Source organism: Astatotilapia calliptera, chromosome 7, assembly GCF_900246225.1.
Source record: "Astatotilapia calliptera chromosome 7, fAstCal1.2, whole genome shotgun sequence".
In the NCBI taxonomy this organism is placed as follows: Eukaryota; Metazoa; Chordata; class Actinopteri; order Cichliformes; family Cichlidae; genus Astatotilapia; species Astatotilapia calliptera.
The window spans coordinates 21,577,985-21,722,163 of record NC_039308.1 but is presented as its reverse complement, the minus strand read 5'-3'; the positions used below and the strand labels follow the sequence as shown (position 1 = coordinate 21,722,163).

Below are 144,179 nucleotides of genomic sequence, written 5' to 3'. Positions count from 1 at the left end.
TGTGTGTGTGTGTTGGGGTGGGGGGCATGTAGACTGAATTAGCTTGCGGCAGAGTGCCTCATGCAGTAACAGACAGGAGATCAATATTTACAGACACTCCCCATCTTTAGACAGCATTCATGTTAGAACGAACAAACAATCCTTACTGCAAAGGTAATGCCCAGCCCACACATTATACTACATGTTCGCACAGACAAAAGTACACTCTCTTTCTGTCCTCCCTTTCCAACCATACAGAGACACTATGCCCTGAGACAAAAGCACAGGTAAAGGTTGACAAAGGGTGTCTATGGGTTCTTTGGAGTCACACACCCACTAGCCGTTGTCTACATTCACCCTGCAATTATCCCCTCACAGACCTAATTCTGGCAGTTAAGTGGCTGGCTAAAAGCATGTGTACACAAACAGGGCCAGAGAGCAAGGCTGTGAAGGGGCTTTATCTGTCAGCTCCATCACACACCTGATAGATGGCCATCGCCATGCCTGACAGGAAGCTATTCAATCTGACCTCACAGGTGACTTGAACTACAAGCGTAATGCATGCTTGCATACGCACACAGTCACACAGATACACACGCAAAACAAACAAGTGAAATACAGGTTAAGATAACCTGCCAGATCATAACAAATGGCCAAAGGCAATTTTTGCACATTACAATTTGTCAGTCAGTAGCAGCAGACAGATTTGTGAGTGTCAGCAGTTAATACAAATGCGAGTGTTTGTTTCTGTACTCACTTTAGCCAACTTCATTAAAATCCAAATTAATTTAGTCACTGTCTGTAGTGGAAAGGCATACTTGGATAAAGCACACACAGGATGGAAAGAAGGGACTGGACCACACTGCTGAAATCACAGCCTTTAAGTGTGCAAACAGTCTAACTAATGTTGAAATGTTCGTCTGTTTGCACAGTTAAAGGCTGTGAATTAATCAATTGAGTCTCGGTCCATTCTGTACTTTCTAAAAGTGCTGCCCTTCAGCTGAGAAGCACCTGATGCAGCCACATGTAGCTGGAAGATGGAAAAGCCTAATATTATTAGAAAATGAACACAGATCATAAAAAACAGCATATCTACAAAAAAACTGAGAAGCATACACAAGCTGGCAGAATGGCTCCACCACGTCCAGCCTCAAATTTGTCATGTTACCCTGGCTAAAGTGAGCAAAACTAGCTCTAATGGGATGGATGAGGGATGTAACTTAAGCCAGTGTGAATGGACTCATTGTTGCTTTGGCTTAATTAGGCGTGACAACCGAGGCGTGAACAGATTCCCATCATTAGGCCCCCTAAAAAGCCCATTAGAATCAATGGTCCACGCTTCGGTCAGACTTTCTGTCTACCAGCCAGCCAGCCTCCTGCCCCTTTTGCAGAACACTGGATAAAGTTACAGCCACCCAGCCACGGCTAACTCAAACAAGGCAACTCTATAGCTGCGGCCCTAACACCCCAGATAATGCAATTGACGCCATGTTCAAGGGAAAAGGGGAGGATGATGAGAGAGGTGGAGACATGTGGTTATGGCTAAAGTGTGCAAGAAAATGTGTGTACAGGAAAGTGCACGATTAAGAGAGTGAGTGTCCAAAAAATAAGGCAGTCTGCACGACACAGAACTGTACCAGACAACTGGCAGCCAGTGTGGCTGATAAACTGCAGGGATTAGCAGGCACTTCTGGAGCCCAAGTGGCCCTATCAATACAGGACCAGGGCCATTGATCTGTTGTCTGGCCGGGTGCTGGGGCTAATTCCTGGACCTTGGCTATGAGTGCTCCTCACTAGGGAAGTGGGAGGAGGGCGGAGGTGGGAGAAAGTCTGGCTTTCTACTAGTGGCGCCATCCACAGACCCGACTGGATTTGAAGGCTCAGTGCTTACTATGTACCAACTCAATAGCCCCATTGCCACAGTGTGACTGATGTAGGCTCATTATTCTCAGTCTATGATATTAATTGTAACATTCATATTGTAAAAATAAGTTAATTTTCATTTCAGATATATTTTATGTAGACAAACTAACCCTGGTGTGCAACAAAACCACAGAAAAACTGAAACTCAAATGAAATTTAATTGGCAAGTTTTAGAATGTCAATAAAGTATGAGTACTATTTGTCATGTGATGGTGATACTCTGTGATGTGCAATTCATTCAAAGAAGTTATGTCAAATTAGAATATCAGAAAATCACGCTCAGAATAAATCATTGATTTATTAACATACTCAGAAAAAAAAGATGAATTATTTGGTAAAAGTTACATTTCCTTCAGTTTCCCGAGTGTTGTGTAGAAAGAGAATTATGCTCAAATAAACTTAAATGACCATATTACATCAGCCATAATATCACTTAAATGCACAAAAGTACTATTATCGCGATATTAGAGGTATCTGTAAGTAAATGACTCTTCCCACCTTTTCTTGAGCAGCTGGCGGAGCAGCCTTTACCTACACCTTTAAGTAGATCCTGTCCTTCAAAGGTATGGTGTAAGTGAGAAGCATGGGGTGTTTTTCGAGGTGCGACTGAAGAAAGGAAGAAAAAGAAAGAGTGGAAATGGAAGTTAAGGATGGACAAAAAATAAGCAGCTGTTTCTTTCCTCATCATGTGTGGCATACACGTTACTTTCTCTTTACTGCATACTATTGTTTTCACCACTAAAAGCACACAGACAAATCTGACCAACCATGACTTGCAGCAATAAAATGTGGTAAAGCCAATTAGTGCAACATAGATGTAGACAACATAGAAAAATATTAACAGTAAAACAAACAGAGTTGAGTGAAGCATGACTTTATTACTGTGGAAAAAGAAAAAGGGGGAAGAATGAATAATAGACTGAGTTTAATCCTGCTACCTCATTTGGTACTGCTGAAGCCAGAAGATAAGCACCCACTGCTTAATATTTAATGGCTGAAACTAAGTGACTACCTGCCTGTCTGTTTGACTGACAATTTTATTCTGCTGCTGACGTTGATGGCATAATTGTACAGCTACCTGAGATAGTGAAGCACACACGTGGCACATCATATATTCATATACGGCGCATATGCACGCACAAAAGTTATTTCATCATTTATTATACATGTATTATTATTTTATTAAGTTATTGTATTAAATTTACGTTGTGTTCGCCATTCAGAATCTAACAATTACTCTTCTAGAGCCAGCTGACTAGTGGACAGTGCTATCTAAGCTGTTTCCATCTACCCACAGTTTCTACTTATATGCAAGCTGCTTTGCAACCCCCTCATTCCCGACTGCTCCTTTTCTTTTTTTTCTGGCTCATTCACTGTCATTACTTTTGCCATTGGTGCCTCCTCTGCAAAGGAAAATATTACTAAAATATTTACAAATTAGCTCTGTGAATTTATAAGACGAAAGCTGAATGTATAATTGCCAAGGTTTAGCCCAAACGTGGCACGGGCCCCGATGCCAACAGACTTAATAAACTGATCCGTAAGGCCAGCAATGTTGTGGGGATGGAGCTGGACTCCCTCAAGGTGGTGTCGGAGAGGCGGATGCTGTCCAAGATAAAGACAATATTGGATAACACCTCCCACCCACTCCATGACATGTTGGTCAGTCACAGGAGCACGTTCAGTGAGAGACTGAGATTACCGAAAAGCACCACTGAACGACACAGGAAATCATTCCTGCCTGTGGCCATCTCCCTGTACAACGCATCCACTTAACACACTGTTTGCTGCTACAACTACACATGTTTCTTTTTCAACTATTTATTTATGAGTGACTTATGTATGTATGTATGTATATATATGTATATATTGTACTATTCTTAGTTAGTGTATTGTCTGTCTTGTCTTAATGTTGGTTTAAAATGGAGCACTGTAACAAAAAATAATTTCCCCCAGGGATCAATAAAGTATTCTGATTCTGATTCTGATTCTGAAAATTAAAGTACACAATTAGGTCCATAATTTGTTGGACAAAGACAGTTTTTGTAGTTCTGCTTCTGTACACTAGAACAGTTAATATGTTATTAATGTGCAGACTTTAAGGTTACATTCAAGAGGTTTTACAAAATGTTGCATTAACTGTTTAGGAATTTCACTTCCCATTATCATTCTTGTACAAGTTCATTTGGATTTCATCTGTCTATTTATTTTTATTTTTCATTTTTTCAGAACTCTTTCAATTGTTTTCTGGCAAAGTCTAATCTAGCCTTCCTGTTTTTGAGTATAACCAGTGGTTTGTACCTTGCAGAAAATCCTTTGCATTTACATTCATGGAAGCTTTTTTTGGATTGTAGACCCTGACAATTATACCTATATCTATTCAAGATTGCTCTTTATTTAATTAGATGTTGTGATGTTGTGTTTCTAAATGTTGGAAATAATTCTGTTGTTGTGCGTTGTAGCTGTGTTTTGTGGTCTTTCAGACCTATTTGGTGTTGCTGAGCTGGTAGGTGGATTCCTTATTTTTAATTTATTTTATTTTAATAGATTGTTGATTTGGCATACATCTGAAATTCAGATACCGCATGACATGAAATAAGAAGGGAACACACCACACCCGATTATGAAACTGCTGGTTAGTCAATATTGAACCTCTGAAAATAAAGGTCTTTGTTTTAAAATGGCTGTCATTCCTGAACAGCTGATGCAGTACGTTTTTAAAACCCCTTTAACTGAAGTCGGAACTTCAATCACATCTTTTTGGCCTAAAGTCCACTGTGATGGTGTACAGAAGCAAAACTACAAAAACTGCGTATTTGCCGAGTTATGGACGTAACAGCAAGAATGTTCTGCACAGCATACAACAAGTAAACTGCTTTATGTGGGGCGTCATGTATTTATGGATGTCACTCTTGATATTAACATGTGCTAACTGATATTTGAGGTAAACAACCACAAATCTCTCTATTGCAGACTAAATTGGTTGGATATGAAAACAGGTGGGGCTTTTAACACCTAAACTTTACAGCTGAATGCCGTTATATGGATAGTATATGGTAAGAAGAAAAGTATGTGTTCTCCTCTTATTTCAACCCCCATTCCACCTTGTCACCACTTTCCCTCTTTCCCCCCCTCACTGCCCTTACTGGGTCATCTCCATCTCTCCATCGAGTCTCATCTTTCAGTAGAACCATCTCCCTAAAATCAACTCAAAATAACTTTTCACCTCCAAATTCTTTCCAGAGACATCCGCTACCTCTCGGCGCCCTTTTGAGAGAAACCCCATTCATATTTGATTCACGTCTGAGCAGAAATGGCAGTAATGTCTCCTGTAATCGTGACGAGTGTAATCAGGCGGGCTTTTGATGGGCTAATGCTTGGACTCGCATACCACTAGTGTGTCAAGAGTGATATTTTATTTGGCAGTTGTGTCACATTTTTTCTAAAAAGCTTTTCTTTGATTTCCAGACAAAAAGCTCATAAGGTTCACTTGACATTTAGATCCATTTTTCCTTTGTTTTGGCCTTTTTTCTGTCATAGCAGGGGGAAAGAGTTGGTCTCTGAAAACAGATTTCTTTATTCCCGCAATGTATTGCTTTTTATTTTTTATCTTGGGTTGAGAATTTATTGCAATTGTTGTGTTATATTTAATGTGACTGAAGGAATATGAAGGTATTACAGAATCCTTGTTGGGGCTATATTTAATTTTGAGGTTTTTATATCAATTTGTTCTTTAAGGTACTTGTTTCCTCTGCCAGTCTGTATCACAATTAAAAATAATGGGAAAACGCTTTAACCCACCCATATACAGCCTTAGATGCTCATGAGTGCAGTAGAGAATTGCAGTGATGGAGAAAATATCTCTGATGGATGGGGTTGTAACAATGCAACACACAAAAAGAGTAACCATTTCAGCCCACTTACACAGACTGCTTTATTTACTCTTTTTCTGTTATTCCTTGTAACAGTATAAGAAGGTCTAAACCATTTTCTTTTCTTTTTTTTAGATCATTTAAAGTGGTTAACCTATCCTCCAGTGGCCTTGCTGTACTGCATGCAGGAGCCCTACATGTATTGGTATTGGTATTACCAAAACCCAACAGCACATTATTAAAAAAGGAGATCTTCTTACAGGTGAAAAACGTCTGTGAAGACTGCGAGAGAAAGTGTGGGAAAAAATGTCAGCGCTGAAATGGCTTTAATGTGTCGTATAATCGCAACAAGTGTGAAATCAAGCGGGTTTTGATGGGCTAACTGTTAAAGTGCTCCCCACTCACATGTCAGGAGGGATATTACATTTGGCAGCCTTGTCACGTTTTTCGTAAAAAGCTTTTTTCTGGTTTGCTGACAAAAAGGCGCTCTTGAGATCCTGACGACATTCACATCCATTTCCTTTTCACTTGAGTATTAGGGAGGCGGCTGCAGCCAAGCAGATGTTTAAGACCCAACCTGCATTGATCTGGGGAGGGGATCTGTTCTAAATCAATGGGAATGTCTTGACTGACTTTCCTTCTTCCTGCACGGGAAGAAGAATCATTTCATTGAAAAGAATCATTTCAAAAAGGCCAACAGACAGTTCTGAGATGAATTTATTCCCCACAGATTGTTTCTGCCTCCGGCCACAGGCACCGTGTCATGTGCACGTACCTGTATGCACATGACTTTGTACATGCAACCATTTAAGTTCTTGTCTCCGTGCTGTTTGCTGTGTGTTATGAGGCCTGGAATCTTTCTAATCAAACCTGACACCAGACCAGAGGCCCCTTATGTCCCTCACTAATTTCACCAGCAAATGCACACCAGCATCCCTCCACCAGGCTGACAAGGGCCAGACTGGGGGCTCCAATCAATAGGCTCTGATGATAAATAGCTTCCAGAGCTGTGCCAAAATGATTACTTCTCAGCCATAACCTGTGCAGAGTCAGCCAACCTGGCCAAGCTGAAAAAACTGGATGGCGGTTCACCCTGAGACTAAAACAATTTCATACTTACACATTTAGAGACACACATGCTGAAGAGCCATAAACAGAAGTGCCATCATAACCATGAATGTAATGCTTTGATGTGCTCACTCATTACCTAACATTTCTGTAAAAATAACCAGTTTCTATGGCGAAAATTCGAAAACTTGCTGTAAATAAAAGCAGTGGCAAGTTTTATATTTCATGAGGATTTTTTCATTTAGAGATAAACCAGGGGGACATGAATGTTCCAGCCTAAACAAACTCAGGATGCCAGAGAGTGTGGGTCTTAAAACACATTTCCACCAGAGATCAAGTGACTTCTGATTAGTGCTAGCTGAAGTCCTGGATATCCTCCTCCTCAAGTTCATCCACATTGATTAGACAATTATGCAGGGAAGTCAACCCAGACTCTGAAAGAGATATATTACATCCGCTTTCCACGAACAAAAAATGTGCTGCTTTTTTATCCATCAACAATAAATTCAGTATTGCTAACATTACAGGGCATCATTATTCAAGACCAGCTCTCCTTTGAAATCTTATCTACTGAATTTTCTGTGATTTTGAAAGATGCAATCCACTGCATTCGCCATATGTATTCCTGCAACACCCAAATGGACCCAGGCGTGTCTCTTCTATCCTAAATCATCAGCTTCATTGATATAAAAGAAAGATGTGTTTACAGAAAAAGGGAATGAACTCCATCTCGTAAGGCCATAAATTATTTTTAGCGCTGACACATAGCTAACACCTGCAATGATTTCCCAAATGGGCCTTTGATTGCAAACTGGGGTTGCTCACCTTTTGCGGGACGTTTTTTCTCCTTTCATTTCCCCCTGCTTTTCGCCGCCTTGTTCGCCTTGTTGGGGAAGATGTTGATGAAGAATTATGTGGTGTTTGTTTTAGTTGGGAGCTAGAACATATTTCATGGTGTTAAGGTCATGAGGCAAGTCAAATTCTATGTGGTGAGGAGAGGAAATATGAGCCTTTAAAGCTCTTTAAGTGATTCCCTCACTGTCTTGGCCTTGGGGCTAGACTGAACTTGTTTCAACACACCCAAACTGAAAAAGACCCAGAGTTATACATCGACGGGGAAGTGATTTGTAGGTGGTTGTTTGGGGGGGAAATGGTGGCAAACTTGAAGCACAGCATAAAATTATTTTGGGGCACATCAGTGATTAACACTCCAGCAGTTACCTGCTGTAGCGTGATCTTATTGGTTGGGTATGAACAGAACAACCCAGTACAGTCTAGATGTCTGTAAGTACAGGATGTTTTTTACATGTTAAAATCTGCTTCTCAATAGCCCTCTTTCTCCCCCCCCCCCCCCAATTAGAGTTCATTTTAGGGACATGACCTTCAGAGTGATAAACACCCACTGATCCTAAGAAAAAAAGAAGCATATCTGGGAAATCAAGGTTGGGATTTTCCTGCTGCAGGCAGTCAGGATATCAAAGAAATTGGACAGGCTAGTTTAAAGTAAACCAATCCAGGGACATGATAAAGAGGGAATGCCTAACAGTAGTGTAGTGACTGGTTTCTGTGTCCGTGCAGAATCCCTTGTGCCCGTTTTGGACCTCCTCCAGATCAACTCAGATGAGTTCTCAGGGAATAAAAAGGAACATCGCCCCAGTGATCACTGCATAAGGGAGATTCAGTGTTACGAAGAGAAAGAAAATTACAAAACAGCCCCGATCCTTACAGCCCATCAGTTGTTCCTCTTGTGCCCCGGAGTGAGAGCCTTGTGGTCAGCTCATTAAGGGATTTCACACATGTGATCATATTGTACATGTATGAGTGGTTGGAGGCCATGCATGGGAGTCTTTTTCTGTTGCTCCCCCTTCCCCTCTGGTCTGCTCCCTGTCTCCTTCACCTCATCACCTCTCAGTGTCTTTGCCACAGACAGGAAAGAAAGCCACGAAGACCATTGCAGCCTGATTTGTTTAAGAGCCTGAGTTTTCCCGTGAGGTGTCTCCTTGTGTGTGTGTGTGTGTGTGTGTGTGTGTGTGTGTGTGTGTGTGTGTGTGTACGTGCACCTGTGGGGGACGATGAGTCAGTCAACAAGGAAAAGAGACCAAAGATAATACTAGATATATTTAATTGCATGGCATGTTTGGCATAAGTCCTCGGTGAAGTGGCAGCCCGGATGAGACCCACGGCAGACATAGTGCACGCATACACAAACAAAATCACGTATGCACGCATTTATCCCTGGAGTGGGTCCCTCCTTGTCAGGCAAGTGGTGCTACGCTTTGATCTTGACACTGTGGGTCAATCCAAGCCCGCCTCTCTCTCTCTCATCTCTTTTTTTTCTCGCTGTCTCTCTTACACTTTCTCCCTCTCTAGCTGGCTCTGTCTCCCTCCCTCTAGCCGTCTGGATGGCTGGCCCGACGGCCTTGGGGTGTTTAGGTTCTGGAGGTATCCCAATTTCCTCTTCTAATCATGACATCATCTTGCCTAAATAGGTTAAAGATGTGGCCAGGATATTCCCCACTTCCTCTTTCTGGCTTTGCCAGCCACACCAATAGACACTATTAATTTTTTGAAAAACAACAGCTGCTGGAACAAATGGAGGAATAATGCATGTAAGTGCTGTTCTGTTGAATGGTTAAAATCATGCACAACTGTACTCAATATGTTAACATTTTCAGACTGGGCTGTTTTTGCATTCTGTTAGTGTTGCGGGGTAAATTGGTTTTAGTGCGGTCCATATTCAGATCATGAGGTAATCCAATAGTCCATCCGTTCATCAGCAGTTTGAAGATTGTGTCCCAGCCTCAGACTTGATTAAAGGCTAAGGCTGATTAGAGGTGAAGAGTAGCCGAGGCCTGCCTGGCCTGTCAATAGCTGTTAACTTCACCTCCACCAGCTCAAGTAATCACACCAAGAGTGGCTCATCTGGCTTACTGAACATCTTCTCTTCTCTTCAATTCTCTTCTCTTCTCTTCACAATTTTTCACCTCTTTGCTACAACACTTTACTACATTAAGTGAGTAATGAGAGAAGCCCAGATTACAATCAAACTCTTCATTCTCTGCCAGGCAAACATCTGTGCTCCTCCATCAAGCCCATTATGAAACAATGTTAGTGGAATGGTTAGATCCAAAAATTCCAGCTGAGCAAAAAAAAACTTTAACTTTACAGGATAAGCTCGTTCATATTTTGTGTTTGTGCTTTAGCTGAATGCTTTATTCGAATATCCACATGTTCTTTAATGTATTTAATTAAAACAAAGCAGTGGTGTGAATTGTGTAATTAAAAAACAGGGAAAGATGTGGAAAGTGAACTACTCTTTTTAGGCTCTGAATTCTAAGCCAAGTGAAGAGAAATTGTAAATTTTTCCATGCTGCACTCTGATACCTTTGTTGTACTTGCACTGTGTAAACAGAAACCTGGATGCGTCCACAGGTGTGAGATGACTGAATGCTCAAACTTGTCACAGTGTTTATTGTGATTTATTGTGGCTTCTTCTTTTGTGAATACATGCAACTGAATATGTGCAACTGGTACTGCTGGAAGTGACATGCATACTTATTGTGCTCAGGGGGAAACAAGATACAGTACCTGCCAAAACTGTGGAGTGCTATGACACAGGCTTTTATCGCAGTCTTATAGTCTTCACTCTTCTGAATAGGGGTTAAAATAGTTGGGGTATTCCCATAAATATTAATTCTACTCTAAAACATGGAATGTATTGTCTGATATTTTCCGATAATATTTTTTCTCTAGTGGCAGCTTACTGCTTTCAGCCAAGTTTATACTAACTGTATTGCTCTAAAGTCATGCAACATAATTATAAGGAAACTCCTCCCAGATCAAAGAGGAAAAGAAAAGCACAAAGCAAAAGCACATCAGTTAATTCCATTTCTAGATCTCTACCGGGTTATCTTTGCTGTTTAAGTACTTAGGAAAAGATTATTGGGTTTCAGGGTCATATTTTGGTTCTTTATCAAATTAAACAGAATCAACTTTGCTTGTATCCGAACATCCGGGCTTCATGAAAGTAAGGTCACCTGCATCCTTGAATCCACTGAAAGGTTTCCATCACTGTGAGCTCTTAACATTCCTATCCACCTGTTTCTGCTAATTAAAGAGGGTCTCATGGGCTCAAAGTTGGGAAAGGTTCATATCACATCCTACCCTTGGAAACCTGAGCCCCGAATTTGAAGTCCACAGAGGGCAGCTTTCAACCCAAAGTAGGTCTAAAAGGATGTACAGCTCTTAAAGCGATTTCAGTCTTCAACACTTCTCTCCTGAATCCAGTGTCCTAGACTGTTCATTACCTCCCCGAAGACTTTAAATAAACTCTAGAAAGCGCAACACACACCAGGAAGCGTAAATAACCATAGAACTCCGTGTTGCATTTCTTTTATATGACAATATCAAGTATCTTTTTTTTTATCTCTGAATTTCATTAGACACACGCCTAATGATTCAGGTTAGACTTTTATCTTATGCACATGATTTTATCCACCTTAATGTTGTTTCCATTCATCTCTATACTGTATGTGAATGTGAAGATTTTGACACCAAATCCTGGAGCTGAGTCTCTGTAGAGCTGTGACAGTGTGACACGTTGCGCTGTGCTAATAAATTCTTTACAGCTCTTAACTGCAGGCAATGTGCAAACCATCTTGGAATTATTTTCAGACCATTATCTATAATTTAAACCTAATTAGTTTAGCTTCACTGGTGACTACCTTGAAAGCGTTAGACTATCTGTGATTTCATTATTTACCCTTTTTGTTGTCAATGTTGTTTAAATTAACACCTCTTTAGCATACAAGAGGCAGTAATTAGTCAACCACAAGACTAGTACAAAGGAAACTTTTGAAGATTACGTGAAAGTAGGCTAGCGCTGCACTATTTCGTAGACTGGCGAGGAATATGGCACAGTGTGTTTCGCATTAGGGAATAAGAGAGTGACACTGTGCTTGAACCTGGCATGTAGTAACATTTATGGTGGTATGAGAGGTGGTTAAAGTCAAACTCACACAGCCGTTTTTCATTCTTTTAACTTTTTCATCTTTCAGCAAAGCGTGCTCTGTGGAGATTGTACCTTTGTGTGTGTGTGTGTGTGTGTGTGATTACAATGAGGAAAATTGTTGGTGCCTCAGCAACACCTCTAGGATTTACTAGAACAACACAAACACTTATCCACCAAAATAAGCTCACCTGACATTTGCAAAAGACAGTTTTCTGAAGGCATTTCATTAGAACTATAAACGTACCGTAGGTTTGATGACCAGTTAGCATGTGTATTTGTGCACTTACGAGCATATCTCTGCTTTTATTTGCAAAATGAGAAAGGTGGGAGACGTGGGGAATTGGATTCCTTCAAGCCTGCTGTTCCTAGTCAGTGCGGCTGCAGACAGCTGGGCGCCCACTACAGTTAAGATCAGAGGCCTTGATAACCTGGGCCCTGATTTATGGAGAGCAAGCGGCCTCTGCAATCACCTAATGAGGTAGAGAACGCAGAGTGTTTACATGTTTATTAGACAGCCAAAACCAGCTGGGGACACTATTTTCCACCTTCTCTGTTCTTCTCCTTCTCTCTGTGTCTTAACAGTTCATTAACAAACTGTTGTTGGAGAGCAAGTGATAGTTGAACCAAACAATAAGTAAGGCTAGCTGATGAAAAGAATGATGGGGGGAAAAAACACTTCTTTTTTTATTGCTGCCAGTGAATAGTCGCCTGTGAAGAGACACTTTCTTTCTTCCAAGTTAGTGTGCCTATTTTGTTTCCACAGCAAAACTGTGCAGCACATATTTTGTTGGTAATTCAGTTTTTCTATATATATAAATTTCACCATTGCTCAGTGGAAATGAGATCTTACGATCCCTGCTGCTGGCGAGTCTGTTAAAACAAAAAGGAGGAACAAGCGTGTTAAACTAAGGCAAGATATGCATGTGAATTATATGTGTTTCCACACGCACATCCTCTAAATGTTATGGTAATAAATGATAAAATAACACACCGAGATAAACAGCAGGGCAAACAAAGACACTTTCCCATCAGCGCCTCCGTAATCCCTCAGCACCTGGGAAAAACTCATTGCTGTCCAACAACATTAACTCACAACAGATCTCCTTCTTTCTCCTTCACTCAATTTTTTTCCCCCCCCCCATTTGGCCTTGTAAAACACTCACAAATCAAGTTCGCTTTACATCACAGTTCTGTAATTGTTGTTTTTGTTAGTGGGAAATGGTTATGAGGGATTCCATTGCTCGTCTTTTACCGAGACATAATCCTCGCTGCTGCTTGATTATTATTGTTCTGGGCTGAGCACAAATGGTGAACACAAGCCAGGTACGGTGTCAGAACCTAACCCGAATATAAAGGAGATCCACAGGGGCCTGGGCTGTTCTAGAAAGGACCTGCAAGACCTGCAAGATGAAGAGGTCAGTATAATCAGACACACAGCAGCTTATGATTTAAATTTACTTAACAATACTTTTTTTTCTATAGCCTCCTGACCCAGGATTATATTACTCCTCATATCTAAGTCTCACAACATTGCGGGAGAAGCGCTACAGAAATTCATCACTGCGTGTTTGCTGTTGGGCCAGTTTCTGTCACTTACAAGTTTTGACAAATCCATGCAGTGAAAGTTTTTTTTTTCATTTCTACAGTGAATGCTGAATGCATTGAAAATGTTAAACATTAAGCAGGAATTATGTATTAAACAAAGCATGTGTATACTTTATATAAACATAATGTCCACTTTAGACCAGCTCAAATATTCGATATCACAATAAGCTAATCACATGGCAGCGATTTAGTGCATTAGCCACGTAGACATGGTCAAGATGACCTGCTGAAATCTGAAACATCAGAATGGGGAAGAACGCTGACTGAAAGTGGCATGGTTGGTGGTGCCAAATGCGCTAGCCTGAGAGTTTCAGTAACTGCTGATCTACTGATCTTCCACCAAAACCATCAATAGTTTTTCTTTAAATTTATTTATTTTTATGTTGGGGTTAATTTGTTGTCACATCCAACAACAAAGTACCGAGAAGCAACAGCTGATCAGCCAGTTTGGGAAATGTCAATAACTCTTTAAGTTTACTCATATGAACTCACAAAAAATGAACACTGAGTCTTGCGCAAAGGTAGCAAGAGTACAGAAAGGTACAGCACTGAAGAAACTTTATTATGCAAGCAAAAGGGAAAAAGTGCATAATTAAAAAGTAGCTCCTTAAAGGAAAATTCTACCTACCATTTTTGTAGAAAGTTACCCTTTTGCTATATTAATATAATAATAAAATAATATTAGTACATGAGAATGCCAATATCACTCAAATTTAAACTCTATGAAGGACACATGCAGTGAAGGGAACTTTAAAAAATAAACTATTTTCTGTTGCCTACATTGTAGAGAGTGACTTTGCCTCCTCACCTAAGCAAAAAACTGAGAACAGTCAAGGGTTAAAGTGGGATTCAGCATGTGGGGGAACCCTAAGGTCTGTGTGGTGGCTCAGCACGGGGAGAAGAATCACAGCTCCCAATAATTTCTAATGTGAGCTTCAAAGTACAGGCTGTGATCAGCTGACCTGCTGCTTATTGTGGATTTACACAACTGAACAAGATATACACAATTTCACAAGCTATTATGGTGTCCGACCCCTACAAGACAAGTTAGAATTCAGTGAATTAATCTAACCATCATCATCTTAAGTGCAAACTCATCTCTGCTACACTAACCTGACACTGACCATGAGCATCACAGTCACTGTGCAACAGTCCAACACGGTGCTTTACTGTGAACTGAAATTACCTGCCACTTTTTAAAAAAGCCACTCCCTTCATGTGTCCTCCTATCCGATACCACTAGCTATTCTGAAGTAACGCAAACCCAACATACGGACCCTGCAGTCCTTCCAGCCCACTTCAAATCCCAAGTATAAACGCTATAGATGATACCATTTAACCAAAAGTAACAAGTCTGCTTTTAAAATGTGATAAGTAGAAAGTACAGATATTTGTTTTTAAATGTATGGAGTAAAAGGTTTTCAGGGAAATAAATACTGTAGTAAAATACTGATACCTGAAAAAGTGCAGTTAACTTCCAACCTCTGGCCTTATGTATACTCCCACCATGTACACAATCGGCTCTTCTGCAGAGAAAATGGTCCTTGGCCTCAGAAGTCAGCAGTTAACAGCCTCTGAGAAGCTCATTGCTTTCTATATTTGATGTAACAGACACACTCAGCTACAGTTTACAGGAAACCTGGTAAATGAAAGAAACCCTTTTTAAGTTGGGTGATAGTTGGAGTCCATACCATGTGCTGAAATGCCCTCAGCAGCGCAAGGTGAACAGATGTTACAAGTGTGTAATCAGATGATTGGGCTTTCACTAATTCATGGCAGAGACGGTTTAGGCTGAGCCAATGAAACAAACAAATGCTCGGCACATGTGAATATTCCTGCTGGAAATTGCTGGAGAAGTACTTAGCCTCTAATTAAAGAATGTCAAGGGTGTCCCAAACTGTTATCAAAGTAAAAAAAAAAAAAAAAAAAAAGATCAATTAGTTTTGCTCATCTCAGAAAATAGTAAAAGAATCCTCTGGATGAGTAAAAGAATGAGAAATATTATGGCAAAGATGCACAAGAATAAAACACATCTCTGAGTGATTTGAATGGTGAACCTTCACCTAAAAGAGAAACATGTAAGCAGAGCAGCTGAATGCTTTTAGGGACTCACAAAAACTAATAGCATAATAGATACCCTGCTAGTGGTAACTAAGCTCGATCATCAAAGTCTGTTATCTCGTTTTCTATCTTATCTCTCCTCCTTTGCCCTTAGCTGTCGACCGGCCGGCGCTCCATACAGCCCCAGTCCTAACAAATCACTCATTTTTTATACAATTACCTCCCGCTCCCTTCCTGCGCATGGCTGGGTGCAAGTGTCGCTCCGTCTGCCTGCCCATTGTGTGTTAATTTTAGGCCCATTATTTTCTGTAACAAATGTGCAATGGGCAGAGTCACTTTCACATTAATAGTTTGCACCCAGAGGGGAAGTCTTCCCCCTCATCATGGATCAAAGGTCTTCTCTATTGTATCTAACTTCCTGTTTCCCTTTTTAGCCAATGTATGTTGTTTTTTCTCACTCTCCCAAACTGGACCAAAAAGACTCGAGCAGTTTTGGACATTGCTGTGAGTGAAAAGCACGAGCAGATGCCCTTTAACCCTCTTGGTGATTGCAGGAGAGCTGTCAGGTGAACTGCAGAGCTAGGAGGAGATTAGAAGAGATCATAAAGTGAAAGTTCATGCTGATACCACAGATCCATGAATAGGAGGAAAGTTTGGATGCTATTGTTGTGCTGTCAGCAGAGGTGTCTGAATTTGACAGAATGCATTGTCACCTCTGTCTTAACCCCCACAGACTTGGAGTTAGCAGAGCTGAGGAGCAAAGATTACCCCGACCTTGGTTTTTACAAAGTACGCCTTTGCCAAGTAAAATGCAGGAAAATGCTTTATTTTCATAATCCTTTGTTGGCAGTACCCATTCACCCCGTGGGTGTGAAGTTGAAGCCAAGTGCACTTTTAGTTGAAAGAGATCAGCCTTACATATAACCTACAGTGAGACAGCACTTTCGATTGGTGATTTACTGTGTGTCGTGTCACAGGAAGCTGTACAGTGTAGCAGAATGGAAAGACCCTTATATCGCAAGGCTAAATAAATCTAATTTCATTGTGAACCAGTAACCCAGTAGTTGTTGCCTGTGATTCACAAAGACACATTGATGGGGAAAAACATTCAGTCATAAGTCATATTTATATGACTTTAATTTACATTGTTGGGAATAGTCGCAGGACATGCCATGACAGTCAATCAGATGATGGCACAATTTTTAACAAACCAAGGTTAATGAAGACATTTTGTTAACAAGTCATCGTGTGGGTGTTCCAGTTCCAGTTCAGATACTTTCATTAGCACACTGCTATGGAGTCTATCTATTATTATTACGTCTGTCACATTTCCCATTATAGCTGATTTAGGCTAATTTTTTTAAGGGTTATGACGTAACCTACATAAGTGGCCTACTTAACATTCATCTTTGTGCGCGGTGTTAATTACCTTGAAATCCTGGCCTCGTGTTTTATGTAGTTCCAGGCACAACAGGAACTAAATTCTGGGACTTTCTTCCCTCGTGGATCCCTGCTTTTATTTTTCACTTTTTTTACTTTTTCATTCCATTGCAATAATTTCAGCAATCTCCGTCCAGGAATTTGCTGACATACATGAGTCCTTATATTGATTATTATTCTGTCACTGATTCCTTCAAAAACTGCAATGACAAAGTAACCTCAGAGTAATGCATAGGAGGAATACAATCACAACCAACATGACATCTAGTTACACTTCCAAGGTTTCACAGGGGTCTGCAATTTCAGTGTACCTACCATGTGACCTGGACTTAATGCCCTATGTATAAATTCCCTATTATTCATACAACAAGTACATTTCAACTCCATAGTTTTGCCTCAAATAATTGAAAGTTTTGTACTAAATCACAATTGAAGCTTTTGACTAAAACTTTCACATTATAATTTGCAAATATTTAAAATGTCCAGGAATTTCCGTCTAATGAAAAAGTTGAGCTCTTTTAGCTCAGTGGGCAAGCAGGCAATGATATGCTACATGGCTGGAGTGCAGTGGCCTTTTTTTTGCATGTCTTCTCTCTATCTCTCCCTACTTTCCTGTCTATTTTCACTGCTCCACTAGACACAAAAATAAAAAAATGCCCCCCAAAAGAAAAACGTCTATTGTTAGCTAGCTAGCTAAACAGTACTGATTTTGCTAGGAATCCTCCTTATGCTGGCACAAAAAAATTGTTTTTTTTGCAAGGTACCGTCCCTACACACTGCTCCCCGGGCGCCCAGTGGCTGCCCACTGCTTCACTGAGTGAATGGGTTAAATGCAGGGAGGGATTTTCCCCACGGGGACCAATAAAGTACACTTTCTTCTTCTTCTTTCTTCTTTATGCAACCAAGGTTTTCCACACACAGCCGAGTATTATGTCAAAGATGAACCGTACACAAAACAGTCAGGCTATCTGTGTTTGTGCTAAACAAAAATGAATATAACAAGGAAGCAACAAGGAGACATTTCTCCAGACATCCTATGATAAAGGCCACACATGGGCAGTGTTGCCAACTCCACAGTAAGGAAAATCGCTATTGGCTGTCCTAACAGTCGCTAAATGACGTCATCGCCTAATTTGCATAATTGGTCATGCTAATGTAATTGCAACCTAGCTGTTAGAGAGAGAAATAACATCGTGAAAGAGAGATAAAGTCAGTAAAAACCGTCTTAAATCCATTTATAATTTATATCTTTTAGCAATTATTGTTTTTTTAATGTCACAATTCCAACCCTGCTCCTTTATCCGGGCTTGGTCCGGCAAAAGTGACCCGAAATAGGCCCTCTGGTGGAGTTACTTTGTGTGTGTGTGTGTGTGTGTGTGTGTGTGTGTGTGTGTGTGTGTGTGTGTGTGTGTGTGTGTGTGTTTAGAAGTATTTTAAAACCTTGTGGTCCACAAAACAACTCAACAGTAAAAGAACTGACTGCGTTACAGTCAGTTCTTTTACTGTTCGTTCATGCGCGATTCATTTGCAGTTTGGACGCATAGGTTTGAACGTCTCCTGCCCTGATAGCAGCTGGGGGAGGACTATCCTCCGCCTGTGAGCGCTTTGGCATGGGCAAGGTGCCCATGGCAGCACCCGCTGCTTATTGAGAGTAAGAGCGATACGCGTTTTCACGTCAAAAAGTCATAAATAAGGCTCCAATAACACCAGAAGAAGTCGCCAGATTTGTCGCTAGTCGCTTTTTAGGGAAAAAAAAGTCGCTAAGGGGGTCTGAAAACTCGCTAAATATAGCGACAAAGTCGCTAAGTTGGCAACACTGCACATGGGTAAAACTGATTGCTGATTGCTACAGGGATGACCTCCTGTGTTACTGGGGATGAAAGCTGTGCAAGCTGCAGGGAGTTTGTGATCTGTCGCCATGTGACGTGTCCATCTTAATGCAAAATGTCCCCAGAGGAACAAGAAAGGGACTGAGCCCTGCAGACTTACAGAATCAGCGGTTTGCTTGTGATACTTTATGTCAAATAGTCTTGTCTCTGCAGTCAAGGCTGATGATTTCACAGTATCTGTGTAGCGAGTCATAGCGAACTCTCGGCTAGTGGACATTTAAAGCAGTCTCCTCTATTCAGAAGCTGCTGAATACATATTTCTCTATGTAGGCTCTCCATCAAGGGCAGTGCCCATTGCTAGGCAGGTCTCTCTGTTACTAAGCAAGTCTGTCCGTTACAAACACAGGTGTGGCACTCCATTTGTTTGAGCTTGGCAAGGTTATTTGGTCTTTGATGTGGTCAGGTGAGACAGGTAAACCCTTACAATACATAAGTACAAAATGATTTAGAGCGAAGTGAAAAAATAAAGGTTTCCAGTTTTATCCTCAACAAATGGTATACATAATGGAGGTCTTAGAATATATTATAGCCCCTACTTTAATGTAGACAAACCACTCATCACCAGTGTTTAGGTGAACAATAACATATTTTTCATAGACATCTTCACCGCTACTGCAATCTGCGTTCACAGGTTCTGACTGCTTGTGACTGAGTTTTACTTACCTCAGAGAAAAGTGCTTTGCATGCAGCCATGTGAGGACTGATAGATGACCATTTCTAAGAAATGTCATGTGTTATACAGACATTTTCTTTCTACACCTTGACACCACCCACAAGGTAGACTTTGACAAATCAATTATGCACGCAAGGTGATTCAAAGACCATACATTTGTTTATTTAACTATAGGTAAATCCACCTGGATGGGAATTTCCTTGACAAATTCATGCAATAGAGCCGGACACTGCCTCCGTCTCAAGCCTAGGTGCACGTCTTTTTGTGTTACCCGTGAAATGATGGGTTGTTATAGCTCCGCTGGGCTCTGCCTGGAATGAGCAGACAAATTGACTTTATCCTTTTTGTAAAGTTCAGGGGTCTGACAAACAGACAGAAACACACAGATGGGGAAGAATATCTCTGAGCATCTGTATGTCATGGAGTTATGGGGCATGTTTAGAGATTATAGAGCAGGGTTGAGACACAGTGGGGGTTAGGGCTGTGTGGAACGAAGCAGACCGAGTAGGGGGGCAGGTCATTGTGCCTTCAGGCAGGTGGGGGGGTAGGCTCAGGAGTTAATTGGTAGTTTGGGGTTTGATGATGAATGGTGGTGACAAGTCTGCGTGGCCAGACTCAGTGAGCCCCTGCTGCATATTCACTGTGTCGCAGGGCATTGCAGCAACTGTCACAGCTCACCACGCCCGAGAGATAGAAGTAGCGAAAGGGGCAGGAAGGGAAACAAAGACAGAAATTGGTGGGAAGAAGAAGTAGTGCAGAATGACTGCATGCTCTTACCTTTTGGATCGAAGCCATGTGCTTCTACTTGAGGTTTTTTCCCAAGTCGGAGCCGTTAGAAGAGAGAGACGTGACAGTTTCAAGCTAGCTAATAAGTGTGGGTGAGTGGGTGTGAGCTTCCATAGAAGCATGACGCTTAAGTGACTCAGTGAAGCCCTGTTCCTAATTGTGGAAACTATTGTAGCTGGGGTGCAGGTCACCCCGAGCCCCAGGAAGGTTATACTGGCCCTCTTAAACCTGTTGTTGCCTAGCGCTCACATAAAAATTACACCTCGTAAATATGGACAGCTAGGGAGTGTGTGAAGCAGGACAGGGTCGATTACTTCTCTGAACCTTGCCCTTTGAACTTGCAGTCACCTTGGTCCTGCTGCCTGTTGGGCTGTGCACTCACAGCCTGCATGGCAGACTGGCAGACAAGCAGCAGCATTTTTATTGCTTAGGTAGTTGCTTTACCACTTGAAGTAATTCTCCAGCAGGCCAGCTCTGCATTATGTATCCCGTGTCCATATCTGCTTGTTCTGTGTGTCACACTTTGTGTTTCATTTACAACCAGGAAACACAAGAGCCAGACAAAATCCAACCAAAACTATGAACACAGTTGGTGATCTGATAGTTGTGACAAGAAAATCTACTGCATTGCTGCTGTTCAGTGCTTTCCAATTTTACTGTGTGTGTCCTTCACTCCTACGTGTCACTGCAGCCTGAGCATGCCAGATCTCGTCTGATCTTGGACGCTAAGCAGGCTTGGGTTTGGTTAGTACTGGGATGGGAGGCCACCTGGGAATACCAGCTGCTGTAATCTCAGGTAGCCTTGCTCAGGATGAAGAGTGGAACATCCTTAAATCAGAAAGTTAGTGGTTTGATCCCTGGGTACTCCAGTCTACATGTTAGAGTATTCTTGGGCAAGATACTAAACACCAAGCTGATCTGGATGCAGTCATGTGTGTGTGAATAAGGTGCTTAGGTGTCAAAAAAGCAGCTTTTATGAATGAAGCTTCAAGAACTCAGAGTAAAAAAACACTATATAAGTGACATTACATTTACAATGTAAAAGATGGATGAAGCTACCATGATGTTACTCATGTTCTGACATGATGAGGAATGGCACGTTTGTACTGTGAGGTCAAATGCACTGCATCTTAAGAAAACGCCACCAAAAAATAACACAATAAATCTCACAAAACACAACACAAGTGCTTTTGGTGAGACAATAACATGACAGAGCAGCTGCAGAAGGCATAAGTTAACAGTAAAATTTATAAAATGGAGTTATTTCTTATTCAATAAGACAAAATGAGTGACTGAGCCCATAAACTCATCACCAACGTTTTCACAGAGGTCTGGGGGCAGAGGGTTGTTTTCCCAGAGACTTCCATAGGAACACAAGTGGTCATAAGTATCGCCCCCTGGTGGCATTTAAAGAGAATGCAGAGCAATGGAGAAAGCTAGGGTAAATGCTAAAGGTTAGCTAAATGTTGTAGCAGTGAATGCTAGTGTTTGCTTCTTTGTTTCTTTAACTAAAACCACAATTGTTCACTAACCATTGCCTTAAGTTAACGAAATAGTCATTTTTGAATAAAAAATAATTAAGTTATGTCACAATACAAAATGTTACCACTTTAAAGGAACAGACAGCAGTAAATTGAAACAGCTAGATATCCTCTTCTCACACGTGGCAATCAATTGTATGAGCTGTATATGTGCAGAATACACCTGTTCTCATATAGCCTCCTTTTTGTCATTGCGGCTGGTGTTACCGAGGGGGTATAGTCCACAGTCTTTGTTAGTCTAATATTGTTTTAGGGCATATTCATTCAGTTTCAATCTTTCAGTTTCCATCTATCTCGCTCTTCCCATTTTCTCTTTCTTTGGTTTTCCAGGAATCTATGTGGGAACAATAGCTGTACAATTAACGTGAACCAGGCACAAGAGAGCCAGCGTTTGATGTTCCTGTCGAGTGGCCTCCTCGCTGAGGGTAGGAAAGCAATGTTTGTCTGTGCTTTTGCTTCACGGTGTTGTTTTCCTTCTTTCTGAAGTGTGTTAGCTCCCAGATTATTAAAATTCAGGCCATAAATAATAGCTGATTTCCCGCTGCAATATGCCAGAAATAATGTTTACAAAGCCAAGGCCCTCATTATCTCCCCAAGCCCCAAGTAGGAAGACAAGGAGTGGGAGGAAAAAAAAGAGAAACATGCTTTTAGCCTCCTGTATGCTCACTTTTACTCTGCTCTTCTTCACTCTCATGTCCTCATGTACCACTTTCCCTCTGACTTAGTGGGAGGAGAAAGACAAAGCAAGTTAGAATCATGCAGATATCTGACTAATGGTAGCAGCAGTAATGGAAATACTTTCCACTAGTTACCCTTTAAAAGCAAAAATGAATTTATACAGTACTTTAATCTTCAAAAAAGGTTGGGGTTTTTTTGGTTTGGGTTTTTTGTGAATATAGTGCATAATATGAAACAGTGCTCCCAGTACACAAATTATCATTTCTAACGGTTCCATTTGTGGTCACAGCAGCAGTCTTACTGTTTCACCCCTTTAAAAAAAAGTGAGGAAAAAATCAACCAAAAGAAAAAGCGCCTCTATTGTATGTTGTCTGTTAGCTTCAAACGCTGGACCAGTAGAGTATAGCTAAAGTAATACGCTATTCTTTCATCAGCTTTCCCCATTATTATTGCCCAAGGTCAACAGCTGGATGGAGGAAATTGTGCCAAAACACAGGGACAGGTTGTAATGAACTGGCCTGAATGTTCATTTTGGCCAATTTTCCACCTCCAAATTAACATACCAACCTGCAAACTCAGAGGTAAGATTTTAATCTCTTGTGTACTAATTTAGTGTGTGCTCATTTTCACCCAAATGTGCACTTTGCAGTGTCACAGCTGGCTTCAGGGAATTCAGTAATTAAGCAAAGGCAGGAATATACACGCGGCATAATATACAGTTATAACATATCTATCAGCAATTAGCACTGGAGGTCAGGTTGTCTACTGAGTACTAAAATGTAAAGGATCAAATTTAAGTCAAATCTATACACCACACCAAAATACAGTGCCTCTTTCTTCTGAATTTCATGTCTTCAGACCTGTTTTTTTGCTGGCTTCTAATGGTTGGACATTCTCCAGAGACATCATCGAAAAAGAGTAACACAGTAAAACGAGTGGTGGGGGGGCTCCATCCGCTGGAGTGGTTCAGCCAAATAAAACCCATGGACATGAGGAGCGCAGCCAATTTATCTTTAAATGTGGTCATGATGAGAAAGGACATTCAACTGAATGCATGCTTTGTAATTGCACAATGGCCATTCTGGGAGGAAAATATTGGTGAGCTTTTGGTTGCCTGCCCTGGCAACTCAAGAAATAAGCAGTAGCGTTTACATGGGCGTGGAGGCCAAGATCATAGAACCTTTACCCCTAGAAGTGTCACAGGTTGATGTAGCACATTTACACACACAGATAAAATATTTCAGAAATATGTAATGGGCAAAGTTTTGAACATTACTTTAATTTCATAGTAATTTACCAGGATTTCTCTGAGCTGTGGCTGCTACAACAAAGAGAAGATGCAATTTGGAGCCCAGAGAAAATACAAAGCTTTTGTGAATGTTGTGTACTGTGTGTGAGTAAGGGTAGGAATAAGCACGTACACTACGCACACATGCACTGATAAAATAAACCAGCATACACTTGCACATTCGCAAACATACAAACAGACTTAATGCATACACTTTCAGTGCAGCGGTTGCAGGTGCTTGTTCTAAATTTAGTTGTATTGTCAGCGTCTTTGATCAGTGGGGCTGCTGATGGAGGGCGGTGAGGGCCATGGTGTGTTTCCATAAGAGATGAGGGAAGTAGACAGAAAGCGTGTCACATGAAAGCTTGTTGCTTTGTTGGGAAAGCAAAGTGGAGGGAGTGTATATGGAAGTGTGAACTAATGGGCAGGATGTTGAACCCTCTCAGGCAAAACATAAACAAATGTTAATCCACACTGATACACGCAATGTCACGTGTCCTTCAAACACAATGGAACCAGTTAGGAGATCCACAGAATGGCAGACTTCATATACTATATATATATATATATAATATAAAATATTTATTCATTCCTCATTTTCCAAAAATATAATTTTTGCCTTTATTACATTCTCTTTTTTTTTTTCAATCCAAAGAGTATAAGATTTCCATACTACAGAAAAGCTGTTTAATTGGCACCGTTGGCTGAACACAGGAGGTTTCCCTTCCTCAGGATATCAGTCTTACTCAATGCCATCTAGAACAGATGTCACATAAACGTGTGGAAGATACTGTTTTGCTTGAGTACGGTATTTAAAAAAGGCATCTTTGCTTAAACTTTCCTTTTCAATAAGGCTACACTGTTGAAAATGTCACTTTACAGTTAAGTGTTTCACTTGTTATTTTACAGTCTGCTTACTGTAATCAATAACAATCAATGCTCAAAAAAAATTATGGTACTATACAGCATACATGATTTACAGTACTGTTATTTGTTTGATGTCTATTATATGTTCTTTCAGTGTTCCAACCATAATCTCCTAAATAGTTTATTACTCTAAATTCTAAAAGCATTTCCTCAGCCGTGCACGCCGACTTCAATTTCTTTTCTTTCCTAAACAAGATAAACACTTCCTCTGCTCGCTGGACTGCACGGTGCTGTCGTACTCCACATTTTATGAAGATGGCAAGAGGTGATTTAATGCCATGGGAGTCTTGGGCATGTCTGTCCATTGCAAGCTAAACTTAAATATAGCAATCTCAGCCATAAACACCGGAAAGCAAATTACGTATCCCACATCCACAACTATTAAAGTCAAACACAAATAACAATAACAATATTCTGAATATATGATTTCCATTTTAACATATAAAATCTCATTTTCCCAAATATTTTATTATACTGTGAAAAAGACATCCTGTCAATATTTATTTATTTTTCTTGAAGGACATCATCATTCACAGTGCTTCACAATTTCCCATTTCTATTCTTTTTTTTTTTTAGAGAGAGAAAAATAATTGTTTTTGTTAGGAATTCAGCAAATTTTGTCATCCGTTTCATCGTAATACTAAGCAGTAACAACAAACCACTTGTTGGCCCAGTTGTCAGGAAACAGGAAGAAAACTGAACTTTTCCATGGAAAATGTAACTTTTTACAATCACACGCTTTTCCTCCTTTAACCCCCAAATGAGACGAGCCACAGCAAATTTTAATGAGAAGCAATCCTGTCACTGTCCTCAGTTGTCCGCATGAAAAATGGACTTTACAATCAAATCAGTGCTGACAAAGAGGAGAGGGATAACTGATTAAGAAGAAAAATGCAAAGCCATAAGCACAGATCATGGGAGCTCATGAATAGCGGTAGAAGAAGTAACTTTCAACCTGAGTGTTTTTACTCCGTTTTCCGTCTCTTTAAGTGTGTCCAGGATTTTCCATTTGGCTGTCGCTTTAGATCTGCTTCTTACCTTCAGAAACTCCTCCACCCTTCGTGGCAGCTAATGGAAATGGTGTGGAGGTGTGTCACTCAGATGGGATAGGTAGGATGGTTATAGTGTCAGAGTGAATGAGATCCTTCAAATAATGGCTTTTAGCAACAGAAAAAAAATTATTTCTAGCTATCTAGGTCAAAGTATTGCAACATTATTGTGGCACTTTTTTTGTGTCTATAGCTACAAAGTTTATCTGTGAAAAGTGTTTTTGTGTTTCTGTCAGTGTCTTCCAGCAAGAAATTAGAAGTGAGGTTCTTTGCTTGTGTGAAATAAAGTCAGTAATAATAATAACGGATTGCATTTATATAGCGCTTTTCGGGGCCCTCAAAGCACTGTACAATTCCACTATTCATTCACACACACACGGGTGGAGGCAAGCTACAATTGTAGCCACAGCTGCCCTGGGGCAGACTGACAGAAGCGAGGCTGCCACATCACGCCAGTGGCCCCTTTGGCCATCATCAGTAGGCAGTAGGTGAAGTGTCTTGCCCAAGGACACAACGACCGAGACTGTCCGAGCCGGGGCTCAAACCGACAACCTTCCAGTTACAAGACTGCCAACTCTTTGAGCCACAATCGCCCCACAGGTTTTGGGGAAAAATAGCTGCCAGCTGGAGCGCTCTATTTGCAGGTGAGAGGGAGAGAGGATAAATCACAAGTCAAATGTCAATACGCCATCGGGCAAAATCTCTCAACCTGATGAAGCACATCAATAATCAGATTTGGAGACCCATTTTGGGAGCACGAGATCCGGGGAAAAGGGGTATCTTTGGGTGATGATATGAGCTGAACAGACGGAACAAGGAGCACTTTTTCCTGACTGACAGGCAGCTCCAAACAAGGCTGTTCTTTGAGGGGATAAGGGTGAGGGTGGGGGTGGTGCGTGGTCTCTTCCCCAGACGTGATCCCAGCAGCTTAGAAAAAACACAGAGGAGGAAAAATGAAGTTCTTTGTGGAAGACCGAGGATACACTGGTAGATTTGCGGGTCAGATAAGGGTAGAGAAACTGAGAGTTTGACAGCTGAATTAGTCTTGGCAATTTTTGCAGTATCATACATTCATGTGATTGTGTGTTTGTTGTAGATGCGGTCATCTGAATGTATGTTTGTCCATATTTATGTGCACATTTTGCTTTCGTCTTTGTACCTTCTTTTACATGCTCATTTGAAAGAATTCCTCTTCTTTTTTTTAAGCAAACACAGACTGTATGCACTGAGCTTTTTCTGTTTATGAATACCCAACCGGTGACAAATGTGTGTGTGTGTGTGTGTGTGTGTTAGCGCAAGTATTTGATCTCCTGGTTTTTCAGTCCATACAGACGCAGGCGTAGAAGCCAGTGTAAACAGTTGCTGCTCTGTCAAGTTGAACGTAGAGAACCTCAGGTGTCATTGCATTTGCGTCAAACTCGGCCCTTCTTATCACACATTCGTCATCGCTCGGTTTGCCGCTGACTGTTTTCATACATTATGTAGTGATGTGCATTTACCTGTAAAGACTCCATGAAACGTGAGAGTCCTCGTGAATGGGATTTGTAACAGTTTAACTCATGATCCATCCATCACAGGCAGAGTTTGTTTAGACATAAGAATCTTTCACACGAGTCATAATATTGTAGAAATTTGCTGTAGTCTGAGCTTCATGAGCGGCTGAATGTAAACCTGGAGAGCTATGCAAATCACCCTGCACTGTCTGCTCCTTCAAGCAAAACTCAGGTAAAACAGCAAGTTCATGCAAAATTGTTGAACGTCTGCCACGCTATGAGATTTCGCTGTGAGTGTGTATATGTTAAAATAGCCATAGTGTGCACAGGTAAGCACGTGTCATATGTTTTACATATATTAATGCTGTACCAGAAAAGAACATGCCACCTGAGCTATTAACATGATTAAAAGAATTTGTTTTTTATTGGGGGTTTTTGTTCTTGCTTTTTTTAATGCATGCAGGTCCATTAGCTGCACAGAATAGTTGTAATTAATTTCTAATCAAACTTTCAAAATATTTGCATTCTTTTTTTTCTTTTTCTTTTTTTTAACCAAAACAGGTTAGGACTATAGTCTAGCAGCTTTTTCTAGCTTGACTATTTAGGCTATTCTACTGACCATTGCATCTGGCGCTTCCTGGCTCCAAATTTGAACCATTATTCTTTGAATTTGAAGTCCAGATTGAACGCGTGCTGCTACATCTCGTTTAATCTGCTGATTGCTCGTCGCTCGTTGCAGTGCTGTTTAGTGACGGGCGCCGGGAAACTGGAGGCGAAGCCGCCGTCTGAAACTGTGGTAATGCAAAGTAACTGTCCCGCACAGTGACAATGTCAAACAGAGGAAAGGCTTTCATGATGATGTCAACGGGCCGGCTGTTTGTGCGACTCTTGCTGATCCATTCTATTGAGCTCTGTGAATGAGAGAGCAGAAAAGCAGGAGGAGGAGGGGGGCAGCAGCCTACTGTAATGTGGAAAACACCGGTGCATTTACAATGAGGGACGTCAATTTGCTGTGATGATTTTCCTGTCTTTCAGGCTCAAATCGCTGTAGCACTTTGATGTTATATATTTTGTTCAGGTGTTTGCAGCTGCAGCGCAGAGTGAGTGCCTTTGTGCCTGTGTGTGTTTGTGTGTGTGTGTGTGTGTGTGTGTGTGTGTGTGTGTGTGTGTGTGTGTGTGTGTGTGTGTGTGTGTGTGTGTGTCAGCCGACCACTGTACAGTCATGTATCCTGCCGCAGCGGCGCCAGGTAGGGAGCAAGTACACAGTCTGCACCGTGCGGGAGCAGAGAGACAGCAGGCCCGAGCGTAAGCTCACTTGAACTAAGCCTCAGCCATCTAAAATGTTATGAAGACGAGACATCAGGCATGTATTTTTTTTTTCATTAATTCAGTCATTCATCTTTATGCTTTACCAAAACTAACCGAGCAGCATAATATCCTAATATTTCTGAGTGATTTGTTTCTGTGCGCGTGCATTGTCATTTCCTGATACTGAGACCTAAAACTTTATTTAATTTCTATTTGAAAACGATCTGGAAGTGAAAAGGTGCCTTTTGCCGTTTCTCTCCCTCTCTCTTTTTTAAAATTTTTGACAATACAAATAAATTCGCAGATTTTTATTGACTTATTTTATTTCTTATTGTTATTTCAAAAAATTCTCAATTAAGTTAAATATTTGTATCGTTCTTGCATGTGTTCGTTTGCTTGTGATAAGTGTCCTATTTTCTAGTGGAATGTTCACATAATTTGACCTAATTTATTAAACAGACCATTTTGAAATTATCTGCGTTATTTGTTTATTTGTTTAAAGGAGTCTGCAATGAAAGCGCGCGTGCCCTCCTGTCTCGCAGTTCCCTAGCGCCATGCAGTGGCGGGGAAATATTTTCAATTGGAGTTAATTTAAGTCTAAAACTGTCCTGATGTGATTTATTGTGTCACCTTGTGAAATTCACTCCATCCTCGTTTCTCTCTCTCTCTCTCTTTCTCTCTGTCTATTAACCCACTGACAAGTCTAAAAATTCAATCATTTTAAATTCCCCCTTTTTTTTCTTAGTCGTATTGTTGGAAGATTATAAAACAACTCTTAAAATAAGCGATTGTTCCGCGACTTTAAACGTCCGACTCTATCAATTTGACCCAACTTTGATCAAAGATTCAAAAGCGTTTCCGCGCAAAATCCGTTTCAGGCGGAAGACTCTAACAGCTTAATTGGGACTATCAAGTAAAATTGATACATCCTCTCGCTCTGCTTAAGATACCTACAGAAAACTGTGACACGTTTTTCTTTCCTTTCTTTTTTTTTCTTTTGGTCTAATGACCCCTGCAATTTTCTTCCACCCAGACTCATTTGCCGGCAAGAGGAGGAAATATTGCATGGGACCATTTGAGGAGATGATTTTTCTTTGAAACCATTTCTCCAGGTCTCTCCAAAGGGGAGTTTGAAAACATGTCGACCCCAATTAGCGCTTCAGACTTCAGACTGCACACCAGAGTCAACGAGTTTTTGTTTTTTCAGCATCAACACAGACTTACAAAATTTTAAATTACATTTTCATTATCCGTATCGTGATTTTTTTTTCTACATGCTTTTTGGAGATATTGAATACGATATTATTTATTGCTATTTGTTGTGTCTGTATGTTTTTTTTTAAGTATTTGAATTAGAAAGCTAGTTTTTCTGAATTAATACTTATTTTAAAATTGTGCAACGATAATACCTTTGGGAGGTGTATTAGAATCTTAGAACCTGTGCGCTAAACTTCGCTCTTAAACGTGATTTAATTTTTTTAAACCCTCAAAGCCAAAACAAAATGTAGAATTAAAAGAATTAGACATGGTTTAACATCACAACGTCATGGAATAAAAATAAAAATAAAATAAAATCTCATAGTTTCCCGAACGAATTTTATTTACATATTTATTTATGAATTTATTTATTTATTAGGAGAGACGCACTATTAAAGTACCGTCACATTTGTTTTTTTCTTTCATTTTGCTTTCTTTCTTCCTTATAGGCCTTGCAAAATATTCCACAATAATGACACTAGATTTATTATTACAGGTGAGACATATATATATATATATATATATATATATATATATATATATATATATATATATATATATATATATAAATATATATATATAAATATATATATATACATATATGTGTGTGTGTGTGTGTGTGTGTGTGTGTGTGTGTATATGTATATATATATATATATATATATGTATATATATATACATATGTGTGTGTGTGTGTGTGTGTGTGTGTGTGTGTGTAAAATACTTTTTTCCCTGAAATTAAGATGGCATACTAGTTAATATAAAAACCCACAAAACACACTGCAATATTGCAGCACCATTTTTGTTTGAAACAAAAGGGTAATTCAAATCACCATTCCTGCACCCTGACTTCTCACCCTGGCTTGGAATTATGTAAGCAAAAGAAATGTGATTATCCATTATGTCAATTTCAATAACGTTTCATCAGTAATGATACCAGTATCATAGCAATCATTTGCCCCAGTTGACTATTAATCACCTTCCATTAGGGTCTCTTACCAGGCTTTCAGAGCGGTTCCAGGATCCCAGTCTATGTTTCAGGATAAATTAGTCATCAAGCCAACCACAAAAATACAACAAGTCACTGTCTTAGTGTTCCTGTGTGTCACTCCTGCATACTTCTGTGCAAACGCAGGCATTGATTAAAATATGCTTACCCACTATCAGGATAGGACATGGGACAGGATCCCATGGGATCACAAAGGTTCGTGTGGGCAGAGCGACAGAAAGGGGAGAAGGGGGGACTCATGTGCAACACTTTAAAAGAGGCGGGTTCTCCATCTTGCTTTGTCAGGAGGCCTGCTGACATGGGGAAACATCTGCTGCGTAGAAATAGAGACTCATGATTCAAATTATGTGCAGTCCGAGGGGCTGCCAGCTTCCAGAAGATGGGGAATGAAATGGCAGAGAATATGTAGACAGCAATCATTCAACTGAATGCCCCGAGATATGTTCCAACCCTACACAATTCAACTCTTCCTCATACGTGGACTGTAAAAACAAAACAAAAACAAAAAAAAAAATGAAGAAGAAGAAGAAAAAAATAAATGAAGAGACCCAACACAGCTAAATGTTTCTGTAAAGAGTGAAAAGTCAGAGGATAAGCATGTATGTGTTCACCTAAAGTTGGAACACAAAGAATGAGGCGCACCTCAGCTTGCGTGCTTACTGGGACGACCACAACAAAACCGGGATCTGCAGAGCTGTTTGCAGTCTGTCTCCAATAATGCTGCCATTTGATCTGGCAGCTGAGAAGTCTGCCTCTGTCTACTCCATGTTACTTGTTGTGTTGGTCCACTTGAGCGAAGATGGAATTTTTAGGGGCACGTTTCACCTCTTGGTTTAGTCTCCAGCAGCAGCGTGCTGATGTTTTCGTGATTAGGATGGCTAAATTAGAACCAGAAAAACCATAAACCAAGACAAAAAGCAAGAGAGAAACTATTAAGTGCCAGAGAGGGGATCAGCTCTTTCTGTTACTGACACCATGCCAATGAGCTTTTGTTTTGAAAGGATGAATATTGACATTGTTATTGTAATTATAATCACCACATACAGGGCTCATGGCACAGGGAAGGACTCTGCTCCTTGACAGCATGCCGTTGTTGTGATCATCAAGGCGACCAGGCACAATATTGGATCTAAGAGTGTTTCATGAAATTTCTCCACCATAATAGTGTTGATTTACATGCGACTGTGAATCCTCTACATGAATAACAAAAGGAAACTGAAAAGGAGGGAAGTGGGAATGCGTGCTTATAGACTCTGTTTCAGTCATGCTAGTAAGCTGATTTATCTTACCATAAGAGGCAGATCTTAAGAAAATGCAAAGAGAGAAAGCTAATGGATCATTATTATGTCTTCCTCACTCCCTATCTTTCAAATGACTGCAGGGCTTTGCAGTTCTGGCTTTGATTCGCAGCCCATTCTCCTATATGACTTGAGTGGACTAGCTGAGCTAAGACATGATTTCCAGAAGATTGCAGTGTAAGTGCCTCTGGCAAGACCTTTTTATTTATTTGGCACTTGATTTTATCCCACTCTCTTGCTTTTGGGAGACAGGGAGTAATGGAGAGAGAGAGGACGTTTCTTTTTACTTACATTGTTTTGGGTTTAAAGGATAAAAATCACCATGAGATAAACATCACAATAAATATTAATAGCCGATAGTTTTGTGTAACCATCATCCATGTGCCCGGATTATCAAGTTACAGACCCCTGGGTACAAATATCCGGTGGCCTCTAACCAGTTTGTGTAAGTTGGGCCCTTTCATTTCTTCAATAGTTAGACATATCATACAGAAACGTGGATACTGTACATGTACAGAGAAGAGTTTTCAATAGAGAGCGCTGTGGCTTACTGGAAAAAGAAAAGTAACTTTCAGAGTGAACTGTTTCACTAAAATCTTTCAAATGTGTCTGATATGAAATGGAAAGTTGAGCAAGCAGAGCTTTTTCACATTTTTAACAGGATAATACTGCATTTAATTTTATTGTCTTTACACACACACACCTGTTGTTGTCTCCTCCCTGCCTCTCTGTCTGGTTGTCACCCTGATGATCTCCACCTTTACTTCCGTTCGGCACCACTTGCCAGGAACACTTTGCTCTATCTGTTACACTTGTGCACAGTCCTGCTGCCAGATGAGTGCTAAAAACAATGATTAATGATAAAGTAAAGCTCAGAGCTTTTTTGGGGAAAAGCACACTTTTGGGATGTGACAAAAAGAATACAGGGGTTTTTTTTATGAAATATGAAAAATAAGATGTATTTCAGGAAATATTCCCTAGAAAATTCTCCTGGTTACCTCCCTTTTCAGTTGTGAGCTGCAGGAGTCCTTTAACTGCAGGGCAAAAATGGCCATTTTCATGAAAGTGGCACATCCATTTTTTGGTGGAAAAAGGACCACTGCATTCTGCCGATAGAAAAGATATACATACATACATAAGAGAATAAAATTTTAGTAAGTTTATTTATTTATTTATGGTTTTGATCTTGCCACAGTCTACAACTGTGGTGATCCCCTGGACACATACCCAGCATGCCCATCAGATAATCCAGCCCAGATCCTCTAAAAGAAGAATGTTTGCATTTAGTCTGATCTAAACCAAACTTGCAAATTGTGCTGTATTTATGTTTTCCTAGAAATATGGTTGCATACATAAAGACAAAAGGTCATAGGATGAAATCATTTCTACTAAGCATGGAATCTTCCATTTACACAGGGAGTGTTAGTGCACCTATAAATCAACAACGTTTGGATCTGAATAAAGGATTCAAAGGATTTTGTTTTGGCATGCGTGTGTACTCAGATCAGTGTGTAATGACACAGAACTGGTTCAGCGTCATTTGCTGTTTGCTTGCATGTGTTTGTCCTTAAATACATACTGTATCGTGATTTGTTCTTAACTCCAATAACTTTGTCTGTTCTTATGTGTTTTCTTGCACGCATAGTTATGTCTCTGCTTGTCATCTGCGTATCCTAAATGCTTCTTGATGACGGGAGGTGTCATAGAGGACATATTTTGTGCCACACAGGACATGTTTTGTGCAAATGCATGAGTTGTGATCTCTTGACTAACAACTCTCCCTTGTGGGCACAGAGGACATTGCATTAGCAATGAAAGAGGTTTGAACACCTTTACCTTTCATCACTGCTTCAAATCATGCTGGTTGGGCCTTCTAGACAAGTCCCATCACATCGTCCGACTGCTCCACATATTAAACACACACACAATTTCAAACGGATGTCTCGGTTGCAGATGTGGCATTTTGCGAGCACTCTAATCCACATGCTCTAACAAATACAGATAAAATAGCTCTGAATGTATTAAAACACAATAAAACATATTGCTCGTGTGTGCCACTTACAAATGCAAAAACTAATAATGCACGTCTTAGCTTTGGTTGAATAAAGAGCGGTTCCTTTACCATCCAATTAAAGGTTACATCATTGTACTGTATTTAACTAAATAATGATTAAAAAGCACGATACTCTACAACCAGCAGCAATGCAGGCTGTCGCTAAAGAAAACACTGCAGTTGCTAGGCAAAACAGGAGTGTATAATTACCAGCGTGAGTGGCAGTTTTCCATCAGCGTACCTAACATTGAAATTCACTGTGATTCAGTCCCAGGTGTGCCGTTGTTGCGTGTTTACAGCAGCTTCAAACATGTCTCAGCCAATAGCAGCTGCTGAGTGGAACCTCCTCTTAATAATTAGGTCAAATAATTAATGAAATAATGAAACAATGAGCCTGAGTTTTACATCTCAGAGGCGTTGATAGGGCCTCATCGCCATGCCAAGTGGAGGTTGAAGTGTCCGATGGCTTATTGGTTTTAGGAATCAGCCAGACGCACTGTGTCCTTTTGTGCAGAAAAAGATTTTGTAAAAGAAAAAAAATCATGAAAGCATTCGAGAAATGTTCTACTATCAGTCAGTAACTGAAAAAAAAATTAGTAACAGCAGTGCTTTCTGTGATGTGATGACTGATGACAAACATCTGTTACAAGATTACAGTTTATCATCAGTGACTGTCAGACTTGTGTGGAAAATGTGACAATGCCAAATGTTTCAGCCAAACACGCAAAAGTCGCACGCCCACGCAAACTCTCATAGCTGTCACTCTGACATCTGTCAGCCAACAGCTGCGTTAGTTTTGATATTGTAACCAATAAATAACCACCAAAAAAAGGGACGAAAAAGGCCGTGCACCCTTTCCTGCAATTACTGATTATAACCTGTGAATAACCAATGACTCCTCAGCTGCAGGTACATATAGGCAGTCTTTATCTTTTATATTGCATAATCTTGCTTAATGGCTGTTCTCATTTAATTATTGCAACATCGAGTGTCTTTAATTGATATTTTGTTTCCAAATATGCAGAATGTCAATTTCAATTTTTGTTTGACCTGTCAACATTGCTAATTATGAGTTATAATATATATATAATAATATTATAATAACAATGAGTTCATCTTTTCCTTACTGGCTATCTGTGGTTTCCTTAATCCCACTTGCCATTTTTCTGCACTCACAAATCTTTAGTGCACAGTCCTTATCCTCAGTTTTCTCCTAAGGCTACATGCCCCTCCCTCAGCTTTCTTGGATTGTTTGTGGCACGCAGTTGCAAGTGGATTAATGTCCTTCAAACTTTTATGCCTGACATAAATGACAGATTGTGTCCTCTCTAGTGTTTTGATGTGTGTAAGAGGGGGCGCACACATGGACTGCTTTGAAGTCCGCAGAGCTTTTATCTTCCTCTGTTTAGATTGGCTAAAGTGTTAAGTGGAGTTCTCCTTCGGCTTGAAGGATGTAATGTCCTGCAGTGAGAGATTTACAGAAAGGGAAATTGCAAACTCTGTGTGCTCGTTTTGTGGCCTCTTTTTAATAAAAACTATTTATGCAAATGGAAAGTCTGGAGATGGAAAGCAAATTCAGACAAAATCAGATGTTTCCAAAGAGGCTGCCGTACTGAGTTGGCAGATGTTCTGTCGCTTCAGCGGGGACCCCATAAACAAAAGCTGTTGATGGCTCTTCGATGAGTGTGAGCTGCGCCAAAAGCTGCATTTCCTTGGAGCCATCTGGAAAATGGCTGACAATATGCTTGGCTGGAGCTGGCCGAGCACGGGAGAAAGAAAAAGTGAGGGCACTAATTAAAATGAATGCTTATGATCTAGTAAAGAGCAACAGAGCTTTTCAAAAAAAAAGCCTTCCCCATTATAATGAACTATTGATAGACAGCAGAGGTGTCAGGTCAAAATAAAAAACATTTAAAAACCTGCTATGTGTTCTCACCTTCATTGCATTTTTTCTGATGTTAACAGTTTATGAAGCAACGTAACCTCAAAAACTAAAATAAAATTCATCAGCTGTATGTACTGTAAGTTGATGATGATCTATAGCTCGTGTAGGATCGATGTCAACAGAACAGTAAAGATTTGACTTTAATAAACCTATTCAGGAACTCCCAATAAGCCCATCCTCAGAGAGTGCTTTATGAGGTTGGTAGCTTTTGCACTTATCCATCAAAAAGCAGTATTTGAGAAAGTCTCACTTTTGATACATCAGCAGATTCAGTCGTTTAATCTCATCATCAATAACCGAGCAAACCTTCACACACGCCAGCAGGATAATGATGAATAGTTCTCGGAAAGTTAACATTCCTGGAACTTTTGGTGAAAAGCATCCATAGAGATCGTATCAGTGCTCATTATCCTCACGTTGGATGGTTGTGATCCTGACCTGTACCACCCACAAGCCGTGTAGTGCTCTGAACCCTCCATGACCTGGTGGGCATATTAAAAGCCAGGCGGACATAAGACCTACCACGTTGTCCAACCCCACAGGACTACCGCCATGACAGACACCAGACAGACCAATAAGGTATCCAAGGAGTGTGTGCGCATGTGCGTGCGTGTGTGTTTGCATTTCTTTCATCAACCATAGGAAGATCAGCAGTGTAAGTAGCAACTACAAAGCTGCGTGAAGATACAGCCGCCAGCTGCCTCCACTTTGAAAAGAGCGAGCGTGTCAAAACAGCACATGGCTGTGCCCTGCACTCTCACGGGTCATCTCCAGTGACAGGCTGGCTGTAGCACTGGCCCCTCTGTGCACCTCTGCACTTTTTGTGCTTTTTTTCTTAGCACTGGGAAACAGAATGGTCAATTTTTTGTTAAAACACACATTTGCAGGAACGTTTGAATTGCTCTAAGCGCAATAACAGTGCTCTGCAAAGTAGCTGCAGTAGACATAATGATCAGTCATTCTGGTGAACTTTAAATTGCACCCAATTTTTTGCTCATCACATGAACTACTCACATTAGTAGTATTTTCAGCTAGCACACTGTGAGTCAGCCAGCAGCTTTACCTTTGTGAACTCTTTTATTGAGCTTTCATATAATGGAACTGGTTGCAAGCACCTATCTGCTGCTATAACTTGCTGCAAATAAAGTCATGTATGTGTCGTTCTTAACACATAGCTTTATCTGTCGATTTGTGGAACTGCAGATTTTGTAATACCCCAAACATGTTTTAATGTCTGTTAGTATTCAGTAAAAAAGGGAATAAATACAAATTAAAAATGCTATTTCTGCATCCTGTTTCATGACGACAAGCCACAATAGATCTTTATTAAGCAACCTTGTGATGTCATGTGGTGCACTGTTGACATAAAATGTAATTGACTTCTAATTGTGTAGCACTAATGTTATGTCAAACCAGACCCTGGCCTCCTTTGTCCAGTGTGTAGGCCATTTGGCTGCAAAAAGGCACTTGGAAAGCCAGATAACAGGTGAATGGCCATGGCCTAATAGGCCATCTGTGGAAAACACATTGCAGTCAATTAAGAGTCCACTTCCTCCAGTTGTCATGGCCATTACACAGCCCCACCACGACAAGTGACTCTTCAGTGGCTTTTACTTTTCAACTACTCGCTCTTTTTCATTCACAATGTCCTCGAGCTGCCCAGTTCCTCAAAGAGAGACTTTTTTTTCTAGTTTTGTTGTCCACTATGCTTTTCTAGCTTCTTTTGAAATGCAATTTTTTTTTTACTTAGCAATATTATGTGACCCTGACAGTCAAATACAACCTCTTTCACAATCTCTTTTTCTCTCTTGCTGGCACATATTCTCTCTTCTAGATCATACATAAAAAGCAGAGCTCTTACCTCCCTTTGAGAGGACAGCCTTTAGAATCATTACATGTATCCAATGAGCTAATTTAAAAATCCTTGTCTGGAAATGTATTTACTGTTTTTCATACAGCCTTCCCAACACACACATACACACATGCACCTTTACAGGCAGCCAACTCTCCCACAATCCTGCATTTTTCACTATTTTCATAATGTAACTTTATAAAAGAAAGCATCAAACCTGCAGGTTTCAACAGCAGCTTTCAGCAGTTTACAGCCGCATTAGCAAGTCTAATATGACACACCTCGAGTCACGCTACAGTGACATTTCCTTCGTCAGTTCATTTTTGTTTTTGAGTAACACTGACGCATGACAGTTGACGTGCAGAAAAAGCACTTCTGTAATGTGACAAAATCATATTGACGTTAATTCCTTTTACAAAAGGAATTTAATCAGCAATTGTGTTTGCAGGTGTGAGCTGAATACACACTATAAAACTCGACCGTCTTGTTGAACAGGAAGGGCAGATCGTGCGTGATAGTCAGTCAGCACTGAACCGTGTGTTGTTGTCATTTGCTCTAATGAACCAGTCAGTAAACGTCGCTTTCTTCAAAGGTTACTTGTAATCTTATTTCCACGTTCAGTTTTATTTCCAAAGAGCCTGGAGAGCTTGTTGTCATTGCGCAGCCTTAGATAATCCTTGGGTGTTGTGAAAGACGGATGCTGAAAAACAATGATTCACACCTCTTGTCAGCAGCGCAATAAAAGGCTTATCGCCCTCGTCTCACAGCTTGTTATATGACGCTGTCAAATTATGATTGCTCTTACTGTGCACACACTGTTTACACCATTTCACGTTTGAGCTGTTGCACTTCACAGACCTACAGCCAGCATTTAGGATATACATTGATTCAAAAAAGGTTTTGAATCAATGTATATCCTAGTCAGAGTCACACTTCCTTTACCAATTAGTTACTGTAAATGGTGAATCCTGAATCCACTGCTTGCCTTTTTTTTCTTTTGATACATTCTGTGCACATGTGCATTTGAATTAAACTAAGCATGATTAAAGTACCCTGTCAAGTAAATGAAGCAGACATAGTCATCAGCCATTCACATTAAATAATTTAGAAGTATATTCAGCAAGTGCAACTGTGAGTCAGCCTGTAACATGACTTTTTGAAACTCTGCCATTGAATTTTGCATTATGAATTCAGGTTGTAGCCGCGCAACAGTTTGGCAACCTGTCCAGGGTGTATCCTGCCTCCCAGATAGGCTCCAGCCTCCCACAACCCCGAATTGGATGAGAAGAAGACGGATGCATGGACAAGGTTGTATATCATAGCAGATTTGGCTCTGCAATTATTGGCACATGTTGGGGCGCTTAATACATCCTTGTGTACCTGAGTACTGTTGCTGACCATGTCCATCCCTTACTGGTTTCTTTAACAGCTGTGTGATGCTATCATGTTAACATGGGCCAAAATCTCAGAAATATTTCCAGCACCTTGTTGAATCTAGTCCACAAAGAATGAAGGTAGTTCTGAAGAAAAAAGGGTGTGCCTAGTGAAAAGCCTCGCTAAATATCACCAGTAGAATAAAAAACAGTAGCATAACGTGAAACAACACAACTTTACTTAGATGCAGGACTTGTTTACATTTAACCATAAACTGGATAACCCAAGAATGTGTGAATAGTATGGAATAATGTTCAAAAACATGACAAAAAGTCAATAGTTTGCATTATTTGGTATTAAAGGACACTGAACACAACTTCATTTGCAAGAGTTTTAATAATTTACTAAAAAAAAGAGTGTAAAAGTAACAGATCTCTCCCACCAAAGTGGATCTGTTTGATATTCAAAGTGATGACAGATGTAACAAATTTCTGCAAACTTGCCTTTGTACATTTGTGTATACTTACTTGGCAATTTAACCTCTTGGCTGTAATTAAATGAGTTTTGCACTGTATACTGTATATCAAAAAAAAAAAAAAGCTCAAAGGGAAAAAAATACTTTGATATGAATTAAGTGAAAGTAAACCAACCAGCATTAAATGTACAACTTTAAGAAACTCCAAAAAACACATCTGAAAAGTGTATATACAAACATGCTAGGAATCTAACAAAGAGCAGACTGAGGGAAGCTGGAGAGAGACGGGCCTTTCTAATGGTTTTCTTGACATCATTTAGGAGAGCCAATAAAGTAAAGCATCATTCGGAAATGTTTCATAATCTCGCAATACCGTGGATTTTATTGCCTATTTCAAGTTTTTGTTAGGAGAATAGGAACACTTTATAAATATACAGTTCATAGCGTATCTCCTGCGTGAATTTAATTTAACTTAAATAAAAAGTTAAAATGTTCAGCATCTGTAGAAAACAAAAAGAAACTAAAATGCATCTTTAATAAATGCTCAGACTGTGCCCATCCCCAGTAACATTAAGTGCCTGCTTGAAAGAGGTAATATATATTTATGTATGTACACACATATATATAGATATATATATATATGTATATATATATGTATATCAAATTCTATGACATGATATAATTTGTATAAATATGGCGTCTTTACAACTGCATTAAAATGACAAATTTTTATTTCAGATCCCAAGACGATTAATGGTCGAATGGGAACAAAAAGGCCTTGTTTAAGTTTCTCATTTTCTCGTTTTAAATATTAAAAATAAGTCTCGATTCTTTGTAAATGTATGCCATACATTATAAACAACACATGTTACTCAACTGTACAAATATTTTCCATCGTGTTCATATCTACAACACTTTGGAAGGTACGAGGGGGAAAAAAGTGCCATTATCAAATAGTCCCCCCTTCTGGAGCGAGTGGGAGTTGCTCCTCTCAGAGTGAAGGTAAAAGTTTCTGTAACCAACCAGCAACCGAGAGACACAAGGAGCTCAGTTCTATACAAAAAATGTAAAAACACCTTTGATGTAACAAAGACACGCGCTTGTGATCTCACGTCACTCTGCTGGTTGTAAAACACGCCATGTGGAGTCATGTGACCCTGCACAGAAGTCCCTTTTGACAGTTGAGGGTGTTTAAAAAAGAACCGTACGGAGCTTCTCTGTAAATGTCGTCCACAGATGCTTCAAAACACACAAAGAGATGCTGCCCATGTGGGATATAATGGTTTGTTTTTAGTTTTTTTCTTGGATAGGCATAGTTGGGATGGATCTGTCCGTGTTCCCCGAAATGTTCACAGACCCATTTCTGAAGGTACACCCTGCACTGGCTTTCCACTGCGTCGCAGCTGAGTGACGTTGCTGTTGAAAACATTTCGCTCTTCTTTTATTCGTTACATTCCAGGAATGGGATTGTCTGGCTTGTCCTGTCCTTTATTTGCCATCAATCCATGTCTACCTAATAGAACAGAGGAGCTCTGGTGCCCTCTGGTGGTCGGAAAGAGGTGTAGGCACAGGAGAAATTAAGCTAACCCTCGGCCCTTGACTGCTGTCCTGGAAGTCTCACAAAAGCTAAAGCATGTTTAGGATGGCATTGTACATCTGGACTAGTATGGCCAGGTGGACGGGCAGGCAGGATTGGCGATCTTGAGTGGCAGGGGTACACGTCAGCCAAGAGAGGGCATTGTACTGCTCCAGCACAAACCTATGAGTGGAAAATATACACAGTTTTATCAAGGCGCTAGGTGAAAACTGTTGAAGAGGAAAAAATGTAACTGCTGCTTTTTCTATGAGATCACATCTAATTCTGAACTCATTCTTCACACTGACAAAAATATGCAAACATCTGCATAATTATCAAGCTGATAATTATGAACTTTTCAAGAACTATAAGAAGAAGGCTTCATATTTTCAGGCTTTATGCAGCTTCCTTCATCTGAATTGTTGGTGCTAATATGAAACATATACATTTAGCACGCTTGTCAATTTCATTAGCATTTAATGCACATAATGAAGTTACCTGAGCACGTCAGAAGTGGTCTTTGAATCCAAGGGGTGTGGGGCCCTCTTAGTCTTCTCTGACACGTTCTCATCTGACTGTGTTATGGAGATATGGTGGTGGAGAGAGGCCTGCGGGCAAGAAACACAAAGCAGTTTAAAGTACTGAAGCTTGACTGCTTTCGAAGTTTACCTGAAGATTTTATAAACAGATCTATAAACAAATCAATAAATTTGAGGTTTGTGTCTCTCTGAGTTTCTCCCTCTGTCTCCAATCCTGAAAGCTTTACATTCATTCTCAGCCACACTTGCATTGTTGTGGGTACCTTGAGGAAAAGCGGACACTGTTTCTCAGCCTGCGGGCAAGAGGCCCAGAACCAGTGAGGAAGTCCGTTCGCCTGTGCAGTGGAGACGTAGTAGCCCAGAGCCAGCGGCTGCTGCTTTAGCTCCTCCGGGGGATTGTCCCTTGACAGCAAGCGCTCTCCCTGGCTCTGCAGACAGAGAGAATGCCAGCAAATAAATATTACCTTCATTGCAATCTGGGGTCATGACCTGTACAATTTATTCATCTGTCAACAGGCTATATTTCTGAGCATGTGCACTGACAGCTGTGGGCTGTCTTCCTTAAACAGAAATGCGTACGTTAGCATTTTATGACAGGCAACTCTTCATTTTTCAACCGAAATAAAACGGTTATGTGTAAACATAGCTCATTTACATTTTAAAATATACGACAGTCGCTCTTTTTCTTTTGTTACAGGGTGCCACTTGTTTCAAGCCTGTGCACCCTCTTTCCACTGAACCCTGACTCACCCTGGTGTGCTGGAAATGGGATCCCATTCCCATCCCAGATGGAGACCCAGGCGAGGGCACGGGAGAGGTGTTGGGTGAAGAGTGGAGGTTCAGCATTATGCCAATGCCAATGTCATTCTCCAGTTCATCAGGAAAGGGAAGATCAAACATGTCATCTGAGGAGAAAAAGTAAAGTAAATGCATGCTTTACTCATCAACAACAGCAACTATCTGTGGTCATTAAAAGCCTACTCAAAGCACACAGCAGCACATATCTGAAAACTATTTTCAATGTGACTTTCAAAGCACAAGGACGCCACCTGTTGGTACAAAAAAGCACCATCGTATTTATCCAACTGTTCAAGGTCTACTACTAAATAATCTTATTACTTTAGCATAACTGCTATCCTGGGTGGCGTTACCATTATTGTCTTCTGTCTGGTAGGAGCTGGACGCCAGCTGGGTAGTTGAAGAAGTTGGAAAGACTAGAATGTGTGTACAGGAAGCATCCTGAGGTGTGTTTAGCTGCGAGGTCTGCAAGTTCAAAGCAGTGCTGCGGCCAAACACAGAGCCCATGGTAACCGCATCTGGATCCGCATAAACAGAAACACACAAAAGGTGAGGGGAAAACTGTATTTATTAGCTATTGAACTAAAGTGGTCAGCACATGTTTAATTATTTATTATAGCTGAATACAAACATTTGTTTATGTACACTTTTTCTTATTTGCACACTGGTGCAAAAAAATTTCTGTTATTAATCTGTTACTCTGACTGTTGTGACGTCTGAACGCTCAAGTATGCGCTATTATTAGTGCCACAGCCATAAACATGACAGCTAAACTCATAATTTATTATGCTAACTGCTAAAGTGGGTGAGCTACTTACCAGGCATGACCACGAAGGAGCCCTGTGGCTCCAAGGCGACCAGGCAGGCGCTGAGGATTGTTGGAGAGTCAGCAGCTGAGATCCCACACATGCGGCACGCCTCCCTTAGCTGGCGTCCTATTGAGTGGAGGGAGTGCTCCCCAAGGAGTGAACTCCAGTCTAGTAAGAGAGATAAAGTAGGGGATATAGAGATGTAGCAAGAAAAGCCAAGGTTTTAAGAGAGAGCAAGTTATGAAATGTCTTTCCATTATAAAACGTGTGTCTATGTGTGTGCGTGTGTTTGTGCACCAGTCTATGACTACATCTGTAATCAGTACAGGTGGGTAACACGAAACTCTCCATTCAAAAGGTCAGAAAATTAAATTACGATAAAAGAATAAAAGAAGAGTTCGTCAGAGAAGTCTGCTGACTGAATGGCCCAGTTGTCTTTGCTTAAAGCCAGAAACTGAGCAAGTCCAGTGAGTCCCAGTGTCCTTTCAGTGGATTATATGGAGCTCAAAAAATTAAACACTTTTCATTCAGAGTATAGCATCGCATTAGTTAAACTTCTGGGATACTTATGTGGTTAAGTAGCAGAGGGGGTTGTTGATCAGTTTCAGCTGATTTGCTGTTAATGAAGTTAAGAACAGGCGCACTAGAGGGGCAACAATGAGACAATCCCTAAAACAGGAATGGTTTTACAGGAGAAGGCCTTTTTGGAGCCTCATCTTTTCTTTTTTTTCACTATTTTAGCATTAGGGTAGGGTCAGTGTCACAACTGGTGGCATGAGGTGATACGTGGACCCTACAGACTTCGCATAGGTACGCTAACTTCTCCAGTTGTGTCTCCCAACATAGTCCCAGGAGCATGGAGGAGATTCCGGGAGAAAGGAAGTTACTCTAGAAGATTTGGACAGGGTCGTAGAAGGTCCTTTACCCATCAGCAGTACTGGTATCTACTAATTTGTGCAAGGAGGAACAGGATTAGCAGTGCCAGAGCCAGAGCCCTACAGAATGACCTCCAGCAGACCATTGATATGAACGCCTCTGATCAAACAATCAGAAACAGACTTCCTGAGGATGGCCTGAGGGCCTGACGTTCTCTAGTGGGCCCGTGCTCACTTCCCCGTGGGGCATGATTGGCATTTCCCATAGAGTACCAGAACTGGCAGGTACACCACTGGCACCCTGTGCTTTCCAGAGAGAGCAGGTTTACCCTGAGCACATGTGACAGATGTGAAACATTGGGCTGACTACAACATCATTCAGCATGACCAGAGCTCAGTGATGTCCTGGTCCAGGTCTGGATTGTGGAGGCCTTGAACATCTTTTCATTCCTAACACATTGCCCAGTCCGTATCATTATAGATATTACAAATAGATATTTTCTCTCATTGAGATCTGATGTGTTTTCTAATGATCAATTTCATTTTTTCAGCACTGTAATATTGATAGATGTGCAGTATGAAGAGTAAAGGTCAGTTATACCCTAAATTAACCCTCAAGACTTTTTACTGCTATTTTGCAAGAAAAAACTATTCTACTGCACACTTCCTCTGCTTAAAACCTATCAGAAAGAACTGAAAATGAGTTGTGTCACTCACCTTTAAGCTCCCCGTGGCCTAGTCGGCCTAATCGACCAATAACAATCCTCCATGGCAGCGATGTCATCTGAATGATGCCAATGCACCACTCCCACAGCTTCTGTAGTCCCATCTTCCTAGCTGACGCCTTAGGACGGCGGGCTCTGAAGTGAGAAGAAATCATGAAAAAAGCTAGAAACCGCCATGTCACACCAAACGCTTTGACAGGACAGGCCTTTCACTGAAACCGTTTCTCACCTGTTCGGCACATCAATGTTGATGATACAAGTCTCTAAGAGCTCTCCTTGCTGGTCAGTGCAGGAAACAAGCAGCCAACGCTGGTCATGTGACAGGCAGTATCCTACAAAGAGCACGTTGTATTTGGGAGGCAGCTCTGCCCATATTTCTCCTGGTTCTGGCTGCTTGGGACGGCTTGGACCGAGCACAAATGGTGGAGTGTACAGCTGCAGTGGGCTGGGGTGCTACATTAAACAATTAGGATTTTATTAAAAAGGGAAGTTATGATATATACTACAGTTACTGAAACCAAACATATCATTGAACTGTCATGCTTACCTCTGGACTCTTAAGTACCGAACTGACAGTGGAAACTGGGCCAAAACCAGTCAAGGACTTGATATGTGTTTGCTGGGGTAGTAGACGCCTGCACTGAGAGTAACAAGAGAAGGCCAGGGAGCGCAGGTGTTGCAGGTACAAATGGCTCTCTCCGCTAGCTGGCTGGAGGAGATACTGGCACGGCACCACCTAAAATATAAATGACGCAAAGAAATGTTGAGGATGGCGATCAAAAGTGAATTCTGCTTCCTGCCTCGCAATTATTTTCTTACCTGTAGCACCAGTGCGGGTCTTGTTGTTTCAGGCAGTGTCTGCAGCATCTCTGTGTAGCAGCGGAGAAGCCCTAGCAGCCAAATGCTACTTGACTCTACCTCGTCACCTTCTTCCTCCTCCCCTCCATCGTTTCTCGCTCCGCTTGAGCTCAGGAAAGCGTCCACTATGTAAATAACAATAGCTGGTGGGTTGGCATGGCTGTCCACTGAGTCAGCCACAGTGGGGATGCCTATTCTAGACTGCTCGGAAGAGCTGAAAAAAGAGCAGAGGAAACAAGCTTCAGTGTAAATAAGCTGGAAGAACAGCTGAGATGTTAAAATCATTCTTAATCTTACAGTTCAGGGTTTTCTGCTGGTGTGTTGGCTGGTGGGGTGGAACTAGGAGGTCCTTTGGAGTCACTGGCTCCTCCTTGGATCTCTTCTGTCTGGCCTGCGGTTGCTCCAGTTGGGGCTGAAGCATTTACTGAACTGGCACCACCTGTAGTTTGTTCTCCTTGAGTGGAAGAAGAAGGCTGAGCTGAGGATGTGTTGTTCACAGGCGGCTGGGCTTTGGGAGGTAACAGAAGACTGCTGTCCAATGGCAGGGCAGAGAGCTGGGGGCCTGAAAGCGATAAAAAGAACACATGCCCATCTTTATTCACCTAAGATAAAGAAATATACAGATTCAAAAACAGAGCTAATGCGATCCAGTTCGTTTACTCTGTTCAGTGATTCTCACCAAGCTGCTGCTTGCAAGCATAAGCATAAAGTTTGAGTTTGTTGAGGTTGTCAGTGTGCTGCTGTCCAACCCAGGGTCCAGTCAACCACTGATCCACATCCAGCTCCTCCAGCTTTTCTTTCTCCACATCTTCTCCCACGCGCACGATGCCATCTCTGGACACCTTGGCCAGCGGACGGTGCTTCCCAAGACGGCATGTCTGGAATAGGAGTTGGGAAAAGGACATGAAAGTCTCAAAGTATGTACAAATGAGTTGAAATCGGACCGTGGCTCTTACTTGGAGTTCAATCTCCTACCTCATAAACTGCACTAAGCTCCAGAAAGAAGGATCGGGCAGCAGACAAAAGCGAGGGGCTGTTGGGACAAACCACCATATAAGCAACATCTCGTTGCCCACCGTAAGGTTCCAGCAACAACTTCTCCCAGAAAGGCAACGCCAGCGGGGACAGTGCCAAGAAGTCCCGCTCCCGGTCATAACCCAGCAGCACTGTAGGAATGGGCAGGGGCTCCGGAGACTCCTCTGAACCTAAGAAAGGAAAACATTATGACATCTTTAAGATATATATTATGGCACAAAATATACAGGTGAAATTCAACACAAAGCGCTAGCTGTTCACGTAAACACAAAGAATGCACTGACTCACCATAAGAACCTCTCCCGGCCATCTTATGAAACTGCTGCCAGGTGAGCGGACCCTGAACATGCTGGATGTTTTCCCAGGTCCGTCCTGTTCTCTTTTTCTGGATGGCATCCTGCAGGAAAGGCTGCAAAGACAGCAGCATACGCACCATATCCTGTGACGACAACATGCTCATATCCACCACTTTCGAGACACACACACATACACACACAGAAAGTGTACAGATGCACAGGCGTTAACAAGATTCTGAACACCAAAGAAACAAAGAAATACATAAAGAAATACAAAATACATCATAGATTACATATAAAAGCAGCCCAGCATGCATAATAAATATCTTAATTTAAGGGATTTATCATAATTATTTATCATATGAGTCCACTCTTTAGAAGCCAGATTACAATTCTTACCATTAGTGTGAGGCCAGGAGTGGAGAGCGGTACTTCTGACAACGGATAGATCTACTTTCCCTCCTGTGGGGTTATCCACATACTGAAGTCCCTGCTCCAAAGCATTGTAGCAGGCCGTACAGGCATCACTCCCATCTGCCCACTGCTTTTCAGACATCCAGCTCTGGAGCAGTGCCCCTTTGCGGCCGTGGCAGGAGCAGCTCAGGGGGAAATGAAGTGAAGCCAGAGAAGAAATTGGGTGGGAGCACTGTTCCTGTAAAAGGACCATGACCGCAGGAGAGGCAGGCGCTGCATCCTGCGGCCGCTTGGCCTTGGAGTCTCCCATAGTCGGGTCCCGTCTGGAAAGTGCTAACCTCCTCTCAGCTGCTCGCCCTACTTCGGAGGTTCGACCAAAAATGTCGAGCTCGTCCTCCAGGAAGAGGCCTGTTCCGAGGGCCAGTCGCCTGTTCACGATGGCGCTGAAGCCACACATGCAGCGATACTGATCTTCACCAGTGGAATCTGGGATATAAACCCCCACATCTGCTCCTTTGACATTCTGGTTGCAGGCACAAATACAGCAGCTGTCAAAGTTGCGATCCTTGAAGACACTGAGGACAGAGTCTGAGAGGAGGAGGATTGTGTACAGGCTGTGGGCCTCAGGCAGAGACGGGCCCGGCCGAGCTAGGGGCTCTACAGAGCTGAGAGGCAGGCTTGTCGAAGGGGTGGAAACTGGTGAGCTAAGCTCAGTACCATCCTGCTTTACTGAACCCTGTCCAGAGCTTGCAGTGTTAATGCCCCGTGGTGTACGTGGAGTTCTTGGGGTGGGCACAGAGAAGCGTGGGGTGGCAGGAGATGGGAGGATGCCAGTAGTGGTACTGGTAGAGGCAGTAGCTCCACTCATCTGCACATAGTCCTGGTCAGCAAGGGGAACACTGGGAATATTTCTGGAAAAAGAATCGAAAAAACAAATAGTGAGACAAACAAGATTAGTGTTACTGTCTGGAAGCATCTCTTAAAGGTTGTGCAGTTTGTTCCAAACACAAAAGGAAATCCTCAAAACTAAGTGATATCGTGCTTAGAGCACTACAGTCTTTCCAGTGAGGCTAAAAAGTGCCCACAAGCCATCCTATCAGGAACTGCATGCTTAAAAAAACCTTTAAAATGAACTCATTAATTATCCTTGGTAGATTAAAATCCTTGCCGCCAGGGGGCAGCGTTTCACCAGTGTTGAGATGTTTTGGATGTGTGCTTTTCTTTAAACTACCCATTTTCCCCAGGCTCCCCCATCCCCACCCCCCGGCCATCATTGCAAATAAGAATGTGTTATTAATGACCAACCTGGGTAATTAAAGGTTACAGTGACAGGTACACGCTAAAACTACATGAAAGTAAAGCTGGGCCCTAATTCTCTCCAACACAGTAAACAGATGTTCTACACTTAAAGTCAAAACAGTTGTGTCTTTGCATTCTGTTGACAGCTTAATTTCAGAAGCTTTAAACTATTTTAAACAGTGATTTATAATTACAAGCAATGTCCAAACATAAAACTGTTCAAAAAGAGTTATAAAAATATGATCTTCTCGATCTATAAAGAAAAGGAAAATATTTAAATTAAGTGAATGTCTCTATTTAAAAACAAACAAACAAACAAAAAATTCATGATGTGATATTATAGTATATAGTATATCAGAAATCTGTTCACTATTTTTATCACAAATTATATCAGTAAGGAAGCTGACTAAATATTCACTGATAATTTATGGCAAAGGGGTGGGATTAAATAAGTGTATACTTCTTCCCACTCCCTTTCAACATGTAAATTAATCAGAATGGTTTTTTGTATGTAATTTGTATAGTATTTTTTTTCTCTCTTATTTCTTTTCTAAATGTACTTGTATATTGTTCACATGTTGAAATAAAATTACCAACCAACCAACCAAGAGAAGCACAAGATGAAAGTCGTTTTACTCTCTAATGTGATAACTGATTACTCACATGTATCCATCCTTGGTGAAAGCAGAATTCTGGGGATGCATGACCGTGGGGAAATGTTCCATCTTGGGCAACAAGGACCAGGAAGGACGGTAATAACACTGTTCAGGAATCTTGAGTGGTGGAAGATTCTGGCTGGGTAGGCAGGCTAGTGGAGCAAACATGGAGGAGCCTATCAGCGGCTGGACAAAGAGAGGAATAAATGTTTGTTATTTACAAGTATAAAGACATGTTTCAATACGCTGAATAAGTGGTTAAAGAGCAGAAGTTGAGGAAAAGCTTCTTTCTACTGTAGGCGCAATTAACCCTTGTGTGGTGTTCGTATTTTTGTTACTCAGCCAGTGTTCATGGGTCTGGTGGACCCGCTAGAGTTTTGGCTTTCCAAATTAACACTATCAAACAATTTTATGTTAAATTACTCAACAGATGTTTACTTCATCCCAATTACAAGACATATGAACAGCAAACATGGTTAATTTTTTCCCTTTACCTTTGTTAGATCACATTTATGAATTAATGTGCTTCTCGTTTTTCTTTTATATAAAATGTTATAAATAAATCAGTTATAATCAAGTGGAGTGAGTGGAAAGACACAACACATTTACACGTGTAAAAATAATTAATTGTTTAATTTTTCTTTTGAAAAAAACTGAACACGGGTCTCACAGACCCGAACACCATACAAGGGTTAAAAGGGCTATTTAGAAATCAGGCTTGCAAATAAATCAACTAAGACAGTATTTTTCCAGATTTTTGGAAAAAACAATTCAGTGGCCACATTATTGAATGTCTGTCCCCAGCATCATTAGCAGTCCCTGCCTTGAGTTTCAGAATTGTTGCTTATCTACTAATCACAGATTTTCAAATTATAAATACCTCCTGAAAATCACTGAAATTAATAAACCAGTGATTCCACAAAATTAATGCCTCCATCCAGTTCAGTTCTGCTTATCCAGTTCAGGGTCACAGGAGGCCAAAGTCTACAGTCATAAATCTATTTGCTAATTTTCTTGAAAAACATAAATAATTTCTTGAAAGAGCAGAGAACTGTGTTTTTTAGCAAACATCCCCTGTCTGTGGTACTCTGTTGACTATTTAAAGCAACAGGATGGCTTGGGGAAACTACCCATGTTCATATTAATATGTTTTTTAGAGCAAACAGAACAGTGACATTTTCTCAGCTTTAGCTGCGTAACTGATATGTTAGCAAGATACTCCTCAGTGATCTTCTGTTTGCATTAGGGACTGCATTAGGATTCTAAGAAACTGTTAAAAGCAGATGTTCTCCTTGAATTATTCACACGTTTAAACATTCAATAACATGTCATAAGAAGCAGGATTATGACAACCCTTATCTGCTTTAGATCACTATGTATGTCAACTCATCATGAAGTCATATTCACTCAAATCTAATATTTATGTATTTCAGTCTTCCTTCTCATATCGAAGCTGCTCTAACAATATGATTTGCTTGGAGTAACTTGCTTGTGTTGTTAAGAAGATGCACTCAGTACGGAGCAAATGCATTCATAACGCATATGATTAGCATTCCCTGCTCACCGAACCTGCAGTCAGTACAGCTCTCTAATATTAAAAGGTATTAGTGAAACACTTCCAGTGTGATATGAGCTAGCACCAAGTCAGCCAAGTCAGACATTTAAATAATAACAAGTAAAATGGACAATTTATCTTATTTCCATCCATCTGTGCACTTTTCTAAATTGATGCTTGCTGCAAAAAGCTAATGACATGTTTTCATACTAGGGATCAATTCAGAGTGTCAGATCTAACAATCTTAACTACCGCTTCTCCTCACCTTGATATCCTCCTGCCTGGGACTACCAATGTCATCCTCCACCTCCATCCTGTGTTCAGTCAGCTGGGTGGAGGCTGCTGCAGGAAGGTGGTCAGCTGGTCCAGTGGGCGCAGGGGGCTCTTGACTAGGGGTGTCCCGATAGGTCATGATGGGAGAGAAGGCTGGGTGCTGCTCTAGAGAAGGCGGGGTGGGAAACATCCGCTGGAGATCTGCTACTGCTGAAAAGAAAAAGAGATGGACAAGGAGACACAGAGAGAGCAGGGGGAGGTAAATAGATGGTGAGCGGAATAATAAACACCAAACTGAGGGAGCTTTTGAGATTTTAAAACTAGATACTCATCAGAGTGACTCACTTGATGGATAAGGTACTGCAACTCTTCCTTCTTTTCCAATAGGACGATCTTCTGTTGACACTGGTACCTTAGTTGAGTGCTGGTTTGGGTAAACAGTCTAAAAAGTATTACAGGGTAAGTTATGTGACTAAAAAATTTATTCTTTAAAATTCTTAAATCGTTAACTAAAATACTATTTATTTTCTAATATGATGTTTGGAGTTTTGTTTGTTGTTTGTTTGTTTGTTTCAATTTAAATCAAAATCGAAAATTACATAGTGTCTTACCACTGTTAACATTGTTACAAGAATATAGATAGAACATTATATTTTACCCCCGGGTCTTCATCATCTTCATCAAGTATGTTGTCTAGATCAGAGATGTTGACCACTAGATCTATTTCTCTGGTCAGAGAGGGATTGGTTTTAGCAGCTCCGTCGTCCTGGCCTGATTCGTCTAAAACAACACAAAACATCGTTAGACTGAACAAAACTACTCATGTGTGACATGAATTGCTGTTTTGTAGAACATGTAAATTATGTTTATGTCTGTGATTAGGACCCCCACCTGATTTTGGAGCAGAGTTAAAAATGGACATAGCATCTTTTCCATCAGTTAACGCTCCATTGCTGGTGATTTCTTCTCCCTAGTGGAGGGATTCAAATAAAATGAGAACATTCGCAGGTTATGTTCAGCACAGATTCAATAAAATATGTCGAGAGCCTCACTTCATTATTATAATGTACGCTTTGTGCTACAAAATGCCTCATCCTAATAAAATGCCGCATTCTGTAGCAAAGAACACAAAGTATTAGCATTTTTAGCATTTTCAGTATTAATTGGCAGTTTCTTCCTGTTAAAAGGGAGTTTATTCTTCCCACTGTCACCAAGTGCTTGTCATGTGATTGATGCGGTTTTCTCTGTATTATTGTAGAGTCTTTGTCTTATAATTTAAAGTACCTTGAGGCAACTGTTGCTGTGATTTGGTGCTATATGAATAAAACTTTATTGGATTGAATTAAATAGAACCTACTTTGGTATAGCTCAGACAAAATGATGGGTTAAAGTTTACTGTTCACTCTCCATTTAGCTTTTTTTGACTTGTCCACCCTACTAGTGGCTTATCCAAGTCTTTAGCTGCAAAATGCTCTGTTATGTTCACCCTCTGGCTCACGGTTGTTAAACTCATTTTACTACATGAGCTGCATATATTTAAATTTGAACTTAAGTAGAGTAGACTTCTAATAACGTATAAAGACTATAACCTATATACCTTTTTTTAGTGTTAGGAAGTGTTTCAGAAGTTCATTCTGGAAATGTTTGGATTTCATGAACTAGTTTTCTAAAACTGGTACACATTAGTGTTTCTAATTTGACCAGCCTTAATAAATTATACAGACATGTTATTGTAGCAGATCAGCAGGGTCAGAGAGTTACAGTTAAAGATATACATCTGTAAACTGAACTTACTTCATGTCTAGTCCTAATTTAAAAAATATTTAATTAAAAATTTTTCTTTCAATTCAAAGGAAATGCCCTTTTTTTCACTGTAGACCCATACTGAATAAAATAGCAAATTCTCTATTAATTCATTCTGTTGTTTTTTTTATGGTGGGTCTATTACTTATTTCGGTGTAGCATGGCAGGTCAGCAGTGAAGTCTATCGGTACGAAGGCTGTAAAAATGACGATGATTCAGATCTCTGGACCCTCAGTTTGGACTTTCATGATGTGATCAGTTTTTAAGCTTGAAAACCAGAGGAAAATCTACATTTATACTTTACGTCTTTGCAGTAGTCACATTTTGCAAAGTGGAATGGATGGCCTGATTTTGACCGCTGGGCTGTAACTTTGAAAGCCGTGACCTGGTTGATAACTATGTCTGCTGGTTGGGTGACTGGACAGATAAGATTGATAGCTTTATTTATTTTATGTTTTACTCTAAACAATTACCTGTTACAGCACGATTGATGGCAACTGTAAAACTAAATTAAACAACAAAGCTACTATGAGACCTCCTTGCATACAAGTGGTCATGCAATCCATAATTAATAGATAAATATTGATTTTAACCACGTTACATTTTCCCTGAATCCAGTTTTTTTGTTTGTATTTGTATTTTCAAACTGTGTGTTGTCCTACCTTGGCCTTCTTGCTGGGTTCTCGCCCTTGACCCTTTAATCTCTTGGAAGTGGAGAAAGTGTACTCAATGTCTCCTTCCTTAAAGTCATAGGGATCGTCCCCATTATCCCGAAGTGCCTCGACACCTGGCTGCTGGAACAGGCCCAAAGTTTGGATGTGTTGCCTCACTCTCTCCTCTGAGAGTTTAAATCTCTTGTGCGCCTGTGCGTATAGTCTAAAGGAGACAAAAAAACAAGGTTATTCTTCTGCGTTCTCATGTACAATACAAATGCACTAAATTCCCAGTATTTTCAGTATACTTCCAAATATTATTTCCCCAACACTGGTGCAACTCTCCTACCTTTTAAGCGAAGCTCCCTCGATGGTTGTGTCTGTTGTCACTTCCTCTAGTTTATCAATGGGGAGTTCAGAGGGTCTAAAGTCAGTCTTATCAGTCCTGGGAGTCCTGAAGCCTCTCCACCAGCCAGCACCACTCTCCCTCTGCCTCAGCAGAGCTGCATACACAGCTGTCTCGCTAGTAATCACCCCCAATCCTGAAGCGCCATCTTGACAGGCGGGCATATCCACAGGCCCATCCATAGCCTCTGGGTCTTGTACCCGGGGATGCGGGCTAAGAGTGGGTGGAAGTGGAGATACTGGTGAATGGAGAAGGGACTCGGGGGCTTTTCTGCCATTGGAGTGGGGCTTGGAATACTTGCAGGTTGGCAGAGTGGCCAGGGACTCTATGGGTGGATCCAGCGCCACGAGGCCACCGAGCTGGGGCCCTCCTGGAGAGTCCTGTTCCAGAGGACTCTCCTGTGTGACAGACAGACGATGGTGGAAAGGAATAACAGCTGGCCTCTTGGACTGTTTGTCACCCTTTTCTGTCTTGTCACTGGTCTTGTGTTTGGGCAGGGAGGGAGTGTATAATGATGGGCCAGAAGACTGAGTGGGGTTGGCACTAGTTTGGGAGTTGGCAGTGGACGCAGTGGTCAGATTCGACTTCTGCTGCTTTAACCTGAAACAAAAATAAATAGCAATCTACTTAAAATTCTATGAAAATACTTCCAACTAAATTATATACCTGAAAAGTTTGTTTTTAAACGCATCAGCATGAAAACAAGAACACCTGAATCTAACACATTTGGAACAGCTTGGGTGCAATTCTGGAGTACCTAGAGCAGCTGCAAGGTGCTCTCGCTCCCAGATCGTTGAAATCCCACGTGGTAACTCCATTTGGCACTTCCTTTCGAGGCGTTACTTCAGTTGACTGATTCGGTCTGCAGGGAACGAACAGATCCATGAGGGCGCCAGCTCAGCTGCATCACTGCACTTCAATTATAATCCGGCCAAAGTCAGGGAGTAAACTCCAGATTTACTTACACATGTTGAGGCTGGTTGAGATAGCACTCCCTCCAGGCCTGATGGACCACCTGACAAGTCAGCTTCTTCCCAGAATGCTTTGGGCTGATGCTGGTGATACTCATGCTGCTGTCTGGTGTGGGCACACTCGAGGCCGAGGTTACGAAGCCGCTGTCCGCTGAAAAAAAAAGAAAAAAACACTGTCAATGTAAAACTGTGTAGTTTTAACATTTCAGCATGTGTGTACAACGCTGCGCCATGTCTGTGTCCCTGTTACCGGAGCATGGCTGCTCTGGTGATGTTGGTGGCGTCAGTGGCACGCTGCAGTGGTTCAGCTCTTTGTTGAGGCCCTGAGCTGTGGGAACAGGTGGAGGCTGCTCCACTGGTAGGTCTCCTTGGGCAATTAGCACGAAAGCAGATGGGTAGGTCATTCTTACTCCACCTGAGAATACAAGAAAAGAGGATCTGCTGTTATAGGATACATTTAAACGCTGGCTTAATTTTTTAAATGGGCACCATTTCTAGATATTGCTAATAATTAACCTTACATAAATAAAGAGGCTGTATAATGTCTGGTGCTTTTCTGTTAATGTAATTACCCACTTTCGTACTCACCAGTCATGAAAACACAATCAAATCTAAAATCCGTTTGTACTCACTCCTTCAGTATTATTTCTGGCTTTCCTCTTTAGATGCAAAGCAGTTTTAATTGTAATCAGGTCAAACCAAAGCTGTGGAATCAGACTGATTAGAGTAACTGTTAGAGTAACTCCCCAGGGTTTTCTACCTCAACTTCACTTCACTATTCTTCCTTTCTGTCAGTCCTGCTCTCTCCTCCCCTGCCTTCCAGTCACTTCCTGACTTCTGCTCTTTGATAACTGACTGTAAGGATCATTGCAGTATAAGCACCTCATCCACTAATACCTCAGCTCAAACTGCCTGGGAGTCTACATGAGGACAGAGGGTAATTAACGTGATGCTGATCTCTTGGTGTTTGTTCTAGTTCCTTCTCATCTGAAAGAACTGCAGTCCTCTTTACTAAGTACTGCTTTTTGGTATTATTTTATGCAGGATATGAGTTTCATTGCAGACTGACTGCACAGCAAAAGTTTTTTTCCTTCTTTTTTTTTGCATTGATTAGGTGACCCTGAATCCTCCCTTAGTTATGCTACAATAGGCCCAGGGTGCTGGGGGTTCCCATAATGCACTCAGTGTTTCTTCTTCACTCACCTCTTTGACTCTCTATCTGTTTATACACCACTCTGCATTTAATCATTAGTTATTATTATTTTTTGGCTCTCTTCCACACCTTCAGCAGGCCTGTCTCCCTCACCTCACCCCCTAGACAGTCAGAGCAGATGGCTGCCCCTCCCTAAGCTTGGTTCTGCTGGAGGTTTCTTCCTGTTAAAAGGGAGTTTTTCCTTCCCACTGTTGCCAAGTGCTTGCTCACAGGGGGTCATCTAATTTGGGGGGTTTTCTCTATATTATTGTAGCATCTTAGCCTTACAATAAAAAAGCACCTTGAGGTTAGTGTTGTTGTGATTTGGTGTTATATGAATAAAACTGTACTGAACTGAATTGCATACCATTTTAAATCCAATGTCTTTTTCACCACCATTGCTTTTCCATACCTACAACGACCTCCACCGCCACGTGACTGTTGCGATCGTAGGCCTGGCTTGTTTCCTCCTTTTCCTTCTCTCCACCTAGCTCTTTCTGCTGAAGTACCATGGGGTAGAAGTAGCTCCACTCCTCCATCAGCTTCCGCACTGCTGGATCACTCATCTTATAGGCCTGACCTGTAAGAGTGCCGCTCAGACCGTACGGACTCAGGATCACTGCATAGATAAATTAATAATGTAGAGAAAGAAACAAAGTTCACACATCAGTAGCTCTGAACCATTTTATTATTTTTTTCTGCATTGATTTTTATTTTCTTTGCACAGCAAACCTTTAGTGATAACTGCAATGGTGAAATACTTACTCTTGGTTTGTGCTATTTAAACTTCTACCACTGGTAGAATTGGACTTTTTACACATATAACCCACAAGAAGAAGCACCTAAAATATAAGATATTACTTTTAACGAAGCAATCTGAAAGTACAGTATGTAAAATACTTTGTAACCAACGGGATCCTCACTAGGCTATTTAACCTCTCCCCGACTGGTGCCACTGTTCCCACCTGTCTGAAGGCCTCCACTATCATTCCTATCCCCAGAGAACTAGTATAGACAGCCTCAATGACTACAGACCTATAGCCTTCACGTCTGTAGTCATGAAGTGTTTAGAGCAGATAATGTCTCAGCACATCAGAGACTGTCTACCCCCTGTCCTCAACCCCCACCAGTTTGCTTACAGAGCAAATCGGTCCATGGAGGATGGCATCACCATCACCCTTCACAGAGCGCTGAGCCATCTGGAGAACAGGAAGAGCTACATGAGGATGCTCTTTGTGGACTACAGCATCCTAACCAGCCGGCCTCAATTAGTCCGAAGCTGAACGTCCTTAAAAACAAAGAACTTATAATTGACTTCAGGAGGCACAGACAGGTCCACTCCAATCTGATTATAAAGGGAGAACAGGAATCTGTCTCCACCTTCAGGTTTCTGGGCACCCACATCTCTGCTGACACCAACGACCTGCTGAAGAAGGCCCAGCAGTAGCTGCACTTCTTCGGTGTCCTGAGGAAGAATAAGCCTGACCAGAAGCTGCTGCTGGTCTTCTACCACTCCTCAGTGGAGAGTGTGCACTCCTGCTGCCTAGGTGTTTTGGTACACAGGGGCTACAACAATGAAGGGTGCTCATACAGTGATTAACACAGCCCAAAAAGATCACTGGCTGCCCTCTGTCACCCCTGGAGGCCCTCGCCAGATCCTCTTCCCTCAGGAAAACCAGGGCCATCACAGGTGACAGCATGAACCCCACTCACCACCTGTTTGACCTGCTGCCCTCAGGGCAATCAGGTCCCACACCTCCCTGACCCTAACCCTAACGCCCCAACCCTTCCACTGGGCCATTTGGACTGTTAACAAACACTGTTAACAAAGCCATGGTCTGAGTAGCCCCCATCACTCAGGCCACTCTATTCAGACCAATTCTTTCTTCTATTGTGTGCCTTTTATTGTTTTTGTATATAGGATATATATGTTTATATTTTATTCCAGCACAGTTGGACCACTGACAAGAAAGGGCTAATCTATTCTATTCTAATTACATAATGATTTGTACAATGCACAAAATAGTGTCACACTCACAAGACCAAAAATAACTATTATTTGTGCATCACAACAGATTTTGCTCATTCATCCAAGCAATAAGCAGTCATGTGTCTTTGTTATTACAACTGTGCGGTAATACTAAAAACACATGACTGAACCACACTGCTGGTCTGAGTGATGTTTCATTATTATAAACAGCATGGGCACAATTGTTTATTCAGAAATAACTCTATGGGCTACCAGCAGTGATCACTTTTATTTCACTTAACTGTGGTTTCTTGAAAGTGAAAGCAAAAGCGTTCAAGATTCAAATGCTTCCTCTCTACCTGTTGCTGACTTGACAGCCACTGTCATCTCATTTTCCATTAAGGAAATTAAGAGACTTCCATTTTTACATAATAATAATCACACCTCTGTTGGATATATATCGAACATGAGGATTGCTTTGTTTTACATGCATAAGCACTAGAAGAAGAAAAAAAAAACATCGGGTTTGTGGTGTTACCCTGTACTGGTGTGACGGAGGTCTGCGCGAGACGGATGTGGTGTTCTGTGATGTGGTACGCAGGCTGGTGCTGGGCAATCTCCACACTTGTGCACACGTTGCTCTCTCCGTGGAGGAAGAAGGAGAAGGAACACGACAGGTGTTCGCTGAGGAGAGACGACAGTGAAGATTCAGATGATGGAATCAGGGATGAGCGTAAACAGCGTAGAAATGTGGCGGCGCGCTCACTGAATGTGAGTACGTGTGTGTGAAGTGTGCTGACCACAGAGACATGGGAGCGAGTAAAGGTACACAGCCTGAACAAATAACAATGCAGTTCACGCTGTCCATTTTAATTCCATGTAAAATTTTCAGTGTAACACAATTCATTTTAAATCCAATTACATCATTACGTTACTTGAGACTGAATAAACCCAAAGATTGGATCTTGTAGAAAAAATGTTTAAAAAGTAAAACATGAAGTTGCCTTTTAGGCCACAGAATAACAAATGAGAGCATTTCTGCAAATAGCAATTTAGAGAGCAGCCTCAGAATGGATCTTGGTAAAAGCCTCGCTGAGCTCCACCTTCATTGATCATCTTCATCAGTTACCAGATATGCTCCTTATTGCAGGTATAAATCCTCATTTGCTTATGAGTGATTGTGGTGACTACATGTTTACATTATGCAGCGCTCTCTTTATTACACAGCCTGGGCATAGTTCATCATATTTTTCTTCTTTTTTTAATCACAGAGGATAATTGCTGGGGCCTTATTACAATCTATGTACCAGTGGGCGGGCTGGACATCATCACAAGTACCTCGACAGCTTCACTGATGTATATTTTTAATCTTTAAACTTCCTTGCTACCTTGGTTTATAGATATCAGACTGACAATAAAGTCAGCAGGTACTGTAATCTTCTTGCGATTACCCTGCTGCCTATGCAATATCCCTTCTGCCCCGAGGGAGCTTGACCTCCATTTGAGTCGTAATGGATCATCAAATTCAATAAAATGGCCAGCTCCACAGTCACTCATTTGGGCAGAGCTTAAAACGCAGTCTAGGGAGACGGCCTCCAGATGGCGCTGAATGCACCCTAAGACAGAGCAGGCCAATTTTTTTCCCGCTTCATAAACATTCCTGATGCTCCTGGAGAAAAAAACACGCATACCCTCCTAACAGCAGGTGGTTTGAACACAGGTCTGCACAATCACAGGAGAAGAGCAGAGCTGAAGCACATGCATATGCATGCACTGGGCTGCGACAAACGGGCGCACAGGCGCATGTCGCCTCCACACCTACAGGCGCTGCCCCACTGTCTCCCTCACGCACGCACAGACAGACAGACACACACAGTTCATCATCTCTGCAAGACATGACTCAAAATGATTTCAATGTCACTGTCCTCCAACCTTGGCCTCACTGCATCATCCCACCATATGAAGAGCTATATATAGCTGCATGGGGAAGTTCAGGCAAACAGCTGCAAGTCATGAATACCGCTCATGCACATACGCAAACAACTACAATTATCACTGAGGGATCTTTAGTGTCTCCACTCTTACATGCTTTGATTCTGAATGTGTTCACTCTTTCACATAGTTTCAGCACTTGGTTGGATTAGTAAGTTTTTATTTATTTAAATATTTTATGGTCCATCAACTGTCTGATTGGCTGATTGACTCTTGATTGGTTAACTGTACACAGTCCTGCACAAATAAAATATAGCTGTTGAAGGCTGTTTATTGCCCTCTTATGCTTGTAATTTATTTTATATCATTATTTATATATACACAAAAATATGACTCCCGTAAGGACTCTTATAGACAGCCGAGACCTAATAGCAGGGAATCACTGTAGAGAAATATCTCTCTTTAACTATCCGTCTGTAACTCAGACATTGATCCAGCATAATTAAGGGCTGGATCCTTCTGATATCTCAGCTCAATTTACTGTGCACTGATACCGTCTTGTTCACAATGGGGCAGCCGAGTAAGTGCACTCGAAAAAAGTGAAAACGATGCAGGGAGACGAGGAAATATTTGCTTGTGCAAAACATGCCGACCAATAAAGCAATCAATGAAGCCAATAACTAGTGCGCAACAATTGCAACAAAGGAACTCTCGCAACGGCAATAAATATGCGATCATATGCAAGTCAGGGAAAAGCAGAACTACAGAAAGAGCATCAAGCTGTAGGGCTGATGCAGCTGGGAGATTGATGCTCCCTGTCCTTTTACAAAGGGCATTTTCCTGCACAGTAAGCGACTGTGAGTGTGTGTGGACGCACTGGGCTCCTTGCATCCTCTGGGGCATTTGTGCAGTCGGCAGGCATGTGTGTGCAAGAGAATGGGAGACAGAGATGCGAGGCAGCTCTCTGTGCTGGGCTGTATGAGTACAGGTATTAATAAATGAAGAGGAGTGATGGTTGAGACTTGCCTAAGGGCTGACAGTACAGGAGGAGAGATAGAGAGAGGAGACAGAGAGAGTGAGAAAGGGAAGGCTGAGAGTGGGATGAGAAGAAAGAAGCGGGAGCGTGAGGGGGAAGAAAAGGGAAGACAGAAGGAGAAGAAGATGGAGAGAGCGAATTAAAGCCGTGCATGGGTAAAATTGAGACAAAAGGGGGGGTGGGGGACGGAAGGATGGAGAGGAAATTAGGAAGACAAGGAAAAGAAAGATGGAGTTAAAATGAGGAGTGAGAGCAAAACAAGTGTGTGAGAGAAAGAGGAAGAAGTGAATAATTCAGCGCCACACTCTGCAATTGCTGCACACATATCGATGAGATCAGAGTTTTAATGGGTGGCTACTGAGCATACTTTTATGGTGAAATCAATCAGGAAATGTAGAGTCAGACAACACAAAGAGACATACCGCACACTGTTTGTGCGGTTTCATGTGCATGTTATGTGCCCACAATAAGAGGTAACGGTATAAATGTAGTTGAAGCGAATGTATTATGTATGTGCAAACAAGCAAATGCCTTATGCATGCAGAAAGTGGCATTAAATGCAAGCACAGCTAATGCAACAACGACAACATACGGTCTAAATGCTGCACGCGTGTTTGAAGGGATTGTGTTTTGGCTCGTGTGACAACGTGTGTCTTTTTACCCGATCACAACAGTACCAGCCAGCCAGCCAGCAGGGAAGCTGGTTAATGTCTGACATGCATCATGGACTTGACACAGACACACACACACACACATCTGTGCATATAATCACATGCACACAAAATAATAATGTTTATCTCGGTTGTTGGGCTGCTCTCATGTCTAACCCAGGAGACACAAAGATAAAGCAAGATTAGATTAAAGGAGATACAAAGCATTAAGCATTACAATCACAATGCGCAAGGCACACAAGGCTCCTGTTTCCACTGTTAGATGCACTCCCAAAGCCCATGATGTGATATCTATGTTTTGATATAATCAACTGTAGTTACATGCACAAAACACACATATCAGTATTTTTCTTAAGATTCTCTGAAATCTAGAGGGATTAATCTGCTTAATCTGCACTCATACTGTTTTGTCTGTTACCAGCAAAACTGAGAGTTAAACTAACGGTTACCCTGTTCCTTCTCACAGTCTAACCTTTCCCACACAGTTGCACGAGTGTACACATTCCTCTGGTGCACACAGGCCACTGTGGAGGATGTTTGCACTCCTGTGAGCTCTTGTTAGGAGCGTGTACACACACGCTCCGAAAGTCCTCTCACTGCTGAATTGCTGAAATTACGGCAAACAAATCTAACCAAGCCACCTACCATGCATAACGCATAACAGACTCAGACGTATGCTGCTGCATGTACAACACCACTATTAAAAGTAACATAGGGGCACATGTGGTACGTTTGATGTATTATTCAACGGCCCCTGGTGAGTGGCCTTAGCTAGTGTTGCTATCACAATCTTTGTGTTCAAACAATCCTCAAATGAAAAGGTGTGATGTAGACAAAAAAAAGCACAAAGATTGATTGATTGTTTTGGGTGTTTTTTTTTTACAGAATCTCTGCAAACGCTCAATCCAATCATTACCAAGTGGCTAAAAAAACTTCAATGTGAGCCAATACAGGCTTTTACTTCATATCTATGATCTAATTAAAAACAGAAGGAAGAGGTCTGGTTTTAGGTTGTTGCTCTGATGTATCACCATCCTCTCTATTGATCTGTATGTTTTTTTTCTCTCCTCCTTCTTGAACTCTCTCGCATGCTCTCTGTGGTTTCTCACCTGGTAATATAAGAAATCTGGGTTATTGCGCATCGCATGTTCTCTGCATTTTGTCCATAGGGAGGCTGAACACGCACATGGAAAACGTTTCAAAAGGAGAAAATACAAACCTCTCAATAATCCAAATGATTAACAAGCCCTCTGATGACCACTGATGATCACTTAATTCTGGAAATGATACTATCAGTATCATTGTCTTGTGTTAAATTAATAATTTTATGGCTCACAGTGCATTTAGTCAACCAATGAGCCATTGAATAGACTTTTAGCTAGTTCATGAAAAGAAATAGAGACGGGAACATTAACATAAAGTAGTCAAAATTCATGACTGACTGCTGAAGTTTAAGCGATTAAGCTTTAATCGCTTTTGTTGTCAATTTTCACTACAAACAGTTGTTTCAGAGTCATTTGCAAGTCAGCCATTATTTTTCTCCAGTGCAATACTGTACCGTGTAGTAAAATATAATAATTTGGCTCTAAAATAAGTATGAAAATACAGCGGCTTAGAAACAGTTGCATGAACCTTTGAGTTTTTCCTGCATACAAAAAAATAAATAAATAAATAAACTCAAGCACTTTTCGTGTATTTTCCTGGTAAATAGACTCCAAAGCTACAGGAATACTGCTGTAATTATCATCTGAACAACAGCTCTGAACTTCCTGCTTCCACAGTCATGTGGTCTAGCTGCTAAATCTTCAACACTCATCTCGGTCAAAAACAAATACAATCAAAGCTTAGACTAAAATACGATTTGAAATTTTGCCGTTCATTCACTTTTTTGTGCTCGCCCGCGCAGAAATGAGAAAAATCGACAGCAAATTATTGGATGAAATAAGTATGAAGGGAAAAAGTACCGAAAACTCCCAGCAGCTAAACTTTAAATCAGAATCAGAATCAGAATCAGAATGGGTTTATTGCCAGATGTTGAGGTTTACAACATTAGGAAATTGCTGCGGTGCTTCAGTGCAGACAATAAGAATTAAAGTGCTATGTAGAAAGAAAGATATGTGCATGAGATATACATGAGATATATACATGAGAATAAGAATTAAGAGTGCTACGTAGAAAGATATATACATGAGTGCAGGTGGTGATCAGTGCCAAACATGAAATGATGCAGTGACACAGCGTAGGGTCATGTGTTAGTGGCGGGGACAGTCATGTGGTTATTGTTCATGTGTCCAACAGCAGAGGGGAAGAAACTGTTCTTGTGGCGAGAGGTTCTGGTGCGAATGGACCGGAGCCTCCTGCCTGAGGGGAGCAGGTCAAACAGACTGTGTCCAGGGTGAGAAGGGTCAGCTGAGATCCGGGCTGCACGCCGCAGTGTCCTGGAGGTGTACAGGCCCTGCAAAGATGGGAGTCTGCAGCCAATCACCTTCTCAGCAGAGCGCACAACACGCTGCAGTCTCTGTTTGTCCCTGATAGTGGCTCCAGCGTACCACACGGTGATGGAGGAGGTGAGGATGGACTCGATGATTGCAGTGTAGAACTGCATCATCGTCCGTGTTGGCAGGTTGAATTTCTTCAGCTGCCTCAGGAAGTACATCCTCTGCTGGGCTTTCTTGATGACGGAGGTGATGGTGGGCTCCCACTTCAGGTCCTGGGTGATGGTGGTACCCAGGAAGCGGAATGAGTCCACAGAGGTGATGGGGGTGTCAGTCAGGATGATGGGGGGGAGTGGGGCTGTGTGCTTCCTGAAGTCCACAATAATCTCCACTGTCTTCTGGGCATTCAGCACCAGGTTGTTGTGGCTGCACCAAGACACCAGACGTTCAACCTCCCTCCTGTAGGCAGACTCGTCCCCGTCCGAGATGAGTCCAATAACGGTGGTGTCATCTGCGAACTTGATTAGCTAAAGAGCCGATATAAACAAATTAAAATACAGTGATTTAATTTAAGCAGCTAATTCGCCTGAAATGATCCCACATCTGGGATGCAGACTTCCTCCCAGTTGCAGTTTTACATATATGATCAGTTTTTTTTAACCTTTTTTTTCTAATAGCTCAAAAAACAAAGAATATATATGTGCAAAAAATTCAAAGCTGATCCTTTCCCCTACTTTCACATTAGTATTACTCTCCACACAATAATGAGGATAAAGAATGTGTTACTGTGTCTGTTGCAGTGAGGGAGGGGGTGGTTGCATACTTACAATGAAAATAAATTAGGTCATCCGATTGTTTATATTTGTTTTTGGGGTTTTTTACTAACTTGTTTGTGTTGTTTGTGAATGAATGTGACTGAATTTATTTATTTTTAAGCTAGGCCTCCATAAAACCCAATTCCAGCCTCGCTCCTCTCCTGCTCATGCAGTTAACCGTGGCATCTGAACTGTATAAACATAAACAAAGACTGGTAAATTATTTCACAGGTTAAAACTGAGATGTAGCAAAGGTACATGGAGAATTTTCAGAATGTGAAGGATAAGAGATGACAGGGGGGGGGAAAGATCTTTTTTCTCTTTTCATTTCTTTATGTTATGTTTTTATTTCTGGAGATTCTGTGACCTTGTGGTGTGGCCTAACACCAGATGTCTGTTGCCTAGGAGATGGCTCATATCTCAATGTCACTTATCCCTGAGGAGAGGAGAGGAGAGGAGAGGAGAGGAGAGGAGAGGAGAGGAGAGGAGAGGAGAGGAGAGGAGAGGAGAGGAGAGGAGAGGAGAGGAGAGGAAGAGGGGAGGACCTGCAGTGTGTTTTAAAAAGCTTGTTCTGTCAGGTCAGGTAAGAATTTCTGAGATTTAAAAAAATATATATTTAGGTAGGTGATGCAGCTCGTGTCTGTTTTATAGCCATGCTACACTAAAATAACCACATTATTTATGCATGAGTATATAACCATTAGTGAAATTAAAGCACCAATATTAACAAGCATACTGTGGACTGCACTTGACATGCATAGAATTGACTGAACTAATGAGAGAGACAGACTCTAATACAACCATTCAGCCGTCTATAGTAATGATTAATTTATGACCCCCTACTTTCACTGAGCCCCACCACACACACTGAGCCTCCACCCCACTCTTCCTCCCTCTCACGCTTCTCCTCTCATGCTCTCCCCTGTAACTCTCTCCCCTCAGCGTCTGATGCAATGCGTTACCAACCCAGAGTGCTTTCCTCTCATTCAGACACAAAGAGAGCAGGAGTGTTGGGTTAAGAAAGGAGGGGTTGACGTTTGTGTTGTTGTTGGTGGTGGTGTTGGTGGGAGTGGGGGGTGGGTGGGAGGAGTGGGTTTGGGAATGTTCTCCTGGATGCGCCGATTCCCGCTGTGCCCCAGGGACACATACGAGATAAACACCAGATAAGCCTGACAAAGGCAGCAGCGCCAAGGCGCAGGAGTTGGCACGAAGAGGCAGCATGCCATTGATATTAGCACCAAAGCGCCCCCTGTTGGGGATAAAAAGGCACAGAGTGGAAGTGAAGAGGAGACAAAGGAGGTGGTAACACAGCTGAGGCGGGAGGTCACTGTACGCCTAACTGAGCAATGTCCCCCTCATGGCACGAAAACGCTGATGGCCAGAGATCTGCAGGGGTTTTTAGGACTCACACTGTCAAGTGTGGGGCAACAGTGCAATTGTGGGAACAAGGGATGGTTTCTGTGTGTGTGGAGAATGAGGGAGGGGGGAGGCTGTGTGCTGGAAGTGAGCTGTGGAGATATGTGGCAAGTGCAGGTACAAAATGTACAGACATCTATAAAACACTTGTATTTGTTTGTGTGAGCGTTCAAGTACATTTCTCTCCGTCTCCGTCTCTGTCGTCCCTCGCAGGACTTGTAATAATTCACAGAAAGAACAAGTCAGGATTGGCATAGCAGGGGGGCGTACCAGCTGACAACATATTCAAACAGAGCTGTCGAACTCAAGAGGAATTACATGATGTGCAAAAGTCACACACACGCAAACACAAAAAAAGCACGGCACATGTTCATACGCCGAATGTGTATGAATGTCCACTTACAGTAGGACACACGTAACAGCGTCTTCACACCGCCCTACTGCCCACATATAATTTAATTAATCTCCAATAACGAGATATGTGATCACTGCTAGCTCTACTTACTAAGATGTACTGTTTGCAGTGGGTTGTTGATTTGTTGTATACTTGTACGTCATTTGTATATTGTGCAGTTTTATGGTGCCATCATGGGGTCTACAGAGATAAATTTATAGTTTTGCTAAAATTGGGCATCTTACATTAATATGCAAAAGTCTTGCGCAAACCGTGATTTATTTATATTCTTGTAAAGTGCTCTCCATGCTTTCTTTGGACACTCATTTGACTCATTATCGCTTGAGTTCTTGTACACGGCCATTTCTAGAGGAATGTGTTTTGTTTGTGTTGTTTGCTCGTCAGTCTTTGACTCATGAATCATTTAAGCATAAAACAAACACCTAACGCAAGAACGGAGTCAGAATCAGAATTACGTTTTAACGCCAAGTTTGCCTGGTACAGAACACCGGTACAGAAATAGAATATAGTGTTGAAGAGTGTCTACACATAACCCATTTTGAATTGTATCTATTGTATTATTTGTATTTTAATAGTACATTTGTATTTTTCTATACAAATGAATAGAAAAATACAAATGGGATCCACTTTGTTAGAATACAAAGTGAATCCCAAAGAGCAACTCGCTGGAAACAGGAATAAAAATCCAGCAAAGACCTGACACGGTACTTGAGAAATGCACCTGACCCTTCAGTTGATCCATCTACTGTTCACTTAAGCCTCATCAGAGATGATCGCAATGAAAGGGTGTCTGTCAAGAAGCCACTCTTAAGGAAGGGAAACAGGAAGAAAAGGCTGGCGTTTACCAAATTACACGAGAAATGGATTAAAAATCAGCGGCAACAGGTCTTTTCACATTTTCCAAGATCAAAACTTTTGCACAGTAAATATGGTTTATACTGAAATCCACTCACATGAACTGTCCCTGAAAAATATTTTTTTTTAAATTTACCACATCATTACTTTGTAGTCGCTCTTTTACCAGAACAAATGCAAACGTATAGCATTTGTAAAAAACAGCTGTTACCAGATGTTTCAAATTATTACAAAGTCACACATCAAAGGCCCTGACTGGACTGGAGGATAATAGCATTTGTTGGGGGGTTTCTTGTTTACAGCAAGCCATAACACATCACCAGTATAACACATGACCTCAAAAAAAGAGGAAGAAGAAAATGTTAAGAATCTATTGCCGAAGCTGCATGCCGTTATAGCTGGACTCTTCTGCCCTGAATGCATTACCCCATTGGGGTTAAACAGGCCCTTGGAAAGCAAACATCCCCTCTGAAACAAACCTGTACTACTTCCAAACATTTGAACCAGGGGCAGCAAAAGGTTTGCTACACAGTATCAAAGTATCTGATAGTACGATGGAGCCAAGTTATATGATCGTGGAGCTCAAGCATGGCCATTCATACTTCATTAAAATGATGAACCAATAAAGAAACAATTGAAGGACGAAAATGTTGCTGTTTTTTTTTTCCTTTTTGGTTTTGTTTTTCCAGCTGAAAGTTCTGAAAACAGACATTTCTCTGTTAGTTAGCAAAATCTTTCTGTTTTATAATTACAAGACAGCCTGGCCAATCAGCTACCAGAACGTTTTCTGTAATTTTACACATTTATTTCTTACAATTTAAGCCCAAACAGACTTCTATTATTAATTACAGCAGAATTTATTTATCACATATAAAAATCGAGCAGCATTATTGAAATTGCACTTCTTTTCTTATATTAATGCATCTCAGGGATTAAATGTGTCAATAAACTTCTTTACACTGACAGAAATGGGGGATTTCAGCGCTCTGGCACATGTGAGATCAAAGAGAGCTTTATGTGCACATGATGTACAAAGAGCTTGGCATCCCTGACTTAATGTTTCTATTTCTATTTCATTTATAGTTTTTGTTTTCAATTCACTTTAGTTCATTGTCCCTCAGTTCCTATAAAAGTTACTGCTACTTTAGAGTCTTCCCCCTCCTCCATGCACCTCAGAAGCTGCGCCAGAAACTACTCCTGAGCCAACACAAGCCGCCAGAGCTTCAGTGCTCATTCTAATATGTTATTTATATGCATTTTTAAAAAATATTAGAGGGACGAGCTTGTTATAGAAGTTAAGAGGTTTTATCTTCATATGCACAGTGGAAATATACACAGCAACCTACACTGGGAAAATTGTATTTCGCCGATCTCTCCCTTCACAGAAAAAAATTCTAAAAATTCTAATGAAAATAAAAAATAAATAAACTTTGGAAAAGAAAGTGGAAGTCATACATGTGCAAACAACGAAAAGAGTTCAAAAGACCTGCGTTTGAAAAACTGAGCTGTACCTCAACTTTGTGCAAGTGTGCAAACACATCTGTATAAATCAGTGGAGCAGCAGATAGCAACAGTCACAGTAATACTCAGCAGTCTCATTCAGGAGTCTGATGGCAGTGTCACAAGCATTCACATTCTCTCCATCTTCATAAAATCAGTCAGCGAAAAAATCAAAACATCCACATTCTGAATTATATCTGATTCCTCCATTACTTTATCACCGATACATACAGTACGTTCTACCGGGAGTGCTTTTTGGTACAAAGATGTCACCGTCGCGTCAAGCTTTCTCGCAGTGTTTCACAGATATATGCAATACAAGTGACACACACTCCTCGAGATGTCACGCGGCATGCCTCGCTGAGAGGCTTCCACCTGCTCTAAACAGCTAAACCCAAGTTTGCCTCAGCACATCACAGCAGAGTGCACTCGTGTCAGCAACTTTCTACAGGAAGAGTTTCCTGTGCATTTGTTCCTTTGCGCTACGTTTGAATGACAATGCAATTTACAACTTAACAATGTCCAAATATATTATATAAACGCATGCATGATTTGTGCGTGTGTGTGCTCGTGTGTGTGTTTGCTGCAGCTACGCAATATAAAGCAGATTTCCAAAAGGAGCTGTTTGACAAAGCCACTTATTTATCCACTCAGCGTTTGAGCTCTGCTATGTTAGAAATGTAAAGAATGGTGCCTCCTCACCAGCAGGAAAAGCTGAAGTGGGCCGACCGAGCTGTGTGAGGGAAGTGTAATGGCTGCAGCAACAAGTTGAACTACTGCCATCACACCCACCCCTCTTTTTACTCTGTTTCAGTCTCAGTGACTGTCTCCCACACTGCCTACACAGCGTGATCCACAACCCTTCCCTCACCCTGGGAGCGAGAGAGAGGGGGAGCTGTGAGAACTCAGCTATGCTCTCACCTTCCAACACTGCTCTAGTTTTTAATAGTCTCCCACCATGGGCCAGCTGCTGAAACATCAAGGACAGACGACACTACAAAGTCTGACACAGCTATTCGCACAGCCAAGCTGTGTCACGCTTTGCAAACATGCATTTCTCAGAGTCAAACATACATGAAAGAGGAAAAAAGAAGAAGAAATCCTATTAAAAGTAACCAAATGAGACGTGTGCATGCACTTTTGTGCCAAGTGTTCGACTTACGTGTTGCCTAAAGACTTCTCCTCCAGCTCGTGCGGCTTGAAGAACCATTTTCCAATCCTCACGAACCCCTTATCCGTCAAACATCTGCAGCGATGAGCAAGAGAAGACAAGAGAGTAAGAGAGCCGTCAGTTTTCTCTCATCATCAGCAAGCAAGTGATTGATTAACTGCAACATCTGAATAGCATTGTGCGCTTCAATCAAAGCATCAAGTAACAAATAATATTGTTGTAAAGCTGAAAGAGTTTTTGAGTTTGTAAAAGTGATGTTCAGAATGAACTTTAAGGCAGCTGCATGATAGCGTGCAATTTCAATCATTTTCAGCCGAATAGTTTCACAGTTACAATTATTAAAAAAAAGTTATAATTAGCCAAAAAATGACCTTGCAAAATTTGTATTAGCGTTCTAATCTTCCTGTATTGAGCCATTTTACTTTGGCTCTTTGCTTCTCAGAACTATCTACTATTTTACTTATTACTAGTAATGCTGATATGTAGTTTGCAAGTGCACAGGGGAAGGAAGAGTAATTTTCTGCTAATCTGTTTCCCCAACGTGATTTGCACTTTTGCACATGGCTTGCCAAAACCACTTCTTTCATCTGAACAAAATATGATCACATCAAAGTTCAGTTCAGTCATCACGCTCCCTGTTTGGCTGTGCAACCAGCTCTTTTAGAAGTTTTTGACTCGTCTCTCTGTGCAGGTGCCAGTGAATCCCCCGCTGAAATCTCTGACCTGGGTTAAGGAATTACAGTGATTTCAAGTCCACCTCACTCACCCAGACTCAGCTATCCAAAACTTTCAGTCTCCAGCTGTACCATCTTTGGTGCATTCTGATTAATACATTTTCTCATCTGATCGTGCCTTTCCATTACATATAAGCTATTTCTGAGTTTTACAACAATATTCATAAGGAACAGATTACTATAATGACTGTAGGGTATGTATGTCTCTTTTCTCTTCCTAGATTTATTAATCAATCTGGATGAAACTTGCTACATAAACTGGCTGGGGTACCAGGACCATCAACATCTATACAGCTTTTGGGAATTATATTTATAACACTGACATCCTCACAAATTATGCATAATTTATGTAGTTACTGATCTCAAAATGAACTGTATCAACATTGCATCTGTGTGTATGTTGTTGTTTGTAAATGCATTTTGGCAAACTAATTCTTGACTGAATTGTGTTGTCACGTCACGTCATCGCCATCGCATACAACTGCATGCTAAAATGTAAAATGAGGCCTTGCCTTTTTTTCCTTTAAATGTGGGGAGTTGATATTTTTCTCTCATTTCCCTTAACTCTATCTTGACACCGCTGTGTTACCAGTATCTCAATTTACCTGCAACAGTGACTGCCAAAAGCTGTGCAGGAGAAAAACAGCAGGAAAAACCCCCAAACACACTTTTAGCTTTTTTTTAATCATCTGGCAAACAAATCACTTATGATTACGCTGTACAGAGTGTCGCTATTGCATTTTATTTATGATCATATTTTCTGATCCTGCCCACTGCGTTGTCTTTATTGGAGCCAACCAATACATTCATCTTCCAGTAGATCAAGGGTATGAGGATCATTTATGGTAATAAATAACAATAAAATAGCATCCATCCATTTGAGAGTCGGGATATAAATTTAAATCTATAAATCTGGTGGTTGATGTCACACTTTGATTCTTTATTCAGCAAAACGTCTTTACTGTGATTGGCCGGTTTCCTTGTGACACTCTGTCTCTCATCCCAACTTGACGAGCAGCACAACAGAGTTATTGTAGCATCTTAACTTTTTCATTAACTTTAGCAAAAGTTATATTTCTGTCTTTATGCTATTCAATCCTTTAAATTAAAAAAAAAACTGCTTGTAAAAGAAAAAAACTGAATAGTTTTTGATGACAATAATCATAATTAAAATCAGAGCTATAATATCGGCAGCCTGAGACAGAGGTCAGCTTGATCTGCAGAATATAAAAGAGAAAGTGGAACTGATACCTTTAGTGTTGAAACAGTGAGCTATTTAAGGAGTTAGCTTCAAGGTAATAGGAAGGTTAATTCAGCATGCCCCCTATGATGATCACTGATGCTTCACTTAATAGAGAGCAAATATGTGCTGCTTCATTTAACAGATGGCTCTGACTCAGAAAGGAGAGCTTTGGGTACTTGAGCAAGTGATTCAGCACTCAGTTTATAATTCCATTAAGGTGAAGCTCATGCAGGAAAACTAACACGCTCTGTCACTTTGACTTAAAGTTGTTGTTTTTTATTTGTTTGTTTGGTGACTTTCACAATTCAATTCCCAAAACAGGAAGAAATGCACCCCTATTTTGCATTTAGAAGTCACTGTGTAAATATTTAGGAAATGGGAATCTGAGGACATATTGCACTATTATTTTACCCCTATCGCTTTGTTGTTGCACCTTTGAGCTGGGTGCAAAGGTAATAAAAAAATCTAATCTACATGTGTGTAAAAGGCTGAGCTGGCATGAAGCGACGCTGCTGTGTCAGACGTGAAGCCCTTCTGTGTAAACTCTGGTGGCATTACACCAGCTCGCTGTGGTTCAGCGTAAACAAGCAAAGGCGCCATAAAGCGGGGTCTCCGTGGACACCAGCATGGTGAAATCTCTGTGTTAAACAGGACTGCTCATTATTTGCCTCAACAGGCTACACTTATGGGTGCCACAGTGGAGTTATCCAGCAGTACGCTTGTTGTTAGACACCATTTATTTACATTTGTTTACAGCTCTCGCGGTGGACTGGAGAAAGCGCTGATGGTTTTACCTTTCCAGCAGGTTGTGTATGGCCTTGAACAGAAGGGTTCTGCACTCGTAGGAAAGCCCACACTCCCACAGGCCCTCCTCACCAACTGAAAGAAAAGGAAACAAAGACATTTGTCAAGATTTTTTTTCTTTTTTTTTTTACTCTTTTGTTAATGAAAATTTGTAGTTGTATCAATCAACCAGCCATGGAGCGACATCCACCAATTTCCAGCATGCTTAGCCCTAACCAGTCACAGGCCTAGCTTGCAACTAGCACATCTTTTGCTCATTTGCCTCAGCTCTATCTTGGCACCGCTGTGTTACCCAAATCTCAACTCACCTACAATAGCAACTGCCAACAAGTGTGTAAAACTGCAGTAAACCACCCCCCCACCCCCAACGCACACTTTTAGCCTTCAAACTATTCACTCATGATTACCTTGTACATTATTATTTATTATTTATAGCCATTTTTTCGGATGCTTTGCTCTGCTGTGTCCTTATCAGAACCAGTCAATGCCCTAATCTTCAAATAGATCAACGATATAGAGGTAATATGTTCAATTACGAGCCACATGCTAACATGCTGTTAGTGGGGAAGCTGCTCGCTGTTGATAATAACAAACCCAATCAGACACTTAAAATCACCCTCATCTGACTGATCTGGACATTATAAAGAAGCTAATAAAGACAAAGTACAATAAAGCAAAGTGATTAAAGCTACCCAGAGCCTCAGTATGAGCATCAAAGCTGGTGAAGCTATAAACATAGTGAGAGATTATGTACACTTGACACTTGTTTTGTTATCTAAATCTGTTGCACCTCTATTTGCTCGATGTAAGGTAAAATCTCTCAAGCAAAGGCGCGTGAGCAGCAACCCATTTTCAGTTCATTTCTTTTTCCAGTAGCAGACTACTTAACTGTATATAAATGTATTCAGTTGTGTAAGTGAATAAGTTTTGCAGTTACAGGCGTATGCATGGAAAAAATCAGAATTTGGTTTGTATATGCTGTCAGTCATAGTCATTAGAAAGAAAAATCAGTATGAGGAGGTCACACAAAAGATCCGAAACTGGAATCAGCCAAGAAAATTGTGATGTGGCAGCCGTGAATCGGTGCATCTCTAATGAGAAAGTATTACATTACTGTTATCTCAGTAAGTAACGTCATTCACTGTGACAGTAGGACATCTGCACACGCCACCTTGACAATAATAAACAGCACATGGTCAACACGTTAATGAAATTTTGTTTATGGATAACTCTGTCAAAACATGCTGCATGTGCTGATGAGATAATTTACACATCATATTTAAAATCAAGATGATGCCCGTGTGTGTGTGTGTGTGTGTGTGTGTGTGTGTGTGTGTGTGTGTGTGTGTGTGTGTGTGTGTGTGTGAAGACAGAGAGTTTCCTCGGCTGTACAGCTGTCACATTGGCTGCAACGACGGCCCAGTCAAACCCCATGCAGTTGTCAGCCCCTGTTAGCCTGAGAGTGAGAGCATGCCTGTATCTATAAAGGCTGACACACAGGCTTCACCCTGCTCAGGTTTTTACATGAATAAAGAGTTTTAACTCAATTCACTTTTCCTTTAAAAACATGTCTGAAGACAAATTAAATCAAGTTTGTCTAAGCAGTTGGGTCTGCAGTATGCTGTGAACAATCCTTCTGCCTCCTGATTTCTTTACCCCCCACTCCGGCTCCCACCCAAAACCTACCCTGGCACCAACCCCCACTGCCTTCCTCCCAAAAAAAAAAAAAAAAAAAAAAAAAAAAAAAGGAGACACACTCTCACACACACACTGACAAATGCACACACAGCGGCCAGTTAACAGTGTTTCTCTTTGTTCTTTGCCATATACCTGCAGGGCTGCTGGAAGAACTGGAGGATTGTGGGTGGGTGTTGTGTTTGCTTATAGGGTGGTGGCAAACAAACCAAGCATCACAGAAATACACAAGGAAAAAAAAAAAAGGAATGAGAGACAGAAGCAGAGGCAGATCGCCGGGGGGATGGGTGGCACAAACCCCAGAAGAGGTTTCCTCTTTCTCTCCTCTGTCTCCTTTTTATCTCCTCCCTGATTTTCTCTTTCTTTCTTTTTTCGCCGTGTCTGTCTTTCTCCATTTCTGTTGCTTTGTTGATATTTCCCTCCTATTTTTTTCTTCTTCTTCTTCTCCATACCAGAGTGAATGAAATTTCCTTACTCGCCAGAATTACCCTGTAACCATGGAAACGCTGGCGGTGAGAGCATGGCGCCCTGGCATTCAATTTCAACACTGGTCCCTCCCACCCCTCACCCCTCCTCCTCCTCCTTCTCCTCCTTTTCTCTGTTCTATTGCTTCCAACACCCCTCCACCGTGCCCCCGCGTCCCCCCCACCCTTTCCGCCCTCCCACCCACCCACCCCTCATTTACTCCTGCTTCAGGGCTCAGACAGGAAGCTCGCTCATGCCAGCTCTTCTACAGAGGAGAGAGAGAGAGCGAACACCATGAGCAGAATGCCAAGTCTCCACAAAATCCAGCTCATTAGCTCTCACTGTCTCTATATCTCCCCTTCTCTCTCCCGCTATTAAAAATCCCACAATTTTTTTACCTTCCCAAACTCTGGCAGTCCTGTACAACCCATCTTCATTTACTCTCCTCATGACCAGCTCCATAACACGCTCCTGACCCCTATTACTCCAGAACTATGTCACAGACTCCTCAGCCTCACATTTTCCAGCACTTCCACCCAAAAGTCAACAAACTGAGCCACCATCTAAAAGGAAACATTGCCACATTCGCTCCCCTAATGCATGTAATTTTGTAGCTAATAAAAGAGAAGAACGTGTGTAGCAAATCCCAACGGTAGCACCAGAGTACGCTTTAGATGCCAGAAAACACGCGATTCACACTGGACGCTCACGTTTATAGTGTAGTTGTCAAAGAGCCAGCTCACTGCGCCATATCAACACGAGGTGTGACAAATCACTGTTGCAGGGAAACAAGGTCAGGCATCCACACAAGCACGTGCACGCGCTATTAGTGTAAATATAGAAAAAATGGAGTGTGAAATAAACTAGCAGTGATATCAAAAAGGGGATGAAGAAAATACCATGAAACTGTCATTTCACCAACAGTCGGCTGATGACCATCACTACCTTTCCACTTTTAACTGCCTGTTTTATTGGAGGAGCAACACGGAAGGCCTGATGAAGAAGCACACTGTCAACGCTAAATGCACAGCTAAGTGCAATACAGCTTTACAGCATCATGATCAATCATTCATACCATCCCGAGCTACAGGGAACTGCATCACGCCTGAAAGATTTTAAAGGAGCTGGGTGCAATCGACCTCGGTCTCCATTAGATTAAACTGACTCATCAGTTTTTGTTTTACTAGGTCTGACTAATTAGCACTCAGTTTTTAAAGAAGCAGATGCAATTAAAAGCTGTTTTCACATTGATTTACATCTTACACTCACTTCAAATTTATGTCGAAGTTGAAAGACAGTAAAGAAAAATGAGGGGAAACAACTGCAAAAAAAGAGTGTGTGTGCAATCTACCTAAGTAAACAGCAATAATTGAAATGATATGTTTAATGATATGATATATCATGCATGCTTCAGGATCTCTTCCTTTTTCATTACGATGCAACCTTACAATAATAGAGAGAAAACCCCAACAATCAGATGACCCTCTATGAGCAAGCACTTGGTGACAGTGGAAGGAAAAACTCATTTTAACAGGAAGAAACCTCAGGGAGGGGCAACCATCAGCCGAGGGGGAAAGGAGGGAGACGAGACTAAGGCTGTGTGAGAGGAACAACGAGAAAGTATTTTTGCCAGAATCAAGGCTGACTTTTTTAAACCCTTAAATTCCAATGATGACGAACTGTAAGCTCCAATATAACGACATTCCCTAAACACTTCACCCGCAGATATCATACAACGTGAACAGCATAGCCAAAGTACAAGAACTGCCCATTTAAAGAAATGTAAACTCAACGCCACTGTTCATTTGGTCCCTAGCAACAGACGTGCCAAGTGTGAAGTAGAAAAGTGAAGAGCACATAAACAAACAGCGATTCCTTCTTTTGTTAGTGCGATAAGAGATGAAAAATGGGAGTAAATTCTAACATCTGAGAAACTGGAGGAAAAAGTCAAAAATAAAAATCATGTGGAAAAATTACGCAATTAGCAAAGCAGCTGCTGTTAATCATGGCAATCAGTTGCTCAACTAATATCTTTATGAGCGCGTGCGTGGGTGCAAGTCTTTGTGTACATGCGTGTAACGTTAGGTAACATCCTCACAAATGCATGTTTATTTCACGCGGCCTTGCCACCCTCAATCCTCGTGCCACAATGCTCTTAACTGCTGCGCCACGTCAAACACAAACAAGCAGTGATGGAACTGGGTCGCCACTACCACTCTGAAAACTTCTCCCTCTCTTTTTCTCCATTCCACCCTCCGCATCTAACCCCAGCTTTCCACCTCCATCTGTCCATCAGTCCCTCTTTTTTTCGCTTTGTGTGCTCTCTCTCTCTCTCGCCTTCTCTTTCAGCTCCTCAGACTGTGTTGCCCTGGCACCACTAGAGGGACTGACCGCTCACTATAACTCTGAGCTAATAAACACAAAGACGGTATTGATCCGAAGTCTAGCAGTGACATCACGCTGCCTTTCATACGGTGACCTTTTTCCACGCTTGAAAAAGTAACACGTTACTGTAATCACATTACATTTTGTCTGCAATCTTTCAAATACTGTGGGTAAAGCACATTATGGTTAATACTGAGCTCTTTAATGATCCCTCATGCTTTGTGAAAAAACCATGTGAGCAACTCCGTGGCAAAGATGGGGCTAAAAATGGCAGAGCAATCTACAACTTTCTAAGGTTTGGAAATATGCTGTATAATTCAAATGTATTGTGCAAAGGGACCGAGAACGTGAAGGTTAAAGTGAAGAATGCTGGATACGCCCTTATTAGTATAGGGATTTGTGCTGATATGTAGACATAATTATTAGCACAAATGTCACTTGGCAATTATGTAACAATGCGTCTCGTGACGATGCAAAAGTAATGTAACGAGAAGTGTGGCAGATGACTTCCTCCAGCTGAATTACTTCATGAAAAGAAACAAAAGGTGAGGTCTAATACATGACTTTCTTAAGCATTGTTGTTTCTCCCCCTCCTGCTCTCTGTCTCGTTTTGGATCAATAGCACCAGCAGTTCTGCTGTCCACCGGTGTCTGTGCCGTGCGCACACTATGAGCTCTCACTGGGCAGCGCGTGTGTGTGTGTGTGTTTATGTGTGCAATTTCACACAAACCCCGCTGCCACTTTACTAATTAGCTGGCCCGCTGCATGTCTGAGCAGAGGTTGGTCTCTGTTTACTCTGTGTGTATGTGTGCAAGCATCTATGTGTGTGAGTCTGCAATGCTTGGGTATGCATGGCAACACAGTGTGTGTTTTCATTAATATGAAAGAAAAGAAACATTACAAGGCTGCACAGATGGGGAGAAAGTGAAACAGAAGAAGACGTGGCAAAGAGAGAAAAAGGGAGGAGGACGATAACGACACATCTCAGGAGAGGATAACAAATCTGCAAATGCGGGTTGGGGATGGAGGCAGTTTTCATAATTATCCCCCAAAAAATCTTTTATAACTGTTCCCATATTTACTGAGTTTTTTTTTAATCACAGAGTAAAAACTTATAACTGTTTTACTACTCTTTTTGTAACTATTTAAACATTTTTATTAAAAGAAATAATTTGAACTTTAACTGAACTTCACCCATTCAGTGGACACTTCATTAGGTACAACTTTATTAGGTTTAACTGCTTATTAAGGCAAATACTTAATCAGCCAGTTACACGGCAGCAACACGGCACTTTTAGGCATGTAGACACGATGTCCTAATGACCTGCTGAAGGTCAAGGTGAGCATCAGAATGGGGAAGAAAGATTATTCAAGTGACTTTTAATTAGGTAATATTTGTTGGAGCCTGTCAGGCTGGTGTGGATATTTCAGAACTGCTCATTTTCCCACACAACCATCTCTTGAGTTTACAGAGAATGGACCAAAGTAGAGGAAATATCCAGTGGGTGGCAGCTTTTGGACAAAAACGCCGCGTTGATGGCTTGATGCCAGAGGTCACAGGATAATGACCAGACTGCATCGAGCTGATAGGAAGGTAACAGTAACTCCAATAACCACTTGCTACAAGGGATGTAGAAAAGCATACAATGTGTTGAATGTCAAAGCAGATGTTAGGAAACTGAAGCTACAATTCACACAGGCTCTTCGAAATTAGACAATAGAAGATTGTAAAAATATTGCTGAATCTCACGAGCCTTGAGTTTTGCTGTGACATTCAGATAGCAGGGTCAGAGTTTGGTATAAACAACATGAAAGCATGGATCCTTTTACGACCACAGCGTACCCTTCCAGCAGGATAAGGTTACCAAAAGACTAAGAATACTCAGAGTTGCATATAGCTGTAATTGAACACAGACAACATCTACAGCGTGTATGTAAATGTGCTGATGTCATGAAATGCTCACAGTACAGTTTACGACAATGCCTGGCAGTCACACACAAGAATAAGCGCTAACGCTTGATGAGGTCTAAAGATGTCACCCAGGAAAATTAAAAGGCTGTGAAAGCGGCCCATTTCAACATGCCTGCAGTGATCTTTTAGATCAGCACAAACACAAAGTTCAATTCTTTTTTATTCATGTATTGATCGGCACATTTAGCCCATGACGCTATCCCACTTCAATTTATTTTTCTCCCCTCTCCACATAAAGGGGAATATTCCAGCTAATAATGTGTGAGTTTGTGATATGACGCAGCAAACTTCTATCTTTTATATTTCTTATTTAATACTCACACAGACATCATAACAATAAAAAACAACAGTGTGCAGGGAGAAGCCAGATGCCCACAGGGGATTACTAACAGCGCTTTCCAGTACAGTAACAGTAGTTTGCTGTCTGTTTGCTGGCTGGCGAAATGGCACTGCTGCAGCATGAGCCAGAGTTTATGCAGCTTATACCCTAAGTATAGTCATAAACAAAGAAAGAGAACTGTCCATCACTGTTCTCCTCTTTTGGTCCACACTGCCAGAACGTGTGTTTTTTCTTAAGCTGGAGATGAAAACACAGTTCTTAATTTGTCAGTTAGGAGGTCACATCTGAGGCATCCAAACCTGCTACAGCTCACAGGTGAGGCGAAGCGAGAACCTGTTGCAGTATTGGAAACTTCTCTTGTTTGACTTTAGACATACTGGAATTTTTCTTGGGAGCAATTAGCATTGCTAATTCTTGGATAATTAAAATATTAAAGGGCCTTTTTTTTCCTCCACAGCTTGTCTGTTTTACATGGTCATTTTTCCCCCCTGCATGAGTTTGACATGGTGTGGCTGTCTTATGTAACAGCAGCTAGTTCTCTTCTCCGGCCTACTCTTTCTGGTTGTAGGTGTGCAAATGTGTTAAAATTAGCTGTACAATTTAGGTAGAAAGGAATCCTGCGTGCATTGCCTGGATAACTGGCTGAAAAGCAGTGCTATTTTTTTCACTGTCTTCAGTGACTACATGATGTGAATGACACACGAGAATAAGATGAGAGGAAATCAGTTAAACAAGCAGCAGCTGACATTAGTGGCACAAAGGCTCGGCGTCGTACGGTGCTTTCTTTTTATCCTTGTAATACTCACATTGGTGCTTTACTGTGAGATTTACACATTTTAAAAGTTATTATGTAATATGCTTGTAGGATCACAAGCTTCAAATCCAGCAGAGGTTGTTTAGATGTGAGGTAACAAACACAACAAGGATTTCTGAAATTAAAAGAAACTTGGTTTCTGTGCTTGCTGCTTGTTTGCAGTTGGGGTGCTTTAGAGATCAACACCAGGTTTCTACATTCATTCATACAGCTCACTATGTAACATTAAATTTTGTATCAACACACGCACAAAAAAGGAACATATTTCCTTTTCACCTGATTTCAGCTTCATACTGTGCCCTCAATCCCTCACACACTCTCATGATCCAGTGACACCGTTCTCCTAAACCCGTTACCGACACCTGTCACTTCAACGCAACGGACCAGATCTCTAAAACACCCCGCTAACAATGCAGGATTCAGAAGGCGGTAAACAGGAAACACTGTGGGCTTTTGAATTTTACAGCTTGCAAATTGTTTACAACCTTTAAACTGCTGGCACAATGACTTCTGTTTCCCTTAATCCACCCTGGACAGTTTAGATTTACAACTTCTGGTTAAAGATTTAATTGTCAACTGTGCGCTTATCATCATATTTCACTGAATACTGATTGTTTCCCATGAACCTTCAGGTGAAAATAAATTTTAACATAGTATACGACCTGAGGAGAAACACCTTTAGGAAACAGACAAAAAGAAAAGGAATGTACACATGGAAGGCACTCAGACCCAGGAGGTTCAGAGAGAGAGCGAGGGGGCAGCAGTGACAGCTAGGAGGAGGAGGAGGCTCTGAGAGAGTGAGGGGATGAGGAGATGGGGGAGAGAGAGATCTGGAATCAATTAGGTGACTGAGCTGAAGTTGCTTGCATAGCTGTGGTGGGGAGTCAGGCGGAGGGGAAAGAGAAGGGACCAGGGTGTGAGTGTTGTGCCATGAGTGAATGTGTCTATATAAACACAAGCTCAGTGCAGTATGCGCCCGCTCGTTTTGATTGGACGGCATATCTAACTATGCGTGTGAGCCTTTTTACCTGCTAGCCCTGACATCATCTCTTTAACCAGTAAAGTCAAGCCGCAGTAAAGCCCCTCGTCCGCTGAGCGCTCCGGAGCTAAGGTCAGAGTGGGTCACAAGAACGGATGGCTGGCACAGACCCAGGCCATGTCAACACAGCAGCTCTCACTATTCCCTTATGCAACTTCCCCTCGTTACTTCTGCGTGCACCAGATTCACACAGTGTATTCCTGCGCTGGCTCTGACACTGGGGGAATTTGACTCGACAAAGGAGGGAAAAAAACAGCAACACTGTGAACTTTGTAGTCCGTGTTGTTAAAGAAAAAAAAAAGAAAAGCCACGGTTTGTGAATGGTTAAACATATGCAGAGGATAAAGTGAAGTCACAACCTCAAGTAACGCCAATTGAGGTTTATTCACATGATTTCAAAAGCATGTTGTGCAGCGTCACTGATGGCCGGATGTGAACCCTCTGAACGAGAAAAAAAAAGAAAATCTTTCTTAAGATTATTTTGCAAACCTTGGATCAAGGATAAAATGTCTTTTTTTATTTTTTAGGAATTTGGAGGAAAGGATTGCAAACTGTGACTCAGACATAATCACTTATATAATCATTACAAAATATGTATAAAAAAGTATGCCTTTTCTACTACACTAAACTAAAATAAAGCAAATCCTCACAATCACATATACTATAAACTTTTTCTGTCAATAAAAGCAAAATAAATTAAAAAAACACACTAGCGCTGTTTAAATTGGTCAAAAAGAGCCTAAGCTAGGTTGTTTGAACTTGGAGTATGATATGTATTACAGTATTAATATTTTCAAAATGTTACACAGCTACAGGTCAGCGTCTGGGGTGTTGGGATATGAAGTGCTTGTGTACATTAGGTCAGGAATAGATGGTGAAATGTTACAACTGCGGACTGAAGAGGGCTCGGAGAGCCTGGAGCACCTCCGCTGGCAAGCAAAAGGCATATTGATGAGAAGAAGAAAAGTTCAGAGAGCAGAAAGTAAGAAATGAAAGCACAAAATGTGAGGGTTACTGTGTGTGTGTTTGTTTGTTTGAAGGTTCAAAGTAGACAGTCAAGAAAGTCTGAGTGAAAATTCTCTGAGAAGTCAGCCTCAGTGTGAGCGGCACATTTTATATACTCAACAGGGGGCATGTCGGAAATGGGAAAGAAAAATAATATTAACAGAAACACAAAGAACATCTTTAAATTCACAAACTGCAACCGTACGCTAAAACTGAAAGACGCCAGCTGCTGCAGCTCAGATTTTCTCATCAGCTCAACAAAACAGACTCCAACACATCACTCATTCAAAGTTAACCGGCGATCGGTTTCTTATGCATGTTTCTACATTTGTCGGCTTCTTGACTTTTTTTTTTTTTCATTTATTTTTAATTCAGTAAACAAATGTGGCGCATACTGTAAGCTTCTTGATTTATTTATCATCTCACCAGTCAGCCTGGCGCTAATTTGAAGCGATGCTGTGCATGATTCTGCAGCTTTTAATCGGGAAGAGCTTGTCGACACCATAATTTATAATTTACGGGATATTTACCGTATTAATGTAGAGTCAATGGTGCAATCAGAGTGACTGAAGAGGACTAAGCCCAGGCTATTATGTCAACAAAAAGAACAATATAAGATTTATCACTTTATCTCTAATATAACCTGCTAGAAAAAAAATTGGGGTGTAGATGTGCGTTTATAGGTTTAGTGCGTTTGTTGGTATAGAGGACAGAATCAGGGGAAAAGACTGAAACACAGGCAGGAAATAGGAGATACGGAGCTGAAAAAAAAGCGCGGTATGTAAAATGCACTTGTGTTGGTGTGTGCATACACACGCTGGCCTCTTGCCAACCCTGACAATCAAAAAAAAGAAAAAAGAGCCAAGTCTGCAGAGAAAAGCCAACAGATTTATCCCACACCCTTATGTAATTTGACAGTCACTTAGTTCTCTCAAACCAGTACAACACACACACACAAATCAACGGTACACACTAATCTTTTGATGTCTAGGATGCAGACGATGGATGGATGGATGGATGCTAAGCACTAAGTGTCAAGTGTTGTCCCATAAGTCAGTGGGAAATATATAAATGAATGAACGGGATGTGGCGTCTCAACTATTTGTCACGCGCTGCAGTGAAAACACATTTTGTCTCTGTGGACACACATAATGACAATTAGCCTGTTAGGTTTTAGCACAGAATTAAAAGCAAAAAAATAATAATGGAATTGAAAATGAATCAAATCAGCGCGCGTCAGTGTCTCTGCTGAACCGCATTAAACGGCTATTAATCAAGACAGATAAACGCCTCAAACGTCTGGATTATTCCTGTATTGACTCACGGATCTTTCATCTGCATTTCTCTAAACCTGAATGTTTACCATCAAAACTGGCCTGTTTGAGTTAGCACTTTTACACGATGTCTCTTGCATTCCTTTAGATATCCTACTGCATAAAGAGCAACGCACGGTAACTCAAGAAACTGTGTATTCAAATGAGAGGTGTTTGTACACGTAGCTCACTGTGAAGTCTTTACTCAGGGATAATTATTAGCCAAGCATATTATTACACTAATGTGTATTCCCTTCACAATTTCAAGTTTATGGACTTCAGACTGCTGCATGAATAAACTGTCAATCATCTCATCCATGCTTGCCGTCTAATGCATCCTCTAAGAATTAATCCTATTTGGCTGAATACACAGGAAGCAATAGCAACTCTTTCTATCAGCAGGCAGAGCTGAATGCGGTGTTGATGCCTCATATTTACAGTTTGCTCTTCATATAAGCAGATGCTGATGAGCTATTGCACTGTTGGTCTGTGTGACTGTAGCGTTTACACCTAGATTTATGCCTGCTAGCATTAAATAAAAGCATATAAATGCATAAAAGATACACAGTTCCACAAAAAAAGATTAAATTAAATACCGACATGAGAAGTGGACAGGGCAGAGTGTTAAAGGGGCTGCTTATCATGTTCAGCCTTCAAAGAATTATGACCTTCCTTTGTGGTTGCTCTCAGCTTTACAAAGCTGAAGCTGCACAAAGCTGCAGAAGCTTTCTGTTCATTGCTTGGCGTGAAGTGGGCATGGATGTTGGACTGACAGGTCCTGAAGGTTACAAAGACAGTCGAATATATCCCCCTGCAACATCGTGTCAGAGAGCGAGTAGTATTCTGGCAGGTTCAGTGTCCAGAAAACCAATAAATAAATACCTAAAAAAACAACAAGTTAAAGGTTTGATAATAAATACATATTCAGCTCCTCAACAGAAAGCCTGCAGCAGTAATTGAAAAGCACACAACCAGATTACTAAAAAGCAGAGAGGCAAAAGTTTTGAAAGGCCTTTGAAAGTGGTTTCATTTTTTGCCTGTGCAAGACTCCACCCTCCACCACCCACCTCGCCCAGCTGCCACTGTTGTTGAGCTCCCATAATTTATTTATTTAGGTTATTAATTGTGGTGTCAATGGGAAAAGTTGTGGCAGCTCAAATACAGACAAACAAAGGTAGACTTCGAGTCTCCACACCTCTACTACCACATTTACTTGCTTAATTAAGTTTCTTCTTCTTCTTCTGCTAACCAACTAATCTTTGATAGCTGCCCCTGACGGCGAAGCATGCCTGCGCCTGTCCGTGCTTGTTTTAATCCACGCAATTAGGAGAAGGTGAGCTCGCTTTGGGCTCACAGGTTATGGTGTAAAAACCACACACAGCCTGTTCACACCATATCGGGGAAAAAGATATTGGCAAACAATCAAAAACAATTTGTCTGATGTCCACGGTTTCGCAGGAAGTGTTTGTGAAGTGGGACGCTGGAGAGTGACTGCAGCTGAAGGGGTATTTGTTTGTTGTCAGTAATGCCTTCTCAAGTGCATGAGGTCTGATATTTTGAGAGTTGCTCAGGTAGAGGGGAAGCACTGCCTTTTGATCCCCATTCATCCAGGGTGTATCTGCAGACTGTCAAAGTAATGTGTCAAGCGTCGAGCAGCTAGTTGTGCTGGGATTTGTATGAGTCAAGCATCGGTGCTACAGTAAAGAAAACAGTTTATCTTTTTGTTTTTTTGAGACGGCTGAGGATTAAACAGAAGTAGACTTTGAGTAATGTAGGCATAGTATCATGCAAGCAAGTGTTCATTTATAATGACTTAGTCTGGTGCACGGAAAATAAAGTGTGACAAGCATTTTAACTGATGCCTATTAAAATGAAACGCCGGCAGATTAAAATATAAGAGCATTTAATCTTTAGCACTCGCCAGAGTGGAGAAGGTAGCGATGTAAGAGGGACCATTTCTGTGTGTTGACCCTCAAGTTAAGCCACAGACACTTGAGCACCTCATTAGAAGTGAATGGGCTTCGAGGTGGGAGGCAGGGCAGCCATGGAGAGGCTCAGCGGGCCTCCACAGAGTTTCCTAACTGCCACTAGAGGGGAGGCGAGAGAGACAGAGACCGAAGCGCTGTCTCTTTCTCTCGAGGATGTTGGAGAAATGGACTGCTCCTCCTCCCTTTCCAGGGAGCATTCATTGCAGTATTTGTGCTGGTCCCTGTCTGGTCCACAGAGTTTAGGAACTTATGAGGAAATATTTCAGTGAAGTATTTTAAAGTACTCTCAGAGATCAATAGTTAGATGGTAAAAAAACAGCCCATCAGCAAATATGCCTGGTCTCTGAGATCATCACACCACTATTCATCAAACTGAATTAAACATCTCAGTGGAGCCACACGAGGGCTGCAGGGACAGAGATGCTCAAATGGGAGCCATCAGTTTACTCTAATGAGTGTCGGATACACAGGAATCAAGTCTTTATTCAGTTTTAACCATTTTCTTGCCTTCATTGCCAGGCACTGAGACGCCACCACTTATCAGCTATCTTAAGAACAGCAGCTTAATTTAGAGTTTGTTAAATATATATTGCAAGAAAAAATGACAGCATTTAATCAATAGCTTTCAAAGTGGATGTGGTTCATCATGGACATCGTCGCACTAAAATTACTGCAACCGTCAACTTTGCCTGAAACGGTTGTTCCAAAGACACCCATCTTTGAAATTACCGACCAAGTCCACGACCATTCGCCGTCAGCTCCCGCTGTCTTTACACAGATTTCGGTGATTCAAGATGATAATAAAAAGGCAATAAAATGAAGTCAGTCTGCTATCAGTTAGTAACTGCAACTACATGCAATTTGTTTCTCACAATATGACAATAAACTATCATAAATTGGCGGAAATCACAAATGTTGTTGTCTAAATACACCAAAATTCACATTAACTACTTAAGAGTCCACCCAGAAACTCATAAATCTGAAACAGAAATTCCTTCATAGCGATGTAGTTGCTGCAGGACAGCAATTTAACTACAATCAGTTGGCAACCAGTTCAGTTGAGTCCTCATCTACAAAGAGGCGCATCACAGATTGTACTCATCGGCACAGACTGGCTCACAGTGACTGCAACATGTTGGCAGTCGACCTTTAGATTTTAAATGAGATCAGAAATTATTTGCAAACCTTCACAAATCTGTCTGAAAGTGATTGCAATTTTATCCAAAACAGTTTAGACATCTTTGTAGAACGTACAACATAAACTATGTAAGCGGCCGATACCGTTGCCAGCATTCATGCTTATGTGTTTCACCTGGTGGTCGTGTCATGCAGTGCGAGGATTCCTCCCATGATCCTCTGCTCCTTGTTTTTGTCTTTTTTCTTTCACTTTTTTGTAAATTCACTCACATCAGTTCTTTCAATCTCTGTCCAGGAAATAATGACATCTGCGAGTCCTTATATTGAGGCTAGGATTATGGTTCCTTATACAGAGGCTGACAATTATTGTGCACTTAATGATCCATTCAAAACTGCAGCGGAAAATTAGCCATCATGTTTATTACTTAACCAGTGCTTTTTGGCCTGCAACCTTCATCAGGGTCATCAAGAACTACACTGCAGACAGCACTTTAAATATCATGCTGTGTAGGGTATCAGAGGAGCTTGCAGTTATGACGTACATACAGTTTAGATTTAGCATAGAAGCCAAGAGAGTTGGCCATGGCAGGAATCATGAGCCATGCATAGCTAAGCTAGCACAGCACAGTGTTAAAAAGCAGGAATTGGACATGAGTATAATAGTTTTTCTTTACTGTGCCAGAATTATGATTATAGGCAAAAAAGATGTACACATACTGATGATGAAAAACTACAGCTTGTAAGGAATCTGTGGGAATTCATTTTACAGGCAGTGACGTTATTCCCACCTGATTACAACAAAGTTTTTAAAAAATGCATAACAGTAATAGCATAAAATACCAAAGTAGCTAAAAATACTATTTAATTATTCTTCTGGCCGATGTGTAAGTAGCCTATGGGCATTATTGAACACATTCCTAACAAAGAGCACATGTGGAGGTGTTCAGTATCCAAAAAAATGTAGTCTCCATGATTGGTAATTGTTTTAACAAGCAGCTCTAGCCCCTGTAGGAGAATCGCAGGCTATTGTGGAGACATTGATTGTCTGTTTACTGCAACAAAATCAGCATTTCTCTGCTTGTGATAAAAACGCCAAGGGAAAAAATCAATTTGGCCATTGCAGTCACTTGATGCGGGCTGAGAGGCCTCGCAAACTGCAGATATCAAAGGCAGCTGGCTCATCGTCAGAAAGGAGGCTCGAAGGAAACAACAACAGCATTCATACCATCTATTTTAAAATATAAGCATATATAGCTTCATTTTTGAGTCATGTTTGCTGTTAAACAAATTTGGCTTTAGTCTGCACTGCATAATACTCGTGTCCTAAAGCGAAATAGAATTAATCTCAAAAGTCACAATGGAGGAAGATTTGGAGCAGTGCTATTCTTATTTATTTCTTTATTTATTCGAACAAAGCATGGTGTCTTGTTGTTGTTGTTTTCTGCCTTTTGTTAATGATGTTTTCCCCACAGTCAAGTCAATTCTATGCATGTAGTCTAAAATAAAATAAATAAATAAATAAATGAAAACACAAAATTGCCTCACAGAGCTTTAAAATCTGTACAACATAAAACACCACCTACTGTCTACACCAATGCTTCTGACACCACAAATAAACTTTTAATGTATCATCTCAAAGCACACAGCATAACACTGAGAGAGTGCTTTGTAGCGAGCTACATACCGTCATATATGCCATTCATTTAATTTCAGATGTTACATGTCAGACAAATAAATTCACACTTGGAGTCGCACTACATATATATATACATACACACACACACACACACACACACATATACATATATATATATATATATATATATATATATATATATATATATATATATATATATATATATATACAGAGAGAGAGAGAGAGCCAGCATTAGCTAATGCTAGTTAGCTAGTGCTAGCTAGTGCGAGTTACCTAAATTTGGCAGCAAACTATTTCCATAATATATTGATCATAATGTATAAATTATTAAAGAAAACATCTGAGATGCTTACCATTTGTTCCAGAATAGTGTTAAATATGAACCAGGGCATTTTTTTTCTTTTTCTTTTTTCCCCAAATTGCAATGCTAGGACATCATGAGAATGCCATTGGTCAGTTGCAATGTTGATCCTGAATCAACATTATTATGGTCATGCAGGAACAACACAAACATATATAGATAGATTTCTTGTATCTTGTATCCATGCATGCAGAAAAGTTAAAAGTGGAGTTTAGCAACTGTTCTAAGTGCCACTGTCTCCTTTTATAGTACTGCCACATCATCAAATAAAGCGCAGCTAAAGTTCAACAACCTTCCTCAACTTAATCATAAAAAACAGATTCTCGGCACAGCTGCCTTTGCGAGGAGTACACTGGTGAAAAATGCATAAACAAAGGGATTTTTATTAAATCTGCTGTATATTTCATAGCAGCAGCAAACTGTTCATGTCTTTGAGGTCAGATCGAAAAGTTATACCGTGTCCACATTTGCCCAGATTAGTTTAATCCCACAATTCCCTTACAGCCTCTCTTCTTTCTCTGCCTGCTTCTGTAAAACTCCTTCTCCCAGTCTGTCCTTCATTTTGTCTCTCAATCTCTTTTTCTATCTAAGACACACGCACCCACACAACAGCACACACACACACACACACACACACACACACACACACACACACACACACACACACACACACACAAAGCCTTCATTCTTTCAGTTTGTGGTTTTTCTTTCAAAACTGAAAGGTTGTGAAGGAAAAGCGTACACTCCCACCCCTTCTCCGTGCAGCTGGGAAACTTCACCCCTACCGTTGCATCGCTCTTTCTCACTCATACTCACACACACACACACACGCACACGGGGTGAGGAGGTCACGGGCCACGCCCTGAGAGCCCACAAGGGGAGGAGAGAAGAGGAGGAGGGAAATCAGAGATTCTCTGTCCTTCCCCACAAATTTGCAGACAAGTAAACACGACTGTGGCAATTTTTTCCTTGTTTCCTAACTCATTTTCCCTCCTCCCTTCGTGTGGCGTGTGTGTGCCTCCATCTGTCAAGTAAAAGCCAGAGGATAAAGTTTCTCCCCCCACGAAAGCATGTTTTTCTTCTTTGCGTTTGGAATTTGCAAGTAAATTTGTCCATCCTGTTAGAAACAGTCATAGCTGTAGAACAGACTGATCCTTTCTCACATATTCGAGATAAGAGAGATGTGAACAGGAGGTGTGAAGTGACCAATTTTAAAAATGAGTGTATGTTGCTGTTGCTGGCAGCACAGCAAATAAGAAACCAAAAAAGAAAAAAAATGGAGAAACATGTGCAGAACACCACACCAACTGCATATCTAAAGGCCTAAAGAGAAATCGCAGATGTTCTGCTCTCCCTCCAAACAAACCACCTCTTTTCTTCTTTCTGAAGCATGAATTCCCGTCTCTCTCACTCTCTCTCACACACACACTCACTCCCGCCGTTCCTCCCCTCTCTCACTATATGTATCTCTGCCTTGTCCTTTCCCTCCCTCTTCATCTTCCCACTCTTCCCACCCCTCCTCCTCTCTTTTTCTTGCTCATGTTTTTTTTTCTCCTATGATGGAATTGCTGCTTTCCACATGTGACTCACTTTTTCACCAGCCAAAGCCAGACAGGGGAAAAAAAAAAGTCAAAATGCATGAGTCTTATTGCCTCTCTGACTCTAGTAAGTCCCTCTCACTAGGTGAAACAGCATTCCTTCAGGGGCCTCTTATAACCTCCATAGGTCTCCCTCTTTCAGCGAGGTTGTTTCCTATTGAGACATGTGTCAGCCAGCGACCTAGTTCACGATTCGAGCAAAATTTGGGAGGCTAATTATTCACCCCCTCTGTTCGAGTCTCGCTTCTGAGGGCTGCTCCTAAGACAAACCGTGAAGGAATAAAGAGAAAGAGTAGGCCCTGATTGGCAACCGTACACCCACACCTTTTATTTGCCAAGGAACTAAGCGTGCTCGCAGATATTCGCCACCTTAACATCACAGAGAGCAACCCCGAATACAAGGGAGGAGAAAGGAGGGGGGAGCACAACAAAGCTCCAAGAGGAGGGTTAGCAGGAGGAGGAGAGATGGCTAGAAAAGGAGAGCGTCAGTGTATAGAGCTAATGCCAAGTAAAACTTGTTGACACAGAAAAGAGGCTACTAGGGAGTCATTTAAGATTAAAGATAGATTTAATTTCTTTTTTAAAATTATTTTATTGCTTTATTTTTCTCAAAATCAAACAGTTTTAGATGAAGTGACAGCAGATTTCCTCTGCTGTGAGCCAATAAAGTGAAGTTGAGCTTTTGCCTCTAAAAGGACACATTTCAGTACAGTCATATTATTGAATCTATGGAAAAGGCTGGTTATGATAAAAGCACGCTTTGCAATGTATGAAAAATGTAGCAGGTTACTGTTCTCGCCATGAATATCTCTCTTTGAAACCGCCCCATAAAGATCTCTTTCCACAATCACAGAAGTGACTTTTATCGACTTTCTTTCATTCACTTCCTGTCTGTTTTATTTTACCCCAGCTGAACCCTGTGGCCTTTGTCTCGTTAGTCTTTAACAACCTCCACCTTCGATTTGCCAACTTCTGGCTGCAAGTTGTAAATATCAAGGATTTTCTAAAGCTACTTTTCAGACGTGAACTCTTTTCCATTAATCTGATGGCATCTGAACATGTCGCTTTCATGCCTGAATGCACATCGTAGTCACTTTACCACAAACAGTCTCAACAGCAATCTTACTACAGTGAGTCTAGCCTAGTAATATTTGTGTGTCACTCTGAACTTGGCAGAAGTTTGTTTTAAAGAAAGGCAGACACAAGATTGTGACTGTGCACATGTCTCTCTTACATTCTTTCATCTCCCTGAAGGCACGGCTGTTTTGGAGAATACCCTAAACGGCAATAACGTAAGAAAAGGGAGAGAGAAAAAACACTTTTGGCACGTGATATCCTCTTTCGGTCTTCATCTGCCCGAACTTATCTGGCAGAAAACCTCAAAGATTTACCAAAAAAGTAACATGTTTATTTTCTCCACACAGGTTAAAGTCTGAACATTTTAACATTTCGTCTCCTGAATTGGTTCATCAACATCACAAAGACAGCACAAAACATACAGTTTGCATTTCTTTAGTGGCCAGAAGCACACAAGCACACGCACACAAAGTCTTCCCCAAAATCCCAAAGTTGAGCTTTCCTGGCTCACTTAACCCTGCAAGTTCACACTAAAGCTTGATTTAGACTTCTGCTGGGAATCTACATCCTAACTTACGACGTAATTGGAAGCAGCTTTTAGCCCTACGCTGTAACCTTTCACGCCATTCAAGTCATCGCGGGCGGCATCGACGCAACATGTAGTTACATTTCTCCGGAGGTGCACTCCCGATTAAGGATTAAAAGGAGTTTCGGGTAATGTCGATTATGTCAGTTCTTTAATGCTGTGAAAGGTCAAGTTTACAGGATTCGCAAGTAGCGAACTTAATCCCACTTTTGAATTTTAACTGGCGTGAGTCAGTCTTCTTGCTTCCAGCTGATTTTAGAAGTCTTTCTTCCCAGTTTATTAGAAGGCCTGCTGCATCAGACAACAGCAGAAGCCACCCTTGAGCTCCTCCCAAAACAACAAACGAACAATAGCGAGAACTTCATTACGGCAAGCATGACGACAGGATCAATCGACATCTAACAGCTAATCACTCTGTGTTCCTCGCGTCAGGTAGCTGTGCTGTCTCACAATAAGCCACAGTTTAAAAACTGGTCTGTCTGCTTAAGTGTGTGGATGTCTTCTCACAACCACACAAAGGATGTGGCTTATTAAATTATCATAGCAATTAAGAAAACTCTGACCTCATTCACTATATGTCACTTGAATTACTGCCAAATCTCCAGAAGAGTGCACAAGATCGAACGAGCGCTGCAAGTTATGCTTTCAGCAGAAAAAGTATATAAATATATACACCATTTCAAGGGGGTTTAACAAAACCTATGTGGAAAGAAAGCTGCACTTTGAAGCCCACATTATCAGGTCGGAAGCACACTCTCTGCTATGCGCACTGGCACCTGTTTTCTGCGACAGCATTCAACATTCATCCAGGGAGGACTGGTTCATCGTGTTTGCACACAGCTCTTAAAAAATGTTGCTGTGTATGCAGGGATCACTTCGGCACATTGCTGAGCAGGGAGAGCATTGTCGCGAGCTCTTCACTCCTCCTCACTTCTTTATTTTCCACTATACGTTATCATTATGATGATATGGGGAACAATGGCTCGGCTAAAACAATATGCAAAGAGAAGAGACCGGAGAGCAGAGGAGAAAGAAAAGATTATATCTGCTCAATCTTTAGATTTTATATACAGTAATAGATCTGAGTGCCATTGGAGCATAAGGTTATGTATTCAGCTGCTCGCTGCCGTCATTAAAATGATCAGGTGGTCACAGCTCAAGCTAAAAAGTGTAGAGGCAGCACTTTAGGATCACCACCTTGAATCCTGGCTGCAATAATCAGAGAGGTGAAACAGATTCCAGTCGGCTAACAACTGCTGCCGAGTTGCACTTCAGCAAAACGCTTAATCTGTCACTGATTCGAAGAGGGTCCTTAGCCGACCGGCTACATTCTGCAGGACACAATAGTGCTATTAGGTATATGATGCAAATATCTGTCTCTGTGTTGGAATGGTGCCGCATCTACTCTGAACAACCTCAAAAAACAACACATAATGAAACTACTTGACAGGACACTTTAAACACAGCAGTACTTCCTATTTAATCCATGCAAAATCTTTCAAATGTTTAAAACACACACACACACACACACACCCAGAGTGGTGCAGTGCAATAAGTTTGCAAGTTCTCATTTTATCAGCGTGGGCTTCCTCCCACAGTTCAAAGACATGCTTGTTCGGTTAATTGGCGATTCTAAATTTGCCTTAGGTGTGGATATGAGCGTGTGTTGTTGTGTCTCTGTGCAGGGTGTACCTAAAGTCAGCTGGGATAGACTCCAGCTCCCCTCACCTTGCGACTCTGAAAAGCAGTTAATAAAAGCTATTCATCACACATTCTTCAGCTGATGAACAACAATTCAGAAAGAATTTTTCCTAAATTGTCAGTATTTCTTTAATGAGACGGCTTTTATGTTTAGCCGAAGAGACTGAAACTGTGCAAAATACCTGCTCTGAACTAATTAAGTTATCTTATGTAGTTCCAGCAGACAGTAATCTAGTTTGCACATTAAAGAAAAATTGTAACTTTGAAGTTCACACTTGCTGTCTCTTTATTCTTCTCTAATGCAGAGAAATAACAAGTACAAATGTTAGAAATGAGGCAGAACCAGGAACTGTCAAAGTCCATCACTTTTAAAAGACGTGAGCAGTGACAGTTGGAACAAACAAAGCATGTATCTCAGTTAAGGATGACATTTGTTCCATTACCAGTCACCTCATTGTTATTTCAGGTGGGATACTGGTGGAAAAAGCATGCTCTAGTTCATGCTATAGTCAATTTTGAGGTTTTGGGCTACTCTATTCTGAGACGTCTGTTGGATGTTTGTGTAAATTGGAGCATATCTGCATGTTTAAAGACGGCATTTCAGAAAACTTGATGAAGTATGTGGGGAGGTTTTATGATGATTCTTGTTGCTTGCATGTTATTCTGTTCCAATCAAAACCTAGAGAGGTTTCACAGTACATAGCTTTAAAGACTGTTATATCCAGTTTTATTACTATCAATATTTATAGAACATATGGCGTAAAATCGATTTTTCTGAATTTATTCAGTATTTTTAGATTCATGAAGGTGATGAAAAGATATTAAAAACCACTGACTCCGATATGTTAACAAACCAAGAACAAGAATCTATCTGGTTTTTTATCCAGCGTTCAGGAAAAGTGAGCACAGCAGTGCATATTTGGATAAATAATACGCATCATTTGCACATTAAAACATAATATCGCAGAAAACTAATCATAAAATTTTTTTTTTTTCTTATTTTATTATATTGTGCCCCGTTCACCTGCAGTGTCTCCCCGTTGAATTCCTCCAATAAAATTATGAGCTTGCTCCATGTGTAAAATGCAAATCCAGGACTGTCAGGCAGAGCTGCGAAATAACCTGGAAATTGTGTATGTATGGCACTCTAATAACTGTGCATTCCTGCCGGCAGCTCCATAACAGTAATAACCTAAATCTAACCTGTATTTCTAAAGCAGGTGGCAAGTGGTGAGGAGGGTTTGTCTCCACAGGCCAGATTATGAGTTCACAGCCAGACGTGGACAGATAGAGGCAGAGGTTAGCCCTCCTCCCTGCTCTCTTCTACGACACACACACACACATTTTGGCAACCGTTTTTTCACAGGACAATTACCTTGCGACCTCTGCCAGCCCACACACGCACATACACACTTGTCCAATTACGGACAGAGTAAAGGAATGATAACAGTCACAGTCAAGCAATACACACACACATAACCTGTCATGATGCGTATACACACTCCACAACCCCTCCAGCGCCACAAAATATGGCACTCTCTTTCTGAAGGGCACAGCAGCACCCAGCTGCAGCATTCAAACACACGAGACTATCAGACTCCCCGTACACATTTGGCACAGATTTCCCCGTTTCACCTTGTTTAAACCAACTGCCTGCAGTAATGTCCGATTCACACACACTCACACTCTTCTTCTCTCTTTTAATTTCATTAAGTCTGATTATTTTCTCATAAGCATTTCTACTCTAATCCACTTGTTGGGTCGCACATCTTTGTAGCAGCAGCCAAACACTGAACTGATAATGGATATGCACAATTGAGGGTGTTTTTAAAATTCACTCCTGCTGTGGCTCACACATTCACTGGTACTGCAAAAATATGCTGAATGATGCTGATGACATTTGGATGTAAGATAAGGTATATGGAGTATATGGTGTATAATTATCTCTCTGCCGCCTTGTTTTTCTTTGCTCTTTCGTTTGTGGTCTCTTAAGATCGTTTCTGAATAAACATGTACATAATTTCCTTGAGACAGTGCGGTGTTAAGTGTTAAGACAGTGTTAAGACGCCCGTCTCTGGAACAACATTCACCCCAAGCTAGGATTGATTCCAGTCAGAGTCTTTTTCTGCTGGATCCCCCCCACCCCTCCACCCTCGACTCCTACTTTGTATTCCCCTCAGCTTTACTACAGTTTCAAGAAAGAAAAGGAAAATTCAGGGTGCTGGAAGTCGTCCTCTTAGTTAAAGCTTAAACAACAACATATAGATTTTCAAGTGTGAATTTCCAGCAGGAGCCTTGACGCCAGGGAAATGCAAATATCATAAATTTGCCTGATTGGGATGCACGTCATAAATATTTCAGCAGCCTCAGATGAAATTATTCCGATCATACAGCATAGATTAAATTGCAAACACCTGCTACACACGCTTAAGTGAATATCCCTCTAACTCTTCCTCCTGCAATCACCTTGACCACATGCTGTTTTGGTGGCACACCGGAGCACCGCCTATGGTGTTATCAAAGTCATCAGCCTTTCGTTTTCCGCTGCAGAGTGTCCTAACTAGATAACGCTCCACCCACACACCCTCTTCAGCAAATCCATAATCAATCCCATTATAGGTTTCTTTGTCCGGTTGTTAACCGAACACATTTGTGGGCTGATAAAGCAAACTGACATTTTCATTTTAGTGATCAAGCTGCTGCTTTTATACGGAATAATTTGTGACCGCAGCGGCAGAATAATTTGAAATTCATAAGCCCACTGTTAGGGTTCCAAGGTTCAGTGGCTTTACAGCACATGTAACACTTGTTACCAAGTATATATATACATATATATATATATATATATATATATATATATATATATATATATATATATATATATATATATATATATATATATATATATATATGAAAGCCATGTTTGATATTTTTATGTGTTTGTGCCAGGAGAATGGAAAAACCATGAAAATGTCTCTCTATGAAAGAAAAGAGATCCTAACCATCACATCTGCACTTTCTTTGAGACTGAACAGACCTTCTTTTTTTTATGCTCTAAAACATAATCGGCAGTGAAACAACGTAATTTAGGAGGTTTAATAAAAACTGGGCCATTACGCAGATACAAAGATGTGACTCAGATGCAAGTTTTTTTTAAGTCGCAGTGGAGGAGAGGTAATGACTCATCCTCATCCAACTACTGTGGGAAAGTCATTCCACCACAGGAAAGGAAGGAGACTGCAAGGCCACTGCAGGGAAAGGGATAAATAATTAGACAATTGCACCAGAGCAGAAAGCGAGGTGTCTAGGTCACGACCTGAAAGTACAAGTTTTGTTTTTAAAGTCAGTATGTATAGCCACGGCCATAAATAGACACAAAGGACAATTCTGACAGCAGCTGTATGGATGAAAAGAAGGAAAAGGTTAGCAGGATGCAGGAGTGGATACAGTGCGATTTGGGAGCTGTGGCAGGCCGAGATGATTGCTGTGATTTGGGTTAGGCAGGAAGGAAGGCATGAATGTGGTGAGGCTGAGAAAAAAAGTGTCATCATTATTGACTGTACTGAAAAGATGGTTGTACACACTCGGTCTTCACCACTTTTTTTTTCAATCAAGTCTTTTCGACCACAAAGCAGTCATACCAACCCTGCTTTATTGTCTGAGTAATTCTAAATGTGGCATTATATACATTACATAATTCTTAAAACTAATGACAGAAACCAAAGACCAGGTAACCCAAAGGGTCGTTTTCACATAGAAACTTATAGAATCCAACAGTCTGGCAACCTTCAGATAGGATGCACTTCCGTATCGTTTATACATAGTTTATGATTAAATATCCCGTCAGCAAATATTGCTTCATCATAGCTGACTGCATCTCAAAAGGCAATATTTAGTGGTAAGAATGAACAGTTCTCTTTGATGGAGGAAAAATGACTAAATGCATTTACCATAGTTCCTGTCTTCTTATGGGAGCATAAGAAGACAGGAAGTGCCATTCGTCATATCTCACGTGAATGTTTAAACTTTTCACTTGTTAGGTTTACACTTTAAAAATGAACCAATCACAATGGACACTGAACAGTGACGTTGAAGGGTAGCCTATGTGTTATAAAGTGACACCAAAGGGAAGTGACCAAGCGTCAGCATGTGATGCACTGGGAATGAGACTAGGCCCTCCTTGTTCAAAGAAGTCTAACAGGAATGGCAGGAGGCCCACTAGTGAACCCTGGGGAACGCCTCCATGTAAAAAACATGTACCATTGGACCAGAATACAATATAGTCTTCTTTCAGCTGTGCTACAGTAGATCATCTGTCTCCATTTCATCCTATCCCTAGAATCCTCCTCTCTTCGTGTCCTCCTTCACTACATCTATGTCCTTCTCTCTCATTCCCTCCTAACACGCCTTCCCTCTCTTCTCTTCCTTTGTATTTGGCCAACAGAAGCATAGTTTCCACCGGCATCCTGTCAGCCAACTGGAGGCAATCATTGTTAACCCTGGGCCCCATGGTGGGGCCACAAGCCAGTATACTCCTAGTGCCAATCCCAAACCTGGATAAATGGAGAAGGTTGCATTGGAAGGGGCATCTGGAGTAAAAGCTTAGCCTAGTTGAACGTACAGATCATCAATAAATAATAATAATAAAGCAAGTGATTAAAAAGTCTGGGGAGTTATAAGAAAATGAAACCCAGGAATTCACTGTTAATATTTCCAAGACGTGTGACTCCTTGTGGAAGATAGAGCTCTGAAAAGCAATCCCACTAGTCTGAATCTTTCATACAGATTTATACTGACTATTTAATCATGAGAAAAACTTATTCCTAAAAAGTTTTTCACCCCGGCCTCTTGTGCTCTTGCTTTGACTCCTTCAAATCAAAACAAAACAAAACAAAACAGTAAATCTGAAAGCTTTCACTCCAAAACTAGGTTATAAGAGTATAACCACCATGAAATTATCACTTTCATGTAACAGATTTAGAGCAAATATGAGCAAACCAAACCGGTTCTTTGTGTTTTGCTTCAAGAGCGATAAATCACCTCTTTAGTTTAAAGACCACATGGGGTATTAAGTTTAAGATATTATTTGATGTACTGTCTTGGTTTGGCTGAGTAATTACCGTAGTAATTACAGTGGACACAATTTTGACACATTTTTAGCCGTGCATCCTTCAGAACTGAAACATTTTAACCAGCGCTTCTATGCAGAGCAGCTCTTTACAGGTCTATGAGCCATCACCCTCACACTCTCACTCACACACACAAGAGTGGCTCGAATCATCTGTTTGACACTTGTGATTACATGTGTGAACGTGTGACTTAAAACCCACCTACTGACTGCCAGATATTTTAACCATTTGAACTGATCTTTTCTCACTGTGGCTGTGTAGTGACATGTTGGCTCTCTGTCATGACTTACAGGGACATTTCAAGGGAATAGAGCCATCGTTAATGTCGAAGATTTTTCTTCCCTCGTCTGGCATATCAAAGGTGGGGAAAAAAGACCAACAGAACCAGACAGTAAAATGCATTACCTCGTTCTTGCATTATGACACTTTGACTAATGTGTTGTGGTTTCATTCAAACCAGTTCTGTCCCTAATCATCTCAAGGTATATTCAAAACACCAAGTGCTGTTGCCTCACAGCATGTGTCTTCTGGTTCCCTGAAATGTAAGTTACACCAAAGAAACATCCACACCAGGTAGTTGATGCTGCTTCATGAAAGCTTCCTGGTTAATTCTGTTTAACCAGGAAGCTTCTCTGGTGCTATTTACAATTACGAGCAATTGTTAACGAGTAATTTATGCAACAATTCTTTCAAAGATGCGACCGCACTTTCAGCGTTTGTAATAAATTATTTCATCACCGCCGTGTCCCGCAAACAGACAAAAAAGAGAAGTGTGTGTTTGTTTGTAGCTGCTGTAAAGAGACAGTGCCACACACACACACACACACACACACACACACACACACACACACACACACACACACACATGCACACAGGCTTCTTTGTGGCTCTGTATGAGTATGTAAATCTCTTTGGTAGGTGTTGCTTCTGCTGGATGATCATAAGGTCCAGATTGTGTATTCAGCCACCACTTTGACCATTATGCATGTTTAAGTATGTGCATATGTGTGTGTGCGTGTGTACACGACAGCCTGTGTGTTTGTGTATATGTGTGTCACTTTCTCTTTGGCTGTGCTGGCAACACGCTGATGACTCAGCCCATTCAGCACACTAATCCTGTTTCCTCACAAACTGTACTCAGCCCACACTGGGTTTTATTATGCTGTATACATTATGGGCCAATGCCGTCTGATTTTAGGACAGCAAGTCACCATGAGTTGAACATGATGCTTTAATGCCTGTCATTTAACCAAAGGCAATACCACAGAGTGCTGCAGTATAGTGAGGAAGTAGAAAAAGATGCAAGGCTGGATCTAACAGTAAGCTGCACATGCTGCTGGGAGTAACTCAAAGCCGCAATTAATTAAGACTAAACAGCAGGTGAAAATATCCATCACTTTGAATAGTCGGAAGCCCATATCGATATATTTTGGAATTGGGTTACTTTGTGAATATTTAAACAAATGAGCTCAGGGGAGTCGGCTAAACCTGTCCTGTTACCTTAGACCACCAGAACATTAAAAATATTAAAAACAGCTACTTGGTGCCAGCCAGTGCCTATCAGGACAGCCAGAGGAGATGTCTGTCCTGTATCACAATGAGTTTGTAGAGTTGTCCAGCAGTGGGTTAGAAAATTTAAGTGTGAAAAGCACTTAAATCAATTCTACTTACGTCGAACATAAACATTACAGTGTTTGCTTAGACAACAAATGACCAAATATAATTCCATCTATTTTTCAACCCTTTAAGCCTAATGTATATATACATCGGTTTTTGAGACTTCTACCTCATCACTGTGATTTTTACCCCCAAAACTAACAAAATTAATTGCACAACACATTTTTAAGCAGTAAATTACAAAAAAAGCTAGACGTAGTAAATATGATACAAATTAGAACCAACATTATTGATATTATTTTTATTATTTATATATATTTTTTTATTTTATCAGATGGGTCAAGAAACACTATTTTCAATTAATTTAATTAGCCAATTAATTCATGGTTCAGGCTTTAAAGGGTTAAGGTTGTCTTAGGTAGTCCTAAAAAAAGAAAAAAAGAAAAAAGAAAAGAAAAGATTTTTAGGCTTTTTGAGGTAGTGCTGTACTTCTGGTGACTTGGCTCCACAAGTAAGACAGGCTGCCACTGTTTTTGGCTAGCTGACATTAGGCTTTTCTTAGCCTCAATCTGGGACTTTACAAGAAATACAATCACTTTTAGACACAAATAAATTTGTTATCCAGTTAAATTAATAACACTTATTATAATGTTACAGACGGGCTGGGCTCCTACCTTAAAGTTATCATTTTATTTATAGTCATTAGCCTTTAGCCGCTACCTCATTGATAGCACACCAGACAGCTTAGGGCTCTTTCACATTGAAAGCAGCATGCACGACACCAAAATTTGTGTTCAAGTAGCCACTACGCGTTACTTGTACTACGTTGTTTTGTGGCCACTCATGGTCTACACACGTAGTGTATGGATAACTAAACATGTTTGATCTGGCAAAGCGCTTGTGCCTGATGCAACCTTCCCAATACCAACACCACCACTGGGAGTAAACGAGCTTGTGACCACCTGATGCAGCTTTCAGGTAACTGCTAATAGTTAAATGGCTAACACTGACGTATGCACAGGCCAGGTTAATATTTATAATACCTCTTCAGTACTTCAATGTTGCTGAAACTGAAGCTTCATTGACCTTTCCAAGTGTTGCTTAGTGTTTTAAAGGTCAAAGTTCAACTGCTAGTGATGAGACAAAGACGGTAACATTGATAATGACCCATATGGAAAAGATATATATAAATCTTATAAAGTTTGTATCTGTCTTGTGTGAAACTTGTATGAAAAGCATACAAGAGTGAAAACAGATATAAGATCCCTTGAAAAATTATATAAATGAAACTTGTATGTTTTGGATGCTTACTAAAACAATATATGAAAGTAATTAGAAAGTGGCCTCTTTCATGAGTAAATCATATAAGTTTTTACTATTTCTTTTCCATATGGGGATGCTGCTGTAAACAAGTTTCTAATCGAACAGTAACTTTTAGTTTTGACAACGAGTGAGTAAGGATGCAAATGATATGTTACTTTTTTTTTTAAAGTAAAAGATAACAATAAGGGTAAAATCCAATCACTGTACAATTCTGTTTCCCTAAATTATGTTTAATTACTTGACAGTGACTTTCAGGAACGTTTCACCTCAAGAAAGACAATCTACTTTCTTCTAAATTCTTCTAACACCTACCAGCATGGGTACATTACACGCAACATGCTTTAACAAGATGACTTTCCCAAGATGATGCATTTGTTTAAATGATCTAAGAGTCCTAGCTCCTTGCCTGTTTTTACACGGCTACAGTTTAGTTCAGCTATTCCAATAAAACTCTACAGTCAGTCTCTTTTTAAGCTGATGCGTAAGGGATGTTAAGCATCATCGTCTTCTTAACTATTACAAGTCTGATATAGCTTCTGAAAATTTGAAGGATGACAACCTCTTTTCATTTCATTTCATTTCATTTATTTGTTCATTTTCAGGCACAACAAATACCTATATTGAACATAAAATGCACAAAACAAAAAACAAAAATTGCCTGAAAAAGGAGTGGGACGAAGAAAACTTATTAAATCCCACCCCTATACTCACTCATCAACAAAAAAAACAAACTTCCCGCAGCTACGCCCATCATTGCATACAGACCCATCAACAGCCCCGGGCACATACAAGCATCTAAACGGCAGCTCGCAAGCAACAATTAGAGCCTCCATAACTGAATACAGAATATATAAATTATAAATTGCATTACCACAGGTAACAGGCAGTAATAACTACAAGTAACAAACACACGTACATATACATACATATATATCTACACACACATGTACATATATGTACATACATACGCACACTTTGTTTTTTTTTTTTTTGTTTTTTTTTGGACTCCATACCAGCAATGGTAAGAGGACAGACATTACAGAGCACACTAAAAGCATCATTGAGTATACTGTGACCAGACCAACTGTTTGTAGAGGAATTTAAATCTATGAATATTTTTGCATTGTTTCAATTGTAAACTCAGACTGTTCCAGATTTTCACACCACATACAGACACACAAAAGCCTTTACGGGTTGTTCGAGTTCTGGGTAATTTGAATTCTCCAAAGCCTCTCACATTATAAACCTTTTCTCGAATTTCAAATCTAGTTTGTAAATTTGCCGGTAAAAGTTTAGTAAAAGCTTTATACAAAATTATGGATGTATTGTAATTAACCAGATCCTGGAATTTAAGTAACTTTGCCTGAAGAAAGAATTTGTGAGTATGATCTAGATAACCAGCCTTGTGAATAATACGCAGTGCTCGTTTCTGTACTGTGACTAATGGATTAGTTGTATTTTTATATGTATTTCCCCACACTTCCACACAATATGTAAGATATGGAAGAACCAGAGTACAGTACAGAGTACGAAGTGCATCTTTATCAAGGTATGGTTTCACTTTGTTCAAAACTGCGAGGCTTCTAGAAATTTTGGTTTTTATGTGTCTGACGTGGGGTTTCCATGAAATTTTGTTATCAATTACGACTCCCAAAAATTTGTTTTCACTCACATTATCAATTGGTACACCTTCAATGATAATTGGTAATTCTACATTATATTTTAAATTACCAAAAAACATTGCTTTAGTTTTATTTATATTTAATGATAATTTATTTATGTCCATCCATTTTTTTTATTAATTTTAGCTCCCTGTTTACAGTCATTACAAGATCAGTATAATCATCGCTACTGAAAAATATGTTGGTGTCATCTGCGAACAGTATGAGTTTAAGTACTTGAGAAACATCAAAAATATCATTTATGTATACATTGAAAAGTTTTGGTCCCAACACTGACCCTTGGGGAACACCACATGTAATACCAAGTTTCTCTGAATGGTAATGCCCTATGCTAACATATTGTTCCCGACCCGTTAGGTAACTTTTTAACCAGTTACCAGCTTTCCCTCGAATACCATATCTTTCCAATTTATCCAATAATATTGAGTGATTGATTGTGTCGAAGGCCTTTTTGAGATCAACAAAAATACCAACTGCATATTTATTTTTATCCAGTGTATCAGTAATTTCTTCTACTGCCTCAATTATCGCCATTGAAGTGGTTCTTTGCGTTCTGAAACCATACTGACCAACCTTTATTATTTGATGTTTTTCAAGGAATTTTTCTAATCTTGAATTAAAAAGTTTTTCTAGAATTTTTGAGAATTGAGGCAGTAGAGAAATAGGCCTATAATTGGTAAAACTGTGTTTGTCATTACTTTTATATAGTGGTATTACTTTCGCAATTTTCATTTTTTTTGGAAAACAACCAGACTGAAATGATAAATTACAGATATATGTTAAGGGACTAGCAATATTCAGAATAACCTGTTTAACTACAGACATATTTATGTCATGATAATCCATTGAAGACTTACTTTTACATTTTAATGTGATATTTATTACTTCTTGCTCATTTGTAGCTGAGAGGAACAGTGAAAAGGGATTTGATTTTATATTACTGATATTTTCATTTTTATGACACGGGATGTCTGCTGCTAGTTCAGGGCCAACATTTATGAAGAATTTATTGAACCCATCGACAATATTACTCATGTTGTGATTTTCACCATTTGCATCAGTAAAATATTCAGGATATGATGTTCCAGAAGATCCTTGTTTAATTAAGTTGTTTAACACATCCCAAGTTCCTTTTATATTGTTTTTATTTTCATATAATCTTCTTCTATAATAAAGTTGTTTGCTCGTTCTTATAATATCAGTCAATTTATTTCTATATGCTTTATATCTTTGTTCCACTTCTTTTGTTTTTACTTTGATGAACTGTTTATACAGATTGTTTTTCTTTTTGCAAGCATTAATAATTCCTTTTGTGAGCCAAGGACTTTTTATCTTTTTTTCTTTGTCATGTGTTCGTTTACAGGACAATGTTTATTGTACCACATAGTAAAAATATCTAGGAAATTATCATAAGCCTTGTCCACATCTGACTCTTCATACACCGAATTCCAATCTTGTTGTGCTAAATCGAAATTGAAGGCATGAATTGCTTCTTCATTTATTGTTCGCTTTGCTATCATGATCTTGGTATCTATTTTTTTTTAAATCACAGTCACACAAAGTAAAAACTGGTAAGTGGTCAGTTATATCACAGACAAGCAGGCCACTATTAATTTGGAAATCCATGACATTAGTAAAAATATTGTCAATAATAGTGTCGCTATGAGAAGTTATTCTGCTTGGCTTTGTTATTGTTGGATATAGTGATAAGCTGTACATCGTGTCAGTAAAGTCACACTTTGAGTGGAGCAGCCAGCTAATATAAAAACATGTCAGAGCACACTGCTTTAATATCTGCTGTATGACTCAAAACATAAATACTCTAAATAGCTCTAGCTGTTCCATCAAATGTGTATGAATCAGTCTTCTTTTTTCTTTTTTTTAATGAATTCTTGGATTTTAAATTTTGTTATATGAATCTGGAAATCATGTCCATTTGGTAGTAAATCCATTAAAAAAAACATTTTAAAAAAAGAGTTTAGATTTTCTTTTCTTATCCATTCGTCCCCTTGTTCCAGATGGGAGTAAGTACGGAATGGCCACAATCTTTGTAGACTATAATGGATTAATCCCAGTGGCTCTAATTATCCCCTCACTTTTCCATTAACACCAAAATAAGTATGACATACATGGTACCCTGGAGATTCAACGTAATAACTTTTATCCCCTATTTTTATAACTGTTCTTTTCAACTGTAGTGAACTTTTGTTTAATACTTTGGTTTACGACTAAACAGCTGCAGCACTAGTGACATTTCCACCAGCCCATATTGTTATTTGCATCTAGTTTGCATTAGCAGTAATGCAAACTAACTGCTCAAGTACAAAGGTAGGCATACCAGCTTAAGGTTCGTTCAACAGTGTGTTGAATATATGAAGGTGTAAGGCTTTTAATGGGGTAAAAATGAAACTTTTTTTTTAGACTGGCTCGGTCAACTAAGAAGGAAAGCAAGGCGAGCAATGTGATGTGAGAAATCACATGACTTTCGCATGTGACAAAAGTGAGGACAGAAGTCAGAGCAGTGAGTAAGCAAGGCAGAGAAAGAGGCGCAGAAAAGGGAGCAAGCTAAGATCAAGCTTTTCCACTATGAACAGATATGCAGGTGCGCAGCTTTTTTAAGACTCCTTAAAACACTGATATCCCCTGTGTGTGTGTTACAACTGATTCTAATTTGGAAGAAATCCAGCTTCACTTTAATTAACAATTATCAACCACTTCTTACACCCCAAGTGCTATTTTCAATGCTTAATAGGAATTATACATAGGAGACCTGTGAGATTTTACAAATAAGAAGTGTTATCATCATAAGTGTATGCTTGATGTGTGTGTGAGTATGTGTAGGCTACATTTGTTGTGCGTAGAAAGAGATCCCACAGCACTAACATCGCTCCGAAACTGGCCTCTATAAGATAAAGAAGTGGAAGTACTGAAAGTCAAAGACATAATCCAGCAGATTCTTACTTCATAGACTGAGACTACCTGAAACCCGCTCACTTGGACTTCAGTTAAACAAACAACATTGCGAGATCAACCCCTGTAACACAAGGCACTGCTAAATCAAACGGCATATACAGCAAGCATATCAATAGCTCAATGAATGCATCATTTTTCAGTTTCAGTTGTGTGACGCTGTCGTTGTGTTTCAGCACCTTATCAATATAAAAGAATGAAATATTTATAGTTTCAGGATTCAGTTAATCACTATGAGAAGAGTGTATAGAGTACAACAGGCTGATGCACAATTAAAGCTATTAACAGGCCATTTGTGAACATAAACAGCCGGCCAACATTGTCACCAAAGCAAGCCTTGCCACTTGGCAGCCATCTCTAAACATCTCTGGGTTCTTGTTTGGGTAGTTATGTTGAATCTAATTCAACCTGAATATTTAGAAACAAGTCTACAGTTAGAAAAAATAAGCAGAAATATCAACGTGTGACTTTTGTTGTTGATTATTACATTAACACAATTTTTTAAACAAAACAATGGATGTGTAAATGTGTAAATGATTATCTTTTTTTCTTTTTACATAACAAAGATACGATCATTAGATCAATTCGTGCCTTTAAACACATGTAATGCAGAAAAAATATATTTCAGACTTAAGAAGTAAAAATGTTTCATTACAATTATTTTTTCATTTTGTTACTTACTTTTGCAAAATAAGGTTTTGTAAAAATGTAAATATGTTGTATTTTAGTACATATAAACGTGTTTACACCATATATAAAATGTAAGAAATGTACATTTTGGTCATTTTCTTTCTACTACTCTAAAAGAAGGCCTCCCGAAATCTCAGAATATACCAGTGCATGAAATATTACCTTGACTTTCTTTTAAAGTAACATATAAAGAAAAATGTCTAGCACGTGTTAATATGCAGGATATATCTCTGCATTGAAAAATAGACAAATAGTAATAAAATTCTTAGAACAGTGACACCACTGCAACAGGAAGAAATCAATAACCATAAAATGTAATTAAAAAGGCTTAGATTGTTATCAGCTTTATTGGACCTTAGTGTGCTAGTCAAAGAGAGTTATTATCAGTGTTTTAGGCTGCCGTTAGCAGCTTGTAAATTGGTGAGGTAATGCTAAAATTTCATGCTCTACATCCTTGTTTTATGGCTTCAGGTAACTTTTTTGCTCCGAAAGCCTAAATGCTGCCACTGTTCTCACTACACTGACTCAATGTGTTTGCGTGATCGTTATCAGCTTTCATAGATCTTCTTAAATCGATGAAAAAAAATACCATTTTCACAAAGGCCAGATTATATCGGAGTTGGATGATGTGAGTAGATATAAACGTGGAGTTTGGATGCTGGCAGTTTGGATAGGGGAGGGGTAGCAATGAAAAAAAGGTGAGTTTTCTCTGTGTCAGTGATGCAAACGTAACTCAGAATATACAGCGTATCTTTCTCTCTTACACATGTTTGTGCAGAGTAAAAGGCTCTCCCCGGCAGTGGCAAAAACATCTGTCAAATACCTACTGCAGTGCCTGAAAGGCCTTTTCACGTCAAGTCAGCTTTAATAGATAACCGAAAAACGGAAATTTTCGCTATCGCTTCCACCTCTACATCCAATATTGTCTTTCCCAGCTCCCGACTCGTGTCCTGCTGAACCAAACCCAACACAATCCCTCTCCTGTTTCCCCGTCTTCCACAGGCTCGGTTGATACATTAGACTTCCACACACGTGCACAGTGAGATAATGCAAATGTTGCTATAAATAGGGACAACAGTGCTGACAGTAGCACTCTCTCAAGTGAGATATCTCGGTGTAATTTTCACCAGCACACGCCGCCACACATAGTCACGCTGGCAAGAAAAATCTACTCGTTTGCTGCGCTTCATCATAGTGATAGTCCTGAAGCAGCATATAAACACTTGAGATGCAAAAGCAAACACAGATATGAGCTATAAGGGGCTCAAAAATAGGACTGCTCCACACAAACCGGATCAATATGCCCTAAACATCTTAAACAAATGTGCAGCCGACTAAACAGCCTGAATCTGCATAATACTCAGGTCTGCTATATGAGAGCCCCTGCGGCTCATGTATAACATACAGGCATTATGCCACACTATGAAACCCTGCGTTATTGTGTGTATGTATCTAACACACAACACATATTTCACGATTCTCTGACAGTTTTTCATAAAATCCACTAAAAGCACAAGAAGACTGTATTTCACATGATAACTCCCCTCTATATAAAGCAACTACAAGCCCGTAAAGCTTACAACCTCAACTTCCAGAGCACAATGGAAGCTGAGGCGAAGACCGATGGGATGGAAAAATAATTGAGATGGATAGAACACAGGAGCGACCCTCATCCTTCATCGCTTTCATCCTCTTTCTCACCTTCCAGCTCTTGATGAATGACACCAGTAAGGTTGGGCTCTTCGCCCCACCAGAAGATCCACAGCTCCTTGGCATCGGGCTTGATTTTGCGTCGCCACACGCACAGCAGGTTGGACTGCACGCAGCGCATGAAGCTGCGCAGAACCGGGTCGTCCTGGGCCGGGGCGGAGATCACGGGCCCGTACTCCCCGCCGCTGGAGAACCTGTAGCAACGCCATTTAATGCCCGTCAACTCCGCCTGGAAGAGAAGAGCAATTAAAAGAACCTTAAATCTTGTATTTGTAATGCAGTGTTAATACTTACAGTAAATAATAGAGTAATTTCCCCGTGGCTTCAGTGCAAACACAGTTAAATGCAATGTAAAATAATTAGTTCATTTATAAGTTAATTTAGCAAGTAATCTTTTTAACAATTCTTTAATCATTTCACTTTTTTTTTCTCTTGTTCTCTGGTGCGAGCCTCACCAAAGCGAGCGGATTTGCCGTTTCACGCTTTTTTTTATACTTCTGCATTGAATATTTTTGCATTTCAGGCCAGACATTACAGGATGCTGTCTTGGCTTCAGTTAAAAAGCGACGGTTGGTTTTCTTCTTTTCTATTTTTGACACCGATATGAGTTTATATCAGGAGGAAAATTAACAATCTTGCAGTGTGTTGCACAGAGAGCAATCTACTGCTTGACAACAACAAAACCAAGAAACTGATTGTTCCATGATTGAAAAAAAAAGGAGGCAAAGACATACACGCACACAGCAGCAGAGCTGAGCTGGAGCATGTGAACGCTTCTAGATTCCTGGGAATCGTTAGGACACCGACATGACACATTTACACCCTTGGAAATGAATGTTCTTCCTAAATCACGCACAAGAAAAAGTCATTTGGAAACATCACAAACTTTGATAGGTTGTGCACAGCCCAGGATGGGAAGGCTCTGCTGCATGTGATTAAAAATGCTCATAATATCATAGGTACCGATCTAGCGAACATCAGCGATATGCTAAATGACAATGCCCAACCCAGCCGCAGCCTGTTCACCCTGCTGCCATCTGGCAAGCGATACAGATGTATCCACTTCCGTGCCACAGAAAGTAGTTTCTTTCCCCGGGCTGTGAGATTACTGATTTCATCCTCCACACTTCAGCACAGATAATAGCTTTACTTTTCATGACTAAATTATTTATTCATTCTTTTTCATTTACCTTTTGTTTTGTTTTGTTTTGTGTTTTGTCGGCTGCATAAATGAACTACAGTTGAACGTCTTGCAGACCGATGATTAAAATGATCCTGAGTTTAATAAATATCTTTTTTTTAATCATTTATTAACTAATAGTTAATGTGCAATACTGTTGTAGTGAGGATTTCTAAAAACATCAGCTTCTAAATAAACCATTATTATATAGAAGATGAATTAAAACGAGCATTATGGATGAACCCATTAGGTGTGATTTTTAACAGTGACCATATAAATGGTGTTATCACATCAGACATTGCTGATTTAATCAATATCTGCACACATCCCGTCCATTCATTTTCTATTTTCGCCGGCTTCCTGTTTACACGGCTATGATCGTTGCGTAAACAGTTAAAATTATTTAACGTGTCCCTGTTGTGTTGTTGTAACCTTATTTAATCGATGCTTTCACTCGCCGCTCTCGCCGCTGCTGGTGCTGCTGTAAAGATAGCATAAAGAGTGTGTAACTACTGCAGAGAGACGAGCTGGAGAGTGACAGGGAGACGTAAAGGATGGCCTTGAGTGAAATGCATGAATGAACTACTGCAGGAGTGGCGGCACTGAAATGCAGGCCAAGCCAAAAGCGAGAGAGACATGAAAAGAGGAAACAAGTGTCAGGTTCAATGGCTGGAATCTGGCCCAGCAACTGACATCTTCTCCATTTAGCCTAATGAGATAAAGGGTGTTTCTGTCGCCTGCTGCAGACTTGCAACTTTGGAAACGTCTCCTCCATCAAAGCCTGACAGGAGACATAATCCTGTCATAATGCTGATTTATTTATTTTTTTTTAGGAGCACACACATAGTGTGGGTAAAGAAACCAAAACACACAAATGTCAGTGATCCTGTGATGATCACGTGTGCTCCGGAAACTATATTCTGATCTTTGTTTGGGTTTTCGTGTTTGCATTCGAGCATGAATGAGCAGAGTGCACAAAGGCATTGTTGAACAGGACAGAGATTTGGCAGGCAGAGGGAAAATCTCCGAGTGTGCTGCGCTGCCCTCCTCTCCTCCCCTGTGTTCACCCAGCTGTGAGGATCATGTTTGGCACACTGGCCCAGGCACCAAGCCATCCAAGGCCAACGAAGGGAAGAAAAATACTGACCCACTTTAACGCAGACACAGGTAGAAAAGAGCAGCTCAAAGGAAATTAAAGCCCGCGGTGTCTTTGAGTGGGTGAAGAAAAGCAGGCTCTACGGTTGTGATGATTGTAAAAAGAGGGGACAAGGAGGCTTATAGAAATGTTAAGTGTGTTTGCAAACTGGCGACTACTCTCTGCACCCAAATAAGAAGCTAAAAAGAGAAAGCAAGGACTCTGAGGAAGGGTCTGTATATGCTCAAGTATTCCTAACGAACATATCCACATTACCTACTGGCACACGTCCTAAATTGTGAGCGTACAATAAAGTATGCATTTGGCACGCAGGAACATCCTCGCAGCAAAACGAACCCATAATTACGAGCGCGTCCCTTCTATAACGACAGCGCGTGTAATAGAAGATATAAAAATTGGCGCTGTGATAAGCCGAGCCCTAAAATTAGCCGTGACAAGGTCAAAGATGCTGTTTGTCCCAAAGCAAAGAGGAAGACATCTGCTTGCACTGCCTCGTCACTCCCAGTCAATGTCAAAAGTTCCTCCACTGTTTGGCACAGCTGTCTGCTGCTTCTACTGAATCAGGAGCTCTGAGATGATGGAAGCAAAGTGTCAGAATATATATTTACAATGGCGGCATACCAGCGAAACGCACGCTCCCGTGAACGGATTCTTCAAACGGCCCCCTTCAGACATGCTCCGCTTAGAAGTCTGCACAGCAATTTATAGCAAAAGTTGGAAGAAGTCACCTTAATTTCTGCCAGTATAATTCTAATCAACTCAAGGCGCTTTAGATTTTAAGGTAAAGAGCCAACAATAACACAGAGAAACCCCCAACAATCAGACAAAACCCAATCTGTGTGGAGAAGGCTTAGGTTTGATCAAATAATGAGCTTTTTTGGTTTGTTTTTTGTCTTGTTGGGCCAGAGTGCGCTGTCAAAAGGTGCTGTGTGCTTCTTGGCCATGTGGCAAGTGCTGCTGAACTCCTGTGGAGGATTAGCTGTGGCACAGTTGAAGGAAGGGGGAACAGAGCTGCGCTCATACGCTGGCGGGCACATCCAAACACATGCCTGCACACAAACACTGGCATGCACACACACTGCAGCTGTGATGATGTGCAGACCAGAAGTGCTCGAAATAAAAAAAAAAATTAGAAAAAGAAATCACTGGCGTGCATCGGGAGGCGGACATATTTTCCGACTGATGTCCAGTTATTTTTCAGACGTGACAGCTAAGATCTGCTCATCTATCTGTCTGTGCGCGCGTGTGTGTTTTCGTTCATTTATCGGCTACGTGCGCGTTCGTCAATACTGTGTCCGTGTTTTTCTTTAATATATGAGTTGTACACGGAGGCAGTGATAGCTACACTCTTGCTGGATGATAATGATCTCTCAGCACTCTTCACCTTCACTATCAGACCTCCGAAATCAGTAGCAGTGCTAACAAACAGCTAATTCTCATATTTGTATGAATAAATTACCACTTGTAACACATAAGAGAAAATCTGTCAAGCATGTGAATTCAACTGATATCACAACTGAGTCTGGAGACAAAGAGCGGAGCTATTATTTGCTACTCCACTGACAAATCAGTGTTGCTGAAGAAAATCCAGTCACAAAGGACAAAAAAAAAAAACGGTTATTTGACTCATTTAAGTATAATTCTGTCATCGCCGCTCTTTAAAGGAATGGGGGGGTTAAGTTCCTGAAGTGCACACCAAATCAGAGAATGGATTTCAACAACAACAATGTGCTGTATGAGTAGAGCAATTTTGGTGCTAAATGAGGCAAAACTGTAAAAACATGTTATAAAAGAACGGATTACCCAATTGGGATTCGACTCTCATCAATCTGAGAGAAATTAACTAGGACAAAAATGTCCTTTTGTGCCGTCGGCGCACTTGGTTCGACTGTCAGTCTGCAAGCCGGCAAAAAGAGCACAGCAAATATGTATTTGAAAGCAGCAAATTCCTCATCACCCGTCGGAGTAGAAAAGAGCAAATCAAAGATTATTCCAGGCTGCAGTCTCTGTCTATTTTAAACACTACCACGGGGAGGGGGAAAAGGCAAAGGGGTCAAGAAAAAAGATGGGAAGATTTTGTTTCACTGTCAATAAAACCCTGCACTCCTCCGAGCCCCTTGTTCTCCAGGTTGGCTGGTTCAATTTCTGATTGAATGCAGGACCAAAAACAAAAGCTTTTCCTTCAATTGCTAAGACGGACCAAAGCCTTGACCTTACTCTCACCTCTATTATCTTCCTCGTCTTCACTCTCCCACTCATCTCTCAGCACTTTCTCACCTCCACAGATGCCTATGTAATACATCCCGGCAGGTGTGTCTCATACTTTTTCTCTTTGCCTTTTTTTTTAATGTATTTATCTTTTTATGTGTTTTTTATTTGTCTAGAAAACACAGCTTTAGCTTTAGCTATAGCTGCTTTAAAATCTTCCCACCATTCGCACAATAGGATAGATTCAATCTTTTATCTTTGAAAGGTGGTGTCGGACAGAAATCCAAACTTTAAAGCTGAGAGTTTAAAAGGTATTTCCTGGAGGAAAAAAAAGGGGTGGGGGGGGGGGGGGGGGGAGCTCAGAATAACAGAATCTGTCTCCAAACCAGAGGTCAGCCTCAGTACACCAGTCCCGCGCTTGTAATCACAAAAATATGGAAGTCGGTGCGTTAATCTTTAGCGCACTGTGCTTGAACACAACATAACTTAAAGAGGAAAATAGAGAGAGAGAAGTGGATCCCATTTCTAGAGATGTTTGTCATACTGCAGCTCAAACAAACTGGAACTCGTGTGCATATGCTGTTTAAAGCCCGGGAGCTTTACAATGAACAGGAAACATTCATTACTCAGATGGCAAAGCTGAGAGGAAAACACACTTGACATAGACTTTTCAGGAACGTCTCCGCAGTCTGAAAATATTTTCACTCCCCTCATTTTTCTCTTGAAAACTTGCAGACCTTCTGAATGGACCTCTTGAACTCCCCGAGTAGTACTTTGATGCAGGAAAACACACACACACACACACACACACACTCCTTTGGCCCAACCCTAGAAAAAGAAAGAGCCGTGTACTGACAAAGCATTCAGACATGACTCTGCGGAGCACTTCCTTTCACTTTCAGGACAAACGACTGCCGTGAAAAGCCATAGCACATAAAGCCGCAGAAGACAGAAGAGATCTTTGAAAACACGCGTTTACACCGAAAGTTAAGAGGAAATATATTTAGTCTTGGTCGACTAAATATATTTGGCAAATGCCTGAGCTTCTAACAGGAACGCAGCCGATGTGATCATCTGAGAGGATAAGCGCCTAATACTCTACCAAAGCTGACAGAAAGCACACAGACAATGTCGTCTGAGAGAGACGCCACTTCTTTAGGAATCTCAGCGCAAGAGCCGGCTGACAAAGGAGCCACTTTAGGCGATTGAGAGATAGCTTGGCTCAGCAGTTTTACCTACTCTGGCACATGCCGAACACTTAGTCTGTCTTAGAGTGGCATAGCTTTCTCATCAATGTCAAATCTGATTAGCCGCTTGCCAAGCTGCCAATATTTGGGGTGTGTTCAGATCGCTTGTGATGCCCGTGAGTCTTTAGATAAGACTTGTTGTCTTTATCAGACAAACACAACAGCATCCATCTCCCTTTGATTCAATGTCAGAGGACTTTATTTGCTCTCTGAAAATGAGTCCTCGCCGCTTTAAGTCAAGTGTCTTTTGATTGGCTGCCTCTCGCAAGCAGAAGGTTTGATGAGCAGGTGGGCAGGACTTCTGCGCCTGAGATGATCGCAAGCATATCTGCCCTCACTGACATCACACAGTAGAAAAAAGTAGGAAGAAACATACGCTGTATGCGAATAAGAAGCAGTGGATTTTGGGTAATCTGTGTATTCTGGGTAAAGCCGTGCGTGTCCCGTTATTTGGTAGGTGTGGGTTAAGACAGTGTTTGGTTGTTTTAGGACCAGTGATGAACTAGAATCCTCTCCTAGGTGTGTGTAAACCGCTAGCTCTGTATCAGCTGGGACAGACTGTCGCATTCCCACAACACTAAGTTAGATAAGCTCTTAAGAAAACACACATAATGTTGTTACATGTAAAATGTGAGATTATTAAACATCGTTTCTTACATATTGTACTTGGGAGTATAAAGATTTTCATGAATGGTACTTGCAATAATTGGACTTTGATTTTGTTTTCTTGACATGACAGAAATTAGCTGTGCATGCAGAATAAAATTAAGAAACTCCATCTATGGAAATCCCCTTTAATATTTACACGTATTAATTCCCCTCATAGTCATTTTTATGGCATGTGGCTGTCACATTTAGGCCAATGTGAACAAGATCACATCCTCTTATTCTCTTAGAACTGAAAGCATTCACGTTAAAAGCATGCAACTGGGAACGCACTGGATACGTTTGTGAAGGAGCTAAATGAAACAAAATGTAATTTTTTTTCCTTGGTTAGCCTCAAAATCAATCTTCAAATCAAGAAAGCTTTAATCTGGGGCATTATTGACAGCTACACAGTAGTTTTCCCTGCTTCAGTTCTCTCCACTTTCACGGCTCTCTTTCTCCACATGCTGCCTGGTTCTCTTCCCTTACATCGTCGGATAAAGAAATAGGTTGCCACTTCTCTGCTGATCTGTTTGGCTATGCTGCGAGCAGACATAGTAGCTGCCATTCTTTTAGTATTTTCAGCAAAGTAACTGCTCAGTGATTGCTGCAGCATTGAGCCACACTTGGTTCTACAGTAGATGTCACAATTTTAAAAAAGGAAGTGAAATCTTACAACTTTAATGACAGTTTTTTTTTTTGCGTGTGTGTTTGTTTGTTTATCGCTTCAGCGCTGAAATGCTGAAGCAGTCCAACGGAAAATCAAGTGCGGAAATTAAATATGAACAAAGACAACGTGAGCTCTGAGGCTGCGATTGCTAAGTCAACACCGAGAAGGCACCAGTTAGAGGAGCCAGTGGCAAAAATCAGAACAGGCAACGACTCCCCCTTCATCAATTAACCCGCTGAAATCAAATTAACCCACAAGGAGTCGCGCTCCCTTCTGGCATTTTACAACACAAATGAAGAGCGATGCACATTACTGCACTTGCGAGGAAGCGAGAGCGACACCAAAGCGCCAAACAGGTGTAGAAAAAAGGCCTCTGGGACACTAAACAGATGCCTTTCCTCTGCCTTCTGCCACCACCTTTACAAGCCCCTGCAAAACAAGGGACCGTCATTTGATCTGTGCTCTGCTGCAGCATCCAGCCCTGGGAGGTGAGCAAGCCAAGCGACCTAATTAGAGCAGTGAGAGTCCCCAGGGCTGAGTGACGGATAGACCTGCCAATCACGCCGCGGAAAGCCTCCATCAAACCCTGACTTCTCACCTGACACAAAGAGAAGTAGGAGGTAGGAGGAGCAGCGGCGGAAGACCAACAAAGACAGCTGGACACTGCGTACAGTAGCGAAGCCACATCTGAAAGACAAGATCCCCTGCCATTTGCAAAATGAAACAACACAAGCTGCAGCATTAGGCTGCTTTCAAAGCATTAAGGGACAGACTAAAGCAGCGGTCCAGCTCCGACTGAATTATTAACGTGCAAATAAATAAACCAGCCCCTGCTTTACTAGTGTCTCTGGTGTAACTTAATTAACTGTGACAAGCCACGGGGAGGGAGAAATGAGCAAAAGACACAAAAGACAGAAAAATGGAGAATCACAAGAGGAAGAGAGAGAAGTAAAAACAGTTGCTAGGCAACATACAACATCTGTAGGAATTCAGCAAGATATTCAAGTTTGGAGATTTCTGTCTCCAGGGTTACAGTGAAAATATAACATTACAGTACTGTAAAAATCTCAAAATCACAGAGCCGCATGCTGCATGACCCTCCTGAGCACAGCTACACCTCCCAACACTTCATAACAACCACCGTTAATAAATGCTAAATTGATCATTAATTAGTTTTTTTAATTTACTGTTAATTACATTTTTGTTAATAGTTATTTCCTGTTAATATGCAATAAAGTATTTACAATATTAGATATTATTAAGCTCAAACTGACATTTATGGCAGTTTGTTTAGGAGTGTGTGGGGGTTATATGGCACATATACAGAACACAGTGATATGCCACCAAGGGAGTCTAATACGTGACGCTGGATCTCAGACCAGTCTCACTATTGCTGGGACAGTTGTGTCACAGCTGCAACACCAAAGGCCGCCTTGTGTGGATCTTTGGGACGCCAGTGGCTTTGACAAAACGGCGGTTTGACACCCTGGGAATGAGCTAGGCTCGCTAGTGAGTAATGACATCTTTATTTTAATATGAGCAAAGCTATCTGCTAATCATTAACAACTAATTAGAAATTTGTTGTTCATTAAAAATAATATAAAATAAACTGTTTGTTGGCACATTTCAGCACAGTGGAAATTTTAGTCTTTTATCAGATATGATACAAGACATATTATATGACAGTTCAGTCAAATTAGTCGAATGAATGAATGCCAAAGTCTCAGATTTTATATTGTTAATAATAATTAGCAAGTATTATTGCTCATCATATCACTATTTACAGCTAAATGTTATTTACAATTTCATTAATGCTGAACTTACAATAGATTAAGAATATTTGTTAGAAATTACAGCATTACTCCCCCCCGCCCCATACAGCTGGAATTCATGAGCTCCGATGTGACTGAACATTACCGTTGTACAGGATTACACACTGAGTTTTTGTGCAGCAAGAATGACTTAAATTGTATTAAAAAAAAATTACTCAGTGCAGTAATTGTACAATTAGCACTGCATGGAGGCTTTTTGAAATGCCTACAAGTAGTTAATAGTCTGATTGTTCCTGAAATTGGGCAAATGGAGCATAAGCACTATGAAAAATATCTAATTTGGCTTGTAATTTCCTGCATTGATTTTTTTTCCCCCCCCCACAGGGATACCGTTTCAGATAAAAAGACAGCCCTCCATAAGTCAACATGACTTTTCAGTTGTTTCATCACACAGCAGATAAACAGAATATAAGGAAGGAACCTGAAAAGCACGAAACTGCATGTAGGTGAGTGGGTGGAGGGCTAAGGCATTGCCAGGCCATTAGTATCTCAGTAGGTCACACCTGAACAGGTTCCAACCTGCAACTCACCCGACTGCTGTCTGTAATCCATTGTTTTGCTTACTAAGTGGGCGTGGTAGCCAATCAGAGCTTTTACACTAAAAGTCCTCTGCACTCACACAATCTTATGTAATCCCACTCAAGTCCTCCTCTTGCATCCATTCACTCTTTACAACCCGATACAACAACAACATGGCATGAACGCTTTCAGCCCCGTGTCTTCACACTCACTCAGTCCTGTCTGGTAAATATTCCATCAAACCTCTTTGTGCTTCGCTATTACGCTGCAATGTCCATTTATTCCATAAAGCAAGCCAGGACTGAAATTGAGCTGTACAAATTTTCATTAGCATTTGAAAAATCACGAGTGTCTGCCTAATTCAAGATGAGAGAGAGTGCGCCGTTTGGCAGAGCAGTGAGAATCAATGCACAAACGGTCGTGAATCAACAGTCTGCACATAATGTGTTTGTTCTCATCAAGTACCCGTCTGATTGGTCGCAGATAATCTCTCAATGGAACATGAACACACGATAATTAGAATTTGCAACAGCGCGGCAGACAACATTAATGTTTTCTCTCTCCCCTCTTGTTTTGCAGCTCTATGAGAAACCCTTTAACCTAAGTGCGCTCTAACAGCAATTGAATCCCAGCCAGCCATGATATTGGCAAAGCTGTCTGGCTTGCAGAAAATATTTGCCCAGTTACAAGCAGGGCAATATCTCCCTTAAAAGAAATTCTCTTTGTCAATTGGCCTGCAGTCAGGTGGAGAGACAGCAAACAGATCTCCCCGAGGAAAGCCCAGCACGCCTGTGTGATGCTACATGAGACCTGCGGCATCATAAAACAAAAGTTTGACTGGTTTCTGGAATATGTCTAACAATTAGGTACCATCCTTTGGAATTTGTGTTGAATCCAGATGTGGAGGAGCAAAGTGAAATTCATGTGTAGCGGAAAACAGCAGAAGTAGGTGGAAATGTGACTCTGCTGGGGATATCTTTATTTTTTTTAGATAACAAATAACAACTGAATTGATGGAAACTGCCTTTACTTAGGATCTATAATTAACTACAACGTCAACTTGTTTTAGGAAAGTATGCATGGCTCCTTATTTTCTAAATATTTTCATAAAACATTTAAATCATGGCTTTAATGTATATCAAGAGCTGTTTTGCATCATCCAAGTTACAACCTCCAGGGCTGAAAAATGAAGCCAACGCTGAAGTGCCAAAAACTGCAGTGCCTCCAATGTCCATTTGTGGTTGGCTCTAAAAGCAAGTCAGTCCCCACAGACCCTCATGTTAAAATGTCCAACCTTACAATAGAGTTAAACGTCTTTATAGCATGGTAAAATACAGCTTTGGTTTTTATAGCTACTTTCCCCTTCATAACAGCTGCATGAAACTGATTTTTATTTATAACTGGCCCATTTAAATTTCATTACGGCTGAAATATATGCATTACTAGAGGTGGGACCACTCTGAGTGGCAGGTAGAATAAGTCTGAACTACAGCTCACAGCTGTCTTTGTGCTCTTTTGTACCTTTTGGATTATTTTTAATGTCATTATCATACAAATAATATAACCTACTGTGTAATACACAGTATCCATTTAGTCTAAATTGTATACATATATATATATATATGTATTTTTCTTCTGTGAATAAAATGTTTTCTTGTGCAAAGCTAAGAAAATGTTGTACTTTTTATCCCAGTATGACAAGAAAATGGCAAAAGCAACACTAAACAATGATGTTTTCAATACACATTTCTCTAAAAGTCTATCAGCCTATTCGCCAACCACCTACCAAACTTTCCAGCTGTCACGGGCAGCTGATGGCACCAGCTACTGCCCATTCCTGCCAATCCTCCTTCCCCTCTCAGACTTCTGTCGCCCTACACACATGCAGGAGCACCAGCGGGCGCTAAGAATAGAACACAGCTGGCACTGCTGGGTTTACATATTTCACACTCAAGCCACCGTGCTCCAAAATACTCCTGCACCATCCTGTCCCATATCCAGCTCTGGGACCGGCAGCGCTTCCTTCCCTCCCTTCCCGCCCACTCTGCCTTTGAACCGTTCTTCACCTCTGCGGCAGGTCCCTGACAAGCCCTCTGCTCAGATAAGATCCATGACTACGCTCGAGAGTATTTACGAGAAAAGGGATGTGTAGTGAAAACAGAAGTACGAGCGAGGCGATTCCCGTCTTCCTGTTTTCGACTCGTACTCTATCCTATTTCTGTAACTACTACACTGGTCATTCACAACTTATTTGAGTGCAGCATGTGTTTCTGACACAGAGCATGCCCTGTCCAGGCAGACAGGTGGGCCACTGCTTGAACAAGACCTATTGCCATGACAAAGGATTCCCTCTGCGGCGGCGATGGCAGATTAGTGGGAGGTGTTGCACAGAGGCTAGGTGAAGCCAGCGCTACCTGTGTGAACTACAAGCGAGCAGCCTGGAATGATCACTCCTTAATGCTGTCCTGGCTTCAGTGTCGCCCTTAAAAATCTTTGTATAAAAAAGCCGCAGCGCATTTATTTAAACAATGCCGGCATCTGATATCGAATGCCTAGATTAAGGTTTGTTTACTCATCATTTCATCTGACAGATCCTGATTTTGTAATCATCTTTTTCTTATTTATATACACATAGATTTGAAAGATGCTAAATTTATACTGACAACTGTATGTGTAGACAAGCCTGGAATGACTTAATCCCTTGTGCTATACACTTGCATATTCTATAACAAAACACACCAGTGAGCAGTTTCTTCCTCCGCTTTTATAATGTTCACCAAGGACAGCGTGGGGTGTCTTCCATTAAAAACATACGATTCAACAGCTTAATGTAGTCTTAACCAAGTTTAACACTACATATGTTGTAGCTAATGCTTCTTAAAAAATTTTCCTTTACCTTTTCTTGCTTATTGGCTAATTTATTCTTAAAAAAATGCTTGTGTTTACACAAGGAAACAAGTCATTCTGCGTGCTATCACTGCATGTCTTTAGCTACAGTTTGAAAAATTGTTACTAAATTGTTACTGGTTTATGGCTGGACTCCCATGATTTTGGCGGGTAAATAACTGTGACTGAGACGTGCACTGAGCAGGCCATTTACAGCAGAAGAATAAACAGCATCATGGTGACACTACATCTAAGCTATTACTCACATACTCCTGCTACTTTTGTATGTTTTGCTACTTATTAGATGTAGGGGGAACCTGATGCAGCATAGTTTCACGTAGTGATAGCATATCGATACAGGACAGACAATCCCAAAATACTCTGGGAATTCGATGAATAAGCGGGATAACCTCATGTACCACAATCCTGAGATAATGTTAGCCAAGGAAACCGAAAAAACATCCAACACCAGCACAATCACTCACACTTTTGATCATAAGGCGATTGGTACATGTCACCTGGTAGGAGGCAACCTTTCTGCAAACAGTTGCAGTCTGACTTGGACTGACTGCAACTGCTCTCAGCGAGATTGTCGAAGGTTTGCAAATAGTTGCAAGTAGTTTATAAATACAGACTGCAGGCATGTTGCCCTCAGTCTGAATGAATCTTTGTCAATGAGCAGAATTCAAGGGGACTCGACTCAATTGGCTGCCAGCTGGTTGTATTCTGGTTATGTTACTATAGAACAGGAATATTGCTCAGTGCAATTGTAATCGTTAATAGTGAATTTCTACACAGACAGCAACGGACTGTGTGATTTTTGACATCACAATTAAAGTTATCACAGTTAATTGCTCTATCATCAGAAACAGATTGAATGTAACTGCCAACTTATTGTTTAGTCTGAATTTTTTATTCATTTATAGCAGGTTCCAGTGACAGCGTTGGTATGGTAAATGGTAAATGGCCGGTATTTATATAGTGCTTTACTAGTCCCTAAGGACCCCAAAGCGCTTTACACGTCCAGTCATCCACTCATTCACACACACATTCACACACTGGTGATAACAAGCTACATTGTAGCCACAGCCACCCTGGGGCGCACTGACAGAGGCGAGGCTGCTGGACACCGGCGCCACCGGGCCCTCTGACCACCACCAGTAGGCAACGGGTGAAGTGTCTCGCCCAAGGACACAACGATCGAGACTGTCCAAGGCGGGGCTCGAACTGGCAACCTTCCGATTACTCGCAACTCTTGAGCCACGATCGCCCTGATGCTTGACAATCTAATCTCATTTTGCAGCAAGAGAAAAACTGAAGTGACATAACTATCTTTTTGGTAAAACAAATACTGACAAAGTTTAACTCACAGTTTTTCATCCTGCAATCAGCGAGTTAACTGTCTTACTACAACAGGCAGCCAAGTGGAAAGGCATGCGGTAGACTGAGCTCAGCCGCAGGCTGCCGCTGAGAACCACAACAACATATGGGTCCTGGGTGCTTTTGTAAGGTGATCATAATTAGCAGTTTAAATAAAAAATGATAAATCTCTGAATATCTCAAAATGTTAAAAATATCTATCGTATTGAGAGGACCGACAATCTACTACTAGTAATATACGTGACATTATTTGCTAATAATTATTTATTTTTAGAGGTCATTATGGTAGAAACAAACAAACAACCTATATATATATATTAAACAGCTATACATTTTTCATTCTCTGAGTGTACCAAATACCAAAAACAGTAGTCTTGCTGTATAGTTCCAACACACAATTCAAATGATGCCCAGTTTAACAATTTCTTGGCTCAGCAGACCACGACATGCACACTATCCAACCACCAGCTCTTTTTCATCCCTAAGCAACCTTGCAATATTCTCTACCATTAATAACAAGCAGACGCAAACAGCTTAAATTAAAAAGGCACTGCTCCTGATTACCTGCTTCTTCTTACAAGCCATGGCCGCTCACCTGCCATAAATCAAGACGCCGCTGTTAATGCTATTCCCTCAGCCTCATCTCTTAGCATTTTTATGTCCACGCCAGACAGTAGCATCATCATTATACAAGCAAGATCTCTATTGGAATACAGTTTGGCTAATGAGCACCTTTTAGTTGATCACATTAGACCTCTACTTGAGGACACTTAATTACCAGTGTTACACTCCACGTGCCTCTGTCGAGGGGGACAGGAGAAGTCCTTTAATTAAGGTCTCTCCATTCCACATATGTTTGCACAAGCCCGGGATGTAGGATACATTCACACCCCGGATGAAGGCGACGAGGTGCATGGTGTGTACGCACACGCAAGAGTGGGAGGACTTTAGTGTGCCCGTGCACTTTTGCGATACATATGTTTGAGTGTGGGAATGTGGGTGTTTATTTTTCTTAACCACCACCTCTCTTTTTGTGTTGCTGCTTGTGTTTGTGAAAGCATCTCCGGGTGTGTTTGTCTGCCTGTGTGTATAATATGACGGGTGTTTGAAGTTTTCCTCCAGAGTCTGCATGGTTTACAGTGTGCCCAGTGCAAACACACACACACACACACACACACAGGCTTCCTGTGTTGTGAGGCTCTTAACTGTCTCCTCCTTGCGTTTCATATTCAGGCTGGGACTCAGTCTTACAAGAACCTGCCCAGTCCACAGAAAGATGACTGTTCCCTCTCTCTCTCTCTCTCTCTCACTCACTCTCTTTCCCATTACATTCTCCCTCTTTAATTTTCTCTCGTGCTCTGTCTCACTCTTTCACTCTCAGTTTCTCGCTCAAATAGGCTGAGGCTAGCAGTCAGGAAATGCACATCAGTCATAATACTTTCCTAAAATGAAAACAGATTCTGCTTCAGTCCATCAGCCTCTCCCTCTCTCTCTGCTCGCTCCTTTAGCCCAAAACATTCCTGTTTCTCCTCTTCTCCCTTTCCTCCACCCTTCCCTGTTTCAGTGCCACTTCGACTTAGCTCACCGTGTCACCTCTTTTTCCTTTCTTTTTTTTTTTTTCTTTTTTGCCTCCCACCTAAAAGGTTCTTGTTTGCTTTCTGTCACAGATGGATGATCTCCAGCACACAAGACAGTTGTTTTGTGGGTTGTGTGATTGCAGCAATCTCAAGAATCTGACACGGGCCACACGGAGCTCATGACAGTAATCCTACCGTGCCCCCATGAAGTTCCCACATTATGGGAGCTTATGCTTCCTAAGGTACCCTTGTTTTTTTACTGGTGCGGGTTGCAATAACAGTAAGCAAGTCGGTGTGAGCGACAAGGTTAATGCATGCTGGAATGCTGTTTAACAGGCTGTCAGAGCAGGAGCGCTCAGTGATTAGCCACTAGAACACAACCTAGAGGGAAAGATAAAAAACACAAACATCCCACCTCAGAGCCAGTTTTATTGTCATGAAAAAGAAAAAAAAACCTGATGCTGCCTTCGACTGATTCATAAAATCAGAAGAATAGGAGTAGCTGGTTCATCTAATCTACAAAGCAATAGTAACTAAGCTTCCACTCTACCTTTGTAGCTTTGTAACAGTTACCAGCTACTTTCCTCTAAATGGTTGTTTCCTGATGTGCTTATAGTTCAGACAGAAAGACCTCATCTCCATCATGCCTGCATCTAGTGGTGAGTTTAAAAGCATCATAAGGAATGAATGCACTGCAGGAGACCTGTGCATGTTAAATGTTATGAGTATTTATATATTCTACATTATGCTGTAGATCTTGTATTTTAAGTTGTATTTGTAGCTTTCTTTTTTTTAACATATTATATTTATTATATTGTGATTGATTACCTTGGCCAAGCCTCCCTTGTAAAACAGATCTGAGCTCATTGGGACTTCCTGGTTAAATAAAGGTAATAATTACTCTCCTTGTTGATCAATATTCCATCCACTAATCAATAACCGTTTCTGCATTAAAGCGACGCCTGCAGGAAACAATAAGCGCGAATATGCTGAAGATTTTGTTTGCTGATTCATTTCATTCCCTTCGGGTGATATTAACAGCACCTCAACCTCCACCTCTGCCGCATTTTGTCACATGAGCATCAAAATGCAACTCTTCATTGCTGTCTCTTTGTCTCCATCATCCCCTATAATCAGGATACTCGGTGTCTCATTAGTGTTTTGTCCCGTCTTGGAACTGCATGAGTCCTGCCAGTGAGCAACCACTTAGGCACCAGCCAGTCATAAATATTCTAAACAAGTCAGCTGATGGATGGTGTCTTTCTCCCTGCGTTTGAAAGGGATGTTCACGATGGCCAATAATGCCACAGCGAGTGAATGCAAGCTCTCTCCCCCGACACACACCCACGCACACACAAGGGAATATCCGCGAATGACACGGTGACAGAGAGGCAATCGATGTTTTCTTTTCTGACAGGCTGACTTCTAGCGTAATGCCAGTGTTTCTGTGCAACTGCAATCCAAACAAGCGTCTCAAATAGCTCGAAATCCCCCCCTTTGTTCCAGTTACAGACACCAATATTACTCAAGTACACAAGAAAGAAGAAGTGATGATTCATTTTGACTTTCTGTGCTAACTACAAAGTCTATTCTTCCCCTATCTCCTGTTTTGTGTCGTGCTTTTTAAATCATGTGACATGTGCCCCTATGACTTCAGTATGTAGTGTAACAGGGTCCCAACTGCTGTTGCAGTTCGACAACCTGCATGATCACCTAAAGAAAAGCCCCCAGGACCCATATGTTGTTGTGGTTCTCAGCGGCAGCCTGCGCCTGAGCTCAGTCTACCGCATGCCTTTCCACTTGGCTGCCTGTTGTAGTAAGACAGTTAACTCGCTGATTGCAGGATGAAAAACTGTGAAAGCACCGCCGCTCGGTTCTCTTCCACCCTCTGCAAAAATGCTGCTGCCTGGAGAGTCAAAAACACCTTGTTTTCAGTGTGAAAGTGCTGCTTCCGTTGTGTGCCTAATACATGATGCTGCCTGTCAAGATCTCTCTTGCTTTGAAAAAAAATTCTCTTGTGAGACAATTATTCCACTAATTCTCATTCTCAGATCTTCTTCTTTTTCCAATTTATGAGATAGGTAGCATTTTTTTTTCTAGCAGCGCCATGCATAAAACTATTATTTTCTGAAAATCGGAGTTTTTTTTGTTTTTGTTGTTGTTGTTGTTTTTGTTTTTTTTTTGTTTTTGGGGGGGGGGGTTCTTTGGGTTTTGTTTTTTTGGGGTTTTTTTTTTTTTTGCTTTATTCTCTGGCTGTAGAGATATCTGACAGCGGCAGCAGCAGGGCTCCTTTCCAAGTTAGTTGCTTGGCAATGCGTTAGAGTTCCTGCAAGATTTCCAGTGAAATGATTATTTAAAGGGGGTGGAGGATAATGGCCACTGTGCTCTTCATAGGGAGAAAATAAATGACTGTTTATCTATTGTTTACTTGCCAGATACATGCAAATACACAAATAATTGACCAGTCAGTTGTAGTAGCATTTGAACCCTGCGTTTTAAAGCGCCACGAGATTTGTTTTGGTTTGAAAATGTGATAGCAAAGTTGAATTATCCTCGTTAAACCCTCCTTTTATGATATCAGGCATACAGTGGTGAAATATGCTGTTTATTCCGAATCACTAACCCGTGTTAATGATTGCCTAATAACAACATCAGCGATTGGTTCACCTTCGTACAGCAGACACACATTAAAGCGTGCCTCCCCACTGTCTTATGACTTGTCCATCACAGCCGCCTCGCGTGTCTGTGACGAACATGATTTATTAATACCGTACCAGAGAGAAGATGTTGGAGTGGCAGTCCTCAAGGCTTGCCCCGTTAGCCACCCAATTCGCCGATGTAGTCATAATGGTCCGCCTTTGGGGTCGTCAGCGCAGGGCATGTCGAAATCCTACATCGGTTATCAAACACCGAGCAGGGGCTGACAAATCGGTTCCCTCACGAATCTGCCCCCCAAAAATATAAAAAAAAATTAAAAATAACAATTTATATATAAAAAATGAAATTTAAAAAAACAAGCAGGTTTATAACCTCACAAGAGGTCCGGATAATAGGCTCGGAGTGGTCGGATGGGCGTTTTCAAAAAGAAGTGCAAAATGCATTAAAAAAATAAAAACAAAAAAAGCCTGTGTTGTAGTGTTGATATATCCAAGCGTGTGCGGGGGATCACAACATTGTTACAATCCAGGTCGGGCGATTCCAAATCTGATCACTGTCAACAGCCGGAGAGCGCACAAATGTATCCATTTCAATCCCGAGGAAGATTCGCCTGTTTCCAAATCAGTCTCTCCGCGGATAGTTTCATCATTAAATGACCGTAATCCATTTGTAAGGGGGGGGGGGGGGGGGGGGGACGACGACTCCCTTTTCTTCCTCGCTCTGGGAACAGCCTACCTCCTCTCCTCCTCCTAAAACAAACAAAAAAATTAAAGAGTCAAAACTTCTTGAAATATAATCGCTGCACTGCGAAACAATCAAGTTGAGGAGCACGCAGGATATCTGATTCCGTTTCCACAAGCTGATGCACCACTTGTGATAGTTTTCGAGAATCGCGTGTGCTATTTATAGCCGTCTTTCTTGTCACAACCGTTCCTCTCACAATAATGTAACCCCAGTGCGCGTGAAAACACACACACACACACACACACACACACACACACACACACACACACACACACACACACACACACACACACAAACGGGTGGTGCGGGCAGGAATGTTTAATCCCTCTGTTGCTCTTGAATTAAACGGGAGCGCAGACGGAGAGGTCTCTAAAAAAAGCTTCCCCCTCCACACACACACAAACACACACCAACCAACCAACCAAGTGCTCCTCCGCGGCAGGACGGACAAAGTCGAGCGGGCTCCTCAGTTAGCCTGAATCATGAGTCAAAGCGTTGAGACAAGAAAAAAAACTCTTCTTGCAGGGTTCACTCCACCAGCAGGAAAACGACAAACAGGCGTCTGTGCAGACGGAGGTTTGAAAAAATCCTTCCTTCCTTTCAGCTTTGTATCATTACGAAACGTCCTCTCGCGACCACAACAGCCTCAGTCTTGCACACCAGAAAAAAAATACATATATCAGGTAGGATTTCTTTAAAAACGCACAGTTCAAGCAGAAGTGTCCGTCCTTGTCTGGCGCCCGTTGCTGACATAAAGAATATGTTGCATGCTGCAGATATAAAGATATTTGAAATGTCTCATAAAGCACCACCTCGGCATTTAAAAGCGCATCCTCCTGTTTCTCTTTCGCTATTGAATTAAATCCTCAAAGGCGTGTTTGGTTTCCTCGGCGGCGACTCCTTCCTCATTGTTTATCTCTCAGACGGCGTTATTATGCAGCTATGGAAGTGTATGCGTGCGCGCAGCCCGAATGTGTCACTCTCACCCTCCGTGTCTGTTTGTTTTACGCCGAGCGCTGTGGCGTTTCTTCGCGCACGATCGTCCAGCCCACCGCGCATTGTAATGTAATGGCGGTCGGAAGCGTACTACCCGAGACTCGCCTTTTCCATTTGGCCAAGTTTGTACTCACGTGATCAAAGTCCAGGATTACAGTAGTTGAGTGTATTTGATATTAGAGGCGGACGCGACAGTGCGCTTTGTTTCTGTGATCTTTTGTTCTGCCTGAAACGCGCCGTGAAGGGTTATTATTTTATTTATTAAATATATATATATATTTTTTTTTTATCACTGCACGGTGTCATTCTGTGATGCATTGGTTACATAATGTATCTGTGCTCTCACAACAGAGGATGTGACAGAATAGAGGTCAGAATGACTTACTGAGCACACAGTGTTTCATAAGAGATATCTATGTAGGTTAGTCTTACACTCAGCATGTGCATCACATATAATCTGAAAACATTTCTGAGGCTTGTCTCACGCGAAAAAATGAAAATACTCAATAGGAGTCAAACCAAAGATTGGGAGTTATTTAGAGTGGTTGTATTCAGGGCCGCAGCCAAGATTTGAAAGACACACAGGTTATCACGAGTCAAGTCCACCATGAACCCCACCCTAGCCCCAAGGCCTAAGACGCCAGAACCAAGGTCATGTTGAGTTGGCTGTTTAACTGTATATCTACTTACTACTATATTTCAACTATTGTTTTAGTGTATGGTGTCAAAAAAGTTAAATATTTATTTTTAAAAACATTTAAAAATGCTAAAATGCATTTTGAATATATTTTTAATGCTAAAATATAATTGTTGCTGTCATCAATGAATTTTCGAATGTACAGTTTTACAAAAAAAGAAAACAGTCAAGCACTTTTTTTTTTTAAATTAAGATACCGAATTCCTGTTAGTTATTAAGTTATTCGCCTGGTGGTGAACAAACTATACTGAAGGGTGTTTCTTTCGTCTCTTTGCTTTTTACATTTTTATCTATCGGGTGTTATTAATGATAGATCAACAAATAGCTAATATTGGGAGATAATAGTAGCCTGCTGATACGGCCCCATTCAGGCTTTCGCAACTGGGCAATAGTTTGCTAAAGCTTTTACTATACATTAAAACAGCATTAAAAGTGAAAGCACCTCTGTAATTTTCTTACAGCTTTACATATTCCAAGACATTAAGGCCACACATTTGATAAATGCTGGTTTGAATAGAGATTTGTTGGTTTCCTCTCAAGATCAACAATTGTGTACACACTTAGCAAATTCTGTCATTGATGCTTTTTTCTTTGTAATATGTGTAGTTATTGTTTTAGCATGAAAATAGATCAAATAAATAATTTGAAAAGAATCTCATGCTATTGTTAAATTTTAATTTCAAATTTAAGTAAGCCAACAAACTCAACCCATCACAAATACTTCGCTCTGAACGGATAATTGGAGGTGAGCTTCCCTCCCTCCAAGACATCTACAGGAAGCGCTGCCTGAGGAAAGCGGGGAGGATCATCAAGGACTCCAGTCGCCCCAGCCATAAACTGTTCAGACTACTTCCATCAGGAAGGAGGTTCTGCAGCATCCGGTCCCGAACCAGCAGACTGAGAGACAGCTTTTTCCATCAGGCCATCAGACTGCTGAACACATCATAGACACCTCACCTCCACTACTTCAACATTATGCACTCCACACTGTATATAAATGCCTCTGTTTTGCACATGTCTCAACCAACTCTGTATATTTTTATATATTTTATTTTATTGTTTACTCTATTTAATTTGTAAAATATGTATACACACACACACACACACACACACACACACACACACACACACACACACACACACACACACACACACACACGTAGAAAAACATATTTAGTATACACATCCAGTAATGCATATACTATTATATATTGTACATATATTTATTAGTCTCAGATTTAGCCATTCTTATATTTTGCTTGTTTTACATTATTGTATTGTTGCACAACTCTGTTGCTTGTGAAGCTCGCACACAAGAATTTCACTCACATGTACTGTACCAGTGTACCTGCACATGTGATGTGACAATAAAAGTGATTTGATTTGATTTGATTTGATACTTACTCGGGTTTCCAGGCAGAATACCAAAGACATGAAATTGCCTGGAAATATTCCAATTTTTGCTTGATTTAATCTATCCAGTGGAAGTGCATTATAATAATATGTACTGATTATTATTCTGTCAATGCAGTGTACACAAGTTATATTTATATTACAAGTGTGCTGTTAGAGATTTTGTAAACTCCATCCATAAACATGCGGTTCAGGTCCTGTGTCAAGCAGTCTCCTTTGAGGCTTAAGAACAAAGCATTATTATGCAGACACTCTTTCCTTGTACTGCAGAGGCCATTCAGAAGTCAGCACATAAAATATTTGTGTTACTGTTAGTGACTCACATGCTGTACATGCATTATATTTGCTTGGGTTTTCTTTATGATTGGATATCAAAGTTAACTGGATTCGGTCTTTAATCTTGCTCAGCAGTTACTTAGTTATGCTAACCTGATGCTCTTTTTTTTTCTGAAAAGAGTCTTTTCTGACTACACTGAAGTAACTGGGCTGCTCTTGCTCAAAACAGAAGAATATGCAGACCTTTGCATGTGGATCCCCCTAGAGGCCTTAAGATTCAATAGTTACTTTATTTAGCCCAAAAGCTTTTCATCTCTCCGCCCTCAGAAAAATGAAATATGTCATTGAACACTGACCTGATCTGACTTTTTCATTTGGAGTCATATAATGATTTTTAAGTGCTTACACACTACAAAACCACCTGCCCGTGTATTATTTTCCCTCTGTTGAACTGAGATGTTATCTTTAGAGAAAAAGCAGCTGAGAAGGGCCACCAGTGTCTCACAGCCTTTGTATGACTCGTTAGACGCATTCTAAAAGTGACATACATGAATAATATATATAAAAAGAAATTAGTAATATAAAACAGTATTTGTAATAATACTAACAATAACTGACTGATGTAGTGTTTTGATTAATTTAATCATGTGAGTCATGACTGTCAGGTGGACACATGATGCAAACTTTTCACGAAATTTGCAGCCATCTGAACCTTATTTGAAGTGTATAAACAGTTGCTCAGTGGCACTTCCAGGCTAATCAGAAGATCCTTTCCACACAAGAGACGTTACCTCTAATTCCAGATCTAACAGAGCTATTTACGGATGTCTGTATATTCCCTTTGTTGCCTTATGTTTCCAGTGAAGATCGCAATATGCTGACTTATCTAGTCCATCCTGACACTGGTTCAGTTCTCACATTAATCACTACATACAGCTTTATGTATTTGAGAAAACAGCCAGAAGCTGGTACATATTGCCACAGACCAGAAGCCTTTAGTCTGGTGATTCCTCTCATATCTGCACAAAAAAAAAAAAAAAAAAAAAAAGCAGAGAGAGGGCAAGATATGAATCAGATGGATGAGCGAGAGGAGCTTAGCCTGGTGGTTATCGATCCCTTTGCTCCTGGAATGATCCAGAACTCATTTGGACACTTTTCCCCCCTCTTTTGTTCAATACACCCTTAAAGGCTTTGAAGACTGTTTGGCCCACTTGGTGTGAAGCTGATAGGATGAGATGCTATCAGTTTGAATAAATCTATTTCAATATGCCACACATTTCCCCTTTGTCAGGCCCCTGCTGACCGAGGAGAAAGGAAGCATTACTGCTGTGATTAAAGATAATATGTTTGTCCGGACAATCTGTTTAGATGTGCCGTGCATCCGTGTGCGCTTTATTCAGGAAGTGTGTCTCCTGACATGTAAAAGGACGCTTTATATCAGTCAGGACATCAAGTTTTATTAATGCTCCTAAAAAATGTGTTTGCGGTTCTTAAATATTTATTAGTGATATTAAATATTCATGATGAGATATAACAGCCAAAGTTTAAGTTGGAAAACATCCTTATTAGTAAGATTTTTTTTTTCTGTTGCTAATACGCTTGAAAAGGTTTGCACCACATGAACAATGACAAACAAAGACATTTCCTATAACTGTGAAACTGCTGTGGAGCAAATAAAAGTTGTTCACAGAAATCAGCCCTGTCCCCTGTGATACCAAAACAGCTCTGACTCATGTGGGCACAGACACAGGACCTCCCATGGGAATGTGGGCAGCAGAGCCTTTGGATTCATGGGGTGGTGAGATATCTGTGCATCCCATTTGTTCTGGCAAATCTCACGGTCACTTGATCTGATCGGGATCTTTGGAGTCCAAATCAGTACTTTGTGCTTTTTGCGGTGTTCCTGGAGGCAGTACTGAGCAGTGTTTATACGGCGCGCTGGGTCACCCTCCTCTGCTGCCGAGGCAGCTGACACTTGGGGAAGGCGCTGCCTTTGCCAGGGTGGGTTAGGTACATGTCAAAAAATAACATCCACTGCGTTATTTTAGTCACGTTTATAATCAAGAGTAGCACACGGTTCATTACAAATTTGACATGTTAACAAGCGTGATTGTAAAATATATACTTTAATTAGGCTATTTATTTAATATGAGGGCCAAAAAATGGTCACATAAGGGTGTGAATAATAGAAAAACACCAATAATTGTCATCTTGTTAAGCCACCTCCATAAAACTATTTTCTTCTGCTCATCCAATTTAAGGTTATAGTGGTGGTGGACACCCCAGCTGTCACAGGGCGAGAGGCACGGTACACCCTGGGCAGGACAGCAGTCTGTCGCAGGGCTAATAGAGCAATCCATGCTTTCTCCACACAAATTTCCCAGTCAGCCAGCCAGTATATTAAAACCCACAACCTTCTTGCTGTGAGGTGACAGTGCTAATCACTGCACCACCGTGCCATGTTTCACCCACAGGAAATGTATTTTAAGGTTGTGATACAGCTTGCACATGTAGTTGATTGCTTTTGATAAGGCAGAACTAGAGACATTCCTAGCCATGGATTTACACTTCATGAAGACGTTACTTTGAATGTGATTGTGAAAATCAGTTTTCAGGGACAAACACTGCTGTGTTTTCCAAATGTTTCACACAAAGGCCGCCATCCACATTATTATTAATTCAAGACGAGCATATTGCAGGGGATTATGGGCATCAAAGGGAGTTCATCATTCACAGCCAGAGAGGAATGTGTTTCTTTTGAGAATGAGCAGTCGCCTCGCAGTATCTTCATTAGCGATTGATGAATTACCGTGTGCTGAGTTAACACGCACCTAGCAGCAAATCCTCTCGGTAAAATCAGATGGGATTCTCGCCTCTCTTCGTGGGTCCAATACCACTCTGGCATTTCCTGGAGCGCGGAGAGTCTGGCTGAGAAGAATAGATAGTGTGCATTATAATGAACATGGGCTGACACCGCCTCATCCATCATTTCACCCGGGAAAATTATAGCAGTGCCAGAGAGAGAAGCAGAGAGAGGGACTTTAAAAGAGGGGATGTCTACAGGTCTGACTTCTCCTAGGCTGTCATCGGCTCGTTGTTGTTATTGTTTTTAACTGCTCAATCTGATTTTGCTTTGATTCTTAGGAAGATACTGTCTAGCTGCTGGGCTCCACTTCAGGTTACTGCATATTAACTTTGCCATCATAGGCCCAGAGCCAAATATTCTAAAGACAATCCATTTTAAATGTCTGCATATAGGCACGTTGCATGTTGGTCAGTCACTTGATCCATCACTGGTGTAAATATCTAGAAGACAGTAAAAGCATCCCCATCAGATTTTGCATACACATTTCCTCTTAGAGGATGAATCCTAATGACTGAGAGGATACCTTTCCTTTTATTAGTGCACCATCGGATTATTGAAAGCCAGGTGATCAACATTTACATTATTAATTGGCTCAGTTATTTTATACATACATTCATATTTCCAAAAAGATGAATCTTACTGTCTTTATTAAATTGTCTAGTGACTTACCTGTGCAGGTATGAATATGTCTTGGAGAGAGGGCAGTGGGCAATCCTGGAGAGTAAGAAAGGGCTGAGGAATGGAAAAGCAGTGTACCAGTACTGATTTTTTAAAAACAAGGCTGATGTGCAGAGTAGTAACTACAGAGGGATAAAACTGAGGAGCCATATCGTGAAGCTATGGGAAGGAGTTGTTGAAACTCGGTTACAAACAGAGCTGACAGTCAGTTGGCTGAGAAAGAGCACTGCAGATGTGATGTCTGCTTTGAGAGTTTTGATGGAGAAGTATAGAGAAGGTCAGAGGAAGCTGCACTGTCTTTGTGGATCTAGAGAAAGCATATTATAGGGTGCCAAGAGAGGAACTGCGGTACTGCATGAGGAAGTCAGAAGTGGCGATGGTGAGGATGGGGCAGCGAGACAGCGGTGTGGAGTGCAGTAGGACTGGCACATGGGTTTAAGCTGGTCTGTGCCCCTTCTTGTTTGCTGGTAATGGACAGGCTGACAGATTAGGTCAGGCAGGAGTTTCTGTGGACTGATGTTTGTTTATAGACAACACTGTGAACTGTAGTGAGAATAGTGAGCAGGTGGAAGAGATGCTGGAGAGGTGGAGGCATGCACTGGAGAAAAGAGGAATGAAAGTCAGTAGTCAAGTAAGACAGAATATATGTGTGAGTGAAAAGGAGACAGGTGGAAGGGTGCAAGGAGAAGAGGTAGGGAAGGTAAATGAGTTTAAATACCAGGGTTCAACGATCTAAAGCGATAGACAGTGCACAAGATACCCAAAGGAGAGAGTCCAGGCAGGGTGGAGCAGGTGAAGACGAGTATCAGGGGTGATTTGTGACAGAGCGATAACAGCAAAGACTGAAAGGAAAGGTTTACAAGATAATAGAGAGACCTGGTATGATGTATGGCAGAGATGTGAAGATTGGAAATGAGCCTATCAGAGGGCAGGTGGGCAATTTGGAGACAAAGTCAGAGAGACGTGGCTGAGATGGAGGCAGATTATTTTATTTTATCATATCAAGGGATGCAGATTTTTTGTTTATTTTTGTTTATTTCACTTCTCAGTTGTGATTCTGAGCCCCACTCCATCGTGTAGAACCACCATCATCCATATTTTATTTTCTCTGATGCTTTGGTTCAATGCTTTGCTTTCTGTCTAGTGCCAATTTGCAGACATTAGCATGTTAAACATTGTGCTGTTCCTGCTCAGCATCAGAGTGTTACCGTTATTATTATGAGCTAGCTTGTGTTAGCATTTAGCTCAAAGTCTCACAGAGACGCCAGCATGGTGGTTGACTCTTCTGTTGTCAGTAGTAAAGCAAATAATTTCAGTAACTGCCACTGACTAATCTTTTAAAGGGTTGCAAAGCTGACGGCCGACTTTTGGGAAAAGGTGGCAGTACAGTACAAACAGGTCACCAGTCCATTACAGGGTTGACAGAGAGAGACAACAATTCATGGTCATTCATTTGCACCTAGAGCTACTTTAAAATCACCAGTTAGTCATTGCATATAGAAAGGTGAATAATGAAAGGGAAAAACAGGATCCTCTGCTCCATCTGTGTGGGAAACTGGAGGATCTGGGAATTTTGTTTGCATGGTTTGGGTCAGATAGTCTCCTTAAAATGAAGGGTTATTGTAAAAAATAAAATAAAATTAAAAAATTAAGTAAATTGCCCTGATTGATTACTTTCATCCCATTATGAAACATCCCTACCCTGTAGGAAGTGGTCTCTTCCAGGATGACAATGGCCCCATCAATATTGCACGAGGAGTCACCGAATGGTTTGATGAGCATTAATATGATGTGGATCTTATGCAACCCAGCTGAATGTCCATGGGAGATTTTAGCCTGATGCGTCAGACAGCGCTGTCTACCACCATCCATCAAAGCACCAAATGAGGGAATGTCTTTCATGAGAGTGATCCTCGTTCTCCCTCCGCTAGACTTCCAGGAACTTTGGAATCAGAGCCAAACCCCATTAAAGTACTCTGGGACTCATCATCTTACCCATGCAGTTTATTCCTGTTTTTCCTTTCATTTGTCCTCAAGTGCGGGACTTTGGACTGTGGAAGCATCTACATGTGAGGAAACAGAGCGGCCCTACCTGACCTGCTTGTCTCTTAAACCCACTTTTTTGCAGTGAGGGGACAGCACTGCCTGCATGTTTTAATATTTTGATTTTTTTGCTACTACTAAAGGCAGCACTGTGCCTTTCACCAACAACATCTCTCTGTCCCCTATGAACCCACCATAATTCATCCTGATACCGGTGCCGATCTCCTGATTACCTTTTTTTCTGAATGTGCAATGAGACAAACTTAAATTACACACCGAAAGTCGAATTATTCTTATTATATGCAAGGACACAGGAGACGGTGTATTTGTGTACCTGCGTGTGTGCGTTTTTCATCTCAGATCTCGAGTGATTCACTCAAGCACGCTGTGAAGACTGTTGTAATGGTGTTTCCGCAGCATATTGATTTCACGATGAGCAGATGATGTCTTTGTAAGATGACTCAAGAGATGGGGAAATTAGATGTTATCGCGCAACAACAGAAGATGAGGAATCATATGGTAGGTTATCTGATTTTTAGAATTACGTCGAGCTGTCACACTCACCGCTGCACAGGGTGTACGCAGCGAGCCTCTAACGATGCAGAGAAGCTGATTAGCACACACAAGTGCGAGACGGTAAACAAAATATAGATTTTAATTTACATTGCAAATAGCAGCTGCAAAGTTATGCAGGGTAGAAGATAGCCCGGAGGTTAGAGCGAGGCCTTTAATCCTCAGCGGCCACTATAGAAACGTGGTTTCGTTGTGGAAGAGTATGGCTGGAGTCATGTGTGGCTCTTTCATGTAGAAAGATTACCACAGATAGTGGATTTGAAGTGACCACGGCAACATTTCCACTTGGCTGCACCCTCTGATGCCACCTGAACAGAATTCAGCAGGAGCCTTCAAGCGCTCTCATACATAATGTATTGCTGAAGGTCTGCTCAGTTTTCATGTTCTCCTAATTCATTTCACAAAGAGAGAACGAGAGAGAGCTCTGCCAGCATACAGAGCACACAGACTGTATCACACGGTAGTGCTTGGCAACACTGACACCAAGTACATACAGGACCAGTATCACTGATACCAAAACCAATATTCTTAACCTATAAAGGAGGCTACCGTGGGGGCAAGGAGTGTGTCATGACTTATGAGATGAATCATATCATCAACTTGCAAATTCTGAACAGCTTTCAATGATGACTAAATAACTGTGAGTTTTACTTTCCACAATAATAAGTCGACAAAACACCTTTTAGTTTTTCATGTGTTTTGAAACTGGGTTTGTTAGAGACCTGGAATGTAACGCGTCTGTTTCTAAAGCACTTTGGATGAACTTCTGTTCTTTTAAATGTGTCATAAGCTATAAATAAAATAGACGTGACGGCCAACAGAAAAAGGTGCAGGCAGATTTCACAGTGTGTCTTTGAGGTGTATTTTTTCCATTTCCAAAAAGGTAATAATTTATTTAAAACAATTAAGCGAGCTATGCTGAACATAGAGGATAGAAACAACGTAGCAGTTCTGTCATGCTAGTATTGAGCCAATACCAATACTAGAGTCAGAATAAATACTGAACCACATGAATAAAAGGCAGTGTTGTCATCATTTATCAAAATGAAGACCCTTATTTCCCTGTATATAGCAGAATGTAGGTCTTTTAATGACACCATATAGATTTCCTAGCTGTAATATCTGATGTTTGTTTTTGTTTTTTAAATGATTTAGTGTTGATTGCTATTATTATTTCACCCCACATTTTCAAATCAAATACTCTCTTTGGACTTTATTTTCAAGTTGGAAATAAATCAGCAACTACACAATAGCAACAATGTGCTAATACCCCCTTCTTCCCCCCTTCAACACTTGTAACAGCTTAATCCAGCAGAGTTCTTCACGCTCTTTGTCTTCACATTTCCAAGAAACAAACTGATATTTATTAGCTTAACGCTCAGTGACACGGCTCTGGCCGTGGCCTTCATTTTTTATGTCACCTCCCCTTATTTTCTTTTGTGGCCGTGATTTGATGTGCTGTGATTGTCTTTTGTTTCTCTTTTGCTCACAGCATAAAATCATTCATGAAAATCAATCCAAACACGACCCGCTCTTCTATTTTTCAAAACGTAGCCTTCCCCTGACCTCAATAAATCGACCGGCGAACGTTAAACATTTCAGTTGGTGCCCTTAAAATGGCCTTTCCACAAACATAGTCCTTCACTAAAAGGGGGGCACTAAGAGCAGCGTGTGTGCATTTGTGAGAGAGAGTGAAAGAGACCGAGTTGTGTGGCAACCACCACTTTTTAGGCTTTTTTTAATGCTTTTACCAGTAGTGGGATATAATTATGGCCCAGTTCTAATCATTTTAATTTTGTCCATTTGTTTTAGTTGATTTTATCTTAAAGAGAACAGACTTTTTTCCTGCCCTTTTATCTGAGAGTCAAATGAAAAAACACAGGATATTTCTGGTGTTCAGAGAAATCATCATGAATTTAATAAATGTGGTTTTAAAGGGAGCTATTTCTGTGAAATTTGGTTGACTGGCTATGGTAAATGGGCTGTTTTTTTTTTTTCACTCTTCCGTAACGATACTTTGGCATACAAACCAGAGCAGCCGGGGATCGAACCACCAACCTTCCAATTAGTAGACATGCCCTAACTCAAGAGAAGTCAGCAGTAAATATGTGCTGTGCAACATGCATGGACAGACTTGTAAAAGGCTTCCAACCCCACCACTTCTAGATCTTATGCAGTGTAGCTCTAAAACCTTAATTATCTTGTTGATTGAAACCTATATCATCATTCACTAAACAAGAAGCTCGTGCTTTCCATAGCATCTTATTGTAATTTTCTAACTTTTTCAAGCTCAGCGCACACACACATACCACAGCAATGCATCAGCATCCTTTTTCCCTCTTCTTATTTGGGGCTTTTTACCCTTTATTATGACAGGACAGTTTAGATTTAAGACAAAAGCTGGGAGAGAGAGAGAGCAGGAAACAGCCTGGGGCAGATTCACACCCGGGCCTCTGCAATAGCCTTATGGCACATGGGTCATCTGCTCCAGCCAGTGAGCTAAACAGACACCCTCACTTTCAGGCTTTATTGGGCATGACTGCTGCTTTAACTCCAGTCCACCTACTGAGAGTTTCATAGCACTCAGCAGCACAGTCTGCTCGCAGGCACCAGATATCAACCAGCAGCTGATTGGATTTTAGTTTGTTATCCACATGTAGCATAAAACCTGTGAACACATCTAAGCTTTGTCCAGTGAATGGGCTTCAAACATCGGAGCCTTTAGCAGCTGCTTTTCAAGGGGCAAGCGCTTTAGAGAAACCACACAGAGTGAAAGCTCTGAGCCAAGATGGCGGCCTTGGCAGCGTTCAAGTTTAAGTTCAAACAGGTTATGTGCCTTGTGCATCCCAAAAGAGGGAAAGTCGCATGCCTTACTGTCAATACAATGTTTTTTAATATGGGATCATGAGGAGCTCAGCAAAGCCAATCTGAGACTCTGAGGCACAAGGTCAAAGCAAGAAAAAAAACAAAAACGGGTTTTTTTGAAGACAAGAGGGCCAAAAAAGGTACTCATACTCTTCCACTTTGTACTTACATGGACTGTACAGTTAAAGCAGGAAAAGGGGATTAGGGAAGATGTTATGACAAGAAATGAAGGCATAACACCACTATCTCTGCTTTCAACTCATATTTCAATGGAACGTAATAATGCACATAAGCTCAGAGAGCACGCACCAAGCAAAAGAGTTCGAGTTTTACCTCGTAGCAAAAGTCGCGTAGTGTACACATGTAAAGTAAAGATGCTGTACATTTTTAGATGTCTTTCTAATGCCTGACATAATTTATATTTGCCTGTTACCTTCTGTTTATGAGAGGAATGAAGCTGGCCTAAAGGGGAGATAAAACGTGTTCGTTTCGGAAACTCTGGGCTTCATCTATAGCTTCAGTATACATTTTTACAGGAATTGCATGAAAGTAGCATAATTAGTCCATAGCTGTTGTTTAGATCATGGCATGATGTGTTGCTCTTTGAGACCTTTGTGTGCCTCACTTTGTCAGACAGGTTCTATTTAAGTGAGGTTTGATGGTAATCAGGCCGGGGTGCGGCAGTGACATTGAACTCAGCTGTCGAAGAAAAAAAAAAAAAGTGGTTAATTATAGCTAATTTATGATTCAGCAGGGGAAGGGCAAATACTTTTTCCACGTAGGCCCAAGTTGTGAAGTGAAGTGAAGCTGTGGAACAGACTAAGTAAAGATGTGAAGCAATGTCCAAGCATGGCGCAGTTTAAAAAGCGGTTTAAGGATATGGTTTTTACAGGGTACAGGGAAAAGGTAGAGATTTGATAGGGTGTTCTTGTCTAATATTTTCATGTGTGTGCGCATGCACGGGTTTGTTGGTATGGGTGTATATGTATATATATATATATATATATATATATATATATATATATATATATATATATATATATAAATAATTGTAGGCTGTGTATCCTTGAGGTGTTAATGGGGTTATTGAAAATGTGTATATGTGCGTATGTATGGATAGATAGAAACATATATGTGTATATATTTAAAAAAAAAAAAAAAATTACACATAACATATAATGTAATTGCAAGGAGGTATTTCTGTAGTCTATTGATACTAGATAGTGGAAAAGGGGTGGGATTAAATAAGCTTATGCTTCTTCCTGCTCCTTTTTGAACATGGACGTTATTTGGAGTTGTGGTTGCTCGTTTTCCTTTTGTTTGCTTTGTTCATTTGTCTCTTTTAATTCTATTTTTTTTATACTTTTTCAACATGTTCAAAATAAAGATTCAATCAATCAAAAGTTGGTTTAGATAGCTTCTGTTTAAATCATCATTTAGAAACTGCATTTTGTATTGACTCGTGCTATTTGTGTCTTATATTAACACTTGTTTGACCATATGAAGCAGTTAAATGTGACACGTCCAAAATACTTAGCTTGGACAAATACTTTTTCATGGCACTGTACTGCCAAAGAGCACAGAGAAGTTAAAACTTGAGCAACATTTGGAGTTTAAAGAACAGCTTTTTAGCCTTTAGAAAGTGCACCACCGAATGTGAGTTTTATCTGATATATATTAAACTAAAAAACAAAACAAAACACTCATGACATTCAAGTTTTTTTGCTTCAGACTGTGGATATCAGAGTAGGTTATGGGGATGTAGAGGAGCAAATGAAAGGGTGGGAAATCATGGAGAGAAAACGCACACACACACACTGAGACATGTGAGAAGGAGAAAGGCAGGTCTTTTGGCCACTTGTGGCTTTCGTAACCCAGGCACAAATCATAGAGGGACATGGCAATTGGAGTGACAGATGAACAATGCTCCCCTTTTCCAGCCCCCTGTGAACAGGCCCATCCATCACAGCGGGGGAGATTAATTCAATTCATCAGTGTTTTGTCTCCATGGGCCCCCTAATGCCACCTGATATTGCTCAAAGGGGACTTATAAATGTTTGTGGATTTGATGCGAGCTTTGCTGCTTGACACCGAATTAAAACATTACTCTTTACTCGTAGCAGTACACAGTTTTTGCCAATAGCCTGCCATCCACCTCTGCCATAATTCTGATCAAGATTAATTCTTATGAAGACAAAATTGTTTGCCAAAGGCGGCCAACAAGAACATTAAGTAGAGTTTGCAAAGAGAGGAGGGCTTTAGTAATGGAAGATTGATGGTTGCAAAAGAAAACACAGGTCAGGTAGATTTTATTAAGGCATTCAAGATGTACAGCACCTTGAGGCATGTTGGCACGAGACTGCCTAAGCTCATTTACACAATGACCAATTTGTCCTCTACAAGAATGGGCGTTTTCGTCTCTGCTAGCCAGCAAACACATTATTCACAAAGAGCAAGGTAGAAGCAATGTTTGTGTTAAATTAAAAATAAATAAAAATTTAAATGAGGTTTTAACGGTGCATAAACACAAAGCGCTTAAAGCCAGACTTTGAGTCATGAGGCTTATGGACATGCAGCACAACAGAAAATGTCTGAGGTTCAGACATTACCATATGTAACAGAGTATAAGCTCACAGTGCAACAGCATGACTGCAATTGTGCAGAAGCAGTTCTTATAGTTAAACAGCTCGAGCCTTATCCAAAAATTGTGTTAGTGATGACACCCAGTGGCTGCAAGATGCACAACAAGCGACCTTTTTTTTTTTATTTATTTATTTTTTAAATAAATGTAAATGCCTAGTTGTGGTCTGAAAAGGCTTCTCTCGAGATGCCGTAGTTCATTACAGTTGAATAGTATCGCTGTGGAGATGCCCGCGTTGTGCACGTGTTATAGAATTGGCATTGGATCTGTAGTGCGTACATAAAAACCCAAGTTTAGGTTTACAAATATCTTGCAGGTTCTATTTTTTGTTCCTTTCCATAAATTGTGGTACAGAAATGTAAAGTAGGAGGTTCAGTGCTTAGCAAGAATTGCTGCAAGTTTTCATGGCATAGATTCGCCAAGTTATCGGAAATACTCCTTGAAGACCAACATGAGGGCATCATAGTCTCGCAGCAGCTGAAAGTAGCTCAGCTGACAAGCAGTTAAAGTGTACCTAACAAAGTGGCATCTGCATGTGATACATGGTAAAGATTAAACATGTGCAGCATGTGGGCTAAAGAATGATTTTTAG

At 40.9% G+C, this 144,179-nt stretch overlaps 1 protein-coding gene and 1 long non-coding RNA gene across 9 annotated transcripts; both read right to left on the bottom strand.

Annotated features, from left to right (window-relative positions):
- Positions 1 to 12,636: 12,636 nt before the first annotated feature.
- On the bottom strand, positions 12,637 to 14,967 carry LOC113025472 (uncharacterized). The gene is made up of 3 exons (XR_003272799.1): positions 14,915 to 14,967; positions 12,845 to 13,253; positions 12,637 to 12,723 (listed from the first exon to the last, which is right to left on the bottom strand). It is a non-coding gene; the product is annotated as an uncharacterized LOC113025472 (long non-coding RNA).
- Positions 14,968 to 39,756: 24,789 nt separating this feature from the next.
- LOC113025707 (mediator complex subunit 13L) lies at positions 39,757 to 129,799 on the bottom strand. 8 transcript variants are annotated; one of them, XM_026173781.1, is made up of 32 exons: positions 129,670 to 129,799; positions 127,912 to 128,544; positions 109,829 to 110,066; positions 73,574 to 73,658; positions 70,794 to 70,877; positions 59,095 to 59,240; positions 57,000 to 57,206; positions 55,646 to 55,810; positions 55,390 to 55,546; positions 55,182 to 55,286; positions 54,368 to 55,024; positions 54,028 to 54,241; positions 52,454 to 52,532; positions 52,221 to 52,342; positions 51,908 to 52,004; positions 51,555 to 51,772; positions 49,742 to 49,920; positions 47,765 to 48,690; positions 47,358 to 47,537; positions 47,010 to 47,239; positions 46,714 to 46,912; positions 46,332 to 46,596; positions 45,996 to 46,248; positions 45,724 to 45,912; positions 45,406 to 45,629; positions 45,169 to 45,311; positions 43,586 to 43,744; positions 43,121 to 43,285; positions 42,720 to 42,874; positions 42,233 to 42,397; positions 41,929 to 42,038; positions 39,757 to 41,613 (listed from the first exon to the last, which is right to left on the bottom strand). In XM_026173781.1, exons 2-32 carry the CDS (start codon positions 127,981 to 127,983, stop codon positions 41,481 to 41,483), a joined length of 6,321 nt encoding a protein of 2,106 aa, XP_026029566.1. In that variant the 5' UTR covers positions 127,984 to 128,544; positions 129,670 to 129,799; the 3' UTR covers positions 39,757 to 41,480. The 8 variants fall into 8 exon arrangements, with proteins under 8 accessions (XP_026029566.1, XP_026029561.1, XP_026029562.1 ...); XM_026173776.1 differs by lacking the exon at positions 129,670 to 129,799 and having other exon boundaries at positions 127,912 to 128,082; positions 128,168 to 129,663; XM_026173777.1 differs by lacking the exon at positions 129,670 to 129,799 and adding an exon at positions 128,950 to 129,663.
- Positions 129,800 to 144,179: the final 14,380 nt, after the last annotated feature.

Coding starts and splice junctions, on each gene's coding strand:
- LOC113025707 (XM_026173781.1), bottom strand. CDS start 127,983: ATGACTACATCGGCGAATTGGGTGGCTAACGGGGCAAGCCTTGAGGAC. Junction 110,067..127,911: donor ACTCCAACATCTTCTCTCTG/GTACGGTATTAA, acceptor CTTCTCTTCCAG/GCGGAGTTGACGGGCATTAA. Junction 54,242..54,367: donor GAGGGAGCTTCGCTTAAAAG/GTAGGAGAGTTG, acceptor TGTCTCCTTTAG/ACTATACGCACAGGCGCACA.